This window comes from Metopolophium dirhodum, chromosome 1 (assembly GCF_019925205.1).
Source record: "Metopolophium dirhodum isolate CAU chromosome 1, ASM1992520v1, whole genome shotgun sequence".
Classification (NCBI taxonomy): domain Eukaryota; kingdom Metazoa; phylum Arthropoda; class Insecta; order Hemiptera; family Aphididae; genus Metopolophium; species Metopolophium dirhodum.
The window spans coordinates 23916635-24060813 of NC_083560.1; the positions used below are offsets into that span (position 1 = coordinate 23916635).

The 144179-nt window shown below is 28.9% G+C and overlaps 5 protein-coding genes and 1 pseudogene across 5 annotated transcripts; 2 read left to right on the forward strand and 4 right to left on the reverse strand.

Annotated features, from left to right (window-relative positions):
- Positions 1-43640: 43640 nt before the first annotated feature.
- Positions 43641-46979, forward strand: LOC132935003 (uncharacterized). Its single transcript, XM_061001436.1, has 3 exons — positions 43641-44137; positions 44333-44425; positions 45583-46979. Exons 1-3 carry the CDS (start codon positions 43978-43980, stop codon positions 46785-46787), a joined length of 1458 nt encoding a protein of 485 aa, XP_060857419.1. The 5' UTR covers positions 43641-43977; the 3' UTR covers positions 46788-46979.
- Positions 46980-47320: 341 nt separating this feature from the next.
- Positions 47321-49296, forward strand: LOC132934664 (uncharacterized). The gene is made up of 3 exons (XM_061000995.1): positions 47321-48539; positions 48616-48720; positions 48803-49296. The coding sequence occupies exons 1-3, from the start codon at positions 47321-47323 to the stop codon at positions 49294-49296; spliced, it is 1818 nt and encodes a 605-aa protein (XP_060856978.1).
- A 4162-nt stretch (positions 49297-53458) lies between these two features.
- Positions 53459-55924, reverse strand: LOC132934675 (uncharacterized). The gene has a single exon (XM_061001003.1). It carries the CDS (start codon positions 55922-55924, stop codon positions 53459-53461), a length of 2466 nt encoding a protein of 821 aa, XP_060856986.1.
- A 108-nt stretch (positions 55925-56032) lies between these two features.
- LOC132934686 (uncharacterized) lies at positions 56033-58636 on the reverse strand. The gene has a single exon (XM_061001012.1). The coding sequence runs from the start codon at positions 58634-58636 to the stop codon at positions 56033-56035; it is 2604 nt and encodes an 867-aa protein (XP_060856995.1).
- A 1488-nt stretch (positions 58637-60124) lies between these two features.
- LOC132934695 (uncharacterized) lies at positions 60125-65614 on the reverse strand. The gene is made up of 6 exons (XM_061001022.1): positions 65113-65614; positions 64825-64917; positions 62232-63665; positions 60708-62159; positions 60527-60631; positions 60125-60444 (listed from the first exon to the last, which is right to left on the reverse strand). The coding sequence occupies exons 1-6, from the start codon at positions 65270-65272 to the stop codon at positions 60125-60127; spliced, it is 3564 nt and encodes a 1187-aa protein (XP_060857005.1). The 5' UTR covers positions 65273-65614.
- Positions 65615-80761: 15147 nt separating this feature from the next.
- On the reverse strand, positions 80762-105714 carry LOC132934701 (probable cyclin-dependent serine/threonine-protein kinase DDB_G0292550; annotated as a pseudogene).
- Between the last annotated feature and the right edge of the window lie 38465 nt (positions 105715-144179).

Genomic DNA, 144179 nt, shown 5'->3' on the forward strand with positions numbered 1-144179 from the left:
CGTAATTGCACATATTATTATTATTGAATGCATTGTTTGGATTATTTTGAAGATTGTAATATGGGCTAGGACTATTCACATGCATATTATTATTAAATTTCTTTTTCTGGTTAAAATTTCTATTACCATTGTTAATATTATTTAATTTAGATTTTAAAAATTCATTTTCTTTCCTAAGAGTGTCAATATCTACGGAACTTATATTTTGAAAATCTGTGTGCATCAATTTCGAATTTTCTATTTTCTTTAAATTAATTTCCAAATTGTCTAAAGTGTCATTATTCATAATAGTTACGGTGTTATAATATTCTGGTGTTAGTGCCTCTAATATTATATCAATTTTCTCGGTTTCAGGAATGGTGCAATTTGTTTGACTGATTAAGTATAAAATATCTGCTAAGAACTCCGATATTGTTTCTGTCGATTTTAATTTTTTATTTCGTAATTTGTTTCTTAACATACGATTCCTAGCCGGCGATGCAAATTTTTCCTTAAATATTTGTTCTATTTCATCAAAAGTCGGATATAAGTTATTAATTGTTAATGTCTTGTATAATTTATAAGCGGAATTTTTTAAATATAATGGCAAGTAAGTTAGTTTTATTTGCGGAGACCACTCATTAGCAGTAGCTACCACGTTAAAGTACTCGAAAAATTCTAAAACGCATTCATCGCCCGAACCGTTGAAAATATTAGGTACAAATTGTTGAGGTCTTGCCATTTTATTTTAGGTAATAGGATAAAGGTATCTTTCCAAATTTCGAATTTTCAAAAAAATCTCCTAAATTATTCTCATTGATTTGTCGTAATATGCCGATCAATTCTGTTGCATTTATTTCTGAATCGAAGTGTTCATTTAAAAATAAAATATTTAATTTTGTTACTTTAGCAATCTGATTATTAGTATTTCGTTTAATATAAAATTTGACATCCATTAAGAATTATTAGGCCAATAACTTCACATAAGATTCACATGACACCCAACAATAATATCACAACACAAGGGGTGTACCTTAGAATCGAAATTTTTCTCGAGAAAAAACAAAATATAATTTCTAAAAAAAAAATCGGGACTCCAGGGACGGGCGCCTCCACCAACTGTAACGTCTCCTCTTCACCTGGGCTCTTCCCCGTTCCGGTGTCGTTCTGTTTATATTAACGAGGTCTCGGAGACTCGACCTCGGTGTGTGATATTATTACTAGGGATCAGGGTTACCTTATGTGAAGCAAGTACTCAACGTAATGTATATATATATATATATATCTGTTATTGATGTATTATTATTATTTAGTACAAGTTACAATATTGAAATATACTTATAAATTATACTCCGGGCTACCGATCGGGCCATGGTGTGTCGTGGGTGCCGATGTCCAAATGTGGGCTGAGCTGGTCGTCCACAGATCCTCTTCAGGTCGTTGTCAGCCCTCGAGTTCCACTATCGACCACCGACTATGACTCCTCATTCTTGACCATCCAACTATCCACCGCCGACTCTATTCTATCGACTATGACTCCTCACTGTCGACTCTATCATAACTGACTCCCGCCAGGCGTCCAGGTCGGTTATTTACACGATGTGAGCTAAACATCGCGTCAGCATAATATATATTTCATACATATATACACATTTGTCATTACTAACACTCAGCATATTAGCCGTGCTCAACGTAGGGAGTAATGTACGATGTCGATAATCGTTACACTATTTTCTTTAAATTAATTTCCAAATTGCCTAAAGTGTCATTATTCATAATAGTTACGGTGTTATAATATTCTGGTGTAAGTGCCTCTAATATTATATCAATTTTCTCGGTTTCAGGAATGGTGCAATTTGTTTGACTGATTAAGTATAAAATATCTGCTAAGAACTCCGATATTGTTTCTGTCGATTTTAATTTTTTATTTCGTAATTTGTTTCTTAACATACGATTCCTAGCCGGCGATGCAAATTTTTCCTTAAATATTTGTTCTATTTCATCAAAAGTCGGATATAAGTTATTAATTGTTAATGTCTTGTATAATTTATAAGCGGAATTTTTTAAATATAATGGCAAGTAAGTTAGTTTTATTTGCGGAGACCACTCATTAGCAGTAGCTACCACGTTAAAGTACTCGAAAAATTCTAAAACGCATTCATCGCCCGAACCGTTGAAAATATTAGGTACAAATTGTTGAGGTCTTGCCATTTTATTTTAGGTAAAATAAATAAAAGTATCTTTCCAAATTTCGAATTTTCAAAAAAATCTCCTAAATTATTCTCATTGATTTGTCGTAATATGCCGATCAATTCTGTTGCATTTATTTCTGAATCAAAGTGTTCATTTAAAAATAAAATATTTAATTTTGTTACTTTAGCAATCTGATTATTAGTATTTCGTTTAATATAAAATTTGACATCCATTAAGAATTATTAGGCCAATAACTTCACATAAGATTCACATGACACCCAACAATAATATCACAACACAAGGGGTGTACCTTAGAATCGAAATTTTTCTCGAGAAAAAACAAAATATAATTTCTAAAAAAAAAATCGGGACTCCAGGGACGGGCGCCTCCACCAACTGTAACGTCTCCTCTTCACCTGGGCTCTTCCCCGTTCCGGTGTCGTTCTGTTTATATTAACGAGGTCTCGGAGACTCGACCTCGGTGTGTGATATTATTACTAGGGATCAGGGTTACCTTATGTGAAGCAAGTACTCAACGTAATGTATATATATATATATATATCTGTTATTGATGTATTATTATTATTTAGTACAAGTTACAATATTGAAATATTAGCCGTGCTCAACGTAGGGAGTAATGTACGATGTCGATAATCGTTACACTACTAATTGTCATCACTTGCGTCTTTATTTTTAAAATAGGTGCAAAATTTATTATTTGCATTATCGACGAGAGGTCCTAAGTATATACAATAAGCACACGCTACATAATATACGTACCATCATTACTATATAAGCAACGATACAATAATTGCAACTAACAAAATATCAACGATTTTAGTCTCTTTTATTTTCTAATTTATATATTAATTTATCAGTATTAAATATTCGTTTCAATTATGACATCTTTTGTATGGACCGCTGAATTTACTGATGTAATGCACTATTATTATTTTGGCGTTCACATACTTCCCTCTGTCTGTTTTAATAATTTTCTCTTTTTTGCCGATCACATAATCACTTGATCATTTTTTAGTGTTAAATTTATCTGTAATAAATAATAACCTTGTGTACAGATAATTTCTTACATTTAAGTAATAATAAATGAATATTATATCTCTCTTATTATAGCTGGCATTCATATTTGTTGAAAAAACAGTGTCAGCCATTTCACCCACACTTACAATTTTGGAAATATTATCTGATAGTGCTTGCTTATAATATTATTTTTTATTTATATGCATGCAGAGGCGTTTGTTAATACTTATTATTAATTAGTTATACTATTTAAAAACTATACATACCCCGAAATTCACCTGTCACTGTTAATTATTAATTACTATACTTTATTTACCACTTAAATATAAATATTTCCAATTAATATAATATGCTCAGAGATTTCATGTAAATGAACACTAATTCTGGGCTAACACTAATTAACGTGTCAGAAATAGACAATAGACGTAAATAGTAAATGTAGTAGGTAAGTATATTAAATGCATTTATACATAATATATAATAAGTGTACGATTCATTAATACTCTTAATTCGTATAATAATTCATTTTTTTTCATAAAAAATTATTATTATTGTTTTTGATGATTGATGAAATGTTGTCACTATTTATTTACGTTGATTTTTTAAACAGGTTTTGTTTTGAGAATTGAACTTCTGAGTATATTATATTATTATGAATAATCATTTACGATGTACCTACCTATTTTATAAGTTAATAATTTTTTGGATTTTTGGAAATTTGCCAGAAGGGTAGGGGGTTTACTTACAAACTCTGAAAACCAACTTACAAATACTTACAAATGAATATCTTTAACCTACAATCGGTCCGGATCGATTCGGGTATGGGGGGGGGGGGGGGGCTGACGGTTAATATTCTAGGGCTGTAGATAACCCTTTTTAAAAGTTAATAATTTTATTTTAGTTAGTTATAATTATGAAATCCAATTCTGAGCCTACCAAAAAACCTGACATAAATGATGTGAAAAAAGATGACGAAGTATGTATAATTTAAATATATTTTTTTTTATATTATGGGGTATTATGCGGCAAAATAATATGTGTACATCACTGTATACGTGCGTTTGTAATATATATTTTATAAGTACAACACTGAACTTCGACGTATTTGATACCACCGTAATAATCTATAACCTGTAATATTATATTATACAGTTCACGTGTGTGAAGTTCCCCCCCCCCCCCATAGGTTAGGTTAATAAAGAAAATCTTTTTAATAAAAAAATGTATATTTGATAAATATCCATATCTGATAAGTTAATTTTTTTTAGTCATTCTTTAATATTTTAAAGTATCAATTTATTATATAATAAAATTATCACTTAGAACGGATTTTGATAAATACACCAACGGATAAGGGTTTGACTTACAAATTCTAAAAACTAACTTACAAATACTTACAAATGAATATCTTTAACTTACAATCGGTCCGGATCGATTCGGCCGACATGGTGGGGGGGGGGGAGGCAGATTTTTGAAAATTTGCCAAAGGGTAGGGGTTTTACTTACAAACTCTGAAAACCAACTTACAAATACTTACAAATGAATATCTTTAACATACAATCGGTCCGGATCGATTCGGCTGATATGGGGGGGGGGGGCTGATGGTTAATATATAGGGCTGTAGATAACGCAGCGGGAACCAACTTATAAATTCCAAAAACCAACTTACATATACTTACAAATGAATATCTTTAACTTACAATTGGTCCGGATCGATTTGCCCAATAGGTGGGGGGCAATTTCACACACGTTGCCAGTTCCTATAGAGAATAGAGAACATCTAAGAACAGAAACCTGTAGTGGAATCATTTTATTGTTCTGAATCTATTTAAATAAACAATAATTTTCTTGGTTCTATTATGATTTCATCGGTTTTAAGAAATAAATTAAAATTGTCTTTAAATTTAGTTTTGTTTTAACAAAATAACCACAAGTGTGAATTTTTCATACCGACACATTTTTTTTTTTTTTTAAGACTATAATTTTTTAGCTTTGAATAATCACATTATACCTACTACTGACAGCGATTATTTGTATCTATAAAATATTATGGATTACATTTTTGCACTCGTAACATGAACGTTCGAAAAACAATAATATGTTTTTCCAACGCGTCATTTCGAAATACCTTCGAATAATAAGTTATTCAGGTGATAATTTGTTATGCGCAAAATACGGAATTATCGACAAAATTCTCTATCAAATGATTTCAATGAAGCCTATAACTAACTAACTTACTTAGAAAGTATAAAGAAATAGGCTGACGTAATTTATAACCAAAACTACGAAAACAATTATAATGTACAAATTACATTAATATATGAAATAGGTACAGTAGTAAACAATTTATTTAGATTGTAGAGCCGTAGCAATTTTTTTTTTTAAATTAAAAATGTGGACACAATAATTATATTGAAACAGATACAGATATTTTATATAAGATGATTTCAGTATAATAATATAAGTTATATATTACTTTAAGATAGTAATACCTATGATTGACTCACTGGCAACCAAATTAGATTCAAATGTGTTGTTCGATTTTTCATCGTATATGGTTTTTACAGGGTGATTTCATGGAGGAAACTTATCACTTTCAAAAACTAGTCCGATTACGTCAAAAAGATCCGTGGCTGCCTATATTTTGGGCTAAAATGCCTAGTATCCGAGAAAATGGTGCATACGTGTTTCATTTGACAAACAGAGATTACTATTGTACCATATTGGTTCACCAACATAACTATAGCGTGAAAAAAAAAACTAAAATAATAATAACAAAGAATAGTGTATTGTATATTGCCACCAGATCTAGCTCAGAAAGTCACACAGAGACTGCCAGACGTATTTCGACATACCTATAGGTAATGGCGGACGTTGGTGGACAAATTCTACTGATGAATCATACAATATTTATTGGCAGATATGGTTCAAATATTATTAATTATGTTATATTAAATATCGCTTGACAGCAAAGCGTCGACTTTCTCGCCATCTGTAAACCAAAAGTCACGCTTGTACGTGCGAAATCGTAATTCTATCTTTTTATCAGAAATTTAAAGAACATAATACTATGGTAACATTAATAATCTCAGAAACTCGACGCTTAAGCTGGCAATGCTGGTAAGTTATATTATACCTACGTATTTTAACGTTACCATAATATATTTCAGTTTATTTTGATTCTATTCGGAATTTCGTCGTATTTCACTATTTACGTACAAAATATATAACTATACATACTTGAATATTAATCATTTTTCTTTTATCGCACGTAGCCTGTTATCAATTTATACTAAACACTCGTAAGATCTTGTTCCAAATAAAATATATAAGCATACACATTATGAACGTTTAATTATACATATCAACTAAAACTAATAAAAAAAAATCATTATAAATATTATTACTATTAATAACTAGGCAGAGTCTACCTAGGTGACACCTAGATTTTATTAACTTATAAGTTATAAATTAATAGATACCAGCTATACACCATGTTTAATATAAATGAGGTTCGTGGTAATAATAAATAGGTTGCTTAAATGCAGTACCTAATTTAAAATTTAAAATATATTTAAAATTGTATTGTATTTAGAAAATAATATTATATATAAAATACTATGAATTTTTTTATACATTTTCATTAGGTAGATAGTACCTATTTGCAGCACATTTTATGTATCGCTATACCGGTGGCCAATGTGTACATAACCACCGCTAGTAAAAATGTTCCAAACAACTAAAAATATTGATTACTTTAATAACAATATCAAAAACATATTAGGGGGACGAAGAGGCCAAGCGAACTACGGAGTCGGTTCCGACGCGTAACGTCGCCGGTTCGACCACGGGTGGCATTTCTCTCAGGGCAGGCAACTTTCTATATTAATAGAAAAAAAAACTGAAAAAATCGTATAGTGTAAAGAAAATTAAAATATATAAGCATTCAGTAAAATTATCATGTATCTACAGTTATTCGTTTTTGAATAACAATAAAATAACAAAACCGCTATATGCAATTTAAACGCTCATAAAAATTTACTTTGACTTTCTGATAGAGATTTTTTTTGTTGATAAAGGTAGAACGAACTTATAAGAAATCTTGTATTAAATATTAAATCTTAGATTTCAAAAAAAAAAACTTTTATGAATTTCTAACTTAATATAATTTGCACATTATTGTAAATTTTACGAATTTTGTCAAGATTTGAACATTAAATGCTTATAAAAAAAATGTGACGATGAATTTTTAATATTTTTATTTATGAAAGTGTCGCTTATAGAATGGATTTTGTTGTTTATAAATGTAAACTAACTGATAAGAAATCTTGTATTACATTTTCAAATCTTAGGTTTAAAAAGAAAAGTGTTTAGGAATTTCTAACCCAAAATTATTTACACATTATCGAGAATTTTACATATTTTGTCAATGTATGGACTATAAATGCTTATAAAAAAAATGTGACCCTGGATTTTTAAGATTTTTTATCTGTCTTAGAAACAATATATGAGGTGCATTCTATTATATTTTCAAGCTTTTTTACCCAACAAATAAAATGTTATTGATATTTATAGAATAAAAACAAAAAAAAATATTTTTAAAATGTCATGGTGTATAGAAAATACTAATATAAATGTTCAGTCAAAGTTGGATGTGTCTACGGTCATTTGTTTTAGAGTTACACCAAGAACCAAAGTCGATTAAGTCGAAAATTGATTTTGTGTAAAAATTCCCGTTTTTCCTTAATTTTTCTTTTGTTTTTCACAGCACTTTTGAAAACTACTGGGAACCGTTGAGTACCCTTAAAGTACTGCTAGATTCGCTTCCCTATCAGAAAAGATACCGTTGAAGAAAATCTAAGCACTTTTACTGTCCTAAAAGGTGATGACAGACACACAAAAAAAAAATGAAATAAAATAAAAAAAACACACATCATTGTAAAATCAATAGGTACATCCGCTCAGAATCTAAAATACTACGGTCATTAGGTAAGTAGGTACATGATATAAATATATTATACTATTAAAATGAAGAACCATATTATAATATATTATATAACATAATATTATAAATGCAATGTTTTCGGAATAAATTGATTCAACGTAAATATTTTTAAAATGTTATTGTGTAAATAATATAAGATTTATATAGTACCTAGCTATTATAACTTTTAACATAATATTATTATTAGTTTTTTTGTATTATTATTATTTCTATGGCACCTACTGAGTTTTATTCGTAAAGACTTGAAAGTTGCAATGATAAATTATTGAATTACATTTATATCACATCAATACCTACTATTCATTGGAAAAAAGTTAGTTACATAAATTGAATTTCTAACGAGTGGTTAATTAATAATTAGTTGTAACTTAAAGTATTTAAATTTAGAAAAATCTAAATGATATAAAATATTTTGGTAAATAACTATACATACTCATTATATTACATAGTTACTAATAATATGTTTACCTAATTAGAAATAAAAAAAAAATATATTTTACAAGTTATATAACAATCTGATAACTACTAATTAGTAATTAGTAATTACTATACTGAGTACTTCCTACCTGAAACGTAATTGAATTTAACTAAAAGTGTTTGTTTTACATGGTCGTATTCAAACTTTCTTCGATTTGGATCCAATAAGTATAAAAACCAAAGTAAAATGTCCTGAACTAAATCGAAAAATTGCACTTGATTATTACCGACTTTTTTGATATACAGTGAAAACTGTCTAAAACGGACCTTGAATAAAACGGAAAAATATCCAATACGGAATTTTTTTATGGTCCTGGCACGTTCCTATAGTTTTATATAGACGCTCAACCTCAGTAAAACGGAACCTTCATAACGCGGAAATAGAACGATTTTATATGATCCATGCAAGTAAAAACCTTGCATAAACCGAAAAAATGACATGTGCGTGTCAAATATAAACCAAAAATAAGGTATAAAATATAGATATGCCGATATGCGTATGTACAATGTACATTCATTTTATTCTTGGATAATGCGTCTTGCCATCCGAAACTTATTTTATCAAATTTAAAACTTGCTTGGCTCCCACCAAATACAACATCTTTAACTCAGCCTATGGACCAAGGTATAATTCATTGCGTTAAAATATATTACCATCGTTTATTATGTGGTGAAGGTGTCATATGAAGGAAATATATATAATAAAAGGTGGGAAAGTGGGTGTCACTCTGCTGTACAGAAGGTTACAAGTGGGTCACTGTAATGGATGGTGTTAAATTTGTTACTCACTCAGTCAGCCTATGATATTACTAAATATATTTGATGATATTATTGTGAATAAAGTTATTTATATATAACCTATTTACGTTGAACCTAGTTTTAAATTTTGAATTCTTAACTATAAAAGTTGAATATTTTATAAATTTTTAACTACAAAATAATTATTAAATTTTAAGCTTGATCAATTTTGTCAACATTCAAAATTTGAATGCTTATAAAAAAAAACTGTGAATCAGGATTTTTAATATTTTTCAAATGTCATTGTAACAATATAGTAGGAGCCTTGTATTAAATTTCAAGCATTTTTACACAATAAATAAAGTTTAATTGTCAATCATAGAAAAAAAGACTAATAAAATTGGAAACTGAAAATGTTCCTAAACAGTTCAAAACAAATCAAAATATTTTGAAAATTTTATCCTATATAGAAAATGCTAATATAAACACTCAATGAAATTTTCAAGTATCTACAGTCATTCGTTTTTAATCACAATAAAATAAGAAAATCGTTACATAAGTAATCGAGTTAATATCAAATGTTGTAAAAATATGAATTTCAAACGCTCATAAAAATTTAATTTGACTTTCTTGTAGACATTTTTTTTAACGGTAGGCAAACTTATGAGGATTTTTCTATTAAATTTACAAGCTTTTTTAATCAACAAATAAAATGAGATTAATATTTATAGGAAAAAAACTAAAAAAAAACGGATATTGAAAATGTTCGTAAATAACTCAAAATATTTTGAAAATGTTATGCAATTAGTTTGCAATTAATTAGTGGTATTTCGAAGTCGATCGGACAAAGTGGGGGGGGGGGAGGGGCACATGAAGTTGGCCCTCCAATTTTGAATTTGAGTTTACTCAAAACTGGATGATTTGCAATTAACGAAACTCGATTTATTTATTTGCAATTAATTCGCAATAATTTGGTGGTAATTTGAAATCATTCGGACAAAGTGGGGGGCCAACTCCATGGTGAACACCTGGTTTGAACATCCGTAACGGAGGAGTAGAAGTGCTAGTAGAGTAGACTAGACCAATATGTAACGTGGTCGGGGGAACGACCATTTAAATATAAGATATCCAGGGAGAATCGTAGGATCCTATAGATATAAATACCGTAGCTATGGGCAGGTATGTAGATATCAGGATCTTAAATATATTTAAATTACTAGGATTCCTTTTCAGTTATAATTATGTTTTATTGTCTACTAAACACTTTCAGATATTAATACTCACAAATATATCAACTATGTTCTATTATACTATGTAACTGTATCGTAGTCATACGGAGTCCGGTAATCGTAGTGTGTATTGAGGTCTAAGGTGGACAGCGAACTAACTTACTAATACATTGTGTGTGTACATACGGTAGAGTTCGTATTATATACATAGGTGTCATGTAACATATTTATATTTATAATTGTTACATAACCCCCTCCCTTTAGAAAAAAAAAAATACAAAAGAAATTTTGAATATAAACATTGTTTTTATCCCTTGTCCGACTGGATTGATTGAATATGGTAAAGGTGGACTGTTGATTGAAGTTTTTTTGTGATTGAACAATGCTTCTTCATGGATTGGTTAGTTGATATGTTTGAAAACTTACATTTTTTCATTATATTTTAAAACAATAAATTTTATTTTTCACATCCTATATACTATACTTTAGTAAATTCTACTATCTGTATTCTTAACTAATATTTCCCATATTGTCAACTATCATTATTAAACTTTATTTTAAATGGATGCCCCTACCAAACAATATTTCTTTATTAACAAGTGCAGACTATTTGTGTATTGTAAGTATTTGCTTGCAAGTATTTCTACTATGCCAGAGGCCAATTATACTTTTATTTATCCAAATAGTGTTTGTCTTAGACACTATACATATGATTATAACTGTTTTTTTATTTTGTTACTTATTAATTTTTCTATTTAATAGTTATAATCGATAATATGGGTATGTCTGATGATATAAATACCCAAAATAATTTAATATAATAATAAATAAAAATAAAAGAAATAAACATTTATCCCATAGTTAATACCATAGTTTTAATACAATAACCTTAATCTATATTTAATTATATAATTTAAATACTGTTGTTTAACTTGGGTTGGTTAGCCCCACTATACTGGTATTTGACACCTCCTGTAGGTATCTGAAACTTCTAGGTTAACATTATAAAAATATCCTTACACAATAGTTGATTATTAACCAGAGCTAATTAGAATCGTTTATTATTATAAATATTTTTGTCTACCAATTATCACGTAATATATTTATTTTTTGTTATCTTATTTTGAATTGTTATGTAGTTTTCATATTATTATTTATGTTTTTTTTTGTTTGCATTTTTTATTTATAGTAAATATCGAACCAAATGTTAATTTGATATTTTATCGTCATAAGTAGTGACATATTTAAAATTATGCTGCAGTGTAACTTTTTTTATTAAATTTCAGGTAACAAAAAAAAAATACTAAAAAAAAAATATCATTTATGTAATAAGTGCAATCTCCTTATATTTTAAACACTCGTGTGGTTATATATTATATATCTTATATTAGTTACTACACATATAAAATTTATATTTATATAAACATGCAATAAATACAAATTGAAATAGAAATATAATGCGCTTAACCGTTTTCTTACCTATATTATTTATTTATTTTCTCGATTTTTAAAAGTTTTTTTAGTTGCCTAACGTGTTTATAGTCGTTAATTAACTGTCCATTCTTAGTTATTTCCACTATATATGTAACATCTGATATTTGTCGTACAATTTAGAATGGCCCCCCGTATCTGTATGCAAATTTTGACCCTTTATTTTCTATCTTTACTAATACTTTTTCTCCTACTACAAATCGGATTTGTGTTTTGCGTAAATCATAATGTTTTTTATTTTTTAGAAACTTTTCTTCCTGTAATTTTGGTAACCCGTCAGCTCTTATGTTATTTAATTTATCCAATTCGTTTAAAATTTCTGGTGCTGTATCTGTGCTAATTATAATATAATCAAAAATTGATTTTGGATGATAACCGTGCGATAAATAAAATGGAGACTAATTCGTTGTTTCATTGACCGATGTGTTATATCCGAAAAATACGTAGTTTAAGTATTGATTCCAGCAATTTGTTTTTTCTTGTACAAAATGACTTATCATGTCTATTAAAGTATCATTAAACTTTTCGGTTTGTCCTTGGCTCTGGGGGCGGTAAGCTATTGAGTTAGTATTTCGTATATTCAGTGCTTTTAATAAGTCTTTTACTAATTTATTTGTAAAGTGTAACCCCCTATCTGAATGTACTTCCCCTATTGCCCCGAATTGTAATATCCCCACGTTAGATCAGTTATCGGTGAAATTAATTCTGCGAATCGAGGGATAAATTTTCTAAAAAAATTGCACAAACCTAAGAAACTCCGTGTTTGTTTTATTATTTTGGGTTTGGAATTTTTTTTATTACGGCCAGACCTTCGGGATTTGGTTTAACTCCGTCCTGATTACTATTTGCCCGAGTATCTTAAGTTCAAAATATCCAAATTTACACTTGGTAGTTTTTAATTTAAATCCTGATTCTCTTATTCGTTGTAATTATTTGTGTAGTATTATTAATAAAACATCAAATGTTTTTGCATAATTTATAATATCATCAACATAGTTAATAGTTCCAATATATAATAATTCGGTGAGAGTTTTTGCTACTGCTTTTGAAAATTGTCGTGGTGAACTTTTATAACCAAATGGAAACCGTGTCCATTCATACAGCCCGAATGGTGTTATAAATGCTAATTTGTATCTATCTGTTGTTCCTAATAAAATATTCAGAAATCCCTGTTGCATGTCCATTATATTAAAAAATGTTGCTCCTTCTAAACGATCGAAAACCGTTTGCATATGAGTTATTGGAAAATTTTGATGTGGTACTTGTTTATTTAATTTTCTATAATCGATCATTAATCTCTTTGAACCGTCTGCTTTGTTCACTAGAAATGCCGGGCTGGCGTATGAGGAAATAGATGGAGTTATTAGATCGTATTTTAATAATTCATTAATTTGCCTCTGTAGTTCCTGTTGTTCTGTTAACGCTAATCTATATGGTGGTAAATTAACAGGTTCTGTTGTTGTTATTGGTATATGTATATCTCCTACGTCTATCGCCCCTAAGTCCATTGAGTGTTTGGCAAAACAATCTTTATATGTATTTAAAACTATTTTTAATTGTGTCTGTTGTAATTGGGTTGGTTTCAGATTTATATCAAATTCTAGTTCGTCCGTGTTTTGTTTGTCAATATATGGTATACATTATTATAATTTAACATATCATTATCATTTTTCAGATTAGCTAATTTTAAACTGTTTACATGATGGAATTTTGTTTTTTTTTATGTCTATCTACTAAATTTTTTTCGTTTTCATTCATTAGTATATTACGATATTCTCTAATATGCGTTCCGCATACATCGCAAAACATTACTTCTCCCCCCTCAGTCCAGTAAGGATGATTCAAATATTCGTGGGATTTTAATGCCGACTCAGATGTCGACAAATGTTCACAATCCTGGCAAAACTGAGTGTACCACATAATCGGTGTTTTGTTTACGGCATTATTTTTTATTTCTATGGGACTGTTTATGTTACATTTATCTAATGAGTATTTTTTTGTCAAGACAGGATAAATTTAATCGATCGTGACATTCGTCTAAGTACCGGTTTATGTGTTTTGTAATAGTATTTATATCGGGTATAACTGTATACATGCATGTGTTATGTAAGGTGGGTGGTGATGATTCTCGATTTATTAATGCTGGATTCCAGTGATTATTTTCATGAATTACTCCTATCGTCGGTCGGTTTTTTTTTCAGTATATTATAGCGGTATTTAATGCGTTATTATCTGTGTTTTTGTGTTTTGAAATTATTGTTAAATTTTTATTAACATGGTCTGCTAAATATGCTAAATCATCCTCTGTCATATGAAATCCTGATTTTGTATTTGGTATATTAATTTTCTTTAGTATGTCTATAGTAGATAACTCTAGCCCTTTTTCCCTCAAGCAAACACGTAGTGCATGTGCACCGCAATCGGCGCAATCGTTTATGTTAGTGGTTTCATTATTATTTAATATTGACTGGTTTATGTATTAAATATATATTGTTATGCACGTATTTCGAAATATGAATCTCAGCATACTGGAAATAACGGGCCATTCTTTTCCGTCTTGTCCTGCGCATATTTTAGGTACTGCAACTCTTTTAATTTGTTGTTCTAAATAAAATGTTCTCAGGTTTTGTAATGTCGTAAATATGTTAACGTACGTTGGTTTTTCGTAATAGTGGTTTTTTGTAATTAAATATAATAGCCACTGTTTTACTGTTTTAATAAATGCGATTTCCTTACTCTTTTTTTTTGTGAAATCAAATTATCGATATTGTTAAATTTTTTACGAAACTGTAAAGCGATACCACGGTTCATCGTTAGGCATTCGCTGACGCAGTGAATCTATGGTTAAAATGTTGTGAATTATTATTAAGCAATACAAATTTTGACACTCGTTTAATATTTCATGGGAGAAGTTTTGTATTTCGGTTCCCTGTATATTGTTCTTCTAGTAGAGGTATTGCCCGCTCACCTGTTGCTGTTGCTGGCATACGGTTACTGACCTTGCGATGTACGGCCGTGCGATGATAACGGACTAAATATATTATGAGAACGGAAAAAGTAACGGAACTTAAGGAAAATATCACAATACGCCGGAAAGTGAAAAGTGTGTCGAGCCTGTGTGATACACCGCCGATAATAATAAATATAAAATAATAAATAATTGTTGCACGGTGGTAGAAATACGCTAAAAACTCAAATATTTATATATTGACAACAAAATGGTGCTTATCATAATATTAATGTTAGTGGTGATAATAAATACAGTGAAACCTCCACTAACGGACACCTCCCAATAGCGGACATTTTTTGGGGAACGGGGACATTTTCACTACTTTTCAATAGGAAAACCTCCGAATAGCGGACTCTCCGAATAACGGACATTATTTTATTAGGGAATTTTTAAAACAATTGTAAATCCCTAATCATTAGTTGAAAATACACTGTGTAATATACCTATCTGTAATACGTATTCACATTCGTATGCACTTTTGTAATAATGTAACATAATGAATGATATTACTAATGAGATTGTACAGAGACGGTGTAATTTTAAACAAACAAAGCTCACCGATTTTTTCAAACAAAAATAATTTTAAAATATGTTAAAATATGTAATCTGTATAATTTTAATTTTAATTGTAAAAATATACTTTAAATAATAATATGTAATTTGTAAAAATATAAAAATGTAATAACTTACAATAAATAATAAGTAAAAACATTACATATATGTACATAAATAGTACATTATTATACAAATAAATTTCAAAAATTTATCCCCTCTGAATAACGGACACCTCCGAATAACGGACAAAATGTTGGTGACCAAGAGTGTCCGCTATTCAGAGGTTTCACTGTATATTATATAATATATCGCTAATCAACATAGGTACGGCAATGACCGGTGGATCAGGCAAGGCCGAGCGGAAAAACGATAGTCGCGAAACGAGACCTTAACCCGTCCTTGGCGAAATTAGCTTATTCGGCATATACATATTATTATTAATTGTGTATAGCCGGATAGTTTATCAACCACCAACACTAATAATAAAATAAATTACTTTAAATATTAAATATAACATGAAATAATTTAGTAATTGATAAAATATAGGCTAATCGAGCGTCACGCTCAATATCGTTGCTCCTGAGCAATGATTTACTATTGAATTCACTATTAATACATACATTACAGTTACTTATTGAATTACGAGGTACATTCCACACCTACTGTAGTAGGTACCTTCTTAGTTCAGCAGAGTGGTTATATCTCTAATATTATAGTTATACATTTGGTAGGTATTTATAAAAGCAGTACGTTGAAACATAATTTAATATTTTTTAAAACAATCACAAACATAACAAATTAGCCGGTAATAATCAAGTGCAATTTTTCGATTTAGTTCAGCAAATTTTACTTTGGTTTTTATACTTATTGGATCCAAATCGAAGAAAGTTTGAATACGACCATTTAAAACAAACACTTTTAGTTATAATGGAGTGCCTATAACTAGTAACTACTATCTATCTACACTGTTTGGAAAAGTACCAACCTATCTAAGTCGTGGAAATCGACCCATGAGTGATATTTAGAATTCACTGTTTTATGCCTAAATGATTGATGCTATTTTATTTTATATAGTTAATGAAATGGTGGTACAATACCTAAAGATTTATTTGTCAATAGTAAAAGAAGAATGGATTTCTATTGTATAGTGCACCATAATATTTATAACTTGAGAGTGAACATTTTTCTGGAGTGAGTGTGTTTAAAGGCATATAGTATAAAAGTTGTGTGTCCGCATATTCCGGAACACGAGCCATTTTTTTAAATGAATGTATAGGAGTGGTCTGTCCATTCTTTTATTACCTATCTATATGTATTCAACACGCCCACTTAAACGGCCGATGACCAGCTGATGCACGCATGCACGATGCGTTAATTCGTGTCTAATCTATTGTGTAAGCCTCGCCAGGACGTATTCAAAAGCAGTTTCTGTTACGGGCGACGGCTCGTGCGAGACGACGCCACTTGTCCGTACTATGCCACACCCCGGAATTTGATGACGACACAAATATTTCTTTTTTCTCTGCGTTCGTTAATATAAACGATTGCTATAATATTAAATTTATTATAAAATTTATAATAAAGTATATATAGGTGCCTAATACGTAAAATATAATATTAATATGTGTATGCACTATGCTGTACGCGTTTTGTAAAATATACAAAGATTATAATATTTTATTTTATAATTATATATTACCTTCCCTCAAAGCATTTAGGAAATTACAATATTTTGTGAATATTTTAAAGTGCTTGAATAATGAATATTTGACAAATAATATTTTATAAATATGTTCTTCTCATTATAACAAAGTTTTGTACTACATGAAATTGCATAAAAATGTCGACTTAATATTTTTATAAAATTTCCATAAAAAATATGTCTGTTGAAAATATATGATTAATAATGTTTTGTAAATGCTTTTTATATAATATTTTTAAAAATATGAACTCCTCGGCCAAAGAATATAAATAAAATATTTCTTAAATTATTTGCGCAACTCTATTTTGACAATAATTATTTTTCTGGAAATAGTTTTACCATAGTTAGGAAATATTTTTATGCTTTGTGGGTTATGGAATACGATGACATAACTGTTCAGGTTTCAATGATCTGCTTCAAATTTCGTTTGTTTTATTTTTAAGATATACTTCTGAAAGTTTCCGCTTAGTTAAGGTACTATGTACGACGCAGGTACTACGTAATACGGTGCTGAAATTTATCGTATCCTATACAACTGCCCCAAAATTATTATGTATTATGTAATGACTTTTACCAGTTAGATATAGGTACATAGATTTAGCGTTAAGCATCACTGGTGATAATGTAGTATAGGGATTAAAAAATAAAAAATAGATACTTTATAATTATGTGATATATAATATTTCTATACTTATCTAAAAACACAGGATAACTAGTGGCTACGGACGTATGGTATGTAAGTATGTTGGGTGATTCAATATACATAAGATATACGCAATCCTTTTACACACACGCGACTGCATATGCAACACATATAGTATAATGTTCAACACCTCTTCGATCAGACGTTTAGTAAAAACAAGACAATAAATTACCAGTGACACCTTTGTCAGACATCACAAAATAAAATAAAATCTTCATTGACACACAGTACCTACGTATATCCCGGCACTGTTCCTATAAAAGGTAAGAACATAAAAATGACTACAATAATGTTTAACTCGGGTTTTCAAGTTGGAAACACTTTTATTGTGTTAAAATAAACATAAATAAAACAATTATTTAGAAAATTCTTATCACCTAGCCCGTACTACGATCGGCGTTTCACACGCACGTCGTACCTACGTCCTCGCCGAATCACTCAGCTTGAACGGGGGCCCCCGTGCCTTCGCGTACCGCGGTTTAATATAGGAAATATTGTTATTGTCGCCTCAGCACATATTGCTTCGCTGGCCTGACCTATGTCAATAATTTACAATTTAAAATATTCCCACCTATAATACATATATATTAAATAATATTATTTTGACGACTGTCTGCAATATACGACAGGTCATACAGAATCGTCGTGTCAGACTATCTTTTACACAAGGGGATATCCGATGCACAACGTCCATGCCAGTATAATATGCACTTCGACAATATTTTTGTGATTCAAAGCGAGTGAGTTCATACCTATTTTATGTATGTACATTGAGTTATTCCAGCATTCCGTATGAGTGTATGACTGTCTACATTAATTATCTCGTATGTCGTATCATGGAATTCACCTTGTTAATTATTCATTCGCTATCTATTCACTTTTTGCAATATATAAGGTTCTATACCTACTATTATATTACTATCATTGTATAATAGGCCAGTTATAGTATTATTAGTTATTACTTATTACACAGTTATACAATTGTCTATTTAGAATAAATGTGTAATAAAAAATGCTCATTATCGTAGATTACATTCGTTTTCAAATATTGACTATAATATTATGTACTCTTGCTACGGGAATGTAGGAATTTTGAGAGCAAACGATAATATAGTCACGTCCCAAATCATAGTTAACAAATTCATATAATATTTGTGTTTGAATCACATGGATATCATACATACAACTAAGGAGAAAATTATCTCTTAATATACCAAGTGTTAAAAAATATACAAATCAAAACACCTAGTATATACGTATTTACGGCGCAGTGACTTCGAGCATTGAACTCAACCCCGTATCCACGAATGCAACTACTTCAGCTCAAGTAAATGAGTTATAATATTTCATATTTCATAATATTATATATATTGTAAATGTACATACTTATAACTTATAATATAGGTATGTATTAATATATATATATATATATATATAATAAATAAAACCAGAACGAGTAAACACATAATGTTCATCCATAATAATATATTATATGTTTTATTACGTAAACCTAACCTAGCTCGTCGACATAGGCGTAACTAGTGCTGGACTTGTGGTAGCTAAGCCCCCTCAACATGTATTTTAGCCCCCGCCATAATTCCACTTTTTTAAACTTAAATTTAAAATATTGTTTTATTTTTTTATTAATATTTTGGAAAAAAATGTATTTGTTTTGGTTATTAAACTATGTTATTGTATGAAATGACTAGGGCTAGGATTTATATGCAATAAAATATGCATTTTATTTACCAAAGTATGCAAAAATATGCAAAAACAATTTTTTATACATTTTTTACATAATATATAAATGTCTTGAATCCACACGTACTGTACGTAATATGCACGTACTGTATACACACAAATAGTTTTTTATTCAGAAAATATATTAATTCAAATTATGGTCCGTCATTGTTGCATCAAGAATATCAGAAGCACGGGTGATACAATAAGATAAATAATATTATCATTCTTACCAATAAATTATGTTAGTTAAAAATAATCTATGAATATGCAATTATATGCATTATGTTCAAAATATGCAAAAATATGCAAAAAAGAATTGGTTCTATTTAAACGAGAATAAACCAAATCGAGGCCAAATTGACTACCAAACAATTTTGACTTAGGAAAAAAAAACTTGCAAATTCATATAAATCCTAGCCCTAGTAATGACCATGTCGTGCAATTTTTAATACATAAATACTACTTAGAAGTTGTCAATAAATAAACACAAAAATAGTCGTAAAAGACGTACGATTATTAATTAATGGTGATTACGATTAACGAATAACGATGACTGGACGACAATCGCTTACAATGCAATTCATAAATAGGAGTTGTCACCTCTCGTTAGGTACTATCATAAATTAAATCATAATACCTATTATGCACATAAATTATATTTTTCTCTTTAAAAACTGTTTTAATAAAGTTTAAATTAAATATAAAAATATTATTCTAGAATATTTAAGACATTTGAATCGTTTTAAATATTAATAATATATTATAAAATAATTTTGAATAGTACGTTTTTGATTTCCAACCCGACGATAACCTATCCCAATCCGATATAAGGACGGCGTTCGTGAAATAATAAATATGTTTTTTTACTAAGAAAACTATGATAAATGTATTTTGTAGATATCTCATTTTATGCCGGAGTGGCGTTATTTATTACGTGGGTCTAGAACGAAAAGGTTCTAATTCATTTTTTTGTTCAAAAGTCACTTTTTAACTAAAATGGCTTTAGAAAGTAAAGGCGCATCTTTTAAGCTATCATTTATGATTATACGATCATTGTTAACAATTTTTTTAAAAGTAAAAGGTTCTAAATCTCCAAAAATTAAATTATAAACACAATTTAATGAAATTGAAAACGCTCGGTTAATAGAACCAAATCAATACGTTAGTATCAAAATGAATCTAATGAAATTAATCACTACCAAAAGTACCTAATAATTATTACACTAATCCATATTCAATAGAATTTGACGATTGAGATACAGATTACGATGTTTCATAATATTATTACATTGTTTTTGTTAGAAGATTGGTAGCAATGAAAAAGCATTATCCTAAAAAGGATTCTGCTAACAGAAATAAAAATAAAAAATAAGAATGAAAAAGTTCTAGTTAAATATATTTTTTTTTATTTTAGGATGAAAAGGTTATAATATTGTAAAACCTTTACATACTAAACATTTCATAATTTGTATTTTATTAATTTGAATACCAACTAATACAGAAAATTATTATTATAATGTTGTGAATTAAACCATACAAGTTGATGCATGCCTCAGAACTTAAATTTTCAAAAAAAGTTGTTCAATGAGTAAAATATTTAAACTCAAACCTTAAAATTACTCTCTTGGACAATTTTATAAAAACAATTTAGAACCTTTGATCACCGTGAGTGCCAAACAATTTTGGAAATTAAACATATGTGTCACTTCCACAAAACCAATAATTCAAAATTATTAAGTAGCCTTCATGGCGTATGCAACCAAAGTATTGATTTAGGTTTTTAAAAACCACGTGAAGTGTTCTTAATATTCTACTTATCTACAATATTTTACTATATCAATGATAATAATGTGTACAATTTGAAAGAAAAAATATTGATATTTCAAATAATTCTAAAAAATAAACTACTTGACTCAGATAAATGTTTTGACTATCAAAATTGTTCTTATACAAAGCTTCACAAATAGGCAATTTTGAATGTACCCAAAATATTTAAATCAAATTTTAAATTTTTTATTTTTAGTGTTAAATCTTAAAAATAATTTTTTGGATAATATTTGTGTAGCGCATGTGGCTATAAATCATACATAAAAAAAAATATATTTAAATATTGATTAGAACAAAAGTTATTCCAAAAATCCGTTTTATCTGATACACCCTGTATTGTAGTAGAAGCGCTTTGAGATTATTACGGTGGTATCAAATACGCTGAAGTTCAGTGTTGTACTAATAAAATATATATCACAAACAGACGCACGCATATATATAAAAAAACAATATTATAAGCAAGCACAGATAATATTTCCGAAATTGTAAGTGCGGGTGAAATGGCACTGATAAGAGAGATATAATATTCATTTATTATTACATAGTTTTAATTACTTAAACACTAAAGAATGATCAAGTGATTATGTGATCGGCAAAAAAGAGAAAATTATTAAAATAGAAAGATGGAATAGGTATGTGAATGCCTAAATAATAATAGTACATTACGTTAGTAAATTTAGCTGTCCTTACAAAACTTAAATATGCAATTATTGAAACAAATGGATTAGGGTTATGAGAAGGAAATATTGAAAAATATATTAATTTTTTTAACTTTATTTTTTGGTATGTTTCATAAAATCAGCACTATATGATGCTATACAGATGTTTAGTTATTATTAATTCCGGATCGTGATATAATAAAGAACATATAATATATATATAATTATATAAGATATATAATTTTTATGTAATTTGTATAATAATATGTACTATGTAAGAAATTTTTCTATAGTATTTTTCATTACCTAATCTATATTTTAATAATGAATCGTAATTTTGGAGACGAAGGCATCCGTTTCTATAAACAGCTGATTATAGTATTATAATATTGTTTTCAGCAACCATGATTTTAAATATTATACGAATAATTAATAATAATAATAATAATAATAATTTTTCTCAAATTACCTACTTAAAGTCAGTTTTCTTTGAATGTATCAAATACCGTAAATTTCTCAATAAACGTAGACGAAATCAAAACCATTATTCAACCAAATTTATATTATCTTTGAGTTTCTACATAAACATATTATGTAGATAGCGAAGATACAAATTTATAAATCTATTTTCATTAATATTTAATACTTAACTAAGTAAAGGTGTTTACTGTACTTTCTACTATAATTTTAAATTTATATTTGTTTTTTACTATCTTTCATTAATATGAATTAATATTTCATGAAATTTCAGAACCCCAAAATATATAATACTGATCAATCAATATATAAATTAGAAAATATAAAAGAGAGTAAAATAGTTAGCTCACCGAAAAAAACGTTGATATTAATATGTTAGTTGCAATTATACTGGTATACCGTAGTTTATAGCTATAAAGCTAATAAGTCATTTTTATATAGGAATGGATAAAATAAAAATGTATGAACATTCATTCTAAAAAAATAAAAATAAACATTTATTATGTTACGGAATTACGAAACTATTGTTGACACGTGTAGACACACGTATATACATACATACAATAGTGACAACATAATATTACCCGCAATTAGGTAAAGATAATTTTTAGGGTAAAAAGATGGACAGAAGATAATTGAGAAGACAAGAGAAGGTTTTATTGTTTTTAAATATTTTTTATAAAATACATTTTTCATAATAATGTGTTTTTTTTATAAGTTATAAATTCAAAATTGTGTTTTTATTGATTTTAAATACATTTTTTAAGTATTTTAGTGCATTTTTTCAAGGGCTAAGTAGTGTTTTTTTAGCCTTTATGGACATTTTTCTTATTTTTGAAGGCATAAAGGCCCATCGTCACATTTTATAATTTTGTTCAAAATATTACAACAATTTTCCATAGGTATCTATACAAAGTTCATAATAAAAAAACAATCAAAAAAAAATATGTATTTAAAATATACAAGTATATAATTTATAGGTAGGTATAGGTAGGTACCTATATTATAATGGCAGCTAAAGTGTCCTTTTATTTTTATTTTAAAAATAATAGCTGGAGAGTTGAGCAATTATACTTGGCCGCATTATTTTCCTGACAAGGTTATACTATATTATAGGAACACATTAAAATTGCGTGACAATATAATATTGTATTTTCATCGTAAATATAAGTAGTAGTTAAATTGTCACCAAAAATTATGATTAAGTATATACTGTAGACTACGTACCCACCTACGATTTTTATTACGTTATGACTTATGTCGTAAAGGTATACGTATATATTTATGACCCATAATTAATCGGCACAATACTACGATAATAATCATATATGAATTGGAATTTTCTTCGAAAATTGTACAGCTGTACAATTGTACACCTATATACTGGTCTCCAAAAGAGTTAAATTGGTGTTTTGATTTCTTAATTGTTGACTTTGAAGATTTCAATTATCATATTTCATCACATGTTTTTCAATTTTTATGAAAAACCGGCATAAAATAGTACAAATTTATTTATTGTTTTTTTTTTTAGTAGATGGTACTTATTAAAATTTACATTAGTATGCGATAAAATAGATTAATTTTACAAATTGACTATCTCCATTTAATTTAATTTTGTTGCTTTTTAGGGTTACGTCCGTGACCAGGCTGTATCTCATGAACCGTGAAAGTTAGACAGTTGAAATTTTCACAGATGATGTATTCCTATAGTGGCAACTATAACAACAAATACTAAAAATCCGTCAGAATATATAATATATGAAGTGTTGCCAACATATATTATAACATCGGTCGGGCCCGAAATGCACCGTTGGTGGCGGCGGGGCTGGCTGCGGGCTACGGGTACCACCTATACGTATACCTAGGTTCGTGGTACCTTTCGCAACCATTACCGCGGTGTAGGTACGTCTTTTGCGTGACTGCACAAATTTATTATTATTATTATAGATAATGGTACGGAACTTTTCGTACCATGTACGTATCCATGGCAATATGGCATATTAATATATTATTATTATACCTATTAACTATACTCTATGACTCTTTAGAATGGATGTGTAACGCACTGAATTTTTTTCTCAGTTCCAGACAACATTTTATAATATCTGAAAAATAACTGATAGATTACACTTTGAAACTACTTAGGAGCTGTTAATCACCACCACCCCTTAACACACTCAGAAGCGGCCGATTAACCCCTTTGCCTCGCCACTGATAAAAAGGAAAAAAAGGTCATATTTTTTACATAGCCCGAGTTTGTCCCAGCATTTTAGAGTTCAGTACCTACCCAGGGTGCTTCCAAACATGTATATTATATTATATTTCTGATTAAAAGGCTATTTTCTGTATGTGACTACTGAGAAATACATAGTTTTAATTTTGTGATACTATTATTTTATAACACGTTACCAATGATCAAACCTTGTGCTGTAAACGACAGTTTTCAAGCCTTTTCCACATTAATAGTTGTAAAAATTACGTATACCTAACATAATATTATCGTTGTACAATGATGTTTGAAGAATATTAAAAATCCATAGTCCCAATTTTTTTTTTCAAGCATTTAATGTTCAAATCTTGTCAAAATACGTAATAGTCACGAAAATGTAGTTATTTTGAGTTAGAAATTCATAATAATTATTCTTTTTGAATCTATGATTTGTAAATATAATATAAAACTCCGCATGAGTTTGGCTACTTTTATCAAAAAAAAAAAATGTCTACAAGAAAGTCAAATTAATTTTTATGAGCGTTTGAAGTTCATATATGTACAACATTGGATATTCACTCGATTTCACATGTAACGATAATCTTATTTTGTTGTAATTCAGAACGAATAACTGTAGATACATGAAAATTTGACTGAATGTTTTATATTAGCATTTTCTATACACCATAACATTTTCCAAATATTTTGACTTCTTTTGAGCTGGACATTTTCAGTTTCCATTTTATTTGGTTTTTTTTTCTATAAATATCAATAAAATTTTATCCGTTGGGTAAAATAGCTTAAAAATTTAATAGAAGGCAACTAGGTTATTTTTTCAAAGGCAGATGAAAAAATTTAAAAATTCTTAGTCACAGTTTTTATTTATGAGCATTTAAAGTTCAAATCTTGACAAAATACGGAAAAATCACGAAAATTAGCAAATTATTTTAAATTAGAAATTCAAAAAAAATTTTATTTTTAAATCTAAGATTTGAAAATGTAATACAAGATTATCCATAAGTTTTTCTACCTTTATCAAAAAAAAAAAAAAAAAACGTCTACAGGAAACTCAAATTAAATTTTTATGAGCGTTTGAAATTCATATTTTTACAACATTTGATATCCACTCGATATCTCATGTAACGATTTTCTTATTTTGTTGTAATTAAGAAACGTATAACTGTAGGTACTTGAAAATTTCACCGAATGTTTGTATTAGCATTTTCTATACACGATAAAATTTTGAAAATAATTCGACTCTTTTTGAGCTGTTTACGTACATTGTCAGTTTTCTATTTTTTTAGTTTTTTTTTCTATAAATATCAATAAAATTTTATCTGTTGTGTTAAAATGCGTGAAAATTTAATATAAGGCTCCATTAGACTCCGTCCTCGACTGTGCCAGTGTTATTAACTAGCAATTGGGTTTATTGCTTAGCTTATAATTTGCAGGTAGCAAGACTGTCGGTAAAGGATTTCTGGGTAGGTTGACAAAATAATTAGACTTGTTGAAAAGTTAAGTTGTATATTTTAAAATTCTTCCAAATTGACAAAATTGTTATACTGTCTCTCCCGAAGGTGTTCGCATGTACGATGGTAAATCACGTCTAATCTACAGGCCGTTTCGGGTCTGGTTTTAAATGGCCTCCTGCTCTCCTACTTCCCCCTAGTCTATCGACATATTCGTGGACTTCACAGGACGTTGTTTAATTTATTATCGTTACATTCCCACGCCTGGTTATTCCAAGAATCGTATCCTGTTATCATATTTCAATATATGCTATACGCCATCCGTTAATATTTAGATACTATGCATAATTCATATATTTATGATTTATGATTCAGGCGAGGTTGTAGGACCTATTGAAATGCGGGTTCAAGATTGCATTGCCTTCTCGTAATATTGCCAAAAATATTCTAATAGGATTTATGACTTTGATTTATTTATACTATGTGCTAATCTTTATGTTGCCTAATATATCCTAAGGCGAAACGATCACAATAATATAGTATTTGTATTATTGGGTTCGTTACAATTATATCATCAAATATACTTGGTAATATAATAGGCTGACCGACCGTTTTCGCTCAGAATCGTTTTTCTTATACAATGATCATTGAATTCAAATTTAACACCATCCATTACAGTGACGCACTTGTTACCTACTGTACAGCAGAGTGACATCCACCGACCCACCTTTTTTATAAATATATATAATGTTGTATTTGTTGGGCCAAACAATTAATACAAGTATCTGATATATGAATACAATAACAGTTTGAAAATATTAAAAATACATAGGCACAATTTTTTTTGTAAGCATTTTTCTAATACAATATTTCCTTTAATATAGGTGTTACATAATAATCATCCATGTTAGTTTTTAAATTATTATTCGATTAAGGATTATTTCCGATTTTTCCCACAATATATTCCATATTAGTGTTATAGTAATTCCAATATCTCATTCGTGCTTAAACTTAAGATTATTACAACATATTTGTTTTCTTGTATAATATATATATATATATACTAATTTAGTAATTTATTACGTATATTTTATCTCCAACACCATGTTTATAATATTCTCTCAAAATATTATTTATTTTGAATATTTTCCAACGTTATTTTTATATTTTCTTTTCATTTTCAGTGTATATGTAATATATATCTCCCAATTTTATAGTATCTAAAAAAAATGTTTTCTTTTATCTATTTATTTCTATTTTTTATTATGGCTTTTTATTATTAATTTATTTATCAATTATTTAAATTTTTTTTCTACATTAATGTTTGTTTGCTCACTTTTTTATCTTATTAATTCAAATTTGAGTGTACAACTTTTATTCACTTAAAGATGCGTTCAAACATTTAGACTTATTAAATTTATTATCTTTATCTATACCTATTTTTCTTATTGAGACTTTATTTGATTCACTTAACTTAAGGTTCTCCATCTAATATTTCTATTTATTATTTATTTCTATTTTTTTTCCAAAATCTTAAATGGTTCATCAACCACTCAAATGTCATTCATTATTTTGTTTTGCATAGTTTGTCTATTTCAGTGTACAAAAAGCTGCTGCTAATCGAAATTTACAATCTATCTTAGATCAGCTCGGTACTTTTTATATTCTGAACTATCTCTCCTAATCACTTTACTTTCTGTAATATAATTTATTTAATTCACCATCTCCCATAGTAGTATTGTTATTTTAATTTGATGATAACTTTCTTCTTATTATTACTATATTCTTTATTTATTAAAATTTCTTATTAATATTTTATTTATTAAATAATTTTTTTTCAAATTATTCCTATCGGAATGTCCATTACAATACATACTACTACCTACGTAAGTCTTGTTTACTTTTTAAAATGTATTTTTCAATTATTACTGAATTTAAATTATTTAATCTTGATTTCAACCTTTGATTCAACTGCATCATACAATTAGTATTAGAAGATATTACTGTTTGTATTGTCATACTATTAATATTTTCGTACATACCAAAAAAAAATTATTTTATTTTCCTAATTATTTTCCCTTACTTCTAACTCATAATTATTCATTTTCCTCGTATTGTGGATTGAGTTTTCTAATCTACTTGGCCTTACTATTTCTATTTACTATCAAAATGTCATGAAGTTTATTCTCGATTTTACATTAATATCATTATATTATTATAGAATTCATTATGTACACGTTGTGCCAGGTTCATAGACTCCCTTAATTGTTCGTCTGTCTCCATCCTTATCACGGCAGGTGGTTCCACTTGTTTAAATATTATGGTCTAGCTCTGTTCTAAACCAGCAGTGGTCGATCTATAGCCAGATGATATTGAATCGGTATATCCGAGATCATCCGGGAGTTCAGAATAAGTCTGAACTGGTCTATCAACCAACCATAATTAATATTCGATATTCTCGATATCCTAAACTATGTGTATGTAGACCATCCAGTCCACCATACTGGTTTATAAAAATCGATCTGAATGAATGCCGCTCCCGATGTACGAAAGGTTCCGCCCCCATAAATTGGAAAAAAAACTCCCTTTCTCTTATATATTCACCCGCTCTCTTCAATACCACCACTAATAATCAACCGCCTACTCGTTCGACCTAAGCCAATTCAAAATTCTGATTCTTCGTTAAACGACTCGTTTCATGTAAAATTAATTACTTCCGCTGTTGCATAGTACTTCGTCCCTACAATATTATTATTTTTTATTAATAATTGTATTTTTACATACAACATCTAATTAATGTCAAACTACTCACTCAATGGTGTTTGAGTCCTGTATTATTCTACTTCAATAACTACTACTATTAGTATCTATTACAATCATTTTATAACATTAAACATTACATTTTATACTTTTATTTCATTTATTACTAAAATAATTTAATTAATTTCATGTACTTATTATTATTATTTTCCTAAAATTCCGTTGTCGCTACATCCGGATTATCATTTACTTGTTGTTCCGTTGACCTATAGTTATTTTCATATAGTCATTTCCACATTTATGTCTATATTCTACACCTACTAACACCACTACTACGATCAACATTATTATAACTAGTATTACAGCATTGTATAATTTATTTCATTTCCTTTTTCCTGATCATATTTAATAACATTAATTACTGTACTAATTTCTAAACTTTTTGACAAAATTTGTCCGATAATCGTCTTCAACTGACGTTGTTGAACTCCCCCTATTTTTGAATATTTGTTTAAAATTTCATAAATATTGATTTTTGGTGTCGTTGTTCTTTGTAATTTGTTATTCGTTGTTACAATCCATTAATTTTTTTTCCCCTCTTATTGAATTGTACAACATTTTTGCATATAATATGTTCTAGATTTATTTAGAATTCTATTCATTATAATATTTTGATTCGCACAGTTCGCATTTTATTTGTATTATTTCGATATAGCTGTTTTCTTAGTTCAAATTTGGAATATAAAATTCGTCATCTACTTGTTTCGTGACATTAATTAAATCCAATTGGCCTTTGAATATTAATTCTATTACTTTACTCCTATTAAATTTTCATTTTTTGCCCTTTGGCCTTTGAATTTTATTTCAATCATAAACCTATAATAGTATTTATATTTATTTATCGATCTATAATAATTCTAGTGTTAATCATGCTATATTAGTATGCTATTAATCTATAAGGAAACTGTATCACCCTGCATACCTTATCTTACAATTATTTATAATTATCTTATCTACTCTGTTTTCGTAATATTCTTTCACGTCATTGTTATGCATCGTTACTTTTTTTTCGATTTCGCGATATCACTACGTTTTCTGAATCTAATACCTCCAAAATTGGTATGGTCCCTTCCAAGTGGACTTAACTTATTTCTATGTATGTGATCTTTAATCATATATATCTATTTTTTTATTTTCATTTATTTTATTCCATTAATTATAGTATTATTTATTTATCCGCGAGTTTTATTCCGTTATAGTTTTATCTAGTAAAATGTATCACAAAATGCTAAACATTTTTTTTTTCATATGTATTTATTTTACTAATTATACCTAATACTTTGTTAAACCATTTAATATTATTATCGTTGTAAATATTACTACTCTTCACCTTACACATATATTACATATGTATATACTTTTTTTTCTAATTTACCCTGGATTGTCATCAATTGTTTTTAAAATACAATTTTTAATATCGATTTATTTTCTTCGATGTCTAAATGCTCCTCTTAATCTAACTTTTTATTTTATTCACGCGGTCAATGTCATTGTTGTTATTTTTTAAGTTTCCAAATTCGTTTAAATCATTGTCAATGTCATGTTCCTTCGATATTCTATTAATTTAACTCACATTTATGCGTTGCCCCACATTCGATATCTTTGATACGCAATCGTTATTTTTCTGTTTCTGACTGTGTTATATACATATTAGTGTAGTGTACAACCGGTGATAACTCCTGCCTGTTTAAAATATTTTTATTATATATATTGCCCCATATGCAATGTAAATATGATTATTGTTTCCGTGCATGGTTTCCTAAAGAATATATTATTTTAGTTTGTAATATGTAATTTTTATTTACTGTTAATTTACTATTTGCAATATCAATTACTGCGTGACTAATCAATTAATATTTAATTCCTAATGTATCATTACACGTAATAAATTTATTTTATTTCTATTTCACTACGTAAAATCTGTTTTAAATTATTTAATTTCTATTGTTAAATTAATTGTGGTTTGCCCTATTGTAAAATAAATTTTCTTTTTAATATTTGTCAATTAATGTTGTCCTATACTCATGAATTTCTGTTTCCCCCGTTAGTTTATTAATTTTCGAGTCGCTATTTGTATTTATTAGTAATTTTATTTGTTTTGTATTAAAGTTAGGTGATTTTAAAGTAATATTGTTCTATTCTAATACTATTGTGATGTGTAAACATCGTCTTGTGGCGACCTATCTCTTATTTCATGCACAAACCTTACGCCACTCGTATCTTGTACCCTCGAATTTCTTGACATATTATTATTTCCCTCGTTTCTTTGTTTTGTAAGACAATTAAAAATTTCATGACTCACCTTGTTACAGTAACTACAGTGTAATAATTGTGTATTATTATTACTCATATGTGAATGGAGTTTACGGTTATTATTCGTTACTGACCGTCTATTTCCGTTTTGATAACAGTCCCTTGCGAAATGATTTGTTCCACCGCAGATATAACATCCGGTATTATTTCTATAATTACGTTGATTATAATTGTTATTGTTAACATTTTGACTATTATATTGATTATTATATTCGCCACGATTAAAATTTTTATCGAAACTACTATATCCGTTATTACTTCTATTAAAATTATTATTTTTATTATTTTGACGTTCCGTATTATCCATTTGTGTTTCCTCCTTATTGAAATTCTGTTGTTCCGCCCTATCCTTTAATTCCTCGATTATTATTTTGGATTGGTATTCCATTTGTTCATCAATTGCAATTTGAAAAGCTGATTGCAATGTTTGTGGGTTCCTTGATTTTAATACTACATATAAATGATGTGGTAACCCTGTCATAAATACAATCATAGCTTGTTTATTAGTTTGATTCTTAATCGTTCTTATTTCAGTTTCCTATAATCCCACGGTACTTGCATTACTGAGTTTATAATATAACTCCTCAATTCTACTAATAAATTTTTCTCCTTCATTCATTCGCGCTGTATTTAGTTCTAAAGTTAAAGCTCTGTCTGAAGTTTTATGTTCAAATTCTCCCTGTAAAATTGACTTTAAATTTTCCCAAGAATTTAATTCTCTGTATTTACACACTTCTAACGCGTTTTCCGACAATTTAGAATTTATTATTTTCAACAAAAGTGGTTTGTCTACATCTGGTATGTTTGCCAATGCGATTTCGCATGAATTGATAAATTCCGATATATTTTTCTTACCGGTACACACTGTATAATAGAAATGGCTTTATCTAAATCCATTTTAATTATTGTTTTGTCCCCCGTTTTCTAATTATTTTTTCTAATTGTATATGTACTACGCCGGGATCAGACCTAGAACCCGTTTTCCCTGCAAACTGTCTTCTTCTCGAATTATTTTTATGTGTAAAAGGTTTATTTTATAATTCTTTATCCTTAATTTCTCTTAGATATTCCTTCATATTAAAATTTTGTGAACATTCAACTACTTTTGATATAATTAAATCGATTAATAATTCTTCTTTTATGGACTCTCTATTTTCTACGTTCGCGTTCGATTTTTCGTTTTCGCCTACGTGTAGACTTAATTTCTCAGTTGTATTACCGTCTATATTATTGTTCGTAGAACTATTTCCTTCGACTTGTGAGTCCTCTGATGCTTTATTCATCAATAAAATACTTTTTACTTTTTATCATACACGTTTTCAAAATAAAATATAAAATTGTTATTATCTTTGTTTATTTAACTTTATTTTATTTATCTATTCTTTAAAAAGAAAAATGTTTTTACTTCCTCTATCACGTATTTTTATAAATTCATTAGTGTCTTAATAGTTAATTTTTATTTTCGTATTTACGTATTTATGTTTGCTGACGAACAACGCGGTACAGCGCGTATATTTACGTAATTTGAAGACTGCGTCAATTATTACGCTATTGACTATTACTAGGTATTTATTATTTTCGGTTAATTACTCCTAAAAATTGAAAAACATGTGATGAAATATGATAATTGAAATCTTCGAAGTCAACAATTAAGAAATCAAAACACCAATTTAACTCTTTTGGAGACCAGTATATAGGTGTACAATTGTACAGCTGTACAATTTTCGAAGAAAATTCCAATTCATATATGATTATTATCGTAGTATTGTGCCGATTAATTATGGGTCATAAATATATACGTATACCTTTACGACATAAGTCATAACGTAATAAAAATCGTAGGTGGGTACGTAGTCTACAGTATATACTTAATCATAATTTTTGGTGACAATTTAACTACTACTTATATTTACGATGAAAATACAATATTATATTGTCACGCAATTTTAATGTGTTCCTATATAGTATAACCTTGTAAGGAAAATAATGCGGCCAAGTATAATTGCTCAACTCTCCAGCTATTATTTTTAAAATAAAAATAAAAGGACACTTTAGCTGCCATTATAATATAGGTACCTACCTATACCTACCTATAAATTATATACTTGTATATTTTATATACTTTTTTTTTTTTGTATGTTTGTTTATTATGAACTTTGTATAGATACCTATGGAAAATTGTTGTAATATTTTGATCAACATTATAAAATGTAATGTTGGGACTTAATACCATCAAAAATAAGAAAAATGTCCTAAAAACAGTGGCGTGACGAAGGACTTTATTTGAGGCACGTGCATCAGCTTAAAGCAGCGATACTCAACCTGCGGCCCGCGGGCCGCATGCGGCCCTCCAACGATTTATATGTGGCCCGAACAGAACTCGTTGAATTGATAAAAAAATATAAGTTTCAAAACTAATATTATTATAAATATAAAATATAACAATAGATAAGGATGATTATGTTTTTGGTATTTTTTCTATTTATAACGATTTTGATGTATTTTATCTTATCGCTAAACTGGCCGTTAGTCGAAGGTACGCATTATGATTATATGAACGGTTAGTCACGTTGTAGATGTGTAATAGTGTTTACATTTTTTAATTTCCGTTCTATTCATTTCAACTTGCGGCCCAGCGTTAAGCATCACTGGTGATAATGTAGTATAGGGATTAAAAAATAAAAAATAGATACTTTATAATTATGTGATATATAATATTTCTATACTTATCTAAAAACACAGGATAACTAGTGGCTACGGACGTATGGTATGTAAGTATGTTGGGTGATTCAATATACATAAGATATACGCAATCCTTTTACACACACGCGACTGCATATGCAACACATATAGTATAACGTTCAACACCTCTCCGATCAGACGTTTAGTAAAAACAAGACAATAAATTACCAGTGGCACCTTTGTCAGACATCACAAAATAAAACATTACGTATTAACCGATGCATATCAAAAGAAGGGATTACAAAAAAATCATTCTAAATAAGGGTCTGTGGTATCACCCGTATTGGAAAATACGCAGTAAACCAACTGAAGGGCTCTGTGCAATAACCAGACAGCTCCGTTTTATCATTTTTTTCAGGAAGCACATATTTAATGTTTAATATATACATAAGTGAAGAATAATAAAAAGAAAAATTATTTTCTATACTTAAAATAGTGATAAAAACCGTGGTGCCCTTAATGAAGTTGTTACATGAATATTTTTTACACTTTTAGCCACAAATAAGAAATTTTTCCTGGAGTTATCTTGTTTATTGCTCGGAGTCAGTAAATACTTTTTTTTTTTTATATATAATGTAAAAAGCTTACTAAGAATTAGTTTTTTTTATTTAACTAAGTTAATAACTATCATGTTCTTATACTATCAAACAGCATACTTGAGTTTTAAGAAAAAAAAACTAAGCCTGTACATGTTTTCGAAAATAAACAAAAAAATAGTTATAATTTCTGGACAATAAACAAGATAACTCCAAAAATGATTTATTGTTTTCAGTTTGAACTCTGATAAATATACAAATGAATATATTAAAATAAGCTTAGTAAATGTATAGAAGTCATAAGTTTTTCCACTAATAATATTAGTTATATATAGTTAAAATATATTACTTTATGAATTTTATTTAATCTTCAGTAGTATTTTTACCTTAACCACTTAGTTTTATGTCAACTGAAAAATTAAATTGTTATTCATTTGAATTTACATCAAAACTGGCTATTGTACCTTAAAGATAGGTAATAATATTAGTCATAGTAGAATTTAAACACATTTAACTACCTACATAATAAATAATAATATGAACTAGATAAAAGATAGTAAAATAAAAATATTAGTAACATAGGTATTTTATTTATCAGCTTGATTTTATCAATCATTACATAACATCTTACAACAAATAAAATAATACAAAACATTAAAAATATTTATAACAAAACTATTAATTAACTTGATTTTTTATCAGTCATAGTTAAACAATAAAATATTTGAAACAAAACTAATGATCTCCTCGATTCTTAAATTTTATAATAATAATGAATAATATCACTCATAATTCAAAATAATAAAATATATAAAACAAAACTAATGATCTCCTCGATTCTTAAATTTTATAATAATAATGAATAATATCACTCATAATTCAAAACAATAAAATATATAAAACAAAACTAATGATCCCCTTGATTCTTAAATTGTATAATAATAATAATAATAATAATGAATAATATCTTTCATAATTCAAATTTGAAATCTTAAACAAAATAATGATTTAAAACAATAAAATATATAAAACAAAACTAAAGATCTCCTCAATTCTTAAATTTTATAATAATAATGAATAATATCACTCATAATTCAAATTTGAAATCTTAAACAACATAATAATTCAAAACAATAAAATATATAAAACAAAACTAATGATCCCCTTGATTCTTAAATTTTATAATAATAAATAATGCTTCTGGTGTCTGTTTCTCAATAACAAAATCGGGATCTATATTATCGTCATCAAATTCTGATTCTGATTCTGAATCAAACGACTCTTCAAGTCCATCATATATAAGTTTTCTACTTCTAGCGTACATATTAAACTTCCTCGTTATATATTTTATATAATAAAATAAAACCAACAACTAAGATCAGACTAGAGTCTACTAGACTACAACCTTATAGACAACATTGTTAGTACATTACTATTGATTATTCAAACAAATAAATAATTTAAATTTAACAATATTACTGTTATCAAAACTGAAAATTGATGATAGCATAATATGCGATACCACGTGTTAAATACAGTATAGGCAACATTCACGGCAAAACCAAGACAGCTCCGGAGTTGTCTGGTTTTTCGCCTGAAATCAAAAAACCAGGTAGCTCCAAAACCATTATAATTTCTATACGGATAGTCGGATTTATCTCGTTCTTGCACAGAAAATCTGATAATAATTTTTTCTATTTGAAATCACGATAATACGAATTTCGTTAAAAATGGAGCTGTCTGGTTATTGCACAGAGCCCTAGTTACTATGCACCTTACCCTCGTATTCACTAGTTAATGACACTCTCTAAAGTTAATTGGAATGGCACTGTTAACTCGTCGAGGTACGATGGTATGCGCTTGTCAATTCTTAGTTAGTTCCTATCTAGTTGAAATGATTCAAAGATTACATATACCTTGAAACTATTCAGTTTAATAAAACTTCATTGACACATAGTACGTATATCCCGGCGCTGTTCATATAAAAGGTAAGCACGTAAGAATGACTAAAATAATGTTTAACTCGGGTTTTCAAGTCGGAAACACTTTTATTGTGCCAAAACAAACATAAATAAAACACTTGGCAAATTCTTATCGCCTAGCCCGTACTACGATCGGCGTTTCACACGCACGTCGTACCTACGTCCTCGCCGAATCACTCAGCTTGAACGGGGGCCCCCGTGCCTTCGCGTACCGCGGTTTAATATAGGAAATATTATTATTGTCGCCTCAGCACATATTGCTTCGCTGGCCTGACCTATGTCAATAATTTACAATTTAAAATATTCCCACCTATAATACATATATATTAAATAATATTATTTTGACGACTGTCTGCAATATACGACAGGTCATACATAATCGTCGTGTCAGACTATCTTTTACACAAGGGGATATCCGATGCACAACGTCCATGCCAGTATAATATGCACTTCGACAATATTTTTGTGATTCAAAGCGAGTGAGTTCATACCTATTTTATGTATGTACATTGAGTTATTCCAGCATTCCGTATGAGTGTATGACTGTCTAAATTAATTATCTCGTATCATCGAATTCACCTTGTTAATTATTCATTCGCTATCTATTAATCTATTCACTTTTTGCAATATATAAGGTTCTATACCTACTATTATATTACTATCATCGTATTATAGGCCAGTTATAGTATTATTAGTTATTACTTATAACACAGTTATACAATTGTCTATTTAGAATATATTATGTATAATAATAAATGCTCATTAACGTAGATTACATTCGTTTTAAAATATTGACTGTAATATATACTCTTGCTACGCGAATATATAGGAATTTTTAGAGCAAACGATAATTTAGTCACGTCCCAAATCATAGGTTTCAAACAAATTCATACAATATTTGTGTTTGAATCACATGGATATCATACATATAACTAAAGAGAAAATTATCTCTTAATATACCAAGTGTTAAAAAATAAACAAATCAAAACACGTAATATATACGTATTTACGCCGCAGTGACTTCGAGCATTGAACTCAACCCCGTATCCACGAATACAGCTACTTGAGCTCAAGTAAATGAATTATAATATTTCATAATATTATATATATTGTAAGTATACAATAATTTGTGTTTGTATTTTATCTTATCGCTAAACTGGCCGTTAGTCGAAGGTACGCATTATGATTATATCAACGTTAGTCACGTTGTAGATGTGTAATAGCGTTTACATTTTTTAATTTCCGTTCTATTCATTTCAACTTGCGGCCCGCGTAATATTTTAAAATATTTTATGTGGCCCAAATAAAAAAAAGTTTGAGTATGGCTGGCTTAAAGGATGGTGGGTGTCCTGGAGACTAGGGAAAATTCACCTATAGTAAATAATTTATTAAGTACACACTAAGACTAAGCCAATCATTCTCAGTTTAAGTAACCATTTAAGTAAATACGTAATTATTTATATAAGTATTTATAATTACTAATATAAATTATTGTGCCTTATAAGTAATTGAAGTTCGCCACGCCACTGCCTAAAAAAACACTACTTAGCCCTTGAAAAAATGCACTAAAATACTTAAAAAATGTATTTAAAATCAATAAAAACACAATTTTGAATTTATAACTTATAAAAAAACACATTATTATGAAAAATGTATCTTATAAAAAATATTTAAAAACAATAAAACCTTCTCTTGTCTTCTCAATTATCTTCTGTCCATCTTTTTACCCTAAAAATTATCTTTACCTAATTGCGGGTAATATTATGTTGTCACTATTGTATGTATGTATATACGTGTGTCTACACGTGTCAACAATAGTTTCGTAATTCCGTAACATAATAAATGTTTATTTTTATTTTTTTAGAATGAATGTTCATACATTTTTATTTTATCCATTCCTATATAAAAATGACTTATTAGCTTTATAGCTATAAACTACGGTATACCAGTATAATTGCAACTAACATATTAATATCAACGTTTTTTCGGTGAGCTAACTATTTTACTCTCTTTTATATTTTCTAATTTATATATTGATTGATCAGTATTATATATTTTGGGGTTCTGAAATTTCATGAAATATTAATTCATATTAATGAAAGATAGTAAAAAACAAATATAAATTTAAAATTATAGTAGAAAGTACAGTAAACACCTTTACTTAGTTAAGTATTAAATATTAATGAAAATAGATTTATAAATTTGTATCTTCGCTATCTACATAATATGTTTATGTAGAAACTCAAAGATAAAATGAATTTGGTTGAATAATGGTTTTGATTTCGTCTACGTTTATTGAGAAATTTACGATATTTGATACATTCAAAGAAAACTGACTTTAAGTAGGTAATTTGAGAAAAATTATTATTATTATTATTATTATTATTAATTATTCGTATGATATTTAAAATCATGGTTGCTGAAAACAACATTGAAATACTATAATCAGCTGTTTATAGAAACGGAAGCCTTCGTCTCCAAAATCACGATTCATTATTATAATGTAGATTAGGTAATGAAAAATACTATAGAAATATTTCTTACATAGCACATATTATTATACAAATTACATAAAAATTATATATCTTATATAATTATATATATATTATATGTTTTTTATTATATCACGATCCGGAATTTATAATAACTAAACATCTGTATAGCACCATATAGTGCGGATTTTATGAAACATACCAAAAATAAAGTTAAAAAAATTAATATATTTTTCAATATTTCCTACTCATAAGCTTAATCCATTTGTTTCAATTATTTCATATTTTGAGTTTTGTAAGGACAGCTAATTTTACTAACGTAATGTGCTATTATTATTTAGGTATTCACATACCTATTCCCTCTTTCTATTTTAATAATTTTCTCTTTTTTGCCGATCACATAATCACTTGATCATACTTTAGTATTTAAGTAATTAAAACTATGTAATAATAAATGAATATTATATCTCTCTTATCAGTGCCATTTCACCCGCACTTACAATTTCGGAAATATTATCTGATAGTGCTTGCCTATAATATTGTTTTTTTATATATATGCGTGCGTGTGTTTGTGATATATATTTTATTAGTACAACACTGAACTTCAGCGTATTTGATACCACCGTAATAATCTCAGAGCGCTTCTACTACAATACAGGGTGTAACAGATAAAACTGATTTTTGGAATAACTTTTGTTCTAATCAATATTTAAATATATTTTTTTTTATGTATGATTTATAGCCACATGCGCTACACAAATATTATCCAAAAAATTATTTTTAAGATTTAACACTAAAAATAAAAAATTTAAAATTTGATTTAAATATTTTGGGTACATTCAAAATTGCCTATTTGTGAAGCTTTGTATAAGAACAATTTTGATAGTCAAAACATTTATCTGAGTCAAGTAGTTTATTTTTTAGAATTATTTGAAATATCAATATTTTTTCTTTCAAATTGTACACATTATTATCATTGATATAGTAAAATATTGTAGATAAGTAGAATATTAAGAACACTTCACGTGGTTTTTAAAAACCTAAATCAATACTTTGGTTGCATACGCCATGAAGGCTACTTAATAATTTTGAATTATTGGTTTTGTGGAAGTGACACATATGTTTAATTTCCAAAATTGTTTGGCACTCACGGTGATCAAAGGTTCTAAATTGTTTTTATAAAATTGTCCAAGAGAGTAATTTTAAGGTTTGAGTTTAAATATTTTACTCATTGAACAACTTTTTTTGAAAATTTAAGTTCTGAGGCATGCATCAACTTGTATGGTTTAATTCACAACATTATAATAATAATTTTCTGTATTAGTTGGTATTCAAATTAATAAAATACAAATTATGAAATGTTTAGTATGTAAAGGTTTTACAATATTATACCCTTTTCATCCTAAAATAAAAAAAAATATATTTAACTAGAACTTTTTCATTCTTATTTTTTATTTTTATTTCTGTTAGCAGAATCCTTTTTAGGATAATGCTTTTTCATTGCTACCAATCTTCTAACAAAAACAATGTAATAATATAACATATTTATTATTTCACGAACGCCGTCCTTATATCGGGTTGGGATAGGTTATCGTCGGGATGGAAATCAAAAACGTACTATTGCCAAAATACTGATTTTTCGGGAGAAGCGATTTTCTGCATCTTAACATTTCCAACAAAAACATAGCATTAATAAACAGACAAATAATTTTGAATTAAAAACTATTTTATAATATATTATTAATATTTAAAACGATTCAAATGTCTTAAATATTCTAGAATAATATTTTTATATTTAATTTAAACTTTATTAAAACAGTTTTTAAAGAAAAAAATATAATTTATGTGCATAATAGGTATTATGATTTAATTTATGATAGTACCTAACGAGAGGCGACAACTCCTATTTATGAATTGTATTGTAAGCGATTGTCGTCCGGTCATCGTTATTCGTTAATCGTAATCACCATTAATTAATAATCGTACGACTATTTTTGTGTTTATTTATTGACAACTTCTAAGTAGTATTTATGTATTAAAAATTGCACGACATGGTCATTACTAGGGCTAGGATTTATATGCATTTGCAAGTTTTTTTTTCCTAAGTCAAAATTGTTTGGTAGTCAATTTGGCCTCGATTTGGTTTATTCTCGTTTAAATAGAACCAATTTTTTTTTGCATATTTTTGCATATTTTGAACATAATGCGTATAATAACATATTCATAGATTATTGAGAATTTAATTTTTTTACTTAAATTTTTTGATTTTTATAAGTTATTGTTAATTTTAAATGGTGTTTATTTCACGAAATCGATAGTTTTTGGTATCCGTTGAATTGTCAATATATAGTATAAAATAAATAAATACTACCTATCGAATCTTATCTTGGTCGGACGACCGATAGAATTACTTACACATTGTTATACAGTGAGACAGCATAGAATTATTTCGTTAGTACCTACGTCGTGTGATGCGTAAATGTGCGGATATTTAAACCTAATAATTCGAGCGGATCATCGCCTTAATTCTATTTCTCTACCATATCTCTTATAAACCATACACCGTAAAACTATACTTTGCTATATTTTTATTCTACTACTGCAGAAAGCAGTTAAGTTAAACAGATCCCGATTTCATAAAAACAATTTTAAATATAAATTACTTTTAACTAACATAATTTATTGGTAAGAATGATAATATTATGTATCTTACTGTATCACCGGTGCTTCTGATATTCGTGATGCAACAATAGTAGTATAAATATGTAGGTTCTGGAGCTCCTCCCCCTTAAATTTTACATGTTAAAGGATAGGCCTCTCAGTATAGGCAATTCGTAGTACAGGCTCCTCCGAAACTTGTATTAATTACTCGATATAGGCAACCCGCAACACACATACACTCGTCACATACCACCCGATCCGACACGTGACCGACATATATTTTACCCCTTCCCCTTCAAATACATTACCTCCCCTTAAAAAAAAAAATATGTATAATATTCTGATGTACATTTGTATCGACTATATCGAACACTTGTCTGACATATATTTTACCCCTTCCCCTTCAAATACATTACCTCCCCTTAAAAAAAATATGTATTTTATTCAGATGCACATTTGTATCGACTATATTGAACACTTGTTCGACTTATATTTTACCCCTTCCCCTTCAAATACATTACCTACCATTTTATTTACAATTGAAAAAATATATATATATAATATACTGATTTATATCGACTATATTAATATCATACCTATACTTACATACATACATACATACATACATACATACATACGAACATACATGCTCAAAATATAATAATATAATGGTACAATATCTAAAAATATTATACCTACAATTTTCAGATTATAATCCCATTCGATTAAACACCCCGCTAAAGCACACGTTATACATCGGAATGTATCACACACACATTCAAATATATTATAATATAGTTTACATATATACATATACTTACATATTTTATCCAAACAATTATACACACATCATTATCACAAGTCCCTGAACATATTATACAATTTACATAGTATATACTTACATATCAATAAAACACATCGTTAGCATACGATACATATGTTATATTTATATACATATAAATATGATATGACCATAATTTACAAACTATAATATACTATCAAACACACGATACCATACAGTACTCATCAGTTTTCATTCTGAACTTATATAATAATATTTACAACACACACGCGCTCAATATACATACAAATATATATATACATACATACATAAATACATACATACATACATACATACATACATACATACATACATACATACATACATACATACATACATACGAACATACATGCTCATAATATGATTTAAGATACCTACAACATCATACATATCTAAAAATATTATACAGTTTTCTTATCATATAATTACATACGAAAAAACGATTCGCCAAAGCATACGAATGTATTTCAAACACACACACACACGATAACAGTATCCCATATAGCATACAACCACCTACCAGCCACCCAGGCCTTTGTTCATTAAATTACATACAGACTCATACACACACACACACACACACACACAAACTCACACACAGTCTCAATTATGAAACATTCCAATCCAATAGAGTACCAACCTTTTCACCCCGCAACCCGTCCTCACGCCCTAACAACATCATCCGACTACAGACCTGTACAAGCCTGTAGTGACACGTCCGAGTATTGTCGATGAATTCCAGCCATAAAGTATAGTGCATAGTGCAAAATTAAATCAGTCTGTTAACTACCGTTCAAGTCGTGTTATTTCAGAGTTCTTACGGGGTTTTAAAGTGTATACAAATATTTTACAAGTATTATAAAATTAAGTTATTTATTTTACTTTAATGAACACCGTAGTTCATTTTTCTACCACTAGTTCTGATATTAGCGCATACGTTAATAATTTGCTTAGATAAAACTATTTCACACTGTTATTTAAAGTACAATATATTTTTCTATAATTCATCACCCATCTATTCGTTGAAGGGTAAAGTCTTGTTTCGCGAGTTTGACTAGTGTTCATCAGTTTTCATCAGACGTAATCATGTTCTCGTGTAATATATGTGATAAAACCTTTACAATGATTAAAAATCTACACAGACATGCCAAGTCACACGATGTATCCAATAAGATTTCATGCAGTATATGCTCAGAAATATTTACGCGAAAAGATAACCTCATCAGGCATAGCAAGGATAAACATCGTAAGTATTTTTTTTTTAAACTATTTACAGATTTATTAGATAAATTATATTATAAAACCAAGGCTACTATGTTTAATTATTACATTAAAACATATGTGGTGGTAATGTATACAAAGGTGTTAAACAAATTAATTAATTTGGTCGTTGAATTATTTTTTCAAGTACCTATCTAATTAATAACAATACTATTTTCAGCTTCAAATATTGTAGTTCAACAACAACCAACCATAACCAAGCAAGAAATTCAAGATTTTTTTACACCAGCTGAACACATTTACGATTATAATGGTAAATATATTATTCATAACTTTATATGTACATATATATATATATTACTTACTTAGGTAATTATGGATAATATATTAGGTACTTTATAGAAAATAGAACACTTCATGTAGAAATATTACTTTATCGATGAATTAAAATAAATGTTGCTTTATAACCTTTCAAAATATTTAAAATAAAAAATGCTATAAGTTTTTTTTTTCTTCAAAATCGCATAAAACAATACCTGTAAAAATATAAGCATCTTAGTGAAAATACATAAAACCATACGGAAAAATCATAATTTCTTAACAAAAATAGGAAAAAATATTCTAAGTTGTATAAAATCATGGAAAACATAAAATAATTTAGATACAATCCTGATAAATCCTATAATTATCATAGTTAAACCTGTTAAGATCATAATAATATGTATATATACATTAAAAATGTTCGTAAAATTGTTCAATAGTTTTGATAAATTCATGTAATAATATATTAATTGAAAATATTTCCATACGATTATTGTCATAACGCTATTAAAAACATATATAAATAATTTTTAATTTTTATATATATTTTTAAGTATAAACAGAAATTGTAATAAATATATTTGACCATATTATACAATATATATATATATATAATAATACAATATGAATATCTTATTTTTCTATGAAAAACATATTATATATATTTAATATAATACCAATAAAAACATAAATAGGCATACTATTTATCTAAAGATCTTAATAAACTATTACGAAAGCCAGCGTATATACATCGTTCTGTTACTATTGTTTCATGCTACACAAAAGAACGTTGTGTATTATTACTATAACTGAGAGCTCTATATCATATTTGTTTTTGCTTTTACATATTATATAATATATATATATATATACATTACATATACATGTGTGTAATACTAGAGCTTGATACCTACCTCATTTTATTGATGCATATTTTTAAAAATCGTATTTTCTATACGATAAACACATCACTAAAATTTTTTTAAATTCTTAATTTTTCTTCAGGTACCTACTTTTACTAAAAAACGTTTATATTTATAACAACAATTTATCTTTTCTATCTCATTAAAATTTTTTATAGATTTTCAAGCTGTAACATGCATTTCTATAATGTTTAGCAATACAATAGTAAAATTTTTTTTTTTTCAGTTCAATCTCGCAATGGTCATAAGCGCCCATATCATACGGAAAATTCGAATGAAGCAGCAAATGCTAAAAAGACACGCATGAGCATCGTCAAGACACGAGGATTCATCAAGACAGGCACATCGTTATCGAATAAAATCAATTGGTATTACGTGAAAAATACAGATAACTTGACCAACTACAGAACATTTTTAGAATCAACAAAAAAAGACTTAATAGAACTACTCAAGTCACTATCAGCAAAACAACCAATTAAATATAATCTTAAATTAGAAGCAACATATGAACGCCCGAACGTAGAAAATTCAGCAGAGAATAGAGCATTTAAGACCTCAGCTAAGGAAATGTTTATAGATACAGATATTGAAGCTAAAATTAATCAAGATTTTGTCAACCTTTTGCTTGAAGAAGAAATGTATACTTCTAAAGGAAGTGGATTTACACTACAATCAATAGATGGTTTACTGTTAGGAGTATATAGTTATTTCCCTATGGGTGGTTCGTCTTATATTACACTTCCAGAGGACATAAAAAATAAAAAAGCAATTATCAATCCCCAAAACTCAGACCAACAGTGCTTCAAGTGGGCAATCATAGCGAGACACGTTTCGGGTAATGCCAAAAATCAAGTGGCTGAAAATTATACATCGCTCGAGGACAAATATAATTTTTCTGGTTTAACATTCCCAACACCTGTGAGGGAAATAAAAACATTTGAAAAAAATAACCCGAAAATATCAGTCAACGTTTATGGATTAAAAAAAGAAAAGAATAAGAAACATATTGTTTATCCACTTAAGGTTGCGGATGAAGAAAAAAAATATCATTTTGATCTCTTACTAATTACTGATGGTAATAAAAGCCACTACACCTACATTTCTAACCTTTCGAGGCTTGTGAGATCACAAAAAACATTACACGCCGAAAATGTTGTATTTTGCAAACGATGTTTTACCAGTTTTGACAATATACATACAAAATATAAGTTAAAAGGTCAGGCGGGACTTGAACAACACAAGTTGATATGTGGAGCACATAAGCCAATTCTGCCTAAGATGCCTGAGCCCGGTACATTGTTAGAGTTCGATGGGTGGAGTAACACTGAAAGACATCCGTTCGCGATATATGCCGATTTCGAGGCACTCCTTGTTAAATGCGAAGAAAAAAAGGCAAAAAAACAGCAGCTTTTCAAAAGCACGAGCCAATGAGCTATGGAGTATTCGTAAAGGCTTCAGAAAACGTCCCCATTGAGTTGCTTGAGAAATATGAGATACCAACATCACCTATTATTAATCGCGGAAGCGAGTCACACCAGGATGTAGCCAAGCGTTTCGTTGATGAAGTGACAGAGATCGCGAGAAGAGTTCAAGATTTACTTAAAACAAATAAACCCATCATAATAACAGAAGAAGAGCAAATAGCACATGTATCAAAAAGTACATGCAATCTATGTGAATGTGATTTTTCTGTCAAAAACTAAAAGGTGACAGATCACTGCCATCTATCAGGAAAATTTAGGCAAACTTTATGCAATACTTGCAACCTGAAACTCCAAAAACCTAACTTTGTACCATGCTTTCTACACAATTTGTCTAATTACGATGCACATTTCATCGTAACCGAACTCGGAAATGACACTAAATCAATCTCAGTGATTCCGAACAGCGAAGAAAAATACATTTCATTTTCAAAAAACGTTACCAACAACTTTTCAATTCGATTCATAGACTCTTGTCGATTCATGGCATCAAAATTATCAACACTCGCAGAAAATTTATTAACACCAGGTTTCGAGAAGTTCAGAGAAACCGCAAAAGCATTCTTACCCAGAGATATGGATCTCGTCACACGTAAGGGTGTTTACCCATACGAGTTTACCGATAGTTGGGACAAGTTAGAAGAAACGATTTTGCCTCGGAAAGAAGATTTTTATAGCACATTAACGGAAGAACATATAGACGATGAGGAATACGAACACGCAGTCACAGTATGGAACCATTTCAAATGCAAAACCCTAGGAGAATATAGCGATTTGTATCTAAAAATTGATGTGCTGCTGTTGGCTGACGTGTTCGAAAATTTCAGAGACATGTGCATTTCTACATACAATTTAGACCCTGTTTACTACTTTACAGCTCCAGGTTTTAGTTTTGACTGTATGTTGAAATATACCAAAGTCAAACTAGAATTACTCTCTGATTTTGACACCCACTTATTTTTTGAAAATTCAATCCGTGGTGGCCTCACACAAGCAAGTATGAGGTACGCTAAAGCTAATAATGAAAAAACCCAAGATTATGATCCAACAAAGTCAAAATCATGGATAGTTTACCAAGATTGCAACAATTTGTACGGGTGGGCAATGTCACAGCACATGCCATACGGTGACTTTAAATGGGTGGAGCCTAAGTTAGACGGGTTAGATGTTTTGACGACGACGTCAGATATAGGCAGAGTGTATGAGGTAGACATATCATACCCTAATGAACTCCATGACTTACACAACGATCTTCCATTTTTACCTGAGAACAAAATTCCTCCTGATTCAAAAGTGAAAAAACTTATGGCGACACTTCATTCAAAAAAAAATTACGTAATCCATTATCGAAACCTGCAGCAAGCCATAGCAAATGGTTTAATTGTAGAAAAAGTACACAGAGTTTTAGAGTTCAAACAATCGGATTGGCTTGCAAAATACATTAAATTAAATACTGAAATGAGGAAGAACGCGAAGAATGAATTCGAAAAGGATTTCTTCAAACTCTTAAACAATGCCGTTTTTGGAAAAACCATGGAATCTTTACGGAAACGTTTTAAGATGGAACTAGTTTCATGTCCACAAAGATTACAAAAACTAATCAACAAGCAAACATTTAAACATTGTACGACATACAGTGAAAATCTTGCTGCTGTCTCATTGGAAAACAAAATTATCATGTTTAACAAGCCAATATATATAGGTAACAATTTATTTTACTTGCATAAAAAAAAAAATGTCATATTTTAGTATTTATAATTTTTAATTATTTTTTTTAGGTTTCGCAGTATTGGATATCAGTAAAACCATGATGTACGATTACCATTTTAATGTAATGAAGGCGCATTATGGTGATAATATCAATCTCATGTATACAGATACAGGTAAATTATTATTATTATCCAATTTTTCTATTACAAACATTATATTTATTATTATTTATTTTTTTTATTAATTTATTTTTAGATTCACTGATATATCACATTAAGACTGACGATTTTTACAAAGATTTGAAGTGCAATTCAAACTTACTTGACCGGATGGATACTTCAGATTTGCCGATAGACCATCCATGCTACATTGCCGAACGAAAGAAAATTCCAGGATTGTTCTCCGATGAGGGAAAGGGACAGCTAATTACCCAGTTTATCGCGCTTCGAGCAAAGTCATACGCTTACATTTTGAACGACAAGGAGAAAATTAAGGCAAAAGGCGTCCGAGGGCACGTAGTTAAAAATCACATGACTTTCAATGATCATTTCGATTGCCTTTTCGCTGATGGCGAAAAAGAGAACTTTAAACTGTATACTAGGGAAAATGTATCCATCAGATCATTCAACCATAAGATACGAACAATCAAATCCAAAAAATTATGCTTCAACCGACAAGATGATAAGCGGATAGCAAAGACCGATAGAATACATACCTACGCTCATGGACATTTTAAACTCGATTGTTAATTGTATTTAAAAAAAAAAACTATAAACATACATATAAATTTGTAAATTATTTTTAATTTTATAAATGTTTAGGTTAATTTAATTTTTATTTTGTGAAATATCTCTGTAGATATTAATTAGTTTATTATTTTTGTAAAATAGCTGTGTAGATATTATTGTGTTTTGTTTTTTATTTTGTAAAATATCTCTATATATATATTAAATTGTTTTTTTTTTGTAATAAAGCCACTTATCATAATTCAAATCTTTTTATTATTTTTGATATATTATTTCCTTTTCTCGCATGTATAATTCTTTACATCTCAACATACATTGTAAAGGTACATGTATGCTAGAACAATATAAGTATACTATCATGGCTTCATATTATTTAATGCTAAATGTTGGTGTATGTATCAACATTAACTCACCATGGAATGCTGAGACGTGTCTTGTTCATAGTTACAGCTATAGATTTGTTAAAAATAAAACAGCCTGAGTTAATTGAATATAAGTTTTATAGTATGATTCGATAGTAAAAATAATATTAATGAAAACACGGGTACTTAAATTTCATAAATTCATTAAAAATATGTAAAAATATCATAATTATTTTAATAAAAACATCTATAATCAACAATAATTTTGTCAAATTTGCATGAAAATATCTTAAATTCATTGACAAATGAACATATATTAGCTATATTGTTATCAAATGTACATAAATAATTTGATTTGATTAAATATATTTATAAATATGTAAAATAATCTGCTCTAATACAAATATTTTAAACATAGCTAACAAAATTCGAAATATAAGCAAAAATAAATATCTCGCACAACAAAACCAGTCAGTTAAAAAAAGAAAGGTTACTTCATCTTCACCATGTGAAGATGTAGTCATGTTGGATCATGACCTTTCTTTTTTTAACTGAACCTACAGGAAACTAACTTAACCTAACCTACATAAAACTAACTTAATCCAGGTGGATGGTGAGGGGGGGATATATTCGTGCACGTTTGTGAGTGGTTGTGTTGATGTATTGTATGATCTTTAATGTAGCTCGAGATAAACAAAAACCGTGTGAATTCGCCATACTCAGTTATATTGAATATATTATCTATCGATGATTCTGAATGACTTTATAAATTTAAATAAAAAACAATTTTAACTGTGCACATTAGACACATTAGACTGTGCAAAATTCGAAATATAAGCAAAAATAAATATCTCGCACAACAAAACCAGTCAGTTAAAAAAAGAAAGGTTACTTCATCTTCACCATGTGAAGATGTAGTCATGTTGGATCATGACCTTTCTTTTTTTAACTGAACCTACAGGAAACTAACTTAACCTAACCTACATAAAACTAACTTAATCCAGGTGGATGGTGAGGGGGGGGATATATTCGTGCACGTTTGTGAGTGGTTGTGTTGATGTATTGTATGATCTTTAATGTAGCTCGAGATAAACAAAAACCGTGTGAATTCGCCATACTCAGTTATATTGAATATATTATCTATCGATGATTCTGAATGACTTTATAAATTTAAATAAAAAACAATTTTAACTGTGCACATTAGACACATTAGACTGTGCAAAATTCGAAATATAAGCAAAAATAAATATCTCGCACAACAAAACCAGTCTAATGTGCACAGTTAAAATTGTTTTTTATTTAAATTTATAAAGTCATTCAGAATCATCGATAGATAATATATTCAATATAACTGAGTATGGCGAATTCACACGGTTTTTGTTTATCTCGAGCTACATTAAAGATCATACAATACATCAACACAACCACTCACAAACGTGCACGAATATATCCCCCCCCTCACCATCCACCTGGATTAAGTTAGTTTTATGTAGGTTAGGTTAAGTTAGTTTCCTGTAGGTTCAGTTAAAAAAAGAAAGGTCATGATCCAACATGACTACATCTTCACATGGTGAAGATGAAGTAACCTTTCTTTTTTTAACTGACTGGTTTTGTTGTGCGAGATATTTATTTTTGCTTATATTTCGAATTTTGTTAGCTATGTTTAAAATATTTGTATTAGAGCAGATTATTTTACATATTTATAAATATATTTAATCAAATCAAATTATTTATGTACATTTGATAACAATATAGCTAATATATGTTCATTTGTCAATGAATTTAAGATATTTTCATGCAAATTTGACAAAATTATTGTTGATTATAGATGTTTTTATTAAAATAATTATGATATTTTTACATATTTTTAATGAATTTATGAAATTTAAGTACCCGTGTTTTCATTAATATTATTTTTACTATCGAATCATACTATAAAACTTATATTCAATTAACTCAGGCTGTTTTATTTTTAACAAATCTATAGCTGTAACTATGAACAAGACACGTCTCAGCATTCCATGGTGAGTTAATGTTGATACATACACCAACATTTAGCATTAAATAATATGAAGCCATGATAGTATACTTATATTGTTCTAGCATACATGTACCTTTACAATGTATGTTGAGATGTAAAGAATTATACATGCGAGAAAAGGAAATAATATATCAAAAATAATAAAAAGATTTGAATTATGATAAGTGGCTTTATTACAAAAAAAAAACAATTTAATATATATATAGAGATATTTTACAAAATAAAAAACAAAACACAATAATATCTACACAGCTATTTTACAAAAATAATAAACTAATTAATATCTACAGAGATATTTCACAAAATAAAAATTAAATTAACCTAAACATTTATAAAATTAAAAATAATTTACAAATTTATATGTATGTTTATAGTTTTTTTTTTTAAATACAATTAACAATCGAGTTTAAAATGTCCATGAGCGTAGGTATGTATTCTATCGGTCTTTGCTATCCGCTTATCATCTTGTCGGTTGAAGCATAATTTTTTGGATTTGATTGTTCGTATCTTATGGTTGAATGATCTGATGGATACATTTTCCCTAGTATACAGTTTAAAGTTCTCTTTTTCGCCATCAGCGAAAAGGCAATTGATCGCGCCGGGAACGATACAATTATAGCTCGTGCGCCCGGTACAGCAATACTTGTACGCAACGTTCACACACCGATCGACTTGTGTTTGTGTGTATATATGTTATAGCGACTCAAAGGAAGTGGACGGGTTCGCCGTGCAAGACCAGAGAGTGCTAGTGTGTGGTGGGTGTGTGAGTGTGTAGATGTGATAGTGTGTAAGCTTATAAAATAATGACAGAAAGGTAACTCTATTTAATAATGGATAACACGGTTGCTGGTAAAAATGGTTGTTGTATTGTACACAAAATAAATAATTATTTGTGGACACAAGGAATATAAAAAAAACTCACAGCAACATAAAGGTATAAATATGACTAATAATATTGTGGCCCTTCTGGCCCAACAGGATATAATAATAAATAATAAATAATAACTCACAATTTGGACGGTGCACGGCTGGCCAGCTGCTACCCTTGCCTGTATAATAGTTTTATAATAGACACACAACAATAATAATATAAATTCACTGGCTATTCAAGCCAGACAATAATTTAAATAGCAATAACTAAGTACAGTTATAATATGATACTGTTTAAAATAACCCGACGATTAGCGTTGCGGTATATGCCAACAAAATAATAAAATATGCAAACGGCTATTAGAGCCGATGCTAACTATATAATATTTGTGGCGATTCGCGTCTATATAAACAATGAATTATTACAATAATAATAACAGACACTGACGGCGATTCGCGCCTACAAAGAGTATAATAATATTTGTGGCGATTCGCGCCTATAATACACAATGAATTATTACAATAATAATAAAAAGACACTGGCGGCGATTCGCGCCTACAAAAAGTATAATAATATTGTTGGCTATTCGAGCCAAAAATGTATCTAATAAAATGCCGGCGATTAGCGTAATTTCGGCGTTGGCGTAACGGGATAGACTGACGATTCCGGCGGCCGTGTTAAAGCTTCCACACAGCGAGCCGTCGGCGGCTGCATTACATAATTCATTATCTACATTTATATATTACATAATAATTCACGGACGACACAATTGACATAAAAATAATAAATACAAAACTTGCGGTGTGTGTGTGTGTGTGTATGATCGGTCGGTGTGGACGGACTATTACGACGCTACCGCCGGCGCGAACATTCTCCCCCCCGTTGAGAAATCTATTTTTCAACAGCCTCCTCTGCATCGATTGGGAGCTTGCAAAGTTTTGCGACTGGACGGCGCATTGTTTTACCGGAAGAGTTACGTACGGACACAACCCTTACGTTACCGTCACAACCTAGATGTAGTTCTATAACGCGTGCTAAGTGCCACTTAAAGGGCGGTAGGTTGTCTTCTTTGACAATTACTAAATCGTCTATGGCTAGGTTGGAGCTTCCTGATGTCCACTTTCCACGGACCTGTAGTTGGGGTAGGTACTCCATGTGCCATCGCTTCCAGAAAGTTTGAAGAAGATGTTGTACAAATTTCCAACGTCGCATTGCATGTGGTTCTTCGCCATTTAAATCAGGTTCTGGGAACGACGTTACAGGTGCACCGAGTAAGAAGTGCGCTGGGGTAAGTGAGGTGAAGTCGTTAGGATCGCTGCTCATAGGTGTCAATGGTCGGGAATTGAGGCAGGCTTCAATTTGACATAGCAGTGTACTGAGCTCACTTAGAGTTAGCTTTGCCTCTCCAGTAGTCCTAGCCAAGTGGTGTTTAGCGCTCTTAACTGCTGCTTCCCACAGCCCTCCAAAATGAGGGGCTGATGGGGGATTGAAGCGCCAGGTGATCCCTTCATTTGCTAGCTGACTGCCAAGATGTTGAGTATATTTGGTCAACTCCTTGTTCGCTCCAACGAAGTTTGTTCCGTTATCGCTCCACAGTTCTGCGGGTTTGCCTCGTCTAGCAACAAATCGTCTTAAGGCCGCTATAAAAGCCTTGCTCGTTAAGTCCTCGACTGCTTCTATATGAACCGCTCTTGTAGAAAAACACACGAATATTGATACCCACGCCTTTGTTCCTGATCGACCCCTGATTCCGCTTCGGATGATTAACGGTCCTGCAAAATCCACGCCCGTGTACGTGAAGGGACGTGAACATTGTACTCTTTCCTTTGGTAATGGCGCCATTATTGGAATTTGAAAGGTCGGTTTGCTCCGTACACACTTCACGCACCTTCGAACTGTTGAGCGCGCTAATAGTCTACCAGACAGCGGCCAATACCTCTGCCTGATTTCCGCTAATAATAACTGAGGACCACAATGCAATAATTTCATGTGATAATCTAAGAATATCAACTGTGTAATTCTGTGATTGTATGGAAGAATTATTGGTTGTCTTTGGTCTTGTGAAAGATTGGCATTGTCAAGACGACCACCCACTACTATCATGCCATACCTTAGACCGATGTTCAATGACCTTAACTTGCTTCGACCAGGAATGTCCTTATTTTTTGCTAATGCTTCATGCTCCTCCGGAAAGGCCTCCCTTTGAGCATAAGTTATCAGTCTCTGTTCAGCAACCATTAACTCTTTAACTGTCAGAGAGCGTACTAGTTGTGGGGTGCGTTTAGTTTTTATGAATTCAATGAACCGCAGAATCCACGCAGTTGCTCGACGTAGGCGTTGCCAGTTTGAGCATGAATCAACAAGTCGCATTGGTAACGGCACTGTTAAAAGAACGAAACGTACGGTTTTCTGCTCAGGTAATTCTTCTCCAGTTGGCAGTGATACTCGTTCGAATCGCCAACCATTTTGCTCATGAGATAGCCATTTTGGTCCACTCCACCACAACTCGATGCCTTTCAAGTCTTGCGCCTTCACACCCCTCGATAACACATCTGCTGGATTATCATAAGTCCTCACATAGTACCATTGCTCAGTATTGGTAATATCTAAAATCTGTGCAACACGGTTTGACACATAAGTTTTCAAGCGACTAGATTGGCTATTCAACCATCCCAACACTATAGTTGAATCGGTCCACAGGTAAAATTTATGTATGTCAACCTTCCATGACTTGGCTACCTTCATTGCTAACTGAGCCAGTACTAGGGCTCCTCCCAATTCTAATCTAGGGATTGTAGCTCCCTTGAGAGGGGCGACCCGAGTAGATGCGCACAATAATCGTGATTGCCATACTCCGCTTGGCAGTTTACACCGTACATAAATACATGCACCATAGGCATTTTCTGATGCATCACAAAAGCCGTGAAACTCGGTCCTTAATCCTGCACATGCGACTGCCTTTCTTGGAATTTCCAGTGTTTTAAGCATACCGAGGTCTGACCAGTAATTGTACCATTTTTGTTTTATTTCAACAGACAATGAACTATCCCAATCTGCTTTAACGAGCCATAGTTGCTGCAGAAAAATTTTTCCTTTTACCAACACTGGAGCAAGGAATCCTAGTGGGTCAAATATACTGTTTAGAGCGGATAGGAGACTACGCTTAGTTGCTTCACTGTTCTTGTCAGAAATCGCTACGTTGAACTGAAAGACGTCTACCACTGGCTTCCAACATAGGCCTAACGATTTAATTACGTCATTTTCACCCAAATCTAACACTAATAACTCATCATCATTTTTGTTGTCGATATGTTCGAGTACTGACTGCGAGTTTGAACACCATTTTCGTAATGGCATTTTTGCTGAATTCAATATCCTAGTAATATTCCTCTGTAGACGTAAACACTCTTCCTCAGTTTGTGCACCAGACAGGAGGTCTCCATGTAGAAATCTGTTCGTACTGCCTTAGCTGCATTGGGAAACTGACTGTTGAATTCTTCTGATAGGACTGACAGACATTTTTGTGGTCATGAATGAAGCAGAAGTTGTACCGTATGCAACTCTTCCCAGTCTATAAGTCCGTAACGCTTCACTAGGGTTTGACCTCCAGACGATACGCTGCAAGTTTCGGTCTTCTTCTGCAACCTCTACCTGTCGAAACATTTTTTCTACGTCCGCAGTGATAACGAACTGATGACTTCTAAACCGACATAAGATCGAAAACAATTCTTCTTGGATACTCGGGCCACACATTAGGACATCGTTTAAAGATAGTCCTGATGAGCTCTTAGCTGATGCGTCGAAAACTACTCGTACCTTTGTAGTTAGACTGGCCGTTTTGACCACTGCGTGGTGTGGTAAGTAAAATTGCCTTGATGTTGGAATTTCGTTTTCAATTACTTCCTCCATGTGACCCATTTCTAAATATTGTGTCATGAATTTTACATACTCGGTACGTAGTTGTTCATCTCGTGATAATCTTCTTTCAACGCTAATGAAGCGTGACATGGCCATAGATATGCTATCGCCTAGTTGGCTAACTTCTGGTTTTACAGGTAGACGGAGCACAAACCGACCATCAGCTCTCCTGGTGGCAGTTTTTTCGAAATGTCGTACCGTTTCCTGTTCTTCTACATGACGCTTATTGGCCTTGGATAACCTACCGAACAATCCTTGATCTGTTTTCATTGTTCGCCATTCGTCTTCTAATGACGCTCCAATACTCACTAAGCAATTAACGTTAAACTCTCCGGTCATAACCCAGCCTAATTTTGTGGATTGTAATGTGAGATTACCAGTTTGAAGCGGAATCCTTTCTGACTCTAACAACTCAAAAAATATTCCTGCACCCATTAACATATCGATGGTACCTGCTTGGTCGAACTGAGGGTCAGCTAACTGTGAGAGTATATTTTTTTTGATTCCCCAGCCGTCTGAGGGTCTTGTACTTGATGATAATGTGTTGACAATTGATGGTAACACGTAACATGATATGTTAGCTTGGAATGGTGATACTCGGAAACAAACCTTGATGTCTACCCTTGTAGTCGATTGTGTTCTGCTTGAACCGATTCCACTCACTGGCAATGCAACCCTTTCTCCTGATAGTTTAAGTACGTTTTGTAACCTTTTAGATATAAAATTCACTTGAGCGCCGCTGTCTAACACGGCACGACATATGAACTGCATTCCATTTGTATTTTTGACGATCACTTGTGCTGTAGCTAAAAATGCATAACGGTTCCCTGATGACCATAAGGTAGCTGATAACGCACCAGTTGCAGATGATTCTCCTTCACTTGTATTGCTAACCTTCTGGTCATCGGATACACTTTTTGAGAAATGTAGTAGAGTATTATGCTTCAACCCACACTCTCCACATGAACCGTTTGACTTGCATGTTTTCGTTGTATGATACGCGGACAAACAATTAAAACATAAATGAGTGTCTCGTATAATATTTAGACGATCATTTATACTCAAGTCCTTAAACTTGTCACACGCATATATCCTATGCAACCCGGTACAGCATGGACATTTTGTGGTCTGACCCCTTCCAGTGACTAAAAATGCCATTTTGGTAGTTTTCTCCGACTTTCTTTGTTTACTAGTTGATTGGTGTTGGCCTGTTGCCATTGGTTGACTATGAGATCGTGACTGTATTTCCGAGTTTGAATTTTCAAATGCAATACATCTTCTGGCTAAAAACCTTTCTATGTCTATGTACTTGGGTAATTGCGAGTCCTCTTGTCGAAGCTGCCACTCATGTGCCGTATTCTTGTCAAGACACCTTAGAATAATGGTAACTAGCCATGCGTCCCACTGCTCTATTGGTTGGCCTAAGGCCTTAAGCGCAGCTACATGACTTCCAATGTGTGAATGTAGTAATTGTAACGCTTCTATGGTAGCGGTATCTACACGAGGTGCATCAAGAAGCGCTCTTATGTGCGTCTGTATCACGAGGCTTCTGTTGTCATATCTCTGCTTCAGCCGTTCGGTAAACACCTCATAATTTCCGTCGACCATCGGGATTGAACTAACGATATCTAAAGCTGGACCACTCAAACAGGATCTTAAATAATATAATTTTTGTACTGACGTAAGCCCTTCATCATTGTGAACCAACGCGCGAAAAACATCATAAAAGGCCTCCCAGTTTTCAATGTCACCGTTAAATGTGGGCAAAGGTATAGGTGCCAATCTAACCCGGTTTGTATTACTTGACGATCCAAACGATGTATTTGGCCCTACCGTACTTGAAGAGCTCCGGGTGTTGATGATTTCTTGCATTTGAGATCTTGTTTCGAAGTAGTTCCTTTCAAATAATGCTCGTTCTTCTTCTTCCTTCTCTGGTTCTTCCGTAATTAACTCAATCTCACATTGAACTGCGTCAAATTTTTTATTTATATTAGGTAATTCTTCTTGACGAAACTCGAGGAGAGAGATTGACTGTTCATTGTGATCAAATTCCTTTACAAAATTACGAAGTCGTGTTAATGAGGCCTTCACCACTCCACGTTTTTTTCTTAATAAGATCATCTGTTTCTCATTATCCTCATCGAGAACCATAATGACAATAATGCGATCTTGATCCGATAAACTTACGAATTTACGACGAATTAATAAGGAACGAATATACAGTAATATATCGCGAATCTCAATTAATTAAGCGAATCAAGATATATGTAACAGTAATTGATAACTCTAAAACGATATTGATTTGCATTAGTAATTCTTTGTGACATTTATATAATAAAACACAAATACTCAGCTTATTTCATTCAAATATTGCTATTCTTGATATAATATAATCGCGTACGAAACGTTATAAATCGGCAATTATAATTATGACATATATAACGACGATAATACTTGTTACGCGTGACTCTTAGATAATATGATAATCACGTCGAGGTCACCAAAATGATCGCGCCGGGAACGATACAATTATAGCTCGTGCGCCCGGTACAGCAATACTTGTACGCAACGTTCACACACCGATCGACTTGTGTTTGTGTGTATATATGTTATAGCGACTCAAAGGAAGTGGACGGGTTCGCCGTGCAAGACCAGAGAGTGCTAGTGTGTGGTGGGTGTGTGAGTGTGTAGATGTGATAGTGTGTAAGCTTATAAAATAATGACAGAAAGGTAACTCTATTTAATAATGGATAACACGGTTGCTGGTAAAAATGGTTGTTGTATTGTACACAAAATAAATAATTATTTGTGGACACAAGGAATATAAAAAAAACTCACAGCAACATAAAGGTATAAATATGACTAATAATATTGTGGCCCTTCTGGCCCAACAGGATATAATAATAAATAATAAATAATAACTCACAATTTGGACGGTGCACGGCTGGCCAGCTGCTACCCTTGCCTGTATAATAGTTTTATAATAGACACACAACAATAATAATATAAATTCACTGGCTATTCAAGCCAGACAATAATTTAAATAGCAATAACTAAGTACAGTTATAATATGATACTGTTTAAAATAACCCGACGATTAGCGTTGCGGTATATGCCAACAAAATAATAAAATATGCAAACGGCTATTAGAGCCGATGCTAACTATATAATATTTGTGGCGATTCGCGCCTATATAAACAATGAATTATTACAATAATAATAACAGACACTGACGGCGATTCGCGCCTACAAAGAGTATAATAATATTTGTGGCGATTCGCGCCTATAATACACAATGAATTATTACAATAATAATAAAAAGACACTGGCGGCGATTCGCGCCTACAAAAAGTATAATAATATTGTTGGCTATTCGAGCCAAAAATGTATCTAATAAAATGCCGGCGATTAGCGTAATTTCGGCGTTGGCGTAACGGGATAGACTGACTATTCCGGCGGCCGTGTTAAAGCTTCCACACAGCGAGCCGTCGGCGGCTGCATTACATAATTCATTATCTACATTTATATATTACATAATAATTCACGGACGACACAATTGACATAAAAATAATAAATACAAAACTTGCGGTGTGTGTGTGTGTGTGTGTGATCGGTCGGTGTGGACGGACTATTACGACGCTACCGCCGGCGCGAACAGCAATCGAAATGATCATTGAAAGTCATGTGATTTTTAACTACGTGCCCTCGGACGCCTTTTGCCTTAATTTTCTCCTTGTCGTTCAAAATGTAAGCGTATGACTTTGCTCGAAGCGCGATAAACTGGGTAATTAGCTGTCCCTTTCCCTCATCGGAGAACAATCCTGGAATTTTCTTTCGTTCGGCAATGTAGCATGGATGGTCTATCGGCAAATCTGAAGTATCCATCCGGTCAAGTAAGTTTGAATTGCACTTCAAATCTTTGTAAAAATCGTCAGTCTTAATGTGATATATCAGTGAATCTAAAAATAAATTAATAAAAAAAATAAATAATAATAAATATAATGTTTGTAATAGAAAAATTGGATAATAATAATAATTTACCTGTATCTGTATACATGAGATTGATATTATCACCATAATGCGCCTTCATTACATTAAAATGGTAATCGTACATCATGGTTTTACTGATATCCAATACTGCGAAACCTAAAAAAAATAATTAAAAATTATAAATACTAAAATATGACATTTTTTTTTTTATGCAAGTAAAATAAATTGTTACCTATATATATTGGCTTGTTAAACATGATAATTTTGTTTTCCAATGAGACAGCAGCAAGATTTTCACTGTATGTCGTACAATGTTTAAATGTTTGCTTGTTGATTAGTTTTTGTAATCTTTGTGGACATGAAACTAGTTCCATCTTAAAACGTTTCCGTAAAGATTCCATGGTTTTTCCAAAAACGGCATTGTTTAAGAGTTTGAAGAAATCCTTTTCGAATTCATTCTTCGCGTTCTTCCTCATTTCAGTATTTAATTTAATGTATTTTGCAAGCCAATCCGATTGTTTGAACTCTAAAACTCTGTGTACTTTTTCTACAATTAAACCATTTGCTATGGCTTGCTGCAGGTTTCGATAATGGATTACGTAATTTTTTTTTGAATGAAGTGTCGCCATAAGTTTTTTCACTTTTGAATCAGGAGGAATTTTGTTCTCAGGTAAAAATGGAAGATCGTTGTGTAAGTCATGGAGTTCATTAGGGTATGATATGTCTACCTCATACACTCTGCCTATATCTGACGTCGGCGTCAAAACATCTAACCCGTCTAACTTAGGCTCCACCCATTTAAAGTCACCGTATGGCATGTGCTGTGACATTGCCCACCCGTACAAATTGTTGCAATCTTGGTAAACTATCCATGATTTTGACTTTGTTGGATCATAATCTTGGGTTTTTTCATTATTAGCTTTAGCGTACCTCATACTTGCTTGTGTGAGGCCACCACGGATTGAATTTTCAAAAAATAAGTGGGTGTCAAAATCAGAGAGTAATTCTAGTTTGACTTTGGTATATTTCAACATACAGTCAAAACTAAAACCTGGAGCTGTAAAGTAGTAAACAGGGTCTAAATTGTATGTAGAAATGCACATGTCTCTGAAATTTTCGAACACGTCAGCCAACAGCAGCACATCAATTTTTAGATACAAATCGCTATATTCTCCTAGGGTTTTGCATTTGAAATGGTTCCATACTGTGACTGCGTGTTCGTATTCCTCATCGTCTATATGTTCTTCCGTTAATGTGCTATAAAAATCTTCTTTCCGAGGCAAAATCGTTTCTTCTAACTTGTCCCAACTATCGGTAAACTCGTATGGGTAAACACCCTTACGTGTGACGAGATCCATATCTCTGGGTAAGAATGCTTTTGCGGTTTCTCTGAACTTCTCGAAACCTGGTGTTAATAAATTTTCTGCGAGTGTTGATAATTTTGATGCCATGAATCGACAAGAGTCTATGAATCGAATTGAAAAGTTGTTGGTAACGTTTTTTGAAAATGAAATGTATTTTTCTTCGCTGTTCGGAATCACTGAGATTGATTTAGTGTCATTTCCGAGTTCGGTTACGATGAAATGTGCATCGTAATTAGACAAATTGTGTAGAAAGCATGGTACAAAGTTAGGTTTTTGGAGTTTCAGGTTGCAAGTATTGCATAAAGTTTGCCTAAATTTTCCTGATAGATGGCAGTGATCTGTCACCTTTTAGTTTTTGACAGAAAAATCACATTCACATAGATTGCATGTACTTTTTGATACATGTGCTATTTGCTCTTCTTCTGTTATTATGATGGGTTTATTTGTTTTAAGTAAATCTTGAACTCTTCTCGCGATCTCTGTCACTTCATCAACGAAACGCTTGGCTACATCCTGGTGTGACTCGCTTCCGCGATTAATAATAGGTGATGTTGGTATCTCATATTTCTCAAGCAACTCAATGGGGACGTTTTCTGAAGCCTTTACGAATACTCCATAGCTCATTGGCTCGTGCTTTTGAAAAGCTGCTGTTTTTTTGCCTTTTTTTTCTTCGCATTTAACAAGGAGTGCCTCGAAATCGGCATATATCGCGAACGGATGTCTTTCAGTGTTACTCCACCCATCGAACTCTAACAATGTACCGGGCTCAGGCATCTTAGGCAGAATTGGCTTATGTGCTCCACATATCAACTTGTGTTGTTCAAGTCCCGCCTGACCTTTTAACTTATATTTTGTATGTATATTGTCAAAACTGGTAAAACATCGTTTGCAAAATACAACATTTTCGGCGTGTAATGTTTTTTGTGATCTCACAAGCCTCGAAAGGTTAGAAATGTAGGTGTAGTGGCTTTTATTACCATCAGTAATTAGTAAGAGATCAAAATGATATTTTTTTTCTTCATCCGCAACCTTAAGTGGATAAACAATATGTTTCTTATTCTTTTCTTTTTTTAATCCATAAACGTTGACTGATATTTTCGGGTTATTTTTTTCAAATGTTTTTATTTCCCTCACAGGTGTTGGGAATGTTAAACCAGAAAAATTATATTTGTCCTCGAGCGATGTATAATTTTCAGCCACTTGATTTTTGGCATTACCCGAAACGTGTCTCGCTATGATTGCCCACTTGAAGCACTGTTGGTCTGAGTTTTGGGGATTGATAATTGCTTTTTTATTTTTTATGTCCTCTGGAAGTGTAATATAAGACGAACCACCCATAGGGAAATAACTATATACTCCTAACAGTAAACCATCTATTGATTGTAGTGTAAATCCACTTCCTTTAGAAGTATACATTTCTTCTTCAAGCAAAAGGTTGACAAAATCTTGATTAATTTTAGCTTCAATATCTGTATCTATAAACATTTCCTTAGCTGAGGTCTTAAATGCTCTATTCTCTGCTGAATTTTCTACGTTCGGGCGTTCATATGTTGCTTCTAATTTAAGATTATATTTAATTGTTTGTTTTGCTGATAGTGACTTGAGTAGTTCTATTAAGTCTTTTTTTGTTGATTCTAAAAATGTTCTGTAGTTGGTCAAGTTATCTGTATTTTTCACGTAATACCAATTGATTTTATTCGATAACGATGTGCCTGTCTTGATGAATCCTCGTGTCTTGACGATGCTCATGCGTGTCTTTTTAGCATTTGCTGCTTCATTCGAATTTTCCGTATGATATGGGCGCTTATGACCATTGCGAGATTGAACTGAAAAAAAAAAAATTTTACTATTGTATTGCTAAACATTATAGAAATGCATGTTACAGCTTGAAAATCTATAAAAAATTTTAATGAGATAGAAAAGATAAATTGTTGTTATAAATATAAACGTTTTTTAGTAAAAGTAGGTACCTGAAGAAAAATTAAGAATTTAAAAAAATTTTAGTGATGTGTTTATCGTATAGAAAATACGATTTTTAAAAATATGCATCAATAAAATGAGGTAGGTATCAAGCTCTAGTATTACACACATGTATATGTAATGTATATATATATATATATTATATAATATGTAAAAGCAAAAACAAATATGATATAGAGCTCTCAGTTATAGTAATAATACACAACGTTCTTTTGTGTAGCATGAAACAATAGTAACAGAACGATGTATATACGCTGGCTTTCGTAATAGTTTATTAAGATCTTTAGATAAATAGTATGCCTATTTATGTTTTTATTGGTATTATATTAAATATATATAATATGTTTTTCATAGAAAAATAAGATATTCATATTGTATTATTATATATATATATATATTGTATAATATGGTCAAATATATTTATTACAATTTCTGTTTATACTTAAAAATATATATAAAAATTAAAAATTATTTATATATGTTTTTAATAGCGTTATGACAATAATCGTATGGAAATATTTTCAATTAATATATTATTACATGAATTTATCAAAACTATTGAACAATTTTACGAACATTTTTAATGTATATATACATATTATTATGATCTTAACAGGTTTAACTATGATAATTATAGGATTTATCAGGATTGTATCTAAATTATTTTATGTTTTCCATGATTTTATACAACTTAGAATATTTTTTCCTATTTTTGTTAAGAAATTATGATTTTTCCGTATGGTTTTATGTATTTTCACTAAGATGCTTATATTTTTACAGGTATTGTTTTATGCGATTTTGAAGAAAAAAAAAACTAATAGCATTTTTTATTTTAAATATTTTGAAAGGTTATAAAGCAACATTTATTTTAATTCATCGATAAAGTAATATTTCTACATGAAGTGTTCTATTTTCTATAAAGTACCTAATATATTATCCATAATTACCTAAGTAAGTAATATATATATATATATGTACATATAAAGTTATGAATAATATATTTACCATTATAATCGTAAATGTGTTCAGCTGGTGTAAAAAAATCTTGAATTTCTTGCTTGGTTATGGTTGGTTGTTGTTGAACTACAATATTTGAAGCTGAAAATAGTATTGTTATTAATTAGATAGGTACTTGAAAAAATAATTCAACGACCAAATTAATTAATTTGTTTAACACCTTTGTATACATTACCACCACATATGTTTTAATGTAATAATTAAACATAGTAGCCTTGGTTTTATAATATAATTTATCTAATAAATCTGTAAATAGTTTAAAAAAAAAATACTTACGATGTTTATCCTTGCTATGCCTGATGAGGTTATCTTTTCGCGTAAATATTTCTGAGCATATACTGCATGAAATCTTATTGGATACATCGTGTGACTTGGCATGTCTGTGTAGATTTTTAATCATTGTAAAGGTTTTATCACATATATTACACGAGAACATGATTACGTCTGATGAAAACTGATGAACACTAGTCAAACTCGCGAAACAAGACTTTACCCTTCAACGAATAGATGGGTGATGAATTATAGAAAAATATATTGTACTTTAAATAACAGTGTGAAATAGTTTTATCTAAGCAAATTATTAACGTATGCGCTAATATCAGAACTAGTGGTAGAAAAATGAACTACGGTGTTCATTAAAGTAAAATAAATAACTTAATTTTATAATACTTGTAAAATATTTGTATACACTTTAAAACCCCGTAAGAACTCTGAAATAACACGACTTGAACGGTAGTTAACAGACTGATTTAATTTTGCACTATGCACTATACTTTATGGCTGGAATTCATCGACAATACTCGGACGTGTCACTACAGGCTTGTACAGGTCTGTAGTCGGATGATGTTGTTAGGGCGTGAGGACGGGTTGCGGGGTGAAAAGGTTGGTACTCTATTGGATTGGAATGTTTCATAATTGAGACTGTGTGTGAGTTTGTGTGTGTGTGTGTGTGTGTGTGTATGAGTCTGTATGTAATTTAATGAACAAAGGCCTGGGTGGCTGGTAGGTGGTTGTATGCTATATGGGATACTGTTATCGTGTGTGTGTGTGTTTGAAATACATTCGTATGCTTTGGCGAATCGTTTTTTCGTATGTAATTATATGATAAGAAAACTGTATAATATTTTTAGATATGTATGATGTTGTAGGTATCTTAAATCATATTATGAGCATGTATGTTCGTATGTATGTATGTATGTATGTATGTATGTATGTATGTATGTATGTATGTATGTATGTATGTATGTATTTATGTATGTATGTATATATATATTTGTATGTATATTGAGCGCGTGTGTGTTGTAAATATTATTATATAAGTTCAGAATGAAAACTGATGAGTACTGTATGGTATCGTGTGTTTGATAGTATATTATAGTTTGTAAATTATGGTCATATCATATTTATATGTATATAAATATAACATATGTATCGTATGCTAACGATGTGTTTTATTGATATGTAAGTATATACTATGTAAATTGTATAATATGTTCAGGGACTTGTGATAATGATGTGTGTATAATTGTTTGGATAAAATATGTAAGTATATGTATATATGTAAACTATATTATAATATATTTGAATGTGTGTGTGATACATTCCGATGTATAACGTGTGCTTTAGCGGGGTGTTTATTCGAATGGGATTATAATCTGAAAATTGTAGGTATAATATTTTTAGATATTGTACCATTATATTATTATATTTTGAGCATGTATGTTCGTATGTATGTATGTATGTATGTATGTATGTATGTAAGTATAGGTATGATATTAATATAGTCGATATAAATCAGTATATTATATATATATATTTTTTCAATTGTAAATAAAATGGTAGGTAATGTATTTGAAGGGGAAGGGGTAAAATATAAGTCGAACAAGTGTTCAATATAGTCGATACAAATGTGCATCTGAATAAAATACATATTTTTTTTAAGGGGAGGTAATGTATTTGAAGGGGAAGGGGTAAAATATATGTCAGACAAGTGTTCGATATAGTCGATACAAATGTACATCAGAATATTATACATATTTTTTTTTTTAAGGGGAGGTAATGTATTTGAAGGGGAAGGGGTAAAATATATGTCGGTCACGTGTCGGATCGGGTGGTATGTGACGAGTGTATGTGTGTTGCGGGTTGCCTATATCGAGTAATTAATACAAGTTTCGGAGGAGCCTGTACTACGAATTGCCTATACTGAGAGGCCTATCCTTTAACATGTAAAATTTAAGGGGGAGGAGCTCCAGAACCTACATATTTATACTACTATTGTTGCATCACGAATATCAGAAGCACCGGTGATACAGTAAGATACATAATATTATCATTCTTACCAATAAATTATGTTAGTTAAAAGTAATTTATATTTAAAATTGTTTTTATGAAATCGGGATCTGTTTAACTTAACTGCTTTCTGCAGTAGTAGAATAAAAATATAGCAAAGTATAGTTTTACGGTGTATGGTTTATAAGAGATATGGTAGAGAAATAGAATTAAGGCGATGATCCGCTCGAATTATTAGGTTTAAATATCCGCACATTTACGCATCACACGACGTAGGTACTAACGAAATAATTCTATGCTGTCTCACTGTATAACAATGTGTAAGTAATTCTATCGGTCGTCCGACCAAGATAAGATTCGATAGGTAGTATTTATTTATTTTATACTATATATTGACAATTCAACGGATACCAAAAACTATCGATTTCGTGAAATAAACACCATTTAAAATTAACAATAACTTATAAAAATCAAAAAATTTAAGTAAAAAAATTAAATTCTCAATAATCTATGAATATGTTATTATACGCATTATGTTCAAAATATGCAAAAATATGCAAAAAAAAATTGGTTCTATTTAAACGAGAATAAACCAAATCGAGGCCAAATTGACTACCAAACAATTTTGACTTAGGAAAAAAAAACTTGCAAATGCATATAAATCCTAGCCCTAGTAATGACCATGTCGTGCAATTTTTAATACATAAATACTACTTAGAAGTTGTCAATAAATAAACACAAAAATAGTCGTACGATTATTAATTAATGGTGATTACGATTAACGAATAACGATGACCGGACGACAATCGCTTACAATACAATTCATAAATAGGAGTTGTCGCCTCTCGTTAGGTACTATCATAAATTAAATCATAATACCTATTATGCACATAAATTATATTTTTTTCTTTAAAAACTGTTTTAATAAAGTTTAAATTAAATATAAAAATATTATTCTAGAATATTTAAGACATTTGAATCGTTTTAAATATTAATAATATATTATAAAATAGTTTTTAATTCAAAATTATTTGTCTGTTTATTAATGCTATGTTTTTGTTGGAAATGTTAAGATGCAGAAAATCGCTTCTCCCGAAAAATCAGTATTTTGGCAATAGTACGTTTTTGATTTCCATCCCGACGATAACCTATCCCAACCCGATATAAGGACGGCGTTCGTGAAATAATAAATATGTTATATTATTACATTGTTTTTGTTAGAAGATTGGTAGCAATGAAAAAGCATTATCCTAAAAAGGATTCTGCTAACAGAAATAAAAATAAAAAATAAGAATGAAAAAGTTCTAGTTAAATATATTTTTTTTTATTTTAGGATGAAAAGGGTATAATATTGTAAAACCTTTACATACTAAACATTTCATAATTTGTATTTTATTAATTTGAATACCAACTAATACAGAAAATTATTATTATAATGTTGTGAATTAAACCATACAAGTTGATGCATGCCTCAGAACTTAAATTTTCAAAAAAAGTTGTTCAATGAGTAAAATATTTAAACTCAAACCTTAAAATTACTCTCTTGGACAATTTTATAAAAACAATTTAGAACCTTTGATCACCGTGAGTGCCAAACAATTTTGGAAATTAAACATATGTGTCACTTCCACAAAACCAATAATTCAAAATTATTAAGTAGCCTTCATGGCGTATGCAACCAAAGTATTGATTTAGGTTTTTAAAAACCACGTGAAGTGTTCTTAATATTCTACTTATCTACAATATTTTACTATATCAATGATAATAATGTGTACAATTTGAAAGAAAAAATATTGATATTTCAAATAATTCTAAAAAATAAACTACTTGACTCAGATAAATGTTTTGACTATCAAAATTGTTCTTATACAAAGCTTCACAAATAGGCAATTTTGAATGTACCCAAAATATTTAAATCAAATTTTAAATTTTTTATTTTTAGTGTTAAATCTTAAAAATAATTTTTTGGATAATATTTGTGTAGCGCATGTGGCTATAAATCATACATAAAAAAAAATATATTTAAATATTGATTAGAACAAAAGTTATTCCAAAAATCAGTTTTATCTGTTACACCCTGTATTGTAGTAGAAGCGCTCTGAGGTTATTACGGTGGTATCAAATACGCTGAAGTTCAGTGTTGTACTAATAAAATATATATCACAAACACACGCACGCATATATATAAAAAAACAATATTATAGGCAAGCACTATCAGATAATATTTCCGAAATTGTAAGTGCGGGTGAAATGGCACTGATAAGAGAGATATAATATTCATTTATTATTACATAGTTTTAATTACTTAAATACTAAAGAATGATCAAGTGATTATGTGATCGGCAAAAAAGAGAAAATTATTAAAATAGAAAGAGGGAATAGGTATGTGAATACCTAAATAATAATAGCACATTACGTTAGTAAAATTAGCTGTCCTTACAAAACTCAAAATATGAAATAATTGAAACAAATGGATTAAGCTTATGAGTAGGAAATATTGAAAAATATATTAATTTTTTTAACTTTATTTTTGGTATGTTTCATAAAATCCGCACTATATGGTGCTATACAGATGTTTAGTTATTATAAATTCCGGATCGTGATATAATAAAAAACATATAATATATATATAATTATATAAGATATATAATTTTTATGTAATTTGTATAATAATATGTGCTATGTAAGAAATATTTCTATAGTATTTTTCATTACCTAATCTACATTATAATAATGAATCGTGATTTTGGAGACGAAGGCTTCCGTTTCTATAAACAGCTGATTATAGTATTTCAATGTTGTTTTCAGCAACCATGATTTTAAATATCATACGAATAATTAATAATAATAATAATAATAATAATAATTTTTCTCAAATTACCTACTTAAAGTCAGTTTTCTTTGAATGTATCAAATATCGTAAATTTCTCAATAAACGTAGACGAAATCAAAACCATTATTCAACCAAATTCATATTATCTTTGAGTTTCTACATAAACATATTATGTAGATAGCGAAGATACAAATCTATAAATCTATTTTCATTAATATTTAATACTTAACTAAGTAAAGGTGTTTACTGTACTTTCTACTATAATTTTAAATTTATATTTGTTTTTTACTATCTTTCATTAATATGAATTAATATTTCATGAAATTTCAGAACCCCAAAATATATAATACTGATCAATCAATTTATAAATTAGAAAATATAAAAGAGAGTAAAATAGTTAGCTCACCGAAAAAACGTTGATATTAATATGTTAGTTGCAATTATACTGGTATACCGTAGTTTATAGCTATAAAGCTAATAAGTCATTTTTATATAGGAATGGATAAAATAAAAATGTATGAACATTCATTCTAAAAAAATAAAAATAAACATTTATTATGTTACGGAATTACGAAACTATTGTTGACACGTGTAGACACACGTATATACATACAATAGTGACAACATAATATTACCCGCAATTAGGTAAAGATAATTTTTAGGGTAAAAAGATGGACAGAAGATAATTGAGAAGACAAGAGAAGGTTTTAGATATGTATGATGTTGTAGGTATCTTAAATCATATTATGAGCATGTATGTTCGTATGTATGTATGTATGTATGTATGTATGTATGTAAGTATAGGTATGATATTAATATAGTCGATATAAATCAGTATATTATATATATATATTTTTTCAATTGTAAATAAAATGGTAGGTAATGTATTTGAAGGGGAAGAGGTAAAATATAAGTCGAACAAGTGTTCAATATAGTCGATACAAATGTGCATCTGAATATAATACATATTTTTTTTAAGGGGAGGTAATGTATTTGAAGGGGAAGGGGTAAAATATATGTCAGACAAGTGTTCGATATAGTCGATACAAATGTACATCAGAATATTATACATATTTTTTTTTTTAAGGGGAGGTAATGTATTTGAAGGGAAAGGGGTAAAATATATGTCGGTCACGTGTCGGATCGGGTGGTATGTGACGAGTGTATGTGTGTTGCGGGTTGCCTATATCGAGTAATTAATACAAGTTTCGGAGGAGCCTGTACTACGAATTGCCTATACTATGAGGCCTATCCTTTAACATGTAAAATTTAAGGGGGAGGAGCTCCAGAACCTACATATTTATACTACTAACAATGACGGACCATAATTTGAATTAATATATTTTCTGAATAAAAAACTATTTGTGTGTATATAGTACGTGCATATTATTAACGTAATCATTCGTGTGGATTCATAAACATTTATATATTATGTAAAAATGTATAAAAATTTGTTTTTGCATATTTTTGCATACTTTGGTAAATAAAATGCTTATTTTATTGCATATAAATCCTAGCCCTAGTCATTACATACAATAACATAGTTTGATAACCAAAACCAATACATTATTTTTCAAGATATTAATAAAAAAAATAAAACGATATTTTAAATTTATGTTTAAAAAGTGGAATTATGACAGGGGGCTAAAATACATGTTGGGGGGGCTTAGCCACAGCTAAGTCCAGCACTAGTTACGCCTATGTCGACGAGCTAGGTTAGGTTTACGTAATAAAATATATAATATATTATTATGGATGAACATTATGTGTTTACTCGTTCTGGTTTTATTTATTATATGTATAATATATATATTTATACGTATCTTATAAGTTATAAGTATGTGTATTTACAATGTATATAATATTATGAAATATTATAATTCATTTACTTGAGCTCAAGTAGCTGTATTCGTGGATACGGGGTTGAGTTCAATGCTCGAAGTCACTGCGGCGTAAATACGTATATATTACGTGTTTTGATTTGTTTATTTTTTAACACTTGGTATATTAAGAGATAATTTTCTCTTTAGTTATATGTATGATATCTATGTGATTCAAACACAAATATTATATGAATTTGTTTGAAACCTATGATTTGGGACGTGACTAAATTATCGTTTGCTCTAAAAATTCCTATATATTCGCGTAGCAAGAGTATATATTACAGTCAATATTTTAAAACGAATGTAATCTACGTTAATGAGCATTTATTATTATACATAATATATTCTAAATAGACAATTGTATAACTGTGTTATAAGTAATAACTAATAATACTATAACTGGCCTATAATACGATGATAGTAATATAATAGTAGGTATAGAACCTTATATATTGCAAAAAGTGAATAGATTAATAGATAGCGAATGAATAATTAACAAGGTGAATTCGATGATACGAGATAATTAATTTAGACAGTCATACACTCATACGGAATGCTGGAATAACTCAATGTACATACATAAAATAGGTATGAACTCACTCGCTTTGAATCACAAAAATATTGTCGAAGTGCATATTATACTGGCATGGACGTTGTGCATCGGATATCCCCTTGTGTAAAAGATAGTCTGACACGACGATTCTGTATGACCTGTCGTATATTGCAGACAGTCGTCAAAATAATATTATTTAATATATATGTATTATAGGTGGGAATATTTTAAATTGTAAATTATTGACATAGGTCAGGCCAGCGAAGCAATATGTGCTGAGGCGACAATAATAATATTTCCTATATTAAACCGCGGTACGCGAAGGCACGGGGGCCCCCGTTCAAGCTGAGTGATTCGGCGAGGACGTAGGTACGACGTGCGTGTGAAACGCCGATCGTAGTACGGGCTAGGCGATAAGAATTTGCCAAGTGTTTTATTTATGTTTGTTTTGGCACAATAAAAGTGTTTCCGACTTGAAAACCCGAGTTCAACATTATTTTAGTCATTCTTACGTGCTTACCTTTTATATGAACAGCGCCGGGATATACGTACTATGTGTCAATGAAGTTTTATTAAACTGAATAGTTTCAAGGTATATGTAATCTTTGAATCATTTCAACTAGATAGGAACTAACTAAGAATTGACAAGCGCATACCATCGTACCTCGACGAGTTAACAGTGCCATTCCAATTAACTTTAGAGAGTGTCATTAACTAGTGAATACGAGGGTAAGGTGCATAGTTGGTTTACTGCGTATTTTCCAATACGGGTGATACCACAGACCCTTATTTAGAATGATTTTTTTGTAATCCCTTCTTTTGATATGCATCGGTTAATACGTAATGTTTTATTTTGTGATGTCTGACAAAGGTGCCACTGGTAATTTATTGTCTTGTTTTTACTAAACGTCTGATCGGAGAGGTGTTGAACGTTATACTATATGTGTTGCATATGCAGTCGCGTGTGTGTAAAATGATTGCGTATATATTATTATGTATATAAAAATATAAAATATTTTAAAATATTACGCGGGCCGCAAGTTGAAATGAATAGAACGGAAATTAAAAAATGTAAACACTATTACACATCTACAACGTGACTAACCGTTCATATAATCATAATGCGTACCTTCGACTAACGGCCAGTTTAGCGATAAGATAAAATACATCAAAATCGTTATAAATAGAAAAAATACCAAAAACATAATCATCCTTATCTATTGTTATATTTTATATTTATAATAATATTAGTTTTGAAACTTATATTTTTTTATCAATTCAACGAGTTCTGTTCGGGCCACATATAAATCGTTGGAGGGCCGCATGCGGCCCGCGGGCCGCAGGTTGAGTATCGCTGCTTTAAGCTGATGCACGTGCCTCAAATAAAGTCCTTCGTCACGCCACTGTTTTTAGGACATTTTTCTTATTTTTGATGGTATTAAGTCCCAACATTACATTTTATAATGTTGATCAAAATATTACAACAATTTTCCATAGGTATCTATACAAAGTTCATAATAAACAAACATACAAAAAAAAAAAAGTATATAAAATATACAAGTATATAATTTATAGGTAGGTATAGGTAGGTACCTATATTATAATGGCAGCTAAAGTGTCCTTTTATTTTTATTTTAAAAATAATAGCTGGAGAGTTGAGCAATTATACTTGGCCGCATTATTTTCCTTACAAGGTTATACTATATAGGAACACATTAAAATTGCGTGACAATATAATATTGTATTTTCATCGTAAATATAAGTAGTAGTTAAATTGTCACCAAAAATTATGATTAAGTATATACTGTAGACTACGTACCCACCTACGATTTTTATTACGTTATGACTTATGTCGTAAAGGTATACGTATATATTTATGACCCATAATTAATCGGCACAATACTACGATAATAATCATATATGAATTGGAATTTTCTTCGAAAATTGTACAGCTGTACAATTGTACACCTATATACTGGTCTCCAAAAGAGTTAAATTGGTGTTTTGATTTCTTAATTGTTGACTTCGAAGATTTCAATTATCATATTTCATCACATGTTTTTCAATTTTTAGGAGTAATTAACCGAAAATAATAAATACCTAGTAATAGTCAATAGCGTAATAATTGACGCAGTCTTCAAATTACGTAAATATACGCGCTGTACCGCGTTGTTCGTCAGCAAACATAAATACGTAAATACGAAAATAAAAATTAACTATTAAGACACTAATGAATTTATAAAAATACGTGATAGAGGAAGTAAAAACATTTTTCTTTTTAAAGAATAGATAAATAAAATAAAGTTAAATAAACAAAGATAATAACAATTTTATATTTTATTTTGAAAACGTGTATGATAAAAAGTAAAAAGTATTTTATTGATGAATAAAGCATCAGAGGACTCACAAGTCGAAGGAAATAGTTCTACGAACAATAATATAGACGGTAATACAACTGAGAAATTAAGTCTACACGTAGGCGAAAACGAAAAATCGAACGCGAACGTAGAAAATAGAGAGTCCATAAAAGAAGAATTATTAATCGATTTAATTATATCAAAAGTAGTTGAATGTTCACAAAATTTTAATATGAAGGAATATCTAAGAGAAATTAAGGATAAAGAATTATAAAATAAACCTTTTACACATAAAAATAATTCGAGAAGAAGACAGTTTGCAGGGAAAACGGGTTCTAGGTCTGATCCCGGCGTAGTACATATACAATTAGAAAAAATAATTAGAAAACGGGGGACAAAACAATAATTAAAATGGATTTAGATAAAGCCATTTCTATTATACAGTGTGTACCGGTAAGAAAAATATATCGGAATTTATCAATTCATGCGAAATCGCATTGGCAAACATACCAGATGTAGACAAACCACTTTTGTTGAAAATAATAAATTCTAAATTGTCGGAAAACGCGTTAGAAGTGTGTAAATACAGAGAATTAAATTCTTGGGAAAATTTAAAGTCAATTTTACAGGGAGAATTTGAACATAAAACTTCAGACAGAGCTTTAACTTTAGAACTAAATACAGCGCGAATGAATGAAGGAGAAAAATTTATTAGTAGAATTGAGGAGTTATATTATAAACTCAGTAATGCAAGTACCGTGGGATTATAGGAAACTGAAATAAGAACGATTAAGAATCAAACTAATAAACAAGCTATGATTGTATTTATGACAGGGTTACCACATCATTTATATGTAGTATTAAAATCAAGGAACCCACAAACATTGCAATCAGCTTTTCAAATTGCAATTGATGAACAAATGGAATACCAATCCAAAATAATAATCGAGGAATTAAAGGATAGGGCGGAACAACAGAATTTCAATAAGGAGGAAACACAAATGGATAATACGGAACGTCAAAATAATAAAAATAATAATTTTAATAGAAGTAATAACGGATATAGTAGTTTCGATAAAAATTTTAATCGTGGCGAATATAATAATCAATATAATAGTCAAAATGTTAACAATAACAATTATAATCAACGTAATTATAGAAATAATACCGGATGTTATATCTGCGGTGGAACAAATCATTTCGCAAGGGACTGTTATCAAAACGGAAATAGACGGTCAGTAACGAATAATAACCGTAAACTCCATTCACATATGAGTAATAATAATACACAATTATTACACTGTAGTTACTGTAACAAGGTGAGTCATGAAATTTTTAATTGTCTTACAAAACAAAGAAACGAGGGAAATAATAATATGTCAAGAAATTCGAGGGTACAAGATACGAGTGGCGTAAGGTTTGTGCATGAAATAAGAGATAGGTCGCCACAAGACGATGTTTACACATCACAATAGTATTAGAATAGAACAATATTACTTTAAAATCACCTAACTTTAATACAAAACAAATAAAATTACTAATAAATACAAATAGCGACTCGAAAATTAATAAACTAACGGGGGAAACAGAAATTCATGAGTATAGGACAACATTAATTGACAAATATTAAAAAGAAAATTTATTTTACAATAGGGCAAACCACAATTAATTTAACAATAGAAATTAAATAATTTAAAACAGATTTTACGTAGTGAAATAGAAATAAAATAAATTTATTACGTGTAATGATACATTAGGAATTAAATATTAATTGATTAGTCACGCAGTAATTGATATTGCAAATAGTAAATTAACAGTAAATAAAAATTACATATTACAAACTAAAATAATATATTCTTTAGGAAACCATGCACGGAAACAATAATCATATTTACATTGCATATGGGGCAATATATATAATAAAAATATTTTAAACAGGCAGGAGTTATCACCGGTTGTACACTACACTAATATGTATATAACACAGTCAGAAACAGAAAAATAACGATTGCGTATCAAAGATATCGAATGTGGGGCAACGCATAAATGTGAGTTAAATTAATAGAATATCGAAGGAACATGACATTGACAATGATTTAAACGAATTTGGAAACTTAAAAAATAACAACAATGACATTGACCGCGTGAATAAAATAAAAAGTTAGATTAAGAGGAGCATTTAGACATCGAAGAAAATAAATCGATATTAAAAATTGTATTTTAAAAACAATTGATGACAATCCAGGGTAAATTAGAAAAAAAAGTATATACATATGTAATATATGTGTAAGGTGAAGAGTAGTAATATTTACAACGATAATAATATTAAATGGTTTAACAAAGTATTAGGTATAATTAGTAAAATAAATACATATGAAAAAAAAAATGTTTAGCATTTTGTGATACATTTTACTAGATAAAACTATAACGGAATAAAACTCGCGGATAAATAAATAATACTATAATTAATGGAATAAAATAAATGAAAATAAAAAAATAGATATATATGATTAAAGATCACATACATAGAAATAAGTTAAGTCCACTTGGAAGGGACCATACCAATTTTGGAGGTATTAGATTCAGAAAACGTAGTGATATCGCGAAATCGAAAAAAAAGTAACGATGCATAACAATGACGTGAAAGAATATTACGAAAACAGAGTAGATAAGATAATTATAAATAATTGTAAGATAAGGTATGCAGGGTGATACAGTTTCCTTATAGATTAATAGCATACTAATATAGCATGATTAACACTAGAATTATTATAGATCGATAAATAAATATAAATACTATTATAGGTTTATGATTGAAATAAAATTCAAAGGCCAAAGGGCAAAAAATGAAAATTTAATAGGAGTAAAGTAATAGAATTAATATTCAAAGGCCAATTGGATTTAATTAATGTCACGAAACAAGTAGATGACGAATTTTATATTCCAAATTTGAACTAAGAAAACAGCTATATCGAAATAATACAAATAAAATGCGAACTGTGCGAATCAAAATATTATAATGAATAGAATTCTAAATAAATCTAGAACATATTATATGCAAAAATGTTGTACAATTCAATAAGAGGGGAAAAAAAATTAATGGATTGTAACAACGAATAACAAATTACAAAGAACAACGACACCAAAAATCAATATTTATGAAATTTTAAACAAATATTCAAAAATAGGGGGAGTTCAACAACGTCAGTTGAAGACGATTATCGGACAAATTTTGTCAAAAAGTTTAGAAATTAGTACAGTAATTAATGTTATTAAATATGATCAGGAAAAAGGAAATGAAATAAATTATACAATGCTGTAATACTAGTTATAATAATGTTGATCGTAGTAGTGGTGTTAGTAGGTGTAGAATATAGACATAAATGTGGAAATGACTATATGAAAATAACTATAGGTCAACGGAACAACAAGTAAATGATAATCCGGATGTAGCGACAACGGAATTTTAGGAAAATAATAATAATAAGTACATGAAATTAATTAAATTATTTTAGTAATAAATGAAATAAAAGTATAAAATGTAATGTTTAATGTTATAAAATGATTGTAATAGATACTAATAGTAGTAGTTATTGAAGTAGAATAATACAGGACTCAAACACCATTGAGTGAGTAGTTTGACATTAATTAGATGTTGTATGTAAAAATACAATTATTAATAAAAAATAATAATATTGTAGGGACGAAGTACTATGCAACAGCGGAAGTAATTAATTTTACATGAAACGAGTCGTTTAACGAAGAATCAGAATTTTGAATTGGCTTAGGTCGAACGAGTAGGCGGTTGATTATTAGTGGTGGTATTGAAGAGAGCGGGTGAATATATAAGAGAAAGGGAGTTTTTTTTCCAATTTATGGGGGCGGAACCTTTCGTACATCGGGAGCGGCATTCATTCAGATCGATTTTTATAAACCAGTATGGTGGACTGGATGGTCTACATACACATAGTTTAGGATATCGAGAATATCGAATATTAATTATGGTTGGTTGATAGACCAGTTCAGACTTATTCTGAACTCCCGGATGATCTCGGATATACCGATTCAATATCATCTGGCTATAGATCGACCACTGCTGGTTTAGAACAGAGCTAGACCATAATATTTAAACAAGTGGAACCACCTGCCGTGATAAGGATGGAGACAGACGAACAATTAAGGGAGTCTATGAACCTGGCACAACGTGTACATAATGAATTCTATAATAATATAATGATATTAATGTAAAATCGAGAATAAACTTCATGACATTTTGATAGTAAATAGAAATAGTAAGGCCAAGTAGATTAGAAAACTCAATCCACAATACGAGGAAAATGAATAATTATGAGTTAGAAGTAAGGGAAAATAATTAGGAAAATAAAATAATTTTTTTTTGGTATGTACGAAAATATTAATAGTATGACAATACAAACAGTAATATCTTCTAATACTAATTGTATGATGCAGTTGAATCAAAGGTTGAAATCAAGATTAAATAATTTAAATTCAGTAATAATTGAAAAATACATTTTAAAAAGTAAACAAGACTTACGTAGGTAGTAGTATGTATTGTAATGGACATTCCGATAGGAATAATTTGAAAAAAAATTATTTAATAAATAAAATATTAATAAGAAATTTTAATAAATAAAGAATATAGTAATAATAAGAAGAAAGTTATCATCAAATTAAAATAACAATACTACTATGGGAGATGGTGAATTAAATAAATTATATTACAGAAAGTAAAGTGATTAGGAGAGATAGTTCAGAATATAAAAAGTACCGAGCTGATCTAAGATAGATTGTAAATTTCGATTAGCAGCAGCTTTTTGTACACTGAAATAGACAAACTATGCAAAACAAAATAATGAATGACATTTGAGTGGTTGATGAACCATTTAAGATTTTGGAAAAAAAATAGAAATAAATAATAAATAGAAATATTAGATGGAGAACCTTAAGTTAAGTGAATCAAATAAAGTCTCAATAAGAAAAATAGGTATAGATAAAGATAATAAATTTAATAAGTCTAAATGTTTGAACGCATCTTTAAGTGAATAAAAGTTGTACACTCAAATTTGAATTAATAAGATAAAAAAGTGAGCAAACAAACATTAATGTAGAAAAAAAATTTAAATAATTGATAAATAAATTAATAATAAAAAGCCATAATAAAAAATAGAAATAAATAGATAAAAGAAAACATTTTTTTTAGATACTATAAAATTGGGAGATATATATTACATATACACTGAAAATGAAAAGAAAATATAAAAATAACGTTGGAAAATATTCAAAATAAATAATATTTTGAGAGAATATTATAAACATGGTGTTGGAGATAAAATATACGTAATAAATTACTAAATTAGTATATATATATATATATTATACAAGAAAACAAATATGTTGTAATAATCTTAAGTTTAAGCACGAATGAGATATTGGAATTACTATAACACTAATATGGAATATATTGTGGGAAAAATCGGAAATAATCCTTAATCGAATAATAATTTAAAAACTAACATGGATGATTATTATGTAACACCTATATTAAAGGAAATATTGTATTAGAAAAATGCTTACAAAAAAAATTGTGCCTATGTATTTTTAATATTTTCAAACTGTTATTGTATTCATATATCAGATACTTGTATTAATTGTTTGGCCCAACAAATACAACATTATATATATTTATAAAAAAGGTGGGTCGGTGGATGTCACTCTGCTGTACAGTAGGTAACAAGTGCGTCACTGTAATGGATGGTGTTAAATTTGAATTCAATGATCATTGTATAAGAAAAACGATTCTGAGCGAAAACGGTCGGTCAGCCTATTATATTACCAAGTATATTTGATGATATAATTGTAACGAACCCAATAATACAAATACTATATTATTGTGATCGTTTCGCCTTAGGATATATTAGGCAACATAAAGATTAGCACATAGTATAAATAAATCAAAGTCATAAATCCTATTAGAATATTTTTGGCAATATTACGAGAAGGCAATGCAATCTTGAACCCGCATTTCAATAGGTCCTACAACCTCGCCTGAATCATAAATCATAAATATATGAATTATGCATAGTATCTAAATATTAACGGATGGCGTATAGCATATATTGAAATATGATAACAGGATACGATTCTTGGAATAACCAGGCGTGGGAATGTAACGATAATAAATTAAACAACGTCCTGTGAAGTCCACGAATATGTCGATAGACTAGGGGGAAGTAGGAGAGCAGGAGGCCATTTAAAACCAGACCCGAAACGGCCTGTAGATTAGACGTGATTTACCATCGTACATGCGAACACCTTCGGGAGAGACAGTATAACAATTTTGTCAATTTGGAAGAATTTTAAAATATACAACTTAACTTTTCAACAAGTCTAATTATTTTGTCAACCTACCCAGAAATCCTTTACCGACAGTCTTGCTACCTGCAAATTATAAGCTAAGCAATAAACCCAATTGCTAGTTAATAACACTGGCACAGTCGAGGACGGAGTCTAATGGAGCCTTATATTAAATTTTCACGCATTTTAACACAACAGATAAAATTTTATTGATATTTATAGAAAAAAAAACTAAAAAAATAGAAAACTGACAATGTACGTAAACAGCTCAAAAAGAGTCGAATTATTTTCAAAATTTTATCGTGTATAGAAAATGCTAATACAAACATTCGGTGAAATTTTCAAGTACCTACAGTTATACGTTTCTTAATTACAACAAAATAAGAAAATCGTTACATGAGATATCGAGTGGATATCAAATGTTGTAAAAATATGAATTTCAAACGCTCATAAAAATTTAATTTGAGTTTCCTGTAGACATTTTTTTTTTTTTTTTTGATAAAGGTAGAAAAACTTATGGATAATCTTGTATTACATTTTCAAATCTTAGATTTAAAAATAAAATTTTTTTTGAATTTCTAATTTAAAATAATTTGCTAATTTTCGTGATTTTTCCGTATTTTGTCAAGATTTGAACTTTAAATGCTCATAAATAAAAACTGTGACTAAGAATTTTTAAATTTTTTCATCTGCCTTTGAAAAAATAACCTAGTTGCCTTCTATTAAATTTTTAAGCTATTTTACCCAACGGATAAAATTTTATTGATATTTATAGAAAAAAAAACCAAATAAAATGGAAACTGAAAATGTCCAGCTCAAAAGAAGTCAAAATATTTGGAAAATGTTATGGTGTATAGAAAATGCTAATATAAAACATTCAGTCAAATTTTCATGTATCTACAGTTATTCGTTCTGAATTACAACAAAATAAGATTATCGTTACATGTGAAATCGAGTGAATATCCAATGTTGTACATATATGAACTTCAAACGCTCATAAAAATTAATTTGACTTTCTTGTAGACATTTTTTTTTTTTGATAAAAGTAGCCAAACTCATGCGGAGTTTTATATTATATTTACAAATCATAGATTCAAAAAGAATAATTATTATGAATTTCTAACTCAAAATAACTACATTTTCGTGACTATTACGTATTTTGACAAGATTTGAACATTAAATGCTTGAAAAAAAAAATTGGGACTATGGATTTTTAATATTCTTCAAACATCATTGTACAACGATAATATTATGTTAGGTATACGTAATTTTTACAACTATTAATGTGGAAAAGGCTTGAAAACTGTCGTTTACAGCACAAGGTTTGATCATTGGTAACGTGTTATAAAATAATAGTATCACAAAATTAAAACTATGTATTTCTCAGTAGTCACATACAGAAAATAGCCTTTTAATCAGAAATATAATATAATATACATGTTTGGAAGCACCCTGGGTAGGTACTGAACTCTAAAATGCTGGGACAAACTCGGGCTATGTAAAAAATATGACCTTTTTTTCCTTTTTATCAGTGGCGAGGCAAAGGGGTTAATCGGCCGCTTCTGAGTGTGTTAAGGGGTGGTGGTGATTAACAGCTCCTAAGTAGTTTCAAAGTGTAATCTATCAGTTATTTTTCAGATATTATAAAATGTTGTCTGGAACTGAGAAAAAAATTCAGTGCGTTACACATCCATTCTAAAGAGTCATAGAGTATAGTTAATAGGTATAATAATAATATATTAATATGCCATATTGCCATGGATACGTACATGGTACGAAAAGTTCCGTACCATTATCTATAATAATAATAATAAATTTGTGCAGTCACGCAAAAGACGTACCTACACCGCGGTAATGGTTGCGAAAGGTACCACGAACCTAGGTATACGTATAGGTGGTACCCGTAGCCCGCAGCCAGCCCCGCCGCCACCAACGGTGCATTTCGGGCCCGACCGATGTTATAATATATGTTGGCAACACTTCATATATTATATATTCTGACGGATTTTTAGTATTTGTTGTTATAGTTGCCACTATAGGAATACATCATCTGTGAAAATTTCAACTGTCTAACTTTCACGGTTCATGAGATACAGCCTGGTCACGGACGTAACCCTAAAAAGCAACAAAATTAAATTAAATGGAGATAGTCAATTTGTAAAATTAATCTATTTTATCGCATACTAATGTAAATTTTAATAAGTACCATCTACTAAAAAAAAAAACAATAAATAAATTTGTACTATTTTATGCCGGTTTTTCATAAAAATTGAAAAACATGTGATGAAATATGATAATTGAAATCTTCAAAGTCAACAATTAAGAAATCAAAACACCAATTTAACTCTTTTGGAGACCAGTATATAGGTGTACAATTGTACAGCTGTACAATTTTCGAAGAAAATTCCAATTCATATATGATTATTATCGTAGTATTGTGCCGATTAATTATGGGTCATAAATATATACGTATACCTTTACGACATAAGTCATAACGTAATAAAAATCGTAGGTGGGTACGTAGTCTACAGTATATACTTAATCATAATTTTTGGTGACAATTTAACTACTACTTATATTTACGATGAAAATACAATATTATATTGTCACGCAATTTTAATGTGTTCCTATAATATAGTATAACCTTGTCAGGAAAATAATGCGGCCAAGTATAATTGCTCAACTCTCCAGCTATTATTTTTAAAATAAAAATAAAAGGACACTTTAGCTGCCATTATAATATAGGTACCTACCTATACCTACCTATAAATTATATACTTGTATATTTTAAATACATATTTTTTTTTGATTGTTTTTTTATTATGAACTTTGTATAGATACCTATGGAAAATTGTTGTAATATTTTGAACAAAATTATAAAATGTGACGATGGGCCTTTATGCCTTCAAAAATAAGAAAAATGTCCATAAAGGCTAAAAAAACACTACTTAGCCCTTGAAAAAATGCACTAAAATACTTAAAAAATGTATTTAAAATCAATAAAAACACAATTTTGAATTTATAACTTATAAAAAAAACACATTATTATGAAAAATGTATTTTATAAAAAATATTTAAAAACAATAAAACCTTCTCTTGTCTTCTCAATTATCTTCTGTCCATCTTTTTACCCTAAAAATTATCTTTACCTAATTGCGGGTAATATTATGTTGTCACTATTGTATGTATGTATATACGTGTGTCTACACGTGTCAACAATAGTTTCGTAATTCCGTAACATAATAAATGTTTATTTTTATTTTTTTAGAATGAATGTTCATACATTTTTATTTTATCCATTCCTATATAAAAATGACTTATTAGCTTTATAGCTATAAACTACGGTATACCAGTATAATTGCAACTAACATATTAATATCAACGTTTTTTCGGTGAGCTAACTATTTTACTCTCTTTTATATTTTCTAATTTATATATTGATTGATCAGTATTATATATTTTGGGGTTCTGAAATTTCATGAAATATTAATTCATATTAATGAAAGATAGTAAAAAACAAATATAAATTTAAAATTATAGTAGAAAGTACAGTAAACACCTTTACTTAGTTAAGTATTAAATATTAATGAAAATAGATTTATAAATTTGTATCTTCGCTATCTACATAATATGTTTATGTAGAAACTCAAAGATAATATAAATTTGGTTGAATAATGGTTTTGATTTCGTCTACGTTTATTGAGAAATTTACGGTATTTGATACATTCAAAGAAAACTGACTTTAAGTAGGTAATTTGAGAAAAATTATTATTATTATTATTATTATTAATTATTCGTATAATATTTAAAATCATGGTTGCTGAAAACAATATTATAATACTATAATCAGCTGTTTATAGAAACGGATGCCTTCGTCTCCAAAATTACGATTCATTATTAAAATATAGATTAGGTAATGAAAAATACTATAGAAAAATTTCTTACATAGTACATATTATTATACAAATTACATAAAAATTATATATCTTATATAATTATATATATATTATATGTTCTTTATTATATCACGATCCGGAATTAATAATAACTAAACATCTGTATAGCATCATATAGTGCTGATTTTATGAAACATACCAAAAAATAAAGTTAAAAAAATTAATATATTTTTCAATATTTCCTTCTCATAACCCTAATCCATTTGTTTCAATAATTGCATATTTAAGTTTTGTAAGGACAGCTAAATTTACTAACGTAATGTACTATTATTATTTAGGCATTCACATACCTATTCCATCTTTCTATTTTAATAATTTTCTCTTTTTTGCCGATCACATAATCACTTGATCATTCTTTAGTGTTTAAGTAATTAAAACTATGTAATAATAAATGAATATTATATCTCTCTTATCAGTGCCATTTCACCCGCACTTACAATTTCGGAAATATTATCTGTGCTTGCTTATAATATTGTTTTTTTATATATATGCGTGCGTCTGTTTGTGATATATATTTTATTAGTACAACACTGAACTTCAGCGTATTTGATACCACCGTAATAATCTCAGAGCGCTTCTACTACAATACAGGGTGTAACAGATAAAACTGATTTTTGGAATAACTTTTGTTCTAATCAATATTTAAATATATTTTTTTTTATGTATGATTTATAGCCACATGCGCTACACAAATATTATCCAAAAAATTATTTTTAAGATTTAACACTAAAAATAAAAAATTTAAAATTTGATTTAAATATTTTGGGTACATTCAAAATTGCCTATTTGTGAAGCTTTGTATAAGAACAATTTTGATAGTCAAAACATTTATCTGAGTCAAGTAGTTTATTTTTTAGAATTATTTGAAATATCAATATTTTTTCTTTCAAATTGTACACATTATTATCATTGATATAGTAAAATATTGTAGATAAGTAGAATATTAAGAACACTTCACGTGGTTTTTAAAAACCTAAATCAATACTTTGGTTGCATACGCCATGAAGGCTACTTAATAATTTTGAATTATTGGTTTTGTGGAAGTGACACATATGTTTAATTTCCAAAATTGTTTGGCACTCACGGTGATCAAAGGTTCTAAATTGTTTTTATAAAATTGTCCAAGAGAGTAATTTTAAGGTTTGAGTTTAAATATTTTACTCATTGAACAACTTTTTTTGAAAATTTAAGTTCTGAGGCATGCATCAACTTGTATGGTTTAATTCACAACATTATAATAATAATTTTCTGTATTAGTTGGTATTCAAATTAATAAAATACAAATTATGAAATGTTTAGTATGTAAAGGTTTTACAATATTATAACCTTTTCATCCTAAAATAAAAAAAAATATATTTAACTAGAACTTTTTCATTCTTATTTTTTATTTTTATTTCTGTTAGCAGAATCCTTTTTAGGATAATGCTTTTTCATTGCTACCAATCTTCTAACAAAAACAATGTAATAATATTATGAAACATCGTAATCTGTATCTCAATCGTCAAATTCTATTGAATATGGATTAGTGTAATAATTATTAGGTACTTTTGGTAGTGATTAATTTCATTAGATTCATTTTGATACTAACGTATTGATTTGGTTCTATTAACCGAGCGTTTTCAATTTCATTAAATTGTGTTTATAATTTAATTTTTGGAGATTTAGAACCTTTTACTTTTAAAAAAATTGTTAACAATGATCGTATAATCATAAATGATAGCTTAAAAGATGCGCCTTTACTTTCTAAAGCCATTTTAGTTAAAAAGTGACTTTTGAACAAAAAAATGAATTAGAACCTTTTCGTTCTAGACCCACGTAATAAATAACGCCACTCCGGCATAAAATGAGATATCTACAAAATACATTTATCATAGTTTTCTTAGTAAAAAAACATATTTATTATTTCACGAACGCCGTCCTTATATCGGATTGGGATAGGTTATCGTCGGGTTGGAAATCAAAAACGTACTATTCAAAATTATTTTATAATATATTATTAATATTTAAAACGATTCAAATGTCTTAAATATTCTAGAATAATATTTTTATATTTAATTTAAACTTTATTAAAACAGTTTTTAAAGAGAAAAATATAATTTATGTGCATAATAGGTATTATGATTTAATTTATGATAGTACCTAACGAGAGGTGACAACTCCTATTTATGAATTGCATTGTAAGCGATTGTCGTCCAGTCATCGTTATTCGTTAATCGTAATCACCATTAATTAATAATCGTACGTCTTTTACGACTATTTTTGTGTTTATTTATTGACAACTTCTAAGTAGTATTTATGTATTAAAAATTGCACGACATGGTCATTACTAGGGCTAGGATTTATATGAATTTGCAAGTTTTTTTTTCCTAAGTCAAAATTGTTTGGTAGTCAATTTGGCCTCGATTTGGTTTATTCTCGTTTAAATAGAACCAATTCTTTTTTGCATATTTTTGCATATTTTGAACATAATGCATATAATTGCATATTCATAGATTATTTTTAACTAACATAATTTATTGGTAAGAATGATAATATTATTTATCTTACTGTATCACCCGTGCTTCTGATATTCTTGATGCAACAATGACGGACCATAATTTGAATTAATATATTTTCTGAATAAAAAACTATTTGTGTGTATACAGTACGTGCATATTACGTACAGTACGTGTGGATTCAAGACATTTATATATTATGTAAAAAATGTATAAAAAATTGTTTTTGCATATTTTTGCATACTTTGGTAAATAAAATGCATATTTTATTGCATATAAATCCTAGCCCTAGTCATTTCATACAATAACATAGTTTAATAACCAAAACAAATACATTTTTTTCCAAAATATTAATAAAAAAATAAAACAATATTTTAAATTTAAGTTTAAAAAAGTGGAATTATGGCGGGGGCTAAAATACATGTTGAGGGGGCTTAGCTACCACAAGTCCAGCACTAGTTACGCCTATGTCGACGAGCTAGGTTAGGTTTACGTAATAAAACATATAATATATTATTATGGATGAACATTATGTGTTTACTCGTTCTGGTTTTATTTATTATATATATATATATATATATATTAATACATACCTATATAATAAGTTATAAGTATGTACATTTACAATATATATAATATTATGAAATATGAAATATTATAACTCATTTACTTGAGCTGAAGTAGTTGCATTCGTGGATACGGGGTTGAGTTCAATGCTCGAAGTCACTGCGCCGTAAATACGTATATACTAGGTGTTTTGATTTGTATATTTTTTAACACTTGGTATATTAAGAGATAATTTTCTCCTTAGTTGTATGTATGATATCCATGTGATTCAAACACAAATATTATATGAATTTGTTAACTATGATTTGGGACGTGACTATATTATCGTTTGCTCTCAAAATTCCTACATTCCCGTAGCAAGAGTACATAATATTATAGTCAATATTTGAAAACGAATGTAATCTACGATAATGAGCATTTTTTATTACAAATTTATTCTAAATAGACAATTGTATAACTGTGTAATAAGTAATAACCAATAATACTATAACTGGCCTATTATACAATGATAGTAATATAATAGTAGGTATAGAACCTTATATATTGCAAAAAGTGAATAGATAGCGAATGAATAATTAACAAGGTGAATTCCATGATACGACATACGAGATAATTAATTTAGACAGTCATACACTCATACGGAATGCTGGAATAACTCAATGTACATACATAAAATAGGTATGAACTCACTCGCTTTGAATCACAAAAATATTGTCGAAGTGCATATTATACTGGCATGGACGTTGTGCATCGGATATCCCCTTGTGTAAAAGATAGTCTGACACGACGATTCTGTATGACCTGTCGTATATTGCAGACAGTCGTCAAAATAATATTATTTAATATATATGTATTATAGGTGGGAATATTTTAAATTGTAAATTATTGACATAGGTCAGGCCAGCGAAGCAATATGTGCTGAGGCGACAATAACAATATTTCCTATATTAAACCGCGGTACGCGAAGGCACGGGGGCCCCCGTTCAAGCTGAGTGATTCGGCGAGGACGTAGGTACGACGTGCGTGTGAAACGCCGATCGTAGTACGGGCTAGGCGATAAGAATTTTCTAAATAATTGTTTTATTTATGTTTATTTTAACACAATAAAAGTGTTTCCAACTTGAAAACCCGAGTTAAACATTATTGTAGTCATTTTTATGTTCTTACCTTTTATAGGAACAGTGCCGGGATATTATACGTAGGTACTGTGTGTCAATGAAGATTTTATTTTATTTTGTGATGTCTGACAAAGGTGTCACTGGTAATTTATTGTCTTGTTTTTACTAAACGTCTGATCGAAGAGGTGTTGAACATTATACTATATGTGTTGCATATGCAGTCGCGTGTGTGTAAAAGGATTGCGTATATCTTATGTATATTGAATCACCCAACATACTTACATACCATACGTCCGTAGCCACTAGTTATCCTGTGTTTTTAGATAAGTATAGAAATATTATATATCACATAATTATAAAGTATCTATTTTTTATTTTTTAATCCCTATACTACATTATCACCAGTGATGCTTAACGCTAAATCTATGTACCTATATCTAACTGGTAAAAGTCATTACATAATACATAATAATTTTGGGGCAGTTGTATAGGATACGATAAATTTCAGCACCGTATTACGTAGTACCTGCGTCGTACATAGTACCTTAACTAAGCGGAAACTTTCAGAAGTATATCTTAAAAATAAAACAAACGAAATTTGAAGCAGATCATTGAAACCTGAACAGTTATGTCATCGTATTCCATAACCCACAAAGCATAAAAATATTTCCTAACTATGGTAAAACTATTTCCAGAAAAATAATTATTGTCAAAATAGAGTTGCGCAAATAATTTAAGAAATATTTTATTTATATTCTTTGGCCGAGGAGTTCATATTTTTAAAAATATTATATAAAAAGCATTTACAAAACATTATTAATCATATATTTTCAACAGACATATTTTTTATGGAAATTTTATAAAAATATTAAGTCGACATTTTTATGCAATTTCATGTAGTACAAAACTTTGTTATAATGAGAAGAACATATTTATAAAATATTATTTGTCAAATATTCATTATTCAAGCACTTTAAAATATTCACAAAATATTGTAATTTCCTAAATGCTTTGAGGGAAGGTAATATATAATTATAAAATAAAATATTATAATCTTTGTATATTTTACAAAACGCGTACAGCATAGTGCATACACATATTAATATTATATTTTACGTATTAGGCACCTATATATACTTTATTATAAATTTTATAATAAATTTAATATTATAGCAATCGTTTATATTAACGAACGCAGAGAAAAAAGAAATATTTGTGTCGTCATCAAATTCCGGGGTGTGGCATAGTACGGACAAGTGGCGTCGTCTCGCACGAGCCGTCGCCCGTAACAGAAACTGCTTTTGAATACGTCCTGGCGAGGCTTACACAAATACACAATATATTAGACACGAATTAACGCATCGTGCATGCGTGCATCAGCTGGTCATCGGCCGTTTAAGTGGGCGTGTTGAATACATATAGATAGGTAATAAAAGAATGGACAGACCACTCCTATACATTCATTTAAAAAAATGGCTCGTGGTCCGGAATATGCGGACACACAACTTTTATACTATATGCCTTTAAACACACTCACTCCAGAAAAATGTTCACTCTCAAGTTATAAATATTATGGTGCACTATACAATAGAAATCCATTCTTCTTTTACTATTGACAAATAAATCTTTAGGTATTGTACCACCATTTCATTAACTATATAAAATAAAATAGCATCAATCATTTAGGCATAAAACAGTGAATTCTAAATATCACTCATGGGTCGATTTCCACGACTTAGATAGGTTGGTACTTTTCCAAACAGTGTAGATAAATAGTAGTTACTAGTTATAGGCACTCCATTATAACTAAAAGTGTTTGTTTTAAATGGTCGTATTCAAACTTTCTTCGATTTGGATCCAATAAGTATAAAAACCAAAGTAAAATTTGGTGAACTAAATCGAAAAATTGCATTTGATTATTACCGGCTAATTTGTTATGTTTGTGATTGTTTTAAAAAATATTAAATTATGTTTCAACGTACTGCTTTTATAAATACCTACCAAATGTATAACTATAATATTAGAGATATAACCACTCTGCTGAACTAAGAAGGTACCTACTACAGTAGGTGTGGAATGTACCTCGTAATTCAATAAGTAACTGTAATGTATGTATTAATAGTGAATTCAATAGTAAATCATTGCTCAGGAGCAACGATATTAAGCGTGACGCTCGATTAGCCTATATTTTATCAATTACTAAATTATTTCATGTTATATTTAATATTTAAAGTAATTTATTTTATTATTAGTGTTGGTGGTTGATAAACTATCCGGCTATACACAATTAATAATAATATGTATATGCCGAATAAGCTAATTTCGCCAAGGACGGGTCAAGGTCGCGTTTCGCGACTATCGTTTTTCCGCTCGGCCTTGCCTGATCCACCGGTCATTGCCGTACCTATGTTGATTAGCAATATATTATATAATATACAGTGAAACCTCTGAATAGCGGACACTCTTGGTCACCAACATTTTGTCCGTTATTCGGAGGTGTCCGTTATTCAGAGGGGATAAATTTTTGAAATTTATTTGTATAATAATATACTATTTATGTACATATATGTAATGTTTTTACTTATTATTTATTGTAAGTTATTACATTTTTATATTTTTACAAATTACATATTATTATTTAAAGTATATTTTTACAATTAAAATTAAAATTATACAAATTACATATTTTAACATATTTTAAAATTATTTTTGTTTGAAAAAATCGGTGAGCTTTGTTTGTTTAAAATTACACCGTCTCTGTACAATCTCATTAGTAATATCATTCATTATGTTACATTATTACAAAAGTGCATACGAATGTGAATACGTATTACAGATAGGTATATTACACAGTGTATTTTCAACTAATGATTAGGGATTTACAATTGTTTTAAAAATTCCCTAATAAAATAATGTCCGTTATTCGGAGAGTCCGCTATTCGGAGGTTTTCCTATTGAAAAGTAGTGAAAATGTCCCCGTTCCCCAAAAAATGTCCGCTATTGGGAGGTGTCCGTTAGTGGAGGTTTCACTGTATTTATTATCACCACTAACATTAATATTATGATAAGCACCATTTTGTTGTCAATATATAAATATTTGAGTTTTTAGCGTATTTCTACCACCGTGCAACAATTATTTATTATTTTATATTTATTATTATCGGCGGTGTATCACACAGGCTCGACACACTTTTCACTTTCCGGCGTATTGTGATATTTTCCTTAAGTTCCGTTACTTTTTCCGTTCTCATAATATATTTAGTCCGTTATCATCGCACGGCCGTACATCGCAAGGTCAGTAACCGTATGCCAGCAACAGGTGAGCGGGCAATACCTCTACTAGAAGAACGATATACAGGGAACCGAAATACAAAACTTCTCCCATGAAATATTAAACGAGTGTCAAAATTTGTATTGCTTAATAATAATTCACAACATTTTAACCATAGATACGAGGAAATAACTGGCGATTTATTCAGCGATCGGTCAAGTGACGCAATCGCTCACTGCGTCAGTCAATGCCTAACGATGAACCGTGGTATCGCTTTACAGTTTCGTAAAAAATTTAACAATATCGATAATTTGATTTCACAAAAAAAAAGAGTAAGGAAATCGCATTTATTAAAACAGTAAAACAGTGGCTATTATATTTAATTACAAAAAACCACTATTACGAAAAACCAACGTACGTTAACATATTTACGACATTACAAAACCTGAGAACATTTTATTTAGAACAACAAATTAAAAGAGTTGCAGTACCTAAAATATGCGCAGGACAAGACGGAAAAGAATGGCCCGTTATTTCCAGTATGCTGAGATTCATATTTCGAAATACGTGCATAACAATATATATTTAAGACATAAACCAGTCAATATTAAATAATAATGAAACCACTAACATAAACGATTGCGCCGATTGCGGTGCACATGCACTACGTGTTTGCTTGAGGGAAAAAGGGCTAGAGTTATCTACTATAGACATACTAAAGAAAATTAATATACCAAATACAAAATCAGGATTTCATATGACAGAGGATGATTTAGCATATTTAGCAGACCATGTTAATAAAAATTTAACAATAATTTCAAAACACAAAAACACAGATAATAACGCATTAAATACCGCTATAATATACTGAAAAAAAAACCGACCGACGATAGGAGTAATTCATGAAAATAATCACTGGAATCCAGCATTAATAAATCGAGAATCATCACCACCCACCTTACATAACACATGCATGTATACAGTTATACCCGATATAAATACTATTACAAAACACATAAACCGGTACTTAGACGAATGTCACGATCGATTAAATTTATCCTGTCTTGACAAAAAAATACTCATTAGATAAATGTAACATAAACAGTCCCATAGAAATAAAAAATAATGCCGTTATTTCCAGTATGCTGAGATTCATATTTCGAAATACGTGCATAACAATATATATTTAAGACATAAACCAGTCAATATTAAATAATAATGAAACCACTAACATAAACGATTGCGCCGATTGCGGTGCACATGCACTACGTGTTTGCTTGAGGGAAAAAGGGCTAGAGTTATCTACTATAGACATACTAAAGAAAATTAATATACCAAATACAAAATCAGGATTTCATATGACAGAGGATGATTTAGCATATTTAGCAGACCATGTTAATAAAAATTTAACAATAATTTCAAAACACAAAAACACAGATAATAACGCATTAAATACCGCTATAATATACTGAAAAAAAAACCGACCGACGATAGGAGTAATTCATGAAAATAATCACTGGAATCCAGCATTAATAAATCGAGAATCATCACCACCCACCTTACATAACACATGCATGTATACAGTTATACCCGATATAAATACTATTACAAAACACATAAACCGGTACTTAGACGAATGTCACGATCGATTAAATTTATCCTGTCTTGACAAAAAAATACTCATTAGATAAATGTAACATAAACAGTCCCATAGAAATAAAAAATAATGCCGTTATTTCCAGTATGCTGAGATTCATATTTCGAAATACGTGCATAACAATATATATTTAAGACATAAACCAGTCAATATTAAATAATAATGAAACCACTAACATAAACGATTGCGCCGATTGCGGTGCACATGCACTACGTGTTTGCTTGAGGGAAAAAGGGCTAGAGTTATCTACTATAGACATACTAAAGAAAATTAATATACCAAATACAAAATCAGGATATCATATGACAGAGGATGATTTAGCATATTTAGCAGACCATGTTAATAAAAATTTAACAATAATTTCAAAACACAAAAACTATTAGTTAAGAATACAGATAGTAGAATTTACTAAAGTATAGTATATAGGATGTGAAAAATAAAATTTATTGTTTTAAAATATAATGAAAAAATGTAAGTTTTCAAACATATCAACTAACCAATCCATGAAGAAGCATTGTTCAATCACAAAAAAACTTCAATCAACAGTCCACCTTTACCATATTCAATCAATCCAGTCGGACAAGGGATAAAAACAATGTTTATATTCAAAATTTCTTTTGTATTTTTTTTTTTTTCTAAAGGGAGGGGGTTATGTAACAATTATAAATATAAATATGTTACATGACACCTATGTATATAATACGAACTCTACCGTATGTACACACACAATGTATTAGTAAGTTAGTTCGCTGTCCACCTTAGACCTCAATACACACTACGATTACCGGACTCCGTATGACTACGATTATACAGTTACATAGTATAATAGAACATAGTTGATATATTTGTGAGTATTAATATCTGAAAGTGTTTAGTAGACAATAAAACATAATTATAACTGAAAAGGAATCCTAGTAATTTAAATATATTTAAGATCCTGATATCTACATACCTGCCCATAGCTACGGTATTTATATCTATAGGATCCTACGATTCTCCCTGGATATCTTATATTTAACTGGTCGTTCCCCCGACCACGTTACATATTGGTCTAGTCTACTCTACTAGCACTTCTACTCCTCCGTTACGGATGTTCAAACCAGGTGTTCACCATGGAGTTGGCCCCCCACTTTGTCCGAATGATTTCAAATTACCACCAAATTATTGCGAATTAATTGCAAATAAATAAATCGAGTTTCGTTAATTGCAAATCATCCAGTTTTGAGTAAACTCAAATTCAAAATTGGAGGGCCAACTTCATGTGCCCCTCCCCCCCACTTTGTCCGATCGACTTCGAAATACCACTAATTAATTGCAAACTAATTGCATAACATTTTCAAAATATTTTGAGTTATTTACGAACATTTTCAATATCCGTTTTTTTTTAGTTTTTTTCCTATAAATATTAATCTCATTTTATTTGTTGATTAAAAAAGCTTGTAAATTTAATAGAAAAATCCTCATAAGTTTGCCTACCGTTAAAAAAAATGTCTACAAGAAAGTCAAATTAAATTTTTATGAGCGTTTGAAATTCATATTTTTACAACATTTGATATTAACTCGATTTCTTATGTAACGATTTTCTTATTTTGTTGTGATTAAAAACGAATGACTGTAGATACTTGAAAATTTCATTGAGTGTTTATATTAGCATTTTCTATATAGGATAAAATTTTCAAAATATTTTGATTTGTTTTGAACTGTTTAGGAACATTTTCAGTTTCCAATTTTATTAGTCTTTTTTTCTATGATTGACAATTAAACTTTATTTATTGTGTAAAAATGCTTGAAATTTAATACAAGGCTCCTACTATATTGTTACAATGACATTTGAAAAATATTAAAAATCCTGATTCACAGTTTTTTTTTATAAGCATTCAAATTTTGAATGTTGACAAAATTGATCAAGCTTAAAATTTAATAATTATTTTGTAGTTAAAAATTTATAAAATATTCAACTTTTATAGTTAAGAATTCAAAATTTAAAACTAGGTTCAACGTAAATAGGTTATATATAAATAACTTTATTCACAATAATATCATCAAATATATTTAGTAATATCATAGGCTGACTGAGTGAGTAACAAATTTAACACCATCCATTACAGTGACCCACTTGTAACCTTCTGTACAGCAGAGTGACACCCACTTTCCCACCTTTTATTATATATATTTCCTTCATATGACACCTTCACCACATAATAAACAATTTATGTGAAATAAAAATAGTGTTCTCACTTCTAATACCAAACACGAAATATAGGCCCGTCAAAATTTGGCTACACTTTTAAGGCAATTAGTGAATCATCCCTATCTATGTTCCTCCTCTAACCCACATCTCTAGTTCCAATGCTGATGATTTTTTTTGATTTGAAAGTTCCGAAATACTTTTTATTTGGTCAATATTTGCAATCAAAGATTGCATGAGAAAACGATGGTAATATATTTTAACGCAATGAATTATACCTTGGTCCATAGGCTGAGTTAAAGATGTTGTATTTGGTGGGAGCCAAGCAAGTTTTAAATTTGATAAAATAAGTTTCGGATGGCAAGACGCATTATCCAAGAATAAAATGAATGTACATTGTACATACGCATATCGGCATATCTATATTTTATACCTTATTTTTGGTTTATATTTGACACGCACATGTCATTTTTTCGGTTTATGCAAGGTTTTTACTTGCATGGATCATATAAAATCGTTCTATTTCCGCGTTATGAAGGTTCCGTTTTACTGAGGTTGAGCGTCTATATAAAACTATAGGAACGTGCCAGGACCATAAAAAAATTCCGTATTGGATATTTTTCCGTTTTATACAAGGTCCGCTTTAGACAGTTTTCACTGTATATCAAAAAAGTCGGTAATAATCAAGTGCAATTTTTCGATTTAGTTCAGGACATTTTACTTTGGTTTTTATACTTATTGGATCCAAATCGAAGAAAGTTTGAATACGACCATGTAAAACAAACACTTTTAGTTCAATTCAATTACGTTTCAGGTAGGAAGTACTCAGTATAGTAATTACTAATTACTAATTAGTAGTTATCAGATTGTTATATAACTTGTAAAATATATTTTTTTTTTATTTCTAATTAGGTAAACATATTATTAGTAACTATGTAATATAATGAGTATGTATAGTTATTTACCAAAATATTTTATATCATTTAGATTTTTCTAAATTTAAATACTTTAAGTTACAACTAATTATTAATTAACCACTCGTTAGAAATTCAATTTATGTAACTAACTTTTTTCCAATGAATAGTAGGTATTGATGTGATATAAATGTAATTCAATAATTTATCATTGCAACTTTCAAGTCTTTACGAATAAAACTCAGTAGGTGCCATAGAAATAATAATAATACAAAAAAACTAATAATAATATTATGTTAAAAGTTATAATAGCTAGGTACTATATAAATCTTATATTATTTACACAATAACATTTTAAAAATATTTACGTTGAATCAATTTATTCCGAAAACATTGCATTTATAATATTATGTTATATAATATATTATAATATGGTTCTTCATTTTAATAGTATAATATATTTATATCATGTACCTACTTACCTAATGACCGTAGTATTTTAGATTCTGAGCGGATGTACCTATTGATTTTACAATGATGTGTGTTTTTTTTATTTTATTTCATTTTTTTTTTGTGTGTCTGTCATCACCTTTTAGGACAGTAAAAGTGCTTAGATTTTCTTCAACGGTATCTTTTCTGATAGGGAAGCGAATCTAGCAGTACTTTAAGGGTACTCAACGGTTCCCAGTAGTTTTCAAAAGTGCCGTGAAAAACAAAAGAAAAATTAAGGAAAAACGGGAATTTTTACACAAAATCAATTTTCGACTTAATCGACTTTGGTTCTTGGTGTAACTCTAAAACAAATGACCGTAGACACATCCAACTTTGACTGAACATTTATATTAGTATTTTCTATACACCATGACATTTTAAAAATATTTTTTTTTGTTTTTATTCTATAAATATCAATAACATTTTATTTGTTGGGTAAAAAAGCTTGAAAATATAATAGAATGCACCTCATATATTGTTTCTAAGACAGATAAAAAATCTTAAAAATCCAGGGTCACATTTTTTTTATAAGCATTTATAGTCCATACATTGACAAAATATGTAAAATTCTCGATAATGTGTAAATAATTTTGGGTTAGAAATTCCTAAACACTTTTCTTTTTAAACCTAAGATTTGAAAATGTAATACAAGATTTCTTATCAGTTAGTTTACATTTATAAACAACAAAATCCATTCTATAAGCGACACTGTCATAAATAAAAATATTAAAAATTCATCGTCACATTTTTTTTATAAGCATTTAATGTTCAAATCTTGACAAAATTCGTAAAATTTACAATAATGTGCAAATTATATTAAGTTAGAAATTCATAAAAGTTTTTTTTTTGAAATCTAAGATTTAATATTTAATACAAGATTTCTTATAAGTTCGTTCTACCTTTATCAACAAAAAAAATCTCTATCAGAAAGTCAAAGTAAATTTTTATGAGCGTTTAAATTGCATATAGCGGTTTTGTTATTTTATTGTTATTCAAAAACGAATAACTGTAGATACATGATAATTTTACTGAATGCTTATATATTTTAATTTTCTTTACACTATACGATTTTTTCAGTTTTTTTTTCTATTAATATAGAAAGTTGCCTGCCCTGAGAGAAATGCCACCCGTGGTCGAACCGGCGACGTTACGCGTCGGAACCGACTCCGTAGTTCACTTGGCCTCTTCGTCCCCCTAATATGTTTTTGATATTGTTATTAAAGTAATCAATATTTTTAGTTGTTTGGAACATTTTTACTAGCGGTGGTTATATACACATTGGCCACCGGTATAGCGATACATAAAATGTGCTGCAAATAGGTACTATCTACCTAATGAAAATGTATAAAAAATTCATAGTATTTTATATATAATATTATTTTCTAAATACAATACAATTTTAAATATATTTTAAATTTTAAATTAGGTACTGCATTTAAGCAACCTATTTATTATTACCACGAACCTCATTTATATTAAACATGGTGTATAGCTGGTATCTATTAATTTATAACTTATAAGTTAATAAAATCTAGGTGTCACCTAGGTAGACTCTGCCTAGTTATTAATAGTAATAATATTTATAATGATTTTTTTTTATTAGTTTTAGTTGATATGTATAATTAAACGTTCATAATGTGTATGTTTATATATTTTATTTGGAACAAGATCTTACGAGTGTTTAGTATAAATTGATAACAGGCTACGTGCGATAAAAGAAAAATGATTAATATTCAAGTATGTATAGTTATATATTTTGTACGTAAATAGTGAAATACGACGAAATTCCGAATAGAATCAAAATAAACTGAAATATATTATGGTAACGTTAAAATACGTAGGTATAATATAACTTACCAGCATTGCCAGCTTAAGCGTCGAGTTTCTGAGATTATTAATGTTACCATAGTATTATGTTCTTTAAATTTCTGATAAAAAGATAGAATTACGATTTCGCACGTACAAGCGTGTCTTTTGGTTTACAGATGGCGAGAAAGTCATGAACGCTTTGCTGTCAAGCGATATTTAATATAACATAATTAATAATATTTGAACCATATCTGCCAATAAATATTGTATGATTCATCAGTAGAATTTGTCCACCAACGTCCGCCATTACCTATAGGTATGTCGAAATACGTCTGGCAGTCTCTGTGTGACTTTCTGAGCTAGATCTGGTGGCAATATACAATACACTATTCTTTGTTATTATTATTTTAGTTTTTTTTTTCACGCTATAGTTATGTTGGTGAACCAATATGGTACAATAGTAATCTCTGTTGGTCAAATGAAACACGTATGCACCATTTTCTCGGATACTAGGCATTTTAGCCCAAAATATAGGCAGCCACGGATCTTTTTGACGTAATCGGACTAGTTTTTGAAAGTGATAAGTTTCCTCCATGAAATCACCCTGTAAAAACCATATACGATGAAAAATCGAACAACACATTTGAATCTAATTTGGTTGCCAGTGAGTCAATCATAGGTATTACTATCTTAAAGTAATATATAACTTATATTATTATACTGAAATCATCTTATATAAAATATCTGTATCTGTTTCAATATAATTATTGTGTCCACATTTTTAATTAAAAAAAAAAAATTGCTACGGCTCTACAATCTAAATAAATTGTTTACTACTGTACCTATTTCATATATTAATGTAATTTGTACATTATAATTGTTTTCGTAGTTTTGGTTATAAATTACGTCAGCCTATTTCTTTATACTTTCTAAGTAAGTTAGTTAGTTATAGGCTACATTGAAATCATTTGATAGAGAATTTTGTCGATAATTCCGTATTTTGCGCATAACAAATTATCACCTGAATAACTTATTATTCGAAGGTATTTCGAAATGACGCGTTGGAAAAACATATTATTGTTTTTCGAACGTTCATGTTACGAGTGCAAAAATGTAATCCATAATATTTTATAGATACAAATAATCGCTGTCAGTAGTAGGTATAATGTGATTATTCAAAGCTAAAAAATTATAGTCTTAAAAAAAAAAAAAAAATGTTTCGGTATGAAAAATTCACACTTGTGGTTATTTTGTTAAAACAAAACTAAATTTAAAGACAATTTTAATTTATTTCTTAAAACCGATGAAATCATAATAGAACCAAGAAAATTATTGTTTATTTAAATAGATTCAGAACAATAAAATGATTCCACTACAGGTTTCTGTTCTTAGATGTTCTCTATTCTCTATAGGAACTGGCAACGTGTGTGAAATTGCCTCCCACCTATTGGGCAAATCGATCCGGACCAATTGTAAGTTAAAGATATTCATTTGTAAGTATATGTAAGTTGGTTTTTGGAATTTATAAGTTGGTTCCCGCTGCGTTATCTACAGCCCTAGATATTAACCATCAGCCCCCCCCCCCATATCAGCCGAATCGATCCGGACCGATTGTATGTTAAAGATATTCATTTGTAAGTATTTGTAAGTTAGTTTTTAGAATTTGTAAGTCAAACCCTTATCCGTTGGTGTATTTCTCAAAATCCGTTCTAAGTGATAATTTTATTATATAATAAATTGATACTTTAAAATATTAAAGAATGACTAAAAAAAATTAACTTATCAGATATAGATATTTATCAAATATACATTTTTTTATTAAAAAGATTTTCTTAATTAACCTAACCTATGGGGGGGGGGGGGGGGGGGGGGGGCAACTTCACACACGTGAACTGTATAATATAATATTACAGGTTATAGATTATTACGGTGGTATCAAATACGTCGAAGTTCAGTGTTGTACTTATAAAATATATATTACAAACGCACGTATACAGTGATGTACACATATTATTTTGCCGCATAATACCCCATAATATAAAAAAAAATATATTTAAATTATACATACTTCGTCATCTTTTTTCACATCATTTATGTCAGGTTTTTTGGTAGGCTCAGAATTGGATTTCATAATTATAACTAACTAAAATAAAATTATTAACTTTTAAAAAGGGTTATCTACAGCCCTAGAATATTAACCGTCAGCCCCCCCCCCCCCCATACCGAATCGATCCGGACCGATTGTAGGTTAAAGATATTCATTTGTAAGTATTTGTAAGTTGGTTTTCAGAGTTTGTAAGTAAACCCCCTACCCTTCTGGCAAATTTCCAAAAATCCAAAAAATTATTAACTTATAAAATAGGTAGGTACATCGTAAATGATTATTCATAATAATATAATATACTCAGAAGTTCAATTCTCAAAACAAAACCTGTTTAAAAAATCAACGTAAATAAATAGTGACAACATTTCATCAATCATCAAAAACAATAATAATAATTTTTTATGAAAAAAAATGAATTATTATACGAATTAAGAGTATTAATGAATCGTACACTTATTATATATTATGTATAAATGCATTTAATATACTTACCTACTACATTTACTATTTACGTCTATTGTCTATTTCTGACACGTTAATTAGTGTTAGCCCAGAATTAGTGTTCATTTACATGAAATCTCTGAGCATATTATATTAATTGGAAATATTTATATTTAAGTGGTAAATAAAGTATAGTAATTAATAATTAACAGTGACAGGTGAATTTCGGGGTATGTATAGTTTTTAAATAGTATAACTAATTAATAATAAGTATTAACAAACGCCTCTGCATGCATATAAATAAAAAATAATATTATAAGCAAGCACTATCAGATAATATTTCCAAAATTGTAAGTGTGGGTGAAATGGCTGACACTGTTTTTTCAACAAATATGAATGCCAGTTATAATAAGAGAGATATAATATTCATTTATTATTACTTAAATGTAAGAAATTATCTGTACACAAGGTTATTATTTATTACAGATAAATTTAACACTAAAAAATGATCAAGTGATTATGTGATCGGCAAAAAAGAGAAAATTATTAAAACAGACAGAGGGAAGTATGTGAACGCCAAAATAATAATAGTGCATTACATCAGTAAATTCAGCGGTCCATACAAAAGATGTCATAATTGAAACGAATATTTAATACTGATAAATTAATATATAAATTAGAAAATAAAAGAGACTAAAATCGTTGATATTTTGTTAGTTGCAATTATTGTATCGTTGCTTATATAGTAATGATGGTACGTATATTATGTAGCGTGTGCTTATTGTATATACTTAGGACCTCTCGTCGATAATGCAAATAATAAATTTTGCACCTATTTTAAAAATAAAGACGCAAGTGATGACAATTAGTAGCCAAATATTTTAAGGTATTTTACCTAAATTGAATTGGTATATTATTCATGAAATTTTATAATTTTGTTCAAAATAATATAACAATATTCCAAAGGTATCTATAGTCTAAACCAGGGATGGCGAACCTGTGTCACGCGTGTCACGGAGTGACACGCGCGCATTATTACAGTGACACGCCAATTTAAAATATAATTCATAATTTTTACTTCACTTTCCAAAAAAATTATTGATAATTTGAAACTATTTTTAACTTATTATTGGAGTATATTGTAAGATATTGTAATCTGTACTTTCCATTTCCTAAGCTCGTAAACGAAACGATTAGATAAATAAATTCGTTTACCACGTTTACGTAACAAACGTAGGTACAACAGAACAGTCGACAGTCGTCAACAGATAGTTTCGGATGCCTTACACGACGACTATTTTAACCAACCTATTCAATATTGCTTCGGGCTTACTCAATATAATTCACGTTTAACCATTGGAAGTTTAATACATTGGTGAGTATTATTTTTTTACCAATATTTCACCAAAAAATTAAAAATTCGTATAAAATAATTAATATTATATTCTTAATTTATAGAATAAAGATGTTCAAAAAATTAAAACTGAATCCAGAGAAAAGTGGTAGTGGGAGATTATTCGTAAAATTAATGACGATTTCTACTAAAACAACTGGTCAAGAAATTATAAATGTAGTAGTAATAGTAAATAGTAAATTAATGCTGTAAAGATATATTAATATTATGTAATAGTAAATAGTAAATTAATGCTGTAAAGATATATTAATATGTACATGTAACTTTATAAATAGTAAATAGTATAAATGCTGTAAGGTTATATTAATATGCAATAGTACCTAAATAGAAAATGCTGTAAAGTTTAAATATTTTATACACCTAACAACAAATAAAATCATGTTTATATGTTTAATTAATTATTTTTTAAGCAAAAAAAAAGATCTGACACGCGAGGCAAATAAAATCAAACCAAACATTTTGATTTGACACGCAGTTATCAAAAGGTTCGCCATCCCTGGTCTAAACTATCGTCTACAATTTCACAACTATTTAAAATATCATTTTTAGCTCCAATTTTAAATTTTACTTTATTATTTATATTTTTGTACATAACTATTTCTTTATTAAAAAAATCTAATTGTACTCTATATTTACTCAAAAAATCTGTACCAAGTAACGCTGGTCTAGCAAGATTAGAAACTAATACAAACTGGATTGGGAAAATTAAATTGTGAAATAGTATATTAATATCCATTTTTCCTTCTACTTTTAGAATCGAGCCATTAGCTGTATGAACTCTAACATTTTTTGTATCTATAAAGGCATTTTTTATTTGAACTTGTTCGATGTTAATAACAGAAATAGTTGCACCTGAATCTAATATGAAAGGGGTTTCTTTATTATTTATAAATCCAACTACTTCTAATCTAATAGCTGGAATAGGTACCTCGTTAACATCCTCAGTACAGCTAGAAATCTGTTCAGCATTCTTTTCATTTGAATTTTTAAGTGCGTCAAAATTAGGATTTTTCATAAAATTGTCAGGAGATAGCCTAATGTCTACCTCACGACTTACATGTTTTTTTTGATTATTAAATGTTTTTTTATTCGATGGATCATTATTTTGACCCGAGTTAGGGCCTTGGTTGGTGTTTTCGGGTAAGTGATTTGATTGATTATGATTATTCATATTATTATCTGGCTTATAATGCTGATTTGAATAATTAAACTTTTTATTATCATAACTTTGGTGTAATGAATTATAAAATTTACTTTTATTAACATTATTCATGGTATGTGGTTGTTGAAAATTATTATTATTTTTAAAACCGGTGTTACGATTTTGATTACCCGTGAACTGCCTGTTATTAAAATGTTGTTTACCATTAAAGTTTTCATTTGACTGGTAATAATTATTTCTATCAAATTTATTATTCTTAAAATTATTTGAGTCGTTAAAGTTTCTTTCTCTATTTGTATTATAATTCTGATATTTATTGTTATTATTGTTATTATAATTATATCTTTTAAAATTATTGCGATTATTATTTGTATAGCCATTATTATTATATGATAATTGATTAGCAACAAAAACATTTTATTCTACCAGTTTTTGATTTAAAGATTCTATTTCTGCTTTAAGAGCATCAAAATTATGAGTGTTATTTCGTTCATTTACCGTTGCTTTTGCTGATTCTACCTTACGCAATTTTTTTTGTAAGTCCGAGAGTGTATTATTATTCATTAATGCGACTGGGTTATAAAAATCGGGTGGGAGTGCTTCCAATATTAAATCAATTTTTTTCCGTGTCCGTCATTTTAGGGTTAACTTTATGGGCTAATAATTGGAAATCCGCTAGAAATTGCGAAACTGTTTCGGTTAATTTTAATTTTCTGTTTGTTAATTTTGCTTTAAACATTCTGGTCCTCCCCGGTGAAATGAAATATTTCTTGAGTGCTAGTTCAAAATGACTCCATGTTGGTGTAGGATTATTTATGATATAATTTTGATAGAATGCCTTTGCGCTTTTTTTGAGATATATTGGGACATACATAATTTTTCTATCATCAGACCACTCATTAGCCACAGATATCAAATTATAATTTTCAATAAATTCGTCGACACATTCGTCTGGTTCGCCACTATAAAATTCGGGTTTAAAAAAAATTGGTTTGGACATGTTGAAAATTTCTAGTCTATCGTTAATATTAATTGGGTCAACTAAATCAGTATCCCTCTTTTTTGAACGCGTTATAACAGGTGATCTCCGCTCAATATTAAAAGGTTCAGGTATAAAATCTGGATGACTATCGTTATCGGCCTCACTTTGATTTTTGTTTAAAATAGATCTTACTAAAAGTCGTAATTCTACGGTTTCGCTATTTTTTGAAAATTCCTTATTTAAAAATCGTAAAATTTGTATTAGATCGTCTTTAGATAAAAAATAATAAAGGTACAAGGATTTAGGTACAGAAAGTAATTCAATCTTTTCCTCTAACGACTTCTGTGTAAATTCTTCTTTTTTGAGTTTACTTGGAAGTTCTAACGAAAAAAGAATTCCAAAGTCAAGTTTAGCGATTTCTATAACGTCACTGGGTAATTTTATATTCCTACTCTGAGAAAAAGCTTCAGCGATCTCTGAATACTTAACTGTTTTAATATAAGATATACATACGTTTGGCGTTAAACTACAGACATCTATAGACTCATCCAAGCTTAAAATTGACCAAGTACGTTGAGAAATATGAATGGTTTGATTATTACCCGCTCTTTTAAAATAATACTTAAACATTTGCTAAAAAAAAATAGATTTTTATAATTATACTATATTGTTTAAATTAAAATTTTTGAAAGTAATAAATAATGTGGCTTCCAAATTAAACATTGTCATTAAACAAACAAAGACGCAAACTGTTCCTTGATAAGTACCAAAATCGATATAATTGTGCTAGTAATTATGAACAATTATGGGGAATTAAATATTTGTTAAATATTTGCCCGGCGCCTCCACCAAATTGCAACACACCTCCTCGGCTGTCAAACCCAGTGGCTGTCGATATTTATACCTAACTCTATCCAGTTAAGGAGTAGTTGGTTGGCTATTCCCACTACACGAACCGGTCCTTAGATCCGGGTTGTTGAATTGATATGAATAAAGTTTTCTGAGTTATATTTTACAGGTCCTAGAAACTTATGACCTGCGTTCATAAACTAACACAATTAACACGATATAGCAACGAATACAATGTTTTATTCAAGACTAAAATAATTATAATATTATAACCAATAAAATACACTATCACCTGAGTAACCCTGTTCTTAAGGGTAGTATATTGAAGATAACAGGAGTAGTGGAGTACGAGTTGAACAATACTGAATTATTATAATTTAACTATTAGGTACGTTATTATATACTTAAAGTTAATCAATTAATTACGTTTAATAATATTATAAATATGACTATAGTAGACTGATGTATAGTCTCTATTTCACGGTTCAAAACTCGACTGGCTGCTATGTGCATATGCTATACAGGTGTATCATTGCTTATATAGTAATGATGGTACGTATATTATGTAGCGTGTGCTTATTGTATATACTTAGGACCTCTCGTCGATAATGCAAATAATAAATCTTGCACCTATTTTAAAAATAAAGACGCAAGTGATGACAATTAGTAGCCAAATATTTTAAGGTATTTTACCTAAATTGAATTGGTGTATTATTTATTAAATTTTATCATTTTGTTCAAAATAATATAACAATATTCCAAAGGTATCTACAATATTCATAATAAACAAATATAGGTACAAACAAATATATATATAGGTATATAAGTAAACGTATGCAAGTATATTATTATAGGTAAGTAGGTACCTAGATATAATAGCAGCTATAGTTTCCTTTTATTTTTATCTTAAAAATAAAGGCTTGAGAGTTGAGAAATGCTTGGCCGCATTATTTTCTTTACAAGGTTATATGTACAGGTTGTTCCAAATTTCATGTGACAGCATCTGCTGTTACATGCAATTTGTAACATTCTGTATAGGAACACATTCAAATTGCGTGTCAATATAATTGTATTTTCATTGTGAATATAGGTAGTAGGTATTAGATATTAGCGCATTGAGCAGAGATACTGTAGTATATATACTATATATGTATATATATATATATATAAGTTTATATACTCAATGGTATTAGGTTTATTAATATATTTTCACCAAAAATAATAATTAGGTATAACTATAGACTAGGCACCAGGTATCTAGCTACGATTTTTATTATATTGTGACTTAGGTATGTATTAATTATGAGCCATTCCTAATCGGTACAATACTACATTGATAATATATGAATTAGAATTTTCTTTGAAAATTGTACAGCTGAAAAATTGGAATAAAATAATAAATAATTGTTGATTTTTAGTAGATGATACTTCCTGGATTTTACATTAGAATGAAAAAATAGTTTAATTTTACAAATTGAGCATCTCCATTCAATTAAATTGTGTTGCTTTTTGTATAATTGTTGTCAAATCTTAAATGCGGTCACAAAAATTACATAATTAATTTGTATACAACTATTATAATGTAAAGTCAATTATAATAGACACAAATACGTTGAAAACATTTTCATGCGGGTCTATACTGGATGTCATTTTAGCTATGTAAATACGCAGTATGTGAAAATTCATATCATGTAACTAAGAAAATATGCTGTGAGTACCTATATTTAGCTATTTCCATGACATATTAATATATTATATACCTACTGCTTTATTCTCAAGGTAATCGGAAAAAAATTCACAGGAAAAAAATCCCCGGAAAGAAAATCCAAAATCCCCAAAGCAAATACTTATATATAGGTAATTGAAAATCATAAAATTCTCATAACTCACTTTAAAATTAAAAAATAATATAAACCCTATGATATTGCCTAGATAATAATCTTAATTTTAAATTTGATAAAAAGTCAATTCACTCTAGTGGCGTATATAGAAATAATTTTTTGGGTGAGCTATATTGTATGATTGACTATTAAATGATACTTTAATTTTACAGTAAAATCTAAAGAAATTACTTATATGGTCGTCGAAATTACCTCCCACTAAATATAAATAATTGCGGTGTTATTACTTTTTTCGTTTTGATAATGTTATAAAATATGACTCATAACTAATAACATTATCAAGAGATCGGATTTATATGCAATTATAATATTGAAAAGAACATGCTTCTATGCTCTATAATTTCATCAAAATAATAAAAATCATAAAAATGTATTAAAAACTGAAAAAACAAATAAAAGTAACAGTTTATAAAAATAAACAGTTATATTTAATCTATAATATGGTGATATTCTGCCATACTGGTGTACTTATATTTAACTGCTGTAACACAAACTTATGAATTCAAAAAATAATAATACTAAAATAAAAAATAAAAAATAATTGCATATAGTTTATTAACAGAATAATATTATGTATTCAAACTCGAACTTAAATATATTCAGCCTTTTGAATTCAAAATATAATAATATTAAAAAAAAATTAACTGCATATAGTTTAACAACAGAATAATATTATGAATTGAAATAACTTAAACTTAAATAATTCAGCCTTATGAACTCAAAAAATAATAATAATAACAAGTTTTAAATAATAGAAATAACAATTTTTTATTATCTATTAGATTTTTATAATATATTCAAATTTGAACCCAATATGGCAATATGTTACTAAAACATGTTTTTTACACAAAATATTATAAAAAAATAATTTTTCAATTCGAGCCTGTATAGCCCCTTTCAGCCCCTTACAGCCCCTTATAGTCCTTTTTTAGTATTAAAAATTAGCCTATGTTTTTTCTCAGTATCTAAACTATCTATGTACCTACCTACCAAATTCCATTTAAATCAGTTCAGTAGTTTTGGAGCCTATTCAATACAACAATCAAATCTTTCGTCTTTATAATATTAGTATAGGTAAACCACCCAAAAAGTGCGGGCCATAATAGATTTTTATTTTAGATTCTGAGCGAAGCGATGAATGTATTGATTTTACAATAATGTGTGTTTTTATTTTTATTTTTTTATTTATTTTTTTTTTTTTTTGTGTCTGTCATCACCTTTTAGGACAGTAAAAGTGCTTGGAACCTTTAAACCTAACCTAAACTAACCTTTTAAATTAAATTTTTATGAGCGTTTGAAATTCATGTTTTTACAACATTTGAAGTGGATAACTCGATAAGACGTATGACTGTAGATACTTGAAAATTTCACCGAATGTTTACATTAGCATTTTCTATACACGATAAAATTTTAAAAAATAATTTGAATCTTTTTGAGCTGTTTACGTACATTGTCAGTTTTCTATTTCATTAGTTTTTTTTTTCTATAAATATCAATAAAATTTTATCTGAAGTGTAAAAAAGCGTGAAAATTTAATATAAGGCTCCTGATATATCGTTATAATAGCAGTTAAAAAATATTAAAAATACATAGGTACAATTTTTTTTTATAAGCATTTAAAGTTCAAAGGTAGACAATATTTATCAAATTTATAATTTAATAATTATTTTGTAGTTAATAATTTATAAAATGTTCAACTTTTATAGCTAAAGATTGAAAATTGAAAACAAGGCTCTTAGACTCCATGTAAATAGGTTATATATAAATTGCTTTATTCTCAATAATGTTATAAACTAGCAATTGGGTTAATTGCTTAGCTTATAATTTGCAGGTATTAATACCGTCGGTGAAGGATTTCTTAGTAGGTTGACAAAATAATTAGACTTGTTGAAAAGTTAAGTTGTATATTTTCTCTCCCGAAGGTGCTCGCATAAATCACGTCTAATCTACAAGCCATTTCGGGTCTGGTTTTATAGGGCCTCCTGCTCTCCTACTTCCCCCTAGTCAATCGACATATCCGTGGACTTCACAGGACGTTATACTATGTCCTAATCTTTATGTTAAATAATATATCCTGAGGCAAAACGATCACAATAATATAGTACCTATGCGTATTATTGGGTTCGTTACAATAATATCATCAAATATACTTGTTAATATCATAGGCTATCTATATCATAGGCGTTTTTCTTATACAATGATATTATATCATTGAATTCGAATTTAATACCATCCATTACAGTTACCCACTTATCACTTACTGTACAGCAGAACAACATCTACTTACTCACTTTATTTATAAATATATATAAAATTGTATTTGTCGGGCCAAAAAACGTGAAAAAGTAATACAAGTTCCTGATATATAAATACAATAACAGTTGAAAAATATTAAAAATACATAGGCACAATTTTTTTTGTAAGCATTTAAAGTGAGATTTTTAACAAAATACGTCAATCCTAAAATTCAATAATTATTTTGAAGTTAAAAATGTATAAAATGTTCAACTTTTATATCTAAGGATTGAAAATTTAAAACAAGCTTCCACGTACATGTTATATAATATAAATTACTTTATTCACAATAATATCATAATTTGTTATATCATAGTCTTCGCTCAGAATCTTTTTTTTTATACAATTATAATATATCATTGAATTCAAATTTAACCCAATCCATTGCAGTGACCCACTTGTAATCTATTGTATAGCAGATTAATACCCACTTGCCCACTGTTTTAAGATTGCTAGTTGTTAACTTTACTAATTTATGTGTTTGTGACAGTTAAATTCAAAAGTAGATTACTAATTGATTCAGCCTGTTAATTTGTAAGTATAAACATTAAATAGGGTTTGATTTAGCTTCAATAGAGTGTTCCTTTTAGATATTTTTAGTAATTGACATCAGTAATAAATGTTATCAGAACAACACGTAAATATAAAATAATGTAAGAAAAACAGTAAACAGCTAAAAAGATCATAAAAAATAATAATATTTATTTAAAACAAAATCTAGTGTTGTTTTAACTCCAATAAGAGAATACATTAAAATTACAATGTGAACGATATGATAATGTTTATAATATAAAAAACCAACTGCCCAACCGCAGTAAGCGAAAATCGACATGATAAATGTGTCAGGCATTGAGAATAATTGAAGTTAATAAAACTCCAAATTTCTATGTGAGATAGTGTACCTATAATCCTTTCCCCGTATATTTTGAAAAAATTTTTATACTGTTTTAGTGTTTTATGACGTGTTATAAGTGTATAGATTATATAATGGCTATTTATTTCCAATAGTTACCTATTACTAAATAATATTGTGCCTGTGAATTTTTATTAGATACCTACCTATTATCGTATTATATTTTATATTTTTATTTTTATTTTTTGACCAAAATCGAATTCTCATTGTTTTTCGTTGATATTATGTAAGAAATTACCACATCAATATTTTTATTATTATTATTTTTTTTTGTTGTTATTTATTTTTAATTTCGACTAGTGTCAGAGGAGCTGCCCAAGGAAGTTCACCAACAACAATAAATGTTGTGCGAGTGGTATCCAAGGCCTTCAAGTCATCTTGCATTGCCATTTGGCGTTATAATAACATTTTGTGGTTTTTATGTAAAACTACAGTGACTGCTTCCAGGGCCCAGGGTCTACACAAAACCAAACATCATCTAAGCTGCGCCCGAGTTCTTGTCAAGTGAAAAAAGGATATTTGTAAACTGCGCCCGGGTAAAATTTTAAAAGCCAATTGTTAACAAATGGATTTGCCCCAAGTTAAATCAAAGTAATAACTAAAATTAATATTTATTTCAATAAGGTGAAAGTAGTAAACTACATTTTTTAAGTTATAACCATTATTTATAAGTACTTTAATTAATGACACACGTAGAGGGAAATTAGTTTTTCCCCGGGAAATCTTTTGGTACAAATTATTAAATAAGCACATTTTATTAATAGTTATTTTAAGTTCAAATTTGGATGAAATTATATATTAAATAACCAAGAATCACGATTTCAGTTATTTTGTTTTAATAAAAAATATTATTCGTGGGTACCTATACTTGAAACTTCTAAAGTTTATTATTATATACAAATAAGATAATATGCAAATAATATTAATTCAACTTACCGGTTACCGTATTAATAATAACAATATAAATTATAAATAAATTATATAAAAACTTAGGCAGGCAAACCGTCTCAGCTCAGAATTATTTTTCGTATACAATGATACCTTATCGACATATAAAAACAAATTAAAAAAACAGTAGACCAATAATAATAATAATAATAATAATAAATCAAGACCTAACTTTGAATTCCAAATCAGGTACCTAAAGTTTTATAAAAATGATTCAAAAGTTTCGCATTATTGAATATAATTTCTTATTTATGTTATATGTTATAAAAATAGACAATATTTAACAGGTTAGATAACCTACTTAAAATAATTTAATTTTGAATTACCGATTACCGATGCCAATATGATAAATCATATAAAAATATAAAATATAATACGATAATAGGTAATATCTAATAAAAATTCCCATCCACAATATTATTTAGTAATAGGTAACTATTGGAAATAAATAGCCATTATATAATCTATACACATATAACACGTCATAAAACAGTATAGAAATATTAGGTATATTCAATCTTTTCAAAACATACGGTGAAAGGATTATAGGTAGGTTAGAACTCAATTGAAGCTAAATCAAACCCTATTTAATGTTTATACTTACAAATTAACAGCTGAATCAATTAGTAATCTACTTTTGAATTTAACTGTCACAAACACATAAATTAGTAAAGTTAACAACTAGCAATCTTAAAACAGTGGGCAAGTGGGTATTAATCTGCTATACAATAGATTACAAGTGGGTCACTGCAATGGATTGGGTTAAATTTGAATTCAATGATATATTATAATTGTATAAAAAAAAAGATTCTGAGCGAAGACTATGATATAACAAATTATGATATTATTGTGAATAAAGTAATTTATATTATATAACATGTACGTGGAAGCTTGTTTTAAATTTTCAATCCTTAGATATAAAAGTTGAACATTTTATACATTTTTAACTTAAAAATAATTATTGAATTTTAGGATTGACGTATTTTGTTAAATATTATATTTAATATTTTGTATTCATATATCAGATACTTGTATTAATTGTTTGGCCCAACAAATACAACATTATATATATTTATAAAAAAGGTGGGTCGGTGGATGTCACTCTGCTGTACAGTAGGTAACAAGTGCGTCACTGTAACGGATGGTGTTGAATTTGAATTCAATGATCATTGTATAAGAAAAACGATTCTGAGCGAAAACGGTCGGTCAGCCTATTATATTACCAAGTATATTTGATGATATAATTGTAACGAACCCAATAATACAAATACTATATTATTGTGATCGTTTCGCCTTAGGATATATTAGGCAACATAAAGATTAGCACATAGTATAAATAAATCAAAGTCATAAATCCTATTAGAATATTTTTGGCAATATTACGAGAGGGCAATGCGATCTTGAACCCGCATTTCAATAGGTCCTACAACCTCGCCTGAATCATAAATCATAAATATATGAATTATGCATAGTATCTAAATATTAATGGATGGCGTATAGCATATATTGAAAATACGATAACAGGATACAATTCTTGGAATAACCAGGCGTGGGAATGTATCGATAATAAATTAAACAACGTCCTGTGAAGTCCACGGATATGTCGAAAGACTAGGGGGAAGTAGGAGAGCAGGAGGCCCTTTAAAACGAGACCCGAAACGGCCTGTAGATTAGACGTGATTTACCATCGTAAATGCAAGCATCTTCGGGAGAGACAGTATAACAATTTTGTCAAATTGGACTTAGAGTATTTTATGAAGAAGAATTTTAAAATATACAACTTACTTTTCAACAAGTCTAATTATTTTGTCAACCTACCAAGAAATCCTTTACCAACGACCTTGCTACCTGCAAATTATAAGCTAAACAATTAACCCAATTGCTAGTTTATAACACTGGCGCAGTCGAGTACGGAGTCTATTGGAGTTCAAGGCGAGTCAATCAAAAGCAAACTAGAAAATTGATTTGGGAGACAGCGGTTCCATTCGACCTTACGAACTCCACGGATGCAGTTCAATACGAATCATCATTGGAGGGTAATTCACCTTTCAACAACTCCAACACAACGAACATTTCAAGTCAAGCAAGCAGACCAGAGAATGAATCAAGCAAAAAGTATTGGTGTTATGTAAGTTGGATTAATTAAGTAATATTAAGTTGATTTTATTGAGTACGAAAATTGTAAGCTTAGGGAATCACATCTCCGTTTTGATTATATAAATCCATCGATAAATACTTTTTTTTTTTGGTGAAGGTATAATATTCGTTTTATTATAAGTTAAATTAGAAAAAGTATATAGGTCGTTGAAAAAGAAATATATATAGATATTGTAGTAAAATAGACAGCAGTAGACTGATCTGTGTTGAAATAAGTAGTTGAATTAAATAGAAATAAACAAATGAAATACATAGTAAGAAAATATTATATTAATTGTGAAAAATAAATAGAAAAGAATATATATTAATGCACACGTAGCAATGGAGGAAGTGAAATGAATTGATGAATAATTTTGAATAAAGAAATATTAAATTAAATAGTTGAATAATTGTTGAATAATAAAGAAAAAATAATTTGAGATACTATATGAAGAATAAGTTGAAATATTAGATAAAATTGTTGAATAATAATTAAATGGAGATAGTATAGGAAATATAGAAAGATAAACATTTGTTGAATTATAAAGAGAAATAAGTCGAATATTGAATAAATTATAAAGATAATTTTGTGTTTAAAAGGCAATATATGACCTTATATAATATATTATATTAAATGAAAAAATTGAGTAATAAGTAAATTTTGATATAGGCAAAGAATAAGTCCTTACGTGTTGATTAAATAAATGTTATAAGGGATATATGAAGATGAAAATGTTTGGGAAAATCTTAAAAGTGATTTTAAATTATTTGAGTTGTATGAAAATAAAATATTTAAAGAAGTCTTAAAAGTGATTTAATTTGCTTAAAGAATTTAATATTCCGGAATTAAAGTAATAGTAGGAAGTAGTCGTATTGACAGTAAGAGTAATAGTAATGAAAATAATTTAAGGGTGCCTAGAATAAGTGTATGTTATAAGTTAGAATAAAATAATTAGTGATACATTTTTAATTTAAATATTAAATTTAAAATATAGAAAAAAAAGTATACTACTGATAGCGTACAAAATAAATGAATTGATAGAATGATAGTACTATAAGTTGGATAAAAATCTTCTTCTTCTTTCTGGGCTTTTACAGGCCTTTAAGGCCCATCGCCGCAACAACATATTGTTTCCATTCTTCTGTATCATTTGCACATTCTTCTGCGTTTCTTACGTTCAGGAGTTTCAAGTCTTCCTTTACTCTATCCACCCATATTTGTCTGGGGCGTCCTCGAGGCCTCTTAGTGTCGGGTTTCCATTTAGTTATTGATCCAATCATCCCTTCTGACCTCCATACATGTCCTGCCCAACTTATCCTCGTACTCTTCAGGGACCCAACAATTGTAGGTTCCTTGTATAGATCATCCAATTCCCTGTTGCTTCTCACCTCATAGTATCCATCGTTATTTCTTTTTGGACCGAAGATTTTCCTTAATATCTTTCTTTCGAAAACTCCTAACTTTCCTTCGTCCGATTTTGTCGTGGCCCATGTACTACATGCATACAGGGCAACCGGTTTGACTATGACTTTGTATAATGTTATTTTAGACTTTATTGATAGTAATCTTGATTTGAAGAGTGGTATTAGACTATAGTAGCATCTATTTGCTGCTGTAATTCGATTTTTAACTTCTTCGTGGCTATTAGCACTTTCATTGATCTCTGTGCCCAGGTATTTGAAGCTCTGTACCCTTTCAAATTTGTGATCATCAACTTTTAAATAGCTAATATTGTGATTTCTTCTCGATAGTATCATATACTTTGTTTTTGACTCATTTATCTTCAAACCAATATCTTTACCTTCATTTAGTAGGATGCTAGTTGTATTTCTCAGATCGTCCTCTGATTCGGCAATGAGGACTATATCGTCAGCGTAAGCCACTACGGTTAGTTCGTCATTGTTGTTCATTTTTATTCCTTTGGCTTGGATTAGTACCTTTCGTACAACTGATTCTAAGGCGATATTAAACAAAGCTGGCGATAGAGCGTCTCCCTGTCTGAGTCCGGTTGTCACTGGGAACTCATCTGATACCTCTCCTCCAAAACTTACTTTACTTTTGGACTCATATGCACACACTCTTATCATTCTGACTAATTTTGCTGGTATTCCCATTTTATTCATGACATTCCATAATTTTTCCCTATTAAAAATAAAGTTGGATAAAAATAAAGAGAAAAAAAAATAGGTATTGAATATTGATTATAAATGATTGTTTGAAGTAGCTACCCAATAATGATCAATAATAATATTCAAAAGCGTGTCATTTCATAACATAATGATAATAATTACGCATACTTGGAAATTACGTAAAACTACGTGCATACGCCGTGACGTACGTTAATAAATATATATAATATAGAAGTGTAAAAATTTGATTATTTAAATATTGAAGTATGTAATTATAGGAATACAGAATAAGTGAGTACATTTAGTCTTGAAAAAAATAGATAGATAAATTAAAGTGAATGGAAATAGGAAAAAATATTTGTTTTTTTATGATATTAATTAAAGAGAGTTATCTTTGAATAAGGATTCAGATAGTTCAAACGTTTAAAGTAATAATTTTACGAAAGAGTCGATTTTAGGAGTAATTAACCGAAAATAATAAATACCTAATAATAGTCAATAGCGTAATAATTGACACAGTCTTAAAATTACGTAAATATGCGCGATGTACGCTGGTATAAGCATGCATATAAATACATAAATACGAAAATGCATGTTGAGTACATACATCCCAAATATTGTTGAATTGCACTATTTTGTGACTCGGTAAAACAACTTGTTGTTTTCACCTTTCCTCTATGTTTCCCGTTATTTAGGATTATATTAATAACTACGTTTCTACTCATACATTATACTATGTATAATTTATTATTTTACTTATTTTATTTAAAATAACTAATATATATAAAAATGAATTAAAAACATAAAAATGCACTAAAAATATCAAAAATTGCAAAATAAAATTTACATTTTTAAATTTCTCGATGTATGAAAATATGAACTTTGTGCTTGGAAAGCAATGTTTTAGAACATTTAGAAAAATATGCAATTTGCATTCAAATCCGTTCCCTAGTAATGAATAATATATCAATTCAATTTATGTAAAATACCTTAAAATATTTGGCTACTAATTGCCTTTACTTGCGTCTGTATTTTTTGAATGAGGCACAAAATGTATTATTTGCAATAATAATGAGTGGTCCTAAGGTATAAACAATAAGCACACGCTACATATAATACCATCGTAGCTATAAACTACGGTATACCAGTATAATTGCAACTAACATATTAATATCAACGTTTTTTCGGTGAGCTAACTATTTTACTCTCTTTTATATTTTCTAATTTATATATTAATTGATCAGTATTATCTATTTTGGGGTTCGGAAATTTCATGAAATATTAATTCATATTAATGAAAGATAGTAAAAAACAAATATAAATTAAAAATTATAGTAGAAAGTACAGTAAACACCTTTACTTAGTTAAGTATTAAATATTAATGAAAATATATTTATAGATTTGTGTCTTCGCTATCTGCATAATATGTTTATGTAGAAACTCAAAGATAATATGAATTTGGTTGAATAATGGTTTTGATTTCGTCTACGTTTATTGAGAAATTTACGGTATTTGATACATTCAAAGAAAAGTGACTTTAAGTTGGTAATTTGAGAAAAATTATTATTATTATTAATTATTCGTATAATATTTAAAATCATGGTTGCTGAAATCAATATTATAATATTATAATCAGTTGTTTATAGAAACGGATGCCTTCGTCTCCAAAATCACGATTCATTATTATAATATAGATTAGGTAATGAAAAATTCCATAGAAATATTTCTTACATAGTACATATTATTATACAAATTACATAAAAATTATATATCTTATATAATTATATATATATTATATATTCATTATTATATCATGATCCGGAATTAATAATAACTAAACATCTGTATAGCATCATATAGTGCTGATTTTATGAAACATACCAAAAAATAAAGTTAAAAAAATTAATATATTTTTTCAATATTTCCTTCTCAAAACCCTAATCCATTTGTTTCAATTATTGCATATTTTGAGTTTTGTAAGGACCGCTAAATTTACTAACGTAATGTACTATTATTATTTAGGTATTCACATACCTATTCCATCTTTCTATTTTAATAATTTTCTCTTTTTTGCCGATCACATAATCACTTGATCATTCTTTAGTGTTTAAATTATCTGTAATAAATTATAACTTTGGGTTCAGATAATTTCTTAAATAGGTACCTATTATATCAAATACATGATGCCTCATTAAGTAATAATAAATGAATATTATATCTCTCTTATTATTACTGGCATTATTATTTGTTGAAAAAACAGTGTCAGCCATTTCACCCGCACTTACAATTTCGGAAATATAACCTGATAGTGCTTGCTTATAATATTGTTTTTTTATATATATGCGTGCGTGTGTTTGTGATATATATTTTATTAGTACAACACTGAACTTCAGCGTATTTGATACCACCGTAATAATCTCAAAGCACTTCTACTATACAGGGTGTAACAGATAAAACGGATTTTTGGAATAACTTTTGTTCTAATCAATATTTAAATATATTTTTTTTTATGTATGATTTATAGCCACATGCGCTACACATATATTATCCATAAAATTATTTTTATGATTTAACACTAAAAATAAAAAATTTAAAATTTGATTTAAATATTTTGGGTACATTCAAAATTGCCTATTTGTGAAGCTTTGTATAAGAACAATTTTGATAGTCAAAACATTTATCTGAGTCAAGTAGTTTATTTTTTAGAATTATTTGAAATATCAATATTTTTTCTTTCAAATTGTTCACATTATTATCATTGATATAGTAAAATATTGTAGATAAGTAGAATATTAAGAACACTTCACGTGGTTTTTAAAAACCTAAATCAATACTTTGGTTGCATACGCCATGAAGGCTACTTAATAATTTTGAATTATTGGTTTTGTGGAAGTGACACATATGTTTAATTTCCAAAATTGTTTGGCACTCACGGTGATCAAAGGTTCTAAATTGTTTTTATAAAATTGTCCAAGAGAGTAATTTTAAGGTTTGAGTTTAAATATTTTACTCATTGAACAACTTTTTTTGAAAATTTAAGTTCTGAGGCATGCATCAACTTGTATGGTTTAATTCACAACATTATAATAATAATTTTCTGTATTAGTTGGTATTCAAATTAATAAAATACAAATTATGAAATGTTTAGTATGTAAAGGTTTTACAATATTATAACCTTTTCATCCTAAAATAAAAAAAAATATATTTAACTAGAACTTTTTCATTCTTATTTTTTATTTTTATTTCTGTTAGCAGAATCCTTTTTAGGATAATGCTTTTTCATTGCTACCAATCTTCTAACAAAAACAATGTAATAATATTATGAAACATCGTAATCTGTATCTCAATCGTCAAATTCTATTGAATATGGATTAGTGTAATAATTATTAGGTACTTTTGGTAGTGATTAATTTCATTAGATTCATTTTGATACTAACGTATTGATTTGGTTCTATTAACCGAGCGTTTTCAATTTCATTAAATTGTGTTTATAATTTAATTTTTGGAGATTTAGAACCTTTTACTTTTAAAAAAATTGTTAACAATGATCGTATAATCATAAATGATAGCTTAAAAGATGCGCCTTTACTTTCTAAAGCCATTTTAGTTAAAAAGTGACTTTTGAACAAAAAAATGAATTAGAACCTTTTCGTTCTAGACCCACGTAATAAATAACGCCACTCCGGCATAAAATGAGATATCTACAAAATACATTTATCATAGTTTTCTTAGTAAAAAAACATATTTATTATTTCACGAACGCCGTCCTTATATCGGATTGGGATAGGTTATCGTCGGGTTGGAAATCAAAAACGTACTATTCAAAATTATTTTATAATATATTATTAATATTTAAAACGATTCAAATGTCTTAAATATTCTAGAATAATATTTTTATATTTAATTTAAACTTTATTAAAACAGTTTTTAAAGAGAAAAATATAATTTATGTGCATAATAGGTATTATGATTTAATTTATGATAGTACCTAACGAGAGGTGACAACTCCTATTTATGAATTGCATTGTAAGCGATTGTCGTCCAGTCATCGTTATTCGTTAATCGTAATCACCATTAATTAATAATCGTACGTCTTTTACGACTATTTTTGTGTTTATTTATTGACAACTTCTAAGTAGTATTTATGTATTAAAAATTGCACGACATGGTCATTACTAGGGCTAGGATTTATATGAATTTGCAAGTTTTTTTTTCCTAAGTCAAAATTGTTTGGTAGTCAATTTGGCCTCGATTTGGTTTATTCTCGTTTAAATAGAACCAATTCTTTTTTGCATATTTTTGCATATTTTGAACATAATGCATATAATTGCATATTCATAGATTATTTTTAACTAACATAATTTATTGGTAAGAATGATAATATTATTTATCTTACTGTATCACCCGTGCTTCTGATATTCTTGATGCAACAATGACGGACCATAATTTGAATTAATATATTTTCTGAATAAAAAACTATTTGTGTGTATACAGTACGTGCATATTACGTACAGTACGTGTGGATTCAAGACATTTATATATTATGTAAAAAATGTATAAAAAATTGTTTTTGCATATTTTTGCATACTTTGGTAAATAAAATGCATATTTTATTGCATATAAATCCTAGCCCTAGTCATTTCATACAATAACATAGTTTAATAACCAAAACAAATACATTTTTTTTCAAAATATTAATAAAAAAATAAAACAATATTTTAAATTTAAGTTTAAAAAAGTGGAATTATGGTGGGGGCTAAAATACATGTTGAGGGGGCTTAGCTACCACAAGTCCAGCACTAGTTACGCCTATGTCGACGAGCTAGGTTAGGTTTACGTAATAAAACATATAATATATTATTATGGATGAACATTATGTGTTTACTCGTTCTGGTTTTATTTATTATATATATATATATATATATATTAATACATACCTATATAATAAGTTATAAGTATGTACATTTACAATATATATAATATTATGAAATATGAAATATTATAACTCATTTACTTGAGCTGAAGTAGTTGCATTCGTGGATACGGGGTTGAGTTCAATGCTCGAAGTCACTGCGCCGTAAATACGTATATACTAGGTGTTTTGATTTGTATATTTTTTAACACTTGGTATATTAAGAGATAATTTTCTCCTTAGTTGTATGTATGATATCCATGTGATTCAAACACAAATATTATATGAATTTGTTAACTATGATTTGGGACGTGACTATATTATCGTTTGCTCTCAAAATTCCTACATTCCCGTAGCAAGAGTACATAATATTATAGTCAATATTTGAAAACGAATGTAATCTACGATAATGAGCATTTTTTATTACAAATTTATTCTAAATAGACAATTGTATAACTGTGTAATAAGTAATAACCAATAATACTATAACTGGCCTATTATACAATGATAGTAATATAATAGTAGGTATAGAACCTTATATATTGCAAAAAGTGAATAGATAGCGAATGAATAATTAACAAGGTGAATTCCATGATACGACATACGAGATAATTAATTTAGACAGTCATACACTCATACGGAATGCTGGAATAACTCAATGTACATACATAAAATAGGTATGAACTCACTCGCTTTGAATCACAAAAATATTGTCGAAGTGCATATTATACTGGCATGGACGTTGTGCATCGGATATCCCCTTGTGTAAAAGATAGTCTGACACGACGATTCTGTATGACCTGTCGTATATTGCAGACAGTCGTCAAAATAATATTATTTAATATATATGTATTATAGGTGGGAATATTTTAAATTGTAAATTATTGACATAGGTCAGGCCAGCGAAGCAATATGTGCTGAGGCGACAATAACAATATTTCCTATATTAAACCGCGGTACGCGAAGGCACGGGGGCCCCCGTTCAAGCTGAGTGATTCGGCGAGGACGTAGGTACGACGTGCGTGTGAAACGCCGATCGTAGTACGGGCTAGGCGATAAGAATTTTCTAAATAATTGTTTTATTTATGTTTATTTTAACACAATAAAAGTGTTTCCAACTTGAAAACCCGAGTTAAACATTATTGTAGTCATTTTTATGTTCTTACCTTTTATAGGAACAGTGCCGGGATATTATACGTAGGTACTGTGTGTCAATGAAGATTTTATTTTATTTTGTGATGTCTGACAAAGGTGTCACTGGTAATTTATTGTCTTGTTTTTACTAAACGTCTGATCGAAGAGGTGTTGAACATTATACTATATGTGTTGCATATGCAGTCGCGTGTGTGTAAAAGGATTGCGTATATCTTATGTATATTGAATCACCCAACATACTTACATACCATACGTCCGTAGCCACTAGTTATCCTGTGTTTTTAGATAAGTATAGAAATATTATATATCACATAATTATAAAGTATCTATTTTTTATTTTTTAATCCCTATACTACATTATCACCAGTGATGCTTAACGCTAAATCTATGTACCTATATCTAACTGGTAAAAGTCATTACATAATACATAATAATTTTGGGGCAGTTGTATAGGATACGATAAATTTCAGCACCGTATTACGTAGTACCTGCGTCGTACATAGTACCTTAACTAAGCGGAAACTTTCAGAAGTATATCTTAAAAATAAAACAAACGAAATTTGAAGCAGATCATTGAAACCTGAACAGTTATGTCATCGTATTCCATAACCCACAAAGCATAAAAATATTTCCTAACTATGGTAAAACTATTTCCAGAAAAATAATTATTGTCAAAATAGAGTTGCGCAAATAATTTAAGAAATATTTTATTTATATTCTTTGGCCGAGGAGTTCATATTTTTAAAAATATTATATAAAAAGCATTTACAAAACATTATTAATCATATATTTTCAACAGACATATTTTTTATGGAAATTTTATAAAAATATTAAGTCGACATTTTTATGCAATTTCATGTAGTACAAAACTTTGTTATAATGAGAAGAACATATTTATAAAATATTATTTGTCAAATATTCATTATTCAAGCACTTTAAAATATTCACAAAATATTGTAATTTCCTAAATGCTTTGAGGGAAGGTAATATATAATTATAAAATAAAATATTATAATCTTTGTATATTTTACAAAACGCGTACAGCATAGTGCATACACATATTAATATTATATTTTACGTATTAGGCACCTATATATACTTTATTATAAATTTTATAATAAATTTAATATTATAGCAATCGTTTATATTAACGAACGCAGAGAAAAAAGAAATATTTGTGTCGTCATCAAATTCCGGGGTGTGGCATAGTACGGACAAGTGGCGTCGTCTCGCACGAGCCGTCGCCCGTAACAGAAACTGCTTTTGAATACGTCCTGGCGAGGCTTACACAAATACACAATATATTAGACACGAATTAACGCATCGTGCATGCGTGCATCAGCTGGTCATCGGCCGTTTAAGTGGGCGTGTTGAATACATATAGATAGGTAATAAAAGAATGGACAGACCACTCCTATACATTCATTTAAAAAAATGGCTCGTGGTCCGGAATATGCGGACACACAACTTTTATACTATATGCCTTTAAACACACTCACTCCAGAAAAATGTTCACTCTCAAGTTATAAATATTATGGTGCACTATACAATAGAAATCCATTCTTCTTTTACTATTGACAAATAAATCTTTAGGTATTGTACCACCATTTCATTAACTATATAAAATAAAATAGCATCAATCATTTAGGCATAAAACAGTGAATTCTAAATATCACTCATGGGTCGATTTCCACGACTTAGATAGGTTGGTACTTTTCCAAACAGTGTAGATAAATAGTAGTTACTAGTTATAGGCACTCCATTATAACTAAAAGTGTTTGTTTTAAATGGTCGTATTCAAACTTTCTTCGATTTGGATCCAATAAGTATAAAAACCAAAGTAAAATTTGGTGAACTAAATCGAAAAATTGCATTTGATTATTACCGGCTAATTTGTTATGTTTGTGATTGTTTTAAAAAATATTAAATTATGTTTCAACGTACTGCTTTTATAAATACCTACCAAATGTATAACTATAATATTAGAGATATAACCACTCTGCTGAACTAAGAAGGTACCTACTACAGTAGGTGTGGAATGTACCTCGTAATTCAATAAGTAACTGTAATGTATGTATTAATAGTGAATTCAATAGTAAATCATTGCTCAGGAGCAACGATATTAAGCGTGACGCTCGATTAGCCTATATTTTATCAATTACTAAATTATTTCATGTTATATTTAATATTTAAAGTAATTTATTTTATTATTAGTGTTGGTGGTTGATAAACTATCCGGCTATACACAATTAATAATAATATGTATATGCCGAATAAGCTAATTTCGCCAAGGACGGGTCAAGGTCGCGTTTCGCGACTATCGTTTTTCCGCTCGGCCTTGCCTGATCCACCGGTCATTGCCGTACCTATGTTGATTAGCAATATATTATATAATATACAGTGAAACCTCTGAATAGCGGACACTCTTGGTCACCAACATTTTGTCCGTTATTCGGAGGTGTCCGTTATTCAGAGGGGATAAATTTTTGAAATTTATTTGTATAATAATATACTATTTATGTACATATATGTAATGTTTTTACTTATTATTTATTGTAAGTTATTACATTTTTATATTTTTACAAATTACATATTATTATTTAAAGTATATTTTTACAATTAAAATTAAAATTATACAAATTACATATTTTAACATATTTTAAAATTATTTTTGTTTGAAAAAATCGGTGAGCTTTGTTTGTTTAAAATTACACCGTCTCTGTACAATCTCATTAGTAATATCATTCATTATGTTACATTATTACAAAAGTGCATACGAATGTGAATACGTATTACAGATAGGTATATTACACAGTGTATTTTCAACTAATGATTAGGGATTTACAATTGTTTTAAAAATTCCCTAATAAAATAATGTCCGTTATTCGGAGAGTCCGCTATTCGGAGGTTTTCCTATTGAAAAGTAGTGAAAATGTCCCCGTTCCCCAAAAAATGTCCGCTATTGGGAGGTGTCCGTTAGTGGAGGTTTCACTGTATTTATTATCACCACTAACATTAATATTATGATAAGCACCATTTTGTTGTCAATATATAAATATTTGAGTTTTTAGCGTATTTCTACCACCGTGCAACAATTATTTATTATTTTATATTTATTATTATCGGCGGTGTATCACACAGGCTCGACACACTTTTCACTTTCCGGCGTATTGTGATATTTTCCTTAAGTTCCGTTACTTTTTCCGTTCTCATAATATATTTAGTCCGTTATCATCGCACGGCCGTACATCGCAAGGTCAGTAACCGTATGCCAGCAACAGGTGAGCGGGCAATACCTCTACTAGAAGAACGATATACAGGGAACCGAAATACAAAACTTCTCCCATGAAATATTAAACGAGTGTCAAAATTTGTATTGCTTAATAATAATTCACAACATTTTAACCATAGATACGAGGAAATAACTGGCGATTTATTCAGCGATCGGTCAAGTGACGCAATCGCTCACTGCGTCAGTCAATGCCTAACGATGAACCGTGGTATCGCTTTACAGTTTCGTAAAAAATTTAACAATATCGATAATTTGATTTCACAAAAAAAAAGAGTAAGGAAATCGCATTTATTAAAACAGTAAAACAGTGGCTATTATATTTAATTACAAAAAACCACTATTACGAAAAACCAACGTACGTTAACATATTTACGACATTACAAAACCTGAGAACATTTTATTTAGAACAACAAATTAAAAGAGTTGCAGTACCTAAAATATGCGCAGGACAAGACGGAAAAGAATGGCCCGTTATTTCCAGTATGCTGAGATTCATATTTCGAAATACGTGCATAACAATATATATTTAAGACATAAACCAGTCAATATTAAATAATAATGAAACCACTAACATAAACGATTGCGCCGATTGCGGTGCACATGCACTACGTGTTTGCTTGAGGGAAAAAGGGCTAGAGTTATCTACTATAGACATACTAAAGAAAATTAATATACCAAATACAAAATCAGGATTTCATATGACAGAGGATGATTTAGCATATTTAGCAGACCATGTTAATAAAAATTTAACAATAATTTCAAAACACAAAAACACAGATAATAACGCATTAAATACCGCTATAATATACTGAAAAAAAAACCGACCGACGATAGGAGTAATTCATGAAAATAATCACTGGAATCCAGCATTAATAAATCGAGAATCATCACCACCCACCTTACATAACACATGCATGTATACAGTTATACCCGATATAAATACTATTACAAAACACATAAACCGGTACTTAGACGAATGTCACGATCGATTAAATTTATCCTGTCTTGACAAAAAAATACTCATTAGATAAATGTAACATAAACAGTCCCATAGAAATAAAAAATAATGCCGTTATTTCCAGTATGCTGAGATTCATATTTCGAAATACGTGCATAACAATATATATTTAAGACATAAACCAGTCAATATTAAATAATAATGAAACCACTAACATAAACGATTGCGCCGATTGCGGTGCACATGCACTACGTGTTTGCTTGAGGGAAAAAGGGCTAGAGTTATCTACTATAGACATACTAAAGAAAATTAATATACCAAATACAAAATCAGGATTTCATATGACAGAGGATGATTTAGCATATTTAGCAGACCATGTTAATAAAAATTTAACAATAATTTCAAAACACAAAAACACAGATAATAACGCATTAAATACCGCTATAATATACTGAAAAAAAAACCGACCGACGATAGGAGTAATTCATGAAAATAATCACTGGAATCCAGCATTAATAAATCGAGAATCATCACCACCCACCTTACATAACACATGCATGTATACAGTTATACCCGATATAAATACTATTACAAAACACATAAACCGGTACTTAGACGAATGTCACGATCGATTAAATTTATCCTGTCTTGACAAAAAAATACTCATTAGATAAATGTAACATAAACAGTCCCATAGAAATAAAAAATAATGCCGTTATTTCCAGTATGCTGAGATTCATATTTCGAAATACGTGCATAACAATATATATTTAAGACATAAACCAGTCAATATTAAATAATAATGAAACCACTAACATAAACGATTGCGCCGATTGCGGTGCACATGCACTACGTGTTTGCTTGAGGGAAAAAGGGCTAGAGTTATCTACTATAGACATACTAAAGAAAATTAATATACCAAATACAAAATCAGGATATCATATGACAGAGGATGATTTAGCATATTTAGCAGACCATGTTAATAAAAATTTAACAATAATTTCAAAACACAAAAACTATTAGTTAAGAATACAGATAGTAGAATTTACTAAAGTATAGTATATAGGATGTGAAAAATAAAATTTATTGTTTTAAAATATAATGAAAAAATGTAAGTTTTCAAACATATCAACTAACCAATCCATGAAGAAGCATTGTTCAATCACAAAAAAACTTCAATCAACAGTCCACCTTTACCATATTCAATCAATCCAGTCGGACAAGGGATAAAAACAATGTTTATATTCAAAATTTCTTTTGTATTTTTTTTTTTTTCTAAAGGGAGGGGGTTATGTAACAATTATAAATATAAATATGTTACATGACACCTATGTATATAATACGAACTCTACCGTATGTACACACACAATGTATTAGTAAGTTAGTTCGCTGTCCACCTTAGACCTCAATACACACTACGATTACCGGACTCCGTATGACTACGATTATACAGTTACATAGTATAATAGAACATAGTTGATATATTTGTGAGTATTAATATCTGAAAGTGTTTAGTAGACAATAAAACATAATTATAACTGAAAAGGAATCCTAGTAATTTAAATATATTTAAGATCCTGATATCTACATACCTGCCCATAGCTACGGTATTTATATCTATAGGATCCTACGATTCTCCCTGGATATCTTATATTTAACTGGTCGTTCCCCCGACCACGTTACATATTGGTCTAGTCTACTCTACTAGCACTTCTACTCCTCCGTTACGGATGTTCAAACCAGGTGTTCACCATGGAGTTGGCCCCCCACTTTGTCCGAATGATTTCAAATTACCACCAAATTATTGCGAATTAATTGCAAATAAATAAATCGAGTTTCGTTAATTGCAAATCATCCAGTTTTGAGTAAACTCAAATTCAAAATTGGAGGGCCAACTTCATGTGCCCCTCCCCCCCACTTTGTCCGATCGACTTCGAAATACCACTAATTAATTGCAAACTAATTGCATAACATTTTCAAAATATTTTGAGTTATTTACGAACATTTTCAATATCCGTTTTTTTTTAGTTTTTTTCCTATAAATATTAATCTCATTTTATTTGTTGATTAAAAAAGCTTGTAAATTTAATAGAAAAATCCTCATAAGTTTGCCTACCGTTAAAAAAAATGTCTACAAGAAAGTCAAATTAAATTTTTATGAGCGTTTGAAATTCATATTTTTACAACATTTGATATTAACTCGATTTCTTATGTAACGATTTTCTTATTTTGTTGTGATTAAAAACGAATGACTGTAGATACTTGAAAATTTCATTGAGTGTTTATATTAGCATTTTCTATATAGGATAAAATTTTCAAAATATTTTGATTTGTTTTGAACTGTTTAGGAACATTTTCAGTTTCCAATTTTATTAGTCTTTTTTTCTATGATTGACAATTAAACTTTATTTATTGTGTAAAAATGCTTGAAATTTAATACAAGGCTCCTACTATATTGTTACAATGACATTTGAAAAATATTAAAAATCCTGATTCACAGTTTTTTTTTATAAGCATTCAAATTTTGAATGTTGACAAAATTGATCAAGCTTAAAATTTAATAATTATTTTGTAGTTAAAAATTTATAAAATATTCAACTTTTATAGTTAAGAATTCAAAATTTAAAACTAGGTTCAACGTAAATAGGTTATATATAAATAACTTTATTCACAATAATATCATCAAATATATTTAGTAATATCATAGGCTGACTGAGTGAGTAACAAATTTAACACCATCCATTACAGTGACCCACTTGTAACCTTCTGTACAGCAGAGTGACACCCACTTTCCCACCTTTTATTATATATATTTCCTTCATATGACACCTTCACCACATAATAAACAATTTATGTGAAATAAAAATAGTGTTCTCACTTCTAATACCAAACACGAAATATAGGCCCGTCAAAATTTGGCTACACTTTTAAGGCAATTAGTGAATCATCCCTATCTATGTTCCTCCTCTAACCCACATCTCTAGTTCCAATGCTGATGATTTTTTTTGATTTGAAAGTTCCGAAATACTTTTTATTTGGTCAATATTTGCAATCAAAGATTGCATGAGAAAACGATGGTAATATATTTTAACGCAATGAATTATACCTTGGTCCATAGGCTGAGTTAAAGATGTTGTATTTGGTGGGAGCCAAGCAAGTTTTAAATTTGATAAAATAAGTTTCGGATGGCAAGACGCATTATCCAAGAATAAAATGAATGTACATTGTACATACGCATATCGGCATATCTATATTTTATACCTTATTTTTGGTTTATATTTGACACGCACATGTCATTTTTTCGGTTTATGCAAGGTTTTTACTTGCATGGATCATATAAAATCGTTCTATTTCCGCGTTATGAAGGTTCCGTTTTACTGAGGTTGAGCGTCTATATAAAACTATAGGAACGTGCCAGGACCATAAAAAAATTCCGTATTGGATATTTTTCCGTTTTATACAAGGTCCGCTTTAGACAGTTTTCACTGTATATCAAAAAAGTCGGTAATAATCAAGTGCAATTTTTCGATTTAGTTCAGGACATTTTACTTTGGTTTTTATACTTATTGGATCCAAATCGAAGAAAGTTTGAATACGACCATGTAAAACAAACACTTTTAGTTCAATTCAATTACGTTTCAGGTAGGAAGTACTCAGTATAGTAATTACTAATTACTAATTAGTAGTTATCAGATTGTTATATAACTTGTAAAATATATTTTTTTTTTATTTCTAATTAGGTAAACATATTATTAGTAACTATGTAATATAATGAGTATGTATAGTTATTTACCAAAATATTTTATATCATTTAGATTTTTCTAAATTTAAATACTTTAAGTTACAACTAATTATTAATTAACCACTCGTTAGAAATTCAATTTATGTAACTAACTTTTTTCCAATGAATAGTAGGTATTGATGTGATATAAATGTAATTCAATAATTTATCATTGCAACTTTCAAGTCTTTACGAATAAAACTCAGTAGGTGCCATAGAAATAATAATAATACAAAAAAACTAATAATAATATTATGTTAAAAGTTATAATAGCTAGGTACTATATAAATCTTATATTATTTACACAATAACATTTTAAAAATATTTACGTTGAATCAATTTATTCCGAAAACATTGCATTTATAATATTATGTTATATAATATATTATAATATGGTTATTCATTTTAATAGTAAATATTTATATCATGTACCTACTTACCTAATTACCGTAGTATTTTAGATTCTGAGCGGATGCACGAGCGATCCGTACCTATTGATTTTACAATGATGTGTGTTTTTTTATTTTTTTTTCATTTTTTTTTTTTTGTGTGCCTGTCATCATCTTTTAGGACAGTAAAAGTGCTTAGATTTTCTTCAACGGTATCTTGTCTGATAGGAATGCGAATCTAGCAGTACCTAGGGGGGTCAACGGTTCCTAGTAGTTTTGAAAAGTGCCGTGAAAAACATAAGGAAAATTAAGGAAAAACTGGAATTTTTACGCAAAATCAATTTTCGACTTAATCGACTTTGGTTCTTGGTGTAACTCTAAAACAAATGACCATAGACACATGCAACTTTGACTGAACGTTTATATTAGCATTTTCTATACACCATAACATTTTAAAAATATTTTTTTTTGTTTTTATTCTATAAATATCAGTAACATTTTATTTGTTGGGTAAAAAAGCTTGAAAATATAATAGAATGCACCTCATATATTGTTTCTAAGACAGATAAAAAATATTAAAAATCCAGGGTCACAATTTTTTTTATAAGCATTTATAGTTCATACATTGACAAAATACATAAAATTCTCGATAATATGTAAATAATTTTGGGTTAGAAATTCCTAAAAACTTTTCTTTTTAAATCTCAGATTTGAAAATTTAATACAAGCTTTCTTATCAGTTAGTTTACCTTTATAAATAAAAAAATCCATTCTGTAAGTGACACTTTCATAATAAACGACAAAAGTTATATAGTATAGTGGAAGAGTGGAAGACGCTCTATTGAGTCAATACTTAGTATTAATTTTCTAATACCATTATTTTATAACACATTATCTGCAATGAACACACTCAGTGCTGTAAATGATAGTTTTTCAGCTGTTTCCACATTCACAGTTGTAAAAATTACGTATACCTGATAAATTATAGTTGTCCAATAATATTTGAAAAATATTAAAAATTCATCGTCACATTTTTTTTTATAAGCATTTAATGTTCAAATCTTGACAAAACTCGTAAAATTCACAATAATGTGCAAATTATATTAAGTTACAAATTCATAACAATTTTTTTTTTGAAATCTAAGATTTAATATTGAATACAAGATTTCATATAAGTTTGTTCAACATTTATCAAAAAAAAAAAATCCCTATCAAAAAGTCAAAGTAAATTTTTATGAGCGTTTGAATTTCATATATCGGTTTTGTTATTTTATTTTTGTTCAAAACGAATAACTGTAAATACATGATAATTTTACTGAATGTTTATATTTTCATTTTTTATATACCATAAGATATTTACGTACATTGTCAGTTTTCTATTTTTTCAGTTTTTTTTTCTATTTATATCAATAAAATTGTATTTGTTGAGATAAATTGCGTGAAAATTTAATATAAGGCTCCTAATTTATTATTAGAATAGCAGATGAAAAATATTAAAAATACAAAGGCACAATTTTTTTATAAGCATTTAAAGTTCGAATTTTGACAACATTTATTAAAATTAAAATTTAATAATTATTTAATAGTTAAAAATGTATAAAATGTTCAAATTTTATAGCTAAGGTTTGAAAATTTAAAACAAGGCTCTTAGACTCCATGTAAATAGGTTATATATAAATTACTTTATTCTCAATAATGTTTTAAACTAGCAATTGGGTTAATTGCTTAGCTTATAATTTGCAGGTATTGATACCGTTGGTAAAGGATTTCTTGGTAGGTTGACAAAATAACTAGACTTGTTGAAAAGTTAAGTTGTATATTTAGGCCGTTTCTTCGCTAATCTTTATGTTAACTAATATATCCTAAGGCAAAACGATCACAATAATATACTATGCGTATTATTGGGTTTGTTACAATAATATCATCAAATATACTTGGTAATATCATAGGCTGACTGACCGTTTTCGCTCAGAATCGTTTTTCTTATACAATGATATTATTTCATTGAATTCGAATTTAACACCAACCATTACAGTGACCCACTTATCACTTACTGTACAGCAGAACAACATCTACTTACTCACATTATTTATAAATATATATAAAATTGTATTTGTTGGGCCAAAAAACGTGAAAAATTAATACAATATTCCTGATATATAAACACAATAACAGTTGAAAAATATTAAAAATACATAGGCACAATTTTTTTTGTAAGCATTTAAAGTGGGAATTTTAACAAAATACGTCAATCTTAAAATTTAATAATTATTTTGAAGTTAAAAATTTATAAAATATTCAACTTTTATATCTAAGGATTGATAATTTAAAACAAGCTTCCACGTACATGTTATATTATATAAATTACTTTATTCACAATAATATCATAATTTGTTACATCATAGTCTTCGCTCAGAATCTTTTTTTTATACAATTATAATATATCATTGAATTCAAATTTAACACAATCCATTGCAGTGACCCACTTGTAATCTATTGTATAGCAGATTAACACCCACTTGACCACTGTTTTAAGATTGCTAGTTGTTAACTTTACTCATTTATGCGTTTATGACAGTTAAATTCAAAAGTAGATTACTAATTGATTCAGCCTGTTAATTTGTAAGTATAAACATTAAATAGGATTTGATTTAGCTTCAATAGAGTGTTCCTTTTAGCTTTTTTTGGTAAACGACATCAATAATAAATGTTTTCAGAACAACACGTAAATATAAAATAATGTTAGAAAAACAGTAAACAGCTAAAAAGATCATTAAAAATAATATTATTTATTTAAAACGAAATCTAGTGTTGTTTTAACTCCAATAAGAGATTACATTAAAATTACAATGTGAACGATATGATAATGTTTATAATATATAAACCAACTGCCAAACCGCAGTAAGCGAAAATCGACATGATAAATGTGTCTGGCATTGAGAATATTTGAAGTTAATACAACTCCAAATTTCTATGTGCGATAGTGTACCTATAATTCTTTCACCGTATATTTTGAAAAGATTGAATATACCTAATATTTCTATACTGTTTTATGACGTGTTATATGTGTATAGATTATATAATGGCTATTTATTTCCAATAGTTACCTATTACTAAATAATATTGTGCCTGTGAATTTTTATTAAATACCTACCTATTATCGTATTATATTTTATATTTTTATTTTTATTTTTTGACCAAAATCGATTTCTCATTGTTTTCCGTTGATATTATGTAAGAAATTACCTAGTGTTCCACATTTTTTAAGATTTAACCATTATTTATAAGTACTTTAATTTATGACACCCGTAGAGGAAAATTGGTTTTTCCCGGGGAAATCTTTTGGTACAAATTATGAAATTAGTGGTAACAATTGGTACAAATTATGGTAGAATTAATGGTGCAGGAAAAATGTGGATTTCTAAACATTGTGGTACCAGGGAAACTCACCTCATTTAATTTCATTCACCCTAATAATCATTTACAATTAACATATAGATCCTGAGTGGCTATGACAAAATAAGAAATTGCCTAAATTTTGTCCCTTAAATAATGACCATATCGAGGCCCCTTAAAATTGGTTTGTATCGGCTTAAAGAGCGTTTCACGTCAACCGAGGTTAATTTCAGCTCGTTATTTTGTATAATATCTTTTGCTTTTCTATAGAAATTGCATTATCCGAATCAAGATTTGAAATTACGTCTTAAGATATTTTGAACATGATACTGTGGTGAATGGTGAATGGTGATAGCGTATATTCCGTTATAAGCATGTGCTATTATAGATAGTAGGTACCTACCTATTTATCTATAATATAAACATATTATTATATGTTATGCCATATACTATTGCAGCGATCCATAATATTATTAGTTATTACCTATCTTCAATTCAGGGTTTTCATAGGTATCGCATTTAGTTGTCATATTTTGTCACAGATTTTTTTCATTTAGACAAAACGCGTTTACGCACTTTGAGTATAACAAGCTCAATATTTTGGTGTTATAATAAAATTAAAATATGACAAATTTAAATTTTGAAAAGTCAAAGGTATTTTAAAAATGTTGAAATTTTTTCTTTTTCTTAACGATATAATGAACGTTATATTAGGTATAATGGAAAAAAATTAACGATTCGCCCTCAGAAATATTGTCACAATTTAATTTTATTATAGGTATTTTCACTCTATTTTACAACTCGTCATGCGGGTGTGACGTCCTCTTGAGATAAATGAAATATGTTTTAATTTAGAAACACTTGCTAAAGAAGGTGATATATCAGGTATCTATATTATGGTATATTATAATGATTTATCAGGCAATTTATGAGGATTTTTTTTCGGATTAACATAATTACGAGTAAGAATAAAATAATAATTGAAAAAAAATAACGTAATGGTATGTGTTAGGGCCGAGAGCATACAATTTTAGTATGCGCGCTCGGACATCAAGTTCTTTGCAAGCACCACTAACACCTTAAGAACTTAAAAAAATAGTATAGAACAGTTGGATATGTAATGGTGTAGACTAATAGGCCAAAATTGGGGATGCTTGAGGGGCTAAGCCCCCCCCCCCTCCCCAGAAGTTCAAAGTACAGGTCTTATCCCCATGGCCATCAAAATTTTAAAGTGACTAAATATACAATAATATTGTTATAAATTATAATATTGTAAAATGCATTTTTGATAACTGAAATAAAAAATTAATTATAAAAAAATATTCTGTGATAAAAATTAAGTAAATTAAACTCGTAAGCTTTTACAAACTTACTATCATAACTTGGAACGATCGTGATTAATGTAATGTCAACAATAAAAACAGTATATTAACAGTAAAAAAAACACTGACGATTCTCGCCTGATAATTATAATAAAAACACTGTTTACACCGGTTGTACACTACACTAATATGTATATAACACAGTCAGAAACAGAAAAATAACGATTGCGTATCAAAGATATCGAATGTGGGGCAAAGCATAAATGTAGGTTAAATTAATAGAATATCGAAGGAACATGACATTGACAATGATTTAAACGAATTTGGAAACATAAAAAATAACAACAATGACATTAACCGCGTGAAAAAAATAAAAAGTTAGATTAAGAGGAGCATTTAGACATCGAAGAAAATAAATCGATATTACAAATTGTATTTTAAAAACAATTGATGACAATCCAGGGTAAATTAGAAAAAAAAGTATATACATGTAATATAATATGTGTAAGGTGAAGAGTAGTAATATTTACAACGATAATAATATTAAATGGTATAACAAAGTATTAGGTATAATTAGTAAAATAAATACATATGAAAAAAAAAATGTTTAACATTTTGTGATACATTTTACTAGATAAAACTATAACAGAATAAAACTCGTGGATAAATAAATAATACTATAATTAATGGAATTAAATAAATGAAAATAAAAAAATAGATATATATGATTGAAGATCACATACATAGAAATAAGTTAAGTCCACTTGGAAGGGACCATACAAATTTTGGAGGTATTAAATTCAAAAAACGTAGTGATATCCCGAAATCGAAAAAAAGAAACGATGCATGACGTGAAAGAATATTACGACAACAGAGTAGATAAGATAATTATAAATAATTTTAAGATAAGGTATGCAGGGTGATACAGTTTCCTTATAGATTAATAGCATACTAATATAGCATATCGGTTAATTACTCCTAAAATCGACTCTTTCGTAAAATTATTACTTTCAACGTTTGAACTATCTGAATCCTTATTCAAAGATAACTCTCTTTAATTAATATCATAAAAAACAAATACTTTTCTGTTTCTGACTGTGTTAAATACATATTAGTGTAGTGTACAACCGGTGATAACTCCTGCCTGTTTAAAATATTTTTATTATATATATTGCCTTATATGCAATGTCAATGTGATTATTATTTCCGTGCATGGTTTCCTAAAGCATATATTATTTTAGTTTGTAATTTGTAATTTTTATTTACTGTTAATTTACTATTTGCAATATCAATAACTGCGTGACTAATCAATTAATATTTAATTCCTAATATAAGAAAATCCCTATAATATCCCTATTATAATAAAACGTTCGCATTCGATTTTTCGTTTTCACGTGTAGACTTAATTTCTCAGTTGTATTATCGTCTATATTATTGTCTGTAGAACTATTTCCTTCAACTTGTGAGTCCTTTGATGCTTTATTCATCAATAAAATACTTTTTACTTTTTATCATACACGTTTTCAAAATAAAATTTAAAATTGTTATTATCTTTGTTTATTTAACTTTATTGTATTTATCTATTCTTTAAAAAGAAAAATGTTTTTACTTCCTCTATCACGTATTTTTATAAATTCATTTGTATCTTAATATTTACAAAAAAAAATTTTATTTTGGTATTTACGTATTTATGTATGCTGACGAACAACGCGGCTTATACTAGCGTACAGCGTGTATATTTACGTAATTTTAAGACTGCGTCAATTATTACGCTATTGACTATTACTAGGTATTTATTATTTTCGGTTAATGACTCCTAAAATCGACTCTTTCGTAAAATTATTACTTTCAACGTTTGAACTATCTGAATCCTTATTCAAAAATAACTCTCTTTAATTAATATAATAAAAAACAAATATTTTTCCCTATTTCCATTCACTTTAATTTATCTATCTATTTTTTTTCAAGACTAAATGTACTCACTTATTCTGTATTCCTATAATTACATACTTCAATATTTAAATAATCAAATTTTTACACTTCTATATTATTATATATATTTATTTACGTACGTCGCGGCGTATGCACGTAGTTTTACGTAATTTCCAAGTATGCGTAATTATTATCACTATGTCATGAAATAACACGCTTTTTAATATTATTATTTATCATTATTGGGTAGCTACTCCAAACAATCATTTATAATCAATATTCAATATCAATTTTTTTTCTGTTTATTTTTATCCAACTTATAGTACCTATCATCATTCTATCAATTAATTTATTTTATACGCTATCAGTAGTATACTTTTTTTTCTATATTTTAAATTTAATATTTAAATTAAAAATGTATCACTAATTATTTTATTCTAACTTACAAACATACACTTATTCTAGGCACCCTTAAATTATTTTCATTACTATTAATCCTACTGTCAATACGACTACTGCCTACTATTACTTCAATTCCGGAATATCAAATTCTTTAAACAAATTAAATCACTTTTAAGACTTCTTTAAATATTTTATTTTCATACAACTCAAATAATTTAAAATCACTTTTAAGATTTTCCCAAACATTTTCATCTTCATATATCCCTTATAACATTTATTTAATCAACACGTAAGGACTTATTCTTTGCCTATACCAAAATTTACTTATTACTCAATTTTTTCATTTAATATAATATATTATATAAGGTCATATACTGCCTTTTAAACACAAAATTATCTTTATAATTTATTCAATATTCGACTTACTCAATATTCAACAAATGTTTATCTTTCTATATTTCCTATACTATCTACATTTATTTAATATTCAACAATTATATCTAATATTTCAACTTATTCTTCATATAATATCTCAAATTATTTTTTCTTTATTATTTAACAATTATTCAACTATTTAATTTAATATTTCTTTATTCAAAATTATTCATCAATTCATTTCATTTACTTAATTGCTACGCGTGCATAGTGTGTTAATATATATTCTTTTCTATTTATTTTTCACAATTAATATAATATTTTCTTACTATGTATTTCATTTGTTGATTTCTATTTAATTCAACTACTTATTTCAACACAGATCAGTCTACTGCTGTCTATTTTACTACAATTTCTATATATATTTATTTTTCAACAACCTATATACTTTGTCCAATTTAACTTATAATAAAACAAATATTATACGCGCCTTCACCAAAAATAAAATGTATTTATCGATGGATTTATATAATCAAAACGGAGATGTGATTCCCTAAGCTTACAATTTTCGTACTCAATAAAATCAACTTAATATTACTTAATTAATCCAACTTACATAACACCAGTACTTTCTGCTTGATTCATTCTTTTGCCTGACTTCAAATGTTCGTTGTCTTGGAGTTGTTGAAAAGTGAATTACCCTCCAACGATGATTCGTATTGAACTGCCTCCGTGGAGTTCATAAGGTCGAATGGAACCGCTGTCTCCCAAACCAATTTCCTAGTTTGCTTTTGATTAACTTGCCTATTTGACTCACCTTGAACTCCAATAGCCTCCGTACTCGCCTGCGCCAGTGTTATAAACTAGCAATTGGGTTAATTGCTTAGCTTATAATATGCAGATAGCAAGACCGTTGGTAAAGGATTTATTGGTAGGTTGACAAAATAATTAGACTTGTTGAAAAGTTAAGTTGTATATTTTAAAATTCTTCTTCATAAAATACTCTAAGTCCAAATTGACAAAATTGTTATACTGTCTCTCCCGAAGGTGCTCGCATGTACGATGGTAAATCACGTCTAATCTACAGGCCGTTTCGGGTCTGGTTTTAAAGGGCCTCCTGCTCTCCTACTTCCCCCTAGTCTATCGACATATCCGTGGACTTCACAGGACGTTGTTTAATTTATTATCGATACATTCCCACGCCTGGTTATTCCAAGAATTGTATCCTGTTATCGTATTTTCAATATATGCTATACGCCATCCGTTAGTATTTGATACTGTGCATTATATATAAATATATATGTTACGGGCAAAGTATACAATTTGGTCATTTTATACAATGGCCGGGCATTGTATATAATGTCCGGTCGTTATGTAAAATGACCTTCATATATTGGGCGATATGGATAATACTATGTTATTGTAAATTATAAAGCATTTTATTCATTATATTTTAACTTTGTTGTTGAACGTAAACAACACACCCTGTATTATGTAGATTATAAGCAAACTATTCATACTGTAGTACAGCAGACGCTGAATAGGCATTTTATATTTCTATAGCATATTCGTTCTATGTTACGCCTCGGAGCACTATAGTTATTCATATCAATTTACAAATTATTATATTATTACATATATCCGATCTTATTTTTATTTACCTTTAGCTTCTGTATATCTGTATACTTCAACAGGTTATGGGCCCAGTAGTAAGGTATTTATAATAAAGTCGTGTATGTATTATACATTAATTATTGATACGAATCAACAGACAGTGTACAGCAATAATAATTCGCGAAGTATAGTGCAGTGTAGTGTAAGTGCATCGATCGTGTGAAGCGCAGAAACTGTGTTTGTTATTATTACATTTACATAGTGTACAGACAGTGTACAGATAATTCGTTATTATAGAAAACGAATCTATAAAAATTAATAAACTAACAGGTACTGAAAATTGGGGAACATGGAAGTTCCAAATAAAAGTCATAATGACTGCAGCCGAAATATTTGACGTTGTGACCGGAAAATCGAAAAAACCCGTTCTTACAAAATCAAGTTCAGAAACTGAAGATGATGCAAGAAAAAGGTATGGTGTTGATTATTCAGCATGGAAAAGAGTTGACAATAAAGCTCAAAAATATATTTGTAACATCTGTAGACGAACGGCCATTATTATTTATTATGAACTGTGAAACAGCAAAGGAAATGTGGGACAAATTGCTCAGCATATATGAACAGAAGTCTGCAACAAGCATTTCTTTGTTACAAGAAAAATTCTATAGTTATGTTAAGGACCCCGTAGAGAGTATGGCTGGTCACATATCAAAACTAGAAAATTTAAGTTAGCAATTGGCACAATCAGGAGAATTTATACAGGTGTAGCGTCCTCTTAACGTTTTAACTTAATTTTAAATTTTATCGCCTAGCCTATCATAGGATATATAAAAATATGGCTCACACGCGATCAACCGGTGGTTGTGTTAAAAGTCACGCACCTGCAAGCCGATAAGTGATAACACGTCGTTCATAATCTTCCTTATAAAAGTAATAATTAATATAGCTGTATACAACCATATTATTGTTATATAATTCAAATGACACGAACTAAAACTACGAGAATATAAAAATAACAATAATAAATTGTCGTCGTGTTTATGTGAACAGTTGTTCCATCAAATATAGTATTATAATTATATTATATGATTTGAGGTAATGAAACACAAAAAAAAATAAAACGAAAAATCGAACAGATTTATTACTTTTATTTATGAGAAATAATGTCTTCTCATAAATAATAAAGTCTGATAGCAGTAAATGGGTTTTGGAAAATACGGCATTGTCAATAAATCTAAACGCGTGTATACGACCATACTAATATCTTTTAAATATAATACATACAAATATATACAGTAAACATACATTTTTATCTTAGATTTGTATCCTCATAATTAGGTGTAACGAGGTCGGGGGAACGACCAGTTAAATATAAGATATCCAGGGAGAATCATAGGATCCTATAGCCATAAATACCGTAGCCAGGTATTGATGTACCTGATATGTAGATATCAGGATCTTAAATATATTTAAGTTACTATGATTCCTTTTCAGTTATAATTATGTTTTATTGTCTACTAAACACTTACAAATATTAATACTCACAAATATAACAACTATGTTCTATTATACTATGTAACTGTATCGTAGTCATACGGAGTCTGGTAATCGTATAGTGTATTGAGGTCTAAGGTGCACAGCGAACTAACTTACTAATACATTGTGTGTGTTAGCCTATGGCCTTACAATTATGTGTGTGTTTTAATATTATTGTATCGGTCAGCAGTTAATCGTAATACGGTAGAGTTTGTATTATATACATAGATGTTTGAAATTTGAACTTTAAATGCTTATAAAAAAAAATTGTGCCTATGTATTTTTAATATTTTTCAACTGCTATTAGAATGATATATCAGGAGCTTTATGTTCAATTTTCACGCTTTTTTACCCAACAAATAAAATTGTATGATATTTATAAAAAAAAAAACTAAGAAAAATGAAAACTGACATTGCCCGTAAACAGCTCAAAAAGAGTCAAATTATTTTCAAAATTGTATGGTGTATAGAAAATGCTAATATAAACATTCAGTGAAATTTTCAAGTATCTAGAGTCATTTGTTTTTTAATTACAATAAAATAAGAAAATTGTTACATTAGAAATCGAGTGAATATCAAATGTTGTAAAAATATAAATTTCAGACGCTCATAAAAATTTAATTTAAGTTTCTTGTTGACATTTTTTTTTTTTGATAAAGGTAGACAAACTTATGAGTAATCTTATATTACATTTTCAAATCTTAGATTTGAAAAGAAAAATTTTTATGAATTCTCAACTCAAAATAATTTGATAATTTTCGTGATTTTTCCGTATTTTGTGAAAATTTGAACTTTGAATGCTTATAAATGAAAACTGTTACTAAAGATTTTAATTTTTTTTATCAGCCTTTGAAACAATAACCTACTCAGACAGCATTTTGTAATGATAATATTATAATAGTATTATAATAACGTTATACTAATATTATTCTTTATTATAATGTTATAATAATATTATTAAACAAAAAATTGATGTCTGGGTAGGAGCCTTCTATTAAATTTTCAAGCTTTTTTACTCAACAGAAAATTAAATGCTTATAAAAAAATATTGTGTTTATGTATTTATAATTTTTTTCAACTGCTATTGTAACAACATATTACCTGCCGCCGCACTGGAAAACGCACATAGTGGACTGGAGTGGTATTATGATTATAATATAAATAATATTATATCAAATATGAATTATGATACAATTTTAAATCCCCCAACACCAAACCATAATTAAACTAATCAGAACCAATATTAAATATTGGGTCTGTCTGTATTAATTTTACGATTCATGGAATAAACGATAATATATTACCTACCTATAATAATATAATACTATAATATAATACTAAGTTAATAATAAAAATGTGTTACCAAATTATTCTTTCGCTAAAATGCTGAATGTCAGTGATGCTTCAAGCTTTCGGCACTCAACAACCAACATTGTGTTATATTTTGTGATAGTTATTAACTTGTTACTTTTTTTTTTTAATGAACTATTAACTACCTAATGAGTTTTTTTTTTAAGGTTAACGTGTTAACTTCAATTTAATATTATTCAAAAGTATCTAAACAAAGTCCGAAATTGCCACGGCTTAGTGGAATGTAAAACAAAACTTTATTAGGAATATTACCGGGGATTTAAGATTATATGTGTGTTATAATTTATAATGTATGGTAAATTATTCACCTCTTAGTGACTTAGTACCTACGTACTTGTCTGCGGTATAGTCGTTGTCAAACGTTGCTGTAAACAGTGTTTTTATTATAATTATCAGGCGAGAATCGTCAGTGTTTTTTTTACTGTTAATATACTGTTTTTATTGTTGATATTACATAAATCACGATCGTTCCAAGTTATGATAGTAAGTTTGTAAAAGCTCACGAGTTTAATTTACTTAATTTTAATAACAGAATATTTTTTATAATTAATATTTTATTTCAGTTATCAAAAATGCATTTTACAATATTATAATTTATAACAATATTATTGTATATTTAGTCACTTTAAAATTTTAATGGCCATGGGGATAAGACCTGTACTGTGAACTTCTGGGGAGGGGGGGGGGGGCTTAGCCCCTCAAGCATCCCCAATTTTGGCCTATTAGTCTACACCACTACATATCCAACTGCAGTTCTATACTATTTTTTTAAGTTCTTAAGGTGTTAGTGGTGCTTGCAAAGAACTTGATGTCCGAGCGCGCATACTAAAATTGTATGCTCTCGGCCCTAACGCATACCATTACGTTATTTTTTTT

Bases quoted from the DNA above. Each gene is read 5' to 3' on its own strand.
- LOC132935003 (XM_061001436.1), top strand. From the start codon at position 43,978: ATGTTCTCGTGTAATATATGTGATAAAACCTTTACAATGATTAAAAAT. The intron at 44,138-44,332 runs GTAAGTATTTTT...TACTATTTTCAG, and splicing joins GCATAGCAAGGATAAACATC to CTTCAAATATTGTAGTTCAA. The intron at 44,426-45,582 runs GTAAATATATTA...TTTTTTTTTCAG, and splicing joins ACACATTTACGATTATAATG to TTCAATCTCGCAATGGTCAT.
- LOC132934664 (XM_061000995.1), top strand. From the start codon at position 47,321: ATGGCATCAAAATTATCAACACTCGCAGAAAATTTATTAACACCAGGT. The intron at 48,540-48,615 runs GTAACAATTTAT...TATTTTTTTTAG, and splicing joins TAACAAGCCAATATATATAG to GTTTCGCAGTATTGGATATC. The intron at 48,721-48,802 runs GTAAATTATTAT...ATTTATTTTTAG, and splicing joins TCTCATGTATACAGATACAG to ATTCACTGATATATCACATT.
- LOC132934675 (XM_061001003.1), bottom strand. From the start codon at position 55,924: ATGCCATTACGAAAATGGTGTTCAAACTCGCAGTCAGTACTCGAACAT.
- LOC132934686 (XM_061001012.1), bottom strand. From the start codon at position 58,636: ATGGTTCTCGATGAGGATAATGAGAAACAGATGATCTTATTAAGAAAA.
- LOC132934695 (XM_061001022.1), bottom strand. From the start codon at position 65,272: ATGTTCTCGTGTAATATATGTGATAAAACCTTTACAATGATTAAAAAT. The intron at 63,666-64,824 runs GTAAATATATTA...TTTTTTTTTCAG, and splicing joins ACACATTTACGATTATAATG to TTCAATCTCGCAATGGTCAT. The intron at 62,160-62,231 runs GTACATGCAATC...GCCATCTATCAG, and splicing joins AATAGCACATGTATCAAAAA to GAAAATTTAGGCAAACTTTA.